Consider the following 124,998-nt stretch of genomic DNA (forward strand, 5'->3'; position numbering starts at 1 on the left):
ACACTTCCTAGAGCTGGCCGCCCGGCCAAACTGAGCAATCGGGGGAGAAGGGCCTTGGTCAGGGAGGTGACCAAGAACCCGATGGTCACTCTGACAGAGCTCCAGAGTTCCTCTGTGGAGATGGGAGAACCTTCCAGAAGGACAACCATCTCTGTAGCACTCCACCAATCAGGCCTTTATGGTAGAGTGGTCAGACAGAAGCCACTCCTCAGTAAAAGACACATGACAGCATGCTTGGAGTTTGCCAAAAGGCACCGAAAGGACTCAGACGATGAGAAACAAGATTCTCTGGTCTGATGAAACCAAGATTTAACTCTTTGGCCTGAATGCCAAGCGTCACGTTTGGGGGAAACCTGGCACTATCCCTACAGTGAAGCATGGGGGTGGCAGCATCATGCTGTGGGAATGTTTTTCAGCAGCAAGGACTGGGAGACCAGTCAAGATCGAGGGAAACATGAATGGAGCAAAGTACAGAGAGATCCTTGATGAAAACCTGCTCCAGAGCGCTCAGGACCTCAGACTGGGGCGAAGGTTCACCTTCCAACAGGACAACGACCCTAAGCACATAACCAAGACAACGCAGGAACGGCTTTGGGACAAGTCTCTGAATGTCCTTGAGTGGCCCAGCCAGAGCCCGGACTTGAAYCCGTTCTAACATCTCTGGAGACCTAAAAATAGCTGTACAGCAACACTCCCCATCCAACCTGAGAACCTCCCCAAATACAGGTTTTCCAAGCTTGTAGCGTCATACCCAAGAAGACTCAAGGTCGTAATCGCTGCCAAAGGTTCTTCAACCAAGTACTGAGTAAAGGGTCTGAATACTTAAGTAAATGTGATATTTCAATTGTTAATTTTTTCTACATTTGCAAAAGTTTCAAAAAACCTTGTTTCTGCTTTGTGATTAAGGGGTTTGTTTGTAAATTGATGAGGGGGAAAAAACAATGTAATCCATTTTAGAATAAGGCTGTAACGTAACAAAATGTGGAATAAGTCAAGAGGTCTGAATACTTTCCGAATGCACTGTAATGGTGGCTGTTGTGCTGTTGCTCTCTCAGCAGGAGCCATATAGAGCAGCCAGGGCCTGATGGTTGGTTCTCTATGAGTGAGAGACTGTGTGCATTATTGTTAATGTGTAAGTGTAGGGGGGATCTTATGTGTGTGAGTGTGTTTAACTGCACACAAGTGGTGTGTGTGTTTGCACATCAATGGGTTCATGAATGTATGTGTGTGGTGTGAGTTTAAATTAGTCTATGTGTGTGTATCACTGCGTCTGAGTGTTAGTCCCGGAGTGTGTGTGCGAGTGTGTGTATTAGTGTGTCGCTGTGTGTGTGTGTGTGTGTGTGCAGTGACAGGAGCAGGGCTCTCTCTGTGACACTCATCATGCAGCCCGCGATTGATGCTCTGCCTCTCGCCCTCAATGTCACGCGCCACACATCCGTCTCCCGGGGAACCGGGTGGTGTGAGAGCATGTGACACTTTTAAATCCCCTCAGGTGGAGAGAAGGACATCTGCCCCCCCTCCATTCCCCTCCTCTTCTCTCTCCTTCCCCATTTCCCTCTCCCCTACCAACCGGTGTCTCCAGCACAGGTTACCGCGATCAATCACGCCGCCGTGACGGTCAGGCTCTGGGTCGTCACGGCGACCGCAGATGGCTCTTTATCTGCAAGGAGCAGAGCCCCCGCCGCCATGGAGACCAAAGCAGGAAGTGACACGTCTAGTGGGCTAAATGAGGGTTCATCCGGCAGGTCTGCACTGTCAACAAACAGCCGTCTGGACTGACTGGGACTGCAGCCTGCAGCAGTGTCTGGTGAGAGGTGGGCCTCTGGGCAGCTCTTGGCCTCGAATAGCTATTTAGCCTGTCAAAAGACTGGACTGAACAGATCAGTGTTGGGTAGTAGTGAACTACATGTATTTTAACTAGTACTTTAACTACATTTTGAAGTAGCTTGGTGGTAGTTGAACTCACTTCAAATCTTGGTAGTGTTTTCAGTAGTTAATTACTTGTTTGCCAAGTAGCGATGTAGCTAACTACTGGAATTAATGGAACAACACACTACTTTTTTGCTAAAATTAAGTATGGGTGAAGTTGGCAATAATTTATTAAATTTTTCACCATCCGACCTGCCTAATTCTCACTGCCTTTTTCTCACCCATTCTGACTCCAGAGTGATCTGTACTTGCAATTTTCCACAAAGTAGTTTTGATGTAGTGAACTACTTTTTCAAAGTAACTTTAGTTTAGTAAACTATATTTTTCTTAAGAGTAGCTTTAGAGTAGCTTAACTTCTTCCAGTGTGAAGTAATTGGTAGCTTGGTAAACTATATATTCAGAGTAGCTACCCAACAGTGGCAGATCTAGTCCTGGGGTATCTATTTTATTTTGTCTAGATGGGCTGGCTGGATCTAGTCCTGGAATGTCTACAGGTCTATCAGGCAGAAAGGTATATACAGTGTCTTCATGAAGTACACTTTGTTGTGTTACAGGTTGAATTTAAAATGGATAAAAATGACATTGTGTGCCACTGATCTACACACAATTCCCCATAATGTAAAAGTTGAATAATTGTTTTATAAATGTTTACAAATGAATACAAACCAAAAAGCTGACATTTCTTGAGTCGATAAGTATTCATCCCTTTTGTTATGGCAAGCCTAAATACGTTGAAGAGTACAAATGTGCTTAGCATGTCACATAATACGTTGTATGGACTCACTCTGTGTGCAATAATAGTGTTTAAAATTATTTTTAAATGACTACCTCATCTCTCTACCCCACACATACAATTAACTGTAAGGTTCCTCAGTCGAGCAAGGAATTTCAAGCACAGATTCAACCACAAAGACCAGGGAGGTTTTCCAATGGTTCGCAAAGGGAGGAACCTGGGTAACAAAAAGCAGACATTGAATATCCCTTTGAGCATGGTGCAGTTATTAATAACATTTTGGATGGTGTATCAATTCACCTAGTCACTAGAAAAATACAGGTGCCCTTCCTAACTCAGTTGTGGGAGAGGAAGGTAACCACTCATGGATTTCACCATGAGGTCAATGGTGATTTTAAAGCAGTTAGAGAGTTTCATGGCTGTGATAGGAGAAACACTGTGTACAAAACATTAAGCACACCTTCCTAATATTGAGTTGCACCCTCCCTTTTGCCCTCAGAACAGCCTCAATTCATCGGGGCATGACTCTACAAGGTGTCAAAAGTGTTCCACAGGGATACTGGCCCATGTTAACTCCAATGTTTCCCACAGTTGTGTCAAGCTGGCTGGAGGTCCTTTGGGTGGTGGACCATTCTTGATACACACAGGAAATTGTTGAGCATGAAGAAGTTCTTGACACAAACCGGTGTGCCTGGCACCTACTACCATACCCTACCATACCCTCTTGCCCATTCACCCTCTGACTGGCGCACACACACAATCCATGTCTCAATTGTTTCAATGCTTGAAAATCCTACTTTATTTTAACCTCATTTTCTCCACAATTTTGTGATATCCAATTGGTAGTTACAGTCTTGTCCCATCACTGCAATGATGGGACAACTCCAAAACACAACCCTGCCAAGCCGCACTTCTTCTTGACACACTGCTCGCTTAACCTGGAACCCAGCCGCACAATTGTGTCGGAGGAAACACCATACAGCTTGCAACCAAAGTCAGCTTGCAGGCGCCCGCCACAAGGAGTCGCATGATGGGACAAGGAAATCCCGGCCGACCAAACCCTCTCCTAACATGGATGACGCTGGGCCAATTGTGTGCCGCCTCATGGGTCTCCCGGTCCGGCTGTGACACAGCCTGGGATAGAACCCGGGGCTGTAGTGACGCCTCAAGCACTGCGATGCAGTGCCTTAGACCACTCGGGAGGCTAAAAAGCCTACTTTAACCTGTCTCCTCCCCTTCATCTACACTGATTGAAGTGAATTTAACAAGATACATCAATAAGGGATCATAGCTTTCACCTGGAGTCACCTGGGCAGTCTGTCATGGAAAGAGCAAGTATTCTTTGTACACTCAGTATAGTTACTCCACAATACTAACATAAAGGACAGAGTGAAAAGAAGGAAGTCTGCACAGAATACAAATATTCCAAAACATGCATCCTGTTTGCAATAAGGCACTAAAGTAATACTGCATAAAATGTGTCAAAGAAATGTACTTTTTGTCCTGCATAAAAAGCGTTATGTTTGGGGCAAATCCAACACAACACATCACTGAGTACCACTCTTCATATTTTCAAGCATAGTGGTGGCTGCATCATGTTATGGGTATGCTTGTCATCAGCAACAACTAGGGAGTTTATTTCTAAATAGAAATACTTTGAGATAAGCACAGGCAAAATCCTAGAGGAAAAACTTGGTTCAGTGTGCTTTCCAACAGACACTGGAAGACAAATTCACCTCTTAGCAGGGCAATTACCTAAAACACAAGGCCAAATATACGCTGGAGTTGCTTACCAAGATGACATTGAATGTTCCTGAGTTGCTTAGTTACAGTTTTACTTAAATCGGCTTGAAAATCTATGGTAAGTCTTAAAAATGGCTGTCTAGCAATGATCAACCAACTTGACAGAGCTAGACATTTTTTGTTGTTGAATAATGGGCACATATTGTATAATCCAGGTGTGCAAAGCTCTTAGAGACTTACCCAGAAATACACTACCAAATGTGATTCTAACATGTTGATTCAGGGGTTTGAATACTTATCTAATCAATATATATTAGTGTTTTGTTTTCCATTAGTATTTTAGCAAATTGTTCTTCCACTTTGACAGTACAGAGTATTTTGTGTAGATTGTTTACAAAAAAATTACTATTAAAATCAATTTGAATCCCACCTTGCAGCACAACAAAATGTGAAAAAAGTCAAGGGGTGTAAATACTTTGTGAAGGCACTGTTATACTGGTATCTTACCTAGGCTAGGGACAAGGCTAATGCACTAGTACATTCTCCAGTCATGTGAAATAGTCTGAAAAACACTAAATTCTAACCAGGTTTGCATGCAGACCAATGGAAAGGTGCAGATGTAGGCCCTCATGGTATCCAGACGTGTAGCAGTCAGACCTGTTGAGGCGACTGACGATATCTCCTCTTTAAGGATGAAAGCATACCCAAATTAACTCACTAGGGCCTCACAATTAGGATTAGTCTCAGTCCAGCAGGCCAGCCTTCAAATCAAAGTTGATTTGTCGCATACAGAGATTAGCAATGTTAAACTGACCCTGTATTTAGCTTACTTACTTCTTGTGTTCTTATTTTTATTTCTCATGTTTTTGTTCTACCTTGTTATTTTTAGTACTACATTGATATTGATGCCATGATATTTTTAGTATTAGATATTGATGCCTTGTTGTGTTTAGAGTTTGCAGGAAAGGCACTGCACTTGCACACGTGACATTAAAACTTAAAATACCTGAAATAAAGCACGTGCAGCGAATTGCTTGAATCTAGCTCCAGCAGTGCAGTAAACGTCTAACAGTATAGACATTTCAGAACGAGCAATATTGGAAAGTTTGGGGTCACTTAGAAACGTCCTTGTTTTTGAAAGAAAAGCACCTTTTATGTCCATTAAAATAACATCAAATTGATCCGAAATACAGTGTAGACATTGTTAATGTTGTAAATGACTATTGTAGCTGGAAACGGCTGATTTTGAATGAAATATCTATATAGGCGTAAAGAGGCCCATTATCAGCAACCATCACTCCTGTGTTCCAATGGCACGTTGTGTTAGCTAATCCAAGTTTAACATAAAAAATTAAAAGGCTACTTGATCATTAGAAAGCCCTTTTGCAACTGTTGTGCTGATTAAAGAAGCAATAAATCTGGCCTTCTTCAGACTAGTTGAGTATCTGGAGCATCAGCATTTGTGGGTTTGATTACAGGCTCAAAATGGCCAGAAACAAATAACTTTCTTCTGAAACTCATCAGTCTATTCTTGTTCTGAGAAATGAATGCTATTCCATGCGAGAAATTGCCAAGAAACTGAAGATCTCGTACAACGCTGTGTACTACACAGAACAGCACAAATTGGCCCTAACCAGAATAGAAAGAGTGGGAAGCCCCGGTGCACAACTGAGCAAGAGGACAAGTACATTAGTATCTAGTTTGAGAAACAGACACCTCACAAGTCCTCAACTGGCAGCTTCATTAAATAGTACATGCAAAACACCAGTCTCAACATCAACAGTGAAGAGGTGACTCCGGGATGCTGGCCTTCTAGGCAGAGTTCCTCTGTCCAGTGTCTGTGTTCTTTTGCCCATCTTAATCTTTTATTTTTATTGGCCAGTCTGAGATTTGGATTTTTCTTTGCAACTCTGCCTAGAAGGCCAGCATCCCAGAGTCACCTCTTCACTGTTGACGTTGAGACTGAGGTTTGTACCCTGAGCAGTCACGGGCTGCATCTCAGTGTTAATTGGTTTCCTCTTCTAGTCTCCTTTCCCCTTATCTGCACTGATGTTAAAGAGCTGGACAGGACAAGAGATAATCTCTATAGTGGCGCACCTAGTGCTTTAACCTATGCTTTGTTTTCAGTGCAGATGAAAATGGAGATAATTAGGAAAGGAAGCAATTTAGAGTTTTGGGATGTACCTATATTACTGACAAAACCACAGAATAAAAGAATCAGGAAGGTTAGCTTGCTTCTGTCAACCTTGCCTTGCTTTTAGAAGGTTTCACCTTGTTGTACTGAAGTGCTTCGTTACATTGGGGATGAGACAGCCCTGTATGTCAATTAAATTGAATCTACTTATCCTGCTCTTTGAATCTAGCGTACAGTACACCCAGTGTCCACTACACTCAACCTTAAATAAATGCAATACATTTGTGCTGTTCATAAACACATGCATGAATGGGCTCCCGAGTGGCGTAGCGGTCTAAGGCACTGTATCTCAGTGCTAGAGGCGTCACTACAGACCCTGGTTCGATTCCAGTCTGTGTCACAACCGGCTGTGATTGGGAGTCCCATAGGGCGGCGCACAATTGGCCCAGCATCGTCCGGGTTAGGCCGTCACTGTAAATAAGAATTTGTTATTAACTGACTTACGTAGTTAAAAAAAAAAAAAATGGAGGGTAATAATGTGAGAAGTACTGTATATACAGCTGTTATGATTGTTTTTCTTAATATCAAATCCTTTCCAGGTAACAATTAGGTACCTTACTGTAATAGTTTTCTATAAAACTAATTGCTTTTTAGCAAAGAACTATTTCTCTCTGGGAGTGGTCTGAGTGGGTAGGGTAAGGGCACCAAAGCGATGGAGGGGCTAACGGGAAGGATATGTATTCTTAAAACTAGCTGTTATTATTATTGGAACTCTTAGTTATTGGTCTATTAACATATTGCTTGGTGATGTCACCAGGCAAGCCAAAACTCCATACATCCAAAACCTGTTGAGGTCCTGTGTAGTTTGTATTTTCAACCAGCAACTATCAGGAAATAACCCTGATCAGATTTGTTCACCCTTCTACAGTGTTAGTTTCATCAGCTGTAGTACAATATATTAAACAGAGAAAACTTAAATTTTGACTGCACTGGGCCTTAAAATGAAATAACATTAGATTGGATTTTACAACGCTACCTGCACTAATTACTCTATCATTATTGCTCAATATCTTTATATAAAAACATCCAAGTACTGAATAATTACAATTTTTTTCCTGGTCAAGTGTCCCTGTCTAACACTGAACGCTTCCCCGACACAATACATGCTGGGAAATCACGGGAGACCTATGGATTTCACGACCCACTTCATCGAGAGCGCACGATTATGAGAGACGTCTGTCAGGGGAAAACCAGTCACCCATCCGCTTGAGTAAACACACAGGGTCTCCAACTCCCCACCATACAGGCTGCTCTCCGCCACACACACACACAGCTAGTCTTCCACAGCCACACACACACACGGGCTGCCTCATCTGCCCCTCCTGTCAGTTTGGGTCACATCAGCAGGTCCATTGGGAGAGCTGCCATTTATGACTGCCCGAGTTAGCAGACCGACAGCCCCCAGTCTCTGGAAGCACTGTAGTATCTCCCACTAGCCCTACCCCTCCTCTCTCCTGTGCCTCCACCCCACTGACCCTAGACCCCACCAGGCAACATATGCTTCCAATGGCCCAGTTGGTTGGGGCAGTGTTTTGTGCACAAATCGTAGGTTTGATTCCTGCATGAGCCACACATACGGAATAAATAGGTTGAAAGCATCTTCGGAACGACCATTTTATATAAGGCATGAGTTAGAACACTCAAGTAAGAATCCAAGTTGGTTACCCTTAGGACTCTCAATGACTGGTCAAATTCTCAAAATGGCCTAACCACATTCGTTGGCTTCTTCACAACCAAAGATAAGCCTAATTAGGGTTGTATCAGATTGCTTTCACCTATAAATACCTTTCTGATCAGTCAGAGGTGAGCTGGCATGCAGCCAAAGTAGACATCTCAGCAGGGGCCCCTCTTCTTCCCTCCTGTAGGGTAGGTGGATGGTGTGATTGCTCTAGTGTTCAGCCAAATTATTATGCTTATTGCGCAATGAAATATTTCTAAAATGTGATTAATTGTAGTGGATTTTATTGAATTGTTAGTAGATATCACATTTGGCAAAAATATGTCCATCTGCACTTAAAAAGCCTTTATTTTCCTATTCTGGGGGTAATAACTTCACCACCATGAATCAACCAAGGTCATTTAACACTCAAAATAGACATGTACATTTAACATCCAATTAAAAATAAAAAAAAACTGGTCAACAAGCACTCCGGGTTTGGTTTCCTAGGCGAATATCATGATTCACTTTTATTAAAAGCATCATAACTACAGTTCATCATACATGATGTAAAAGAAAAAAAAGAAAAAGAAAAAAAAAAGACAAAGAAACATTTACAACTTATGTCTGTAAACTTCAAGGCTAGTTAGAATTGAGGTAATGCATTTCAGCTTGGTGGCTAAAAGTAACAAAAAGCCCATTCAATAGTTCTAATAAAGGTACCTGATTATTTTACTCTTACACCAGTGCATCAACAGGGATAGTGTGAGACAAATTGATTGCAGTACTTTTTCATGTCATCGTTTATATGCGATTTAGTTTCTCTTTTTCACCGACACTTGTGGTTGTGTTTTAATGGGAGAGCGATGTTTGAGACATTCAAAAGCTGCCTTAGGTTATTGCTGTCTCCTTCCGCGTTGTGGAAGAGAGGTCTCTCCCCTGCTTGGCTTTGTCAGTGTGTCAGACTAAAAACAGTCAGGAGAGTCAGGGCCATCAGTGTGTGAGACTGGAAAACAGTTTCTATAACGAGTGTGACTTGGAAGAGTCAGACAATATGGGTGTTAGTAGTAGTAGTAGTAGTAGTAGTAGGTGGCAGAAAACTGGAACTGGGAAGAGTGACTGAGAAAGGTAACGGGGTCGATTCATAGACTGGGAGAGGAACGGTGGATGAGGGTAAGACCGTCCGATTGAGACGGGGAAGAGTCAGAGATTGGATTGTTAGTGTGTAAGACTACAGGAAGAAACAGTCGGGTGTGTGTAGACTTGTGTGGGAGATCAGTGTGAGAGACTGGGAACAGTCAGATTATTAGGCCATCTGATATGTGAGGACTTCATCCTGCTCTTCAAGGCAGAACAGTACAACAGCAAAAAAAAAAAAAAAAAAAATCAACAAGATCCTTTTCATCAGCAGCATATAGACGCTTAATGCCGTTAAATTGTACGCCAATGGAGAGTTACGAGATGCTACTTAATTTCACAATATCAAGAGAGTAATAAAAAATAAAAAATACAGAAACAGAAAAGCAGCATAGCACTATTGGAACGATTAATTCCTATAATAATATTTCGGAGGAAATGTTCCATCTCATCTAGTATGCACTGTTCAGAGAGCACAAAGACCAAAAATAACATCCTTTTGACATCTGCAAAACTCTAGTTCAGTTTGCTTTTTCCCTGACTACGCTATTAACGCTACAGTGAGAGCCTTTTAGTTACGTATACTCTCCCTGATTTTCATTTTTACCTGTAAAAGAAACAAAGACAAATAAAACAAAAAAACTAATTTGGATATCAAGTTGTTGTGTAAACGTGTCATGAGAGCACTGGGGGGGGAGGGGAGGGGGTCAAAGGCCAGTTTAGTTTCAGTCACTCTTCTCAGGGGCATCCTCTCCTTCCTCCTCATCCTCGGCTGCTAGGTCTTGCGGCGAGTCGGCTTCCTCAGCCAATGCGGAGGCCTCGTCTTCTAGGGCAGACGACTCGGCCGTCTTCTCCAGGCTCTCTGCTGAGTCACTGTCGTCGGCTGTCTCTGGGTCTGCGGTAGCGGCGGCAGGGCGGTCCGGGGCAGGGCCAGCCTGGCTGGGCTCCTTCTCCTGGCCCTGAGCTCCAGAAGCAGCCCCCATGGCTCCAGCCATGGCGCTCTGCAGGTCAGCCAGGGTGGTGGGGGGGAAGCCAGGCATAGTGAGACCTCCCAGGCCAGGGGGCAGGAACATGTAGGGGGAAAAGAGCCCAGGGGCCATGGTGGACAGCAGGAAAGGGTTGAAGGCCAGGGAGCTGGCCGACATGCCGGAGGCGGCCATTGCGGCAGCAGCTGCGTTCAGAGCCGCGGCGTCCCTGTTAGCCTCGCTCGACTCCACCCCAGTGTCCTTCTCCTCATCCCCCTCTTCTCCGCCCTCCCCGTCGTCTCTCTTTGACGTCTCGTCCGAATCGCCCTCGTCATTGGTGCCGTTGGAGGCTGCAGCGGGCGTGGCTGCAGCCGAGGCAGCGGCGAGGTTATTTCCGAACAGGCCTCCCAGGCCAAACATGTTTGGCAGGCCGCCCATACCAGCCATACCAGGCAGCATGAGAGGCAGCATGGCTGAGGCGTGTTTAGAGTCAGCCCCCCCCATGCCGGGGAAGCCCATGAGCTGCAGCTGAAGACTCTGGAAGCTCTGTAGGCCCTGCAGGCTGGTGAGGTCCATGCCTCCAAACAGACCATTCATCAGCAGAGGGTTCAGGCCCCCGGACGATGCAGCCTGGGCCTGAGCTGCCGCGGCAGCCGCCGTCGCCTTGGCGATCTCCGATTTGGGGCGTCTCCCCCGACGACGGACGCCCTCCTCGCGCACCACGGGCCCCGTCAGGAGACGGTCAAACATGGCCTCAGGGAGGAAGCCCTGTGGAATGGGGTAAGAAACCATGGTTAGTTAGTCAAACGACAATTTTGCGATTCGGCATTAATTTCTCCTCAAACATCAACAGATAAGGTTAAAATCTAAAACAAGTGCTGATTGGAATCAATTGAGGGCTAACCGGGAGAATGACAAGAAACTCACCGATTGCTTGACAATGTCGGTCCAGTCAGGAGCGATGGCAAACTCTGGGTTCTCCAGGAGCCATCGGGGCAGTTCCTTCATGGGCGGCGCCATGGCTCCACCCATCTGGGAAAAAAAGAGGAACAAAATGTTTGACAAGATAGCAATACCTTCAGTTTTGCTATGAAAGGCCAAATTGAAACTGTTGCCAAATGGCGACCAATGCATGTGACAAAGCTAATTTATACTGTACTGAAAAGAAGCAATACCTTTCTGCCGTTTCTCCGGTTGACCACGGGAACCCTCTCTTCTCCGGTGAGAGTGTTGATGTCGATCTTGTTGGGGTTTCGGCAGCGGTGCCGCTTCTGCTTGGGTTTGGGGAACTGGGAGGAGAGGAGCAACTCCTCACTCTTCTACAGAGAGACATACGGGAGTGTGGACAGGGATTAGGAACCACGACAGGACCAGACATGAAATTCTTGAATACTTCATTATATACACTAACCGTTATGAATTAGAATAGCTAAATGTTATATTTGCAACCATATTTTAATCACTGAAAGGGATGGTGTAAGATCTGATTTAGGAAAGGGAACAGGGGGTTGAAGGTAGGGGATATGTTCATATTCCACACTGATGTGTTAGTTCTACTGTATAGGGACATCTGGTAAACAACTAGACTTTATTCCATTTTGTTGAAGTACATACTGGTGTGTATGCAGTAGGCATGTCCATTGTGTACGTGGGGTGCTGTCTGAGCCAGTCCCTCAGGTCCTTGTCAGATGGGGTACCAGCGTCCCCGTCCTCTATAGCGCTGACAGAGGGGACGCGGGCGGATGCGCTGGGACTGGGAATGTTGTGGCGGTAGGAACGCGGGGGCATCTGCACCCCCTCCACCGACGCTTTGGTCCCCTCGGAATCCTCCTATAGAGGGGTGCGGGGGATGAAGACCGGGAAAAGTTAACTTCATTCATTACCATGTAAAGTAGAGCTACTCAAATTGTATCTAAAATTTTTGATTTTGTATGACATTTGATCAATGTCTTGTCAAACTTGTATTTAAATGTACGTTAGTCTAATTGAGATATCCCAGGCATACCCGTGTTCATTTGACATTTTCTAAAACTTAATTCAGACTTTGTCCCATTGAACCTGTTTTCTATCAGGTATTTAACTATTTATTAAAAGGTCCAGTGCTGTCCGAAACATGATTTCCTGTGTTTATATACATTTTCACACTAAGGTTGGAATAACACTGAAATTGTTAAATTATGGTAATGCCCTTTAAGTGTAAGACAGCGTTTCCCAAACGTGGTCCTGGGGACCACAAAGGGTGCACATTTTGGTTATTGCTCTAGAACTACACAGCAGATTCAAAGAATCAAAACTTGATGATTAGTTGAGTCAGCTGGTTAGTGCTAGGAAAAAAAGGGGGATCCCGAGAACAGAGTTTGGGAAGCTCGGTAAGAGCTGCTTGAGTGGAGCTGAAGTGAGGGACTAAAAATAAAATCACTAATGTAAAATATACTGTGTCCGTAAAATGTATATAGGTTCAGAACGTCTGTGAAACACAACAGTTGAAAAATATATGTCAAATAGAAATCAAAACTGGATGGTCTTCAGATAGATGGGAGGGGTTGAGGGTAACTGACGGTGGAACTAAAAACAAACTGCAATTAACACATATGGAATCATGCATTAACCAAAAACGTGTTAGAAGAATCTCAAATATAACATTTGATTTGTTTAAGTAGCCACCCTTTGACTTGATGACAGCTTTGCACACTCTTGGCATTCTCTCAACCAGCTTCATGAGGTAGTCACCTGGAATGCATTTCAATTAACAGGTGTGCCTTGTTAAAAGTTAATTTGTGGAATTTCTTTCCTTCTTAATGCGTTTGAGTCAATCAGTTGTGTTGTGACAAGGTAAGGGTGGTATATAGAAGACAGCCCTATTTGGTAAAAGACCAAGTCCAAATTATGGCAAGAACAGCTCAAACAAGGAAAGAGAAACAGTTCATCATTACTTTAAAACATGGTCAGCCAATAAGGAATATTTCAAGAACTATGAAAGTTTCTTCAAGTGCAGTCTCAAAAACCATCAAGTGCTATGATGAAACTGGCTCGCATGAGTACCGCCAAAGGAAAGGAAGACCCAGAGTAAACTCTGAGGATAAGTTCATTAGAGTTACCAGCCTCAAAAATCAGCAATTAACTGCACCTCAGATAAATGCTTCAGAGTTCAAGTAACAGACATTTCAACATCAACTGTTCAGAGGAGACTGTGTGAATCAGACCTTCATGGTCAAATTGCTGCAAAGAAACCACTAAAGGACACCAATAAGAAGAGACTTGCTTGGGCCAAGAAACATGAGCAATGGACATTAGACAGGTGGAAATCTGTCATTTGGTCTGATGAGTCCAAATTTGAGATTATTGGTTCCAAACTCCGTGTCTTTGAGACACAGTAGTTGAACGGATGATCTCCGCATGTGTGGTTCCGATCGTTAAGCATGGAGGTGGTGGTGTGATGGTGCTTTGCTGGTGACACTTATTTAGAATTCAAGGCACACTTAACCAGCATGGCTACTACAGCATTCTGCAGCAATATGCCATCTTATCTGGTTTGCACTTAGTGTGACTATCATTTGTTTTTCAACAGGACAATGAACCAACACAACTCCAGGCTGTGTAAGGGCTATTTGACCAAGAAGGAGCGTGATGGAGTGCTGCATCAGATGACCTGGCATCCACAATCACCCGACCTCAACCCAATTGAKATGGTTTGGGATGATTGTGCAGAAAGTTAAGGAAAAGCAGCCAACAAGTGCTCAGCATATGTGGGAACTCCTTTAACTTCTTGACGCTAGGAGGTAGAATTTTTATGTTTGGAAAAATAACGATCCCAATGTAAACGGCCTATTTCTCAGGCCCAGATGCTAGAATATGCATATAATTGACAGATTCGGATAGAAAACAGTCTAAAGTTTCCAAAACTGTCAAAATATTGTCTGTATGACAGAACTGATTTTGCAGGAGAAAACCTGAGGAAATCCAACTAGGAAGTGCCTCTTATTTTGAAAAATCCCTGTTCCATTGCCTGCCTTTCCTTCATTTAAAGGGGTATCAACCAGATTCCCTTTCCTATGGCTTCCTCAGGGTGTGAACAGTCTTCAGACATAGTTTCAAGCTTTTATTCTGAAAAATGAGTGAGATTTATCAAATCGCGTCAGTGCTTGATTAGTTCTTGCGCGCGAAAGTGGTAGCTCGACATTTTATTTCTGTCTGTATTGAATAGTTTACCCTCCGGTTGAAATATTATCGATTATTTATGTTAAAAACCTGAGGATTGATTATAAAAAACGTTTGACATGTTTCTACGAACTTTACGGATACAATTTGGAATTTGTCTGCCCTTCATGACCGGCACGAGCCTGTGGATTACTGAATATAACGCTCAAACCAAATGGAGGTTTTTGGATATAAAAATCATCTTTATCGAACAAAAGGAACATTTGTGTAACTGGGAGTCTCGTGAGTGCAAACATCCGAAGATCAAAGGTAAGCGATTCATTTTATTGCTTTTCTGACCAATCTACATTGCTGCTAGCTATTTGTAATGTTTTGTCTAGTGATCGATAAACTCACACAAACGCTTGGATTGCTTTCGCTGTAAAGCATATTTTCAAAATCTGACACGACAGGTGGATTAACAACAAGCTACGCTGTGTTTTGCTATATTGCACTTGTGATTTCATGAATATAAATATTTTTTGCAATTCTTTTAATTTGGCACTCTGCAAATCAGCGGTTGTTGATGAAAATTATACCGCTAAAGGGATCCGTGCGCCAAGAGGTTAAGAAAATCATTCCTCATGAAGCTGGTTGAGAGCATGCCAAGAGTGTGAAAAGCTGTCAAGGCAAAGGGTGACTACTTTGAAGAAACTCAAATATAAACTATATTTTGATTTGTTTAACACTTTTTGGTTACTACATGATTCCATATGTGTTATTTCATAGTTTTGACATCTTCACTATTATTCTTAGTCAAAATAAAGTAAAACCCTTGAATGAGTAGGTGTGTCCAAACTTTTGACTGGTACTGCATATATACATACACACCAATTTTTTTTAAAGAGCTGTTTTGATAGGATGGAGTTTTGGCCGGAAAATTAGTTAGACCAATGCTCTTTGCTAAGAAGCTGTTTGTTTCTTTTTGACCATTTTAATTTAACACAAGCACAGTACAGTACTTAATTGTTACCCAGAACCCATTTGTTATTGCAATAAAAAAAATGCTGCATTGGACCTTTAATAAAATGTGACTGTTAGTGACCATGCTCTGTACCGTGGCTCCTCTCTTGTTGTTGATAAACAGCAGCTCTAGCCCCTCCACATTTTTCCTGCGGCCTCGTCTCCTCCGGGTGGGCAGGTCAGCATCGGCCAATGAGCCATTGGCCCTATGTCTGGAAGGCGTGGCCGCCTGTAGCAGCTCCATCTGAGCCTTGAGGGTAGCAGAAGGCACCATGCTGCTGCTGGAGTAGCCCGCCAGGGACGACGCTGCCTTGTGGTGATGCATGCCCTGGAGCAGAATAAGTCCCAATGATAAATATGGAAACTTAGAGTCAATGTATAGACTAAAATGCAATGCCTGTAACAAAGAGGTTAATTTACATGGCAACTAATATGAGTGCTTTACATACTTGACTCCTTTATATAAAAGATATGATAAATATTAAAATGCTTTATTTCAGTGGGGTCATCTTTACTCATACATCAGGGAGACCAGAGGGGTATCCTACAAAGCAAGCAGGATCTACTCAGGGTTTTCTAAAGCGAACCAGCATCAGTTCCCTTCGGATTCCAGCTCAGGCTTCACCCGTACTACGATGGTGGGTATTGCTTGTCCGCCTGCCGCTAATTCTAAAATCTCTGAAACTGGAAACACTTATCTCCCTCACTAGCTTTAAGCACCAGCTGTCAGAGCAGCTCACAGATTACTGCACCTGTACATAGTCCATCTATAATTTAGCCCAAACAACTACCTCTTCCCCTACTGTATTTATTTTGCTCCTTTGCAACCCATTATTTCTACTTTACACATTCTTCCACTGCAAATTTACCATTCCAGTGTTTTACTTGCTATATTGTATTTACTTCGCCACCATGGCCTTTTTTTTGCATTTCCCTCCCTTATCTCACATTGTATATAGACTTATTGTTCTACTGTATTATTGACTGTATGTTTGTTTTACTCCATGTGTAACTCTGTGTTGTTGTATGTGTCGAACTGCTTTGCTTCATCTTGGCCAGGTCGCAATTGTAAATGAGAACTTGTTCTCAACTTGCCTACCTGGTTAAATAAAGGTGAAATATAAAAATTAAAAAAATAATTCTAGCAGTCTTGTAACTGACACATTTAGATTTGGTCGAAATCAAAATAAAGGAAAAGTTCTCTTGCAAATTCAGTATGGTATGATGAGAAATATGCTTTTAGAAGTGACGTCTTTATTTTATTACGTATCATTAACAGTCTTTGGTGCGCTTATCAATGAATGAGCAACACCCCCACCCACTCCTATCAATAAAATAATTTTACCGAAATAACACTTGTCATATAAAAGTTACTGTCCCTGTAAAATACCAAATGCATTTTGTCATTACTAAATAATGTGATAAATTATTTTACATTTAATACTAACAAAACATTTGATCATTTTTAAAAATCAGTCTTCTTCCTCAAATGAAGAGGATGATGGCACAATCTTTGTGAGCGAGAGGGAAGGAATCCTTATTTAATTGGTCCTCAACTCGCTGCTCAGACACTTCATTCAGGATAAATTAGTTAGTCATGAGTTACCCAGCCCTGGAATAGGTTAGTTCTGTAGGATTCATTGCCATAGAAATTTACCTGACTGAAAGGTGAGCCACATTGGTACGACTGGTTATCCTGAGTTGAACTCAAGAGTTGACCAAGGTTACCTCGCTAACTCTTCAAACCTGATTCGTAGGACACCACTGACCCAAAAGTGTAATTCAAAAAAATACAATGCAGTTGTAAAAAGTGATACATAATTCTAAATTTAGAATTAATTCATAACATTTTAAAGACCCTACCTTGGTGAGGTCCATGGCCTGGCTCTGGGACTCAGGTTGGTGAGACTCTCTGAGCTGAGCCACCATATCCATCAGGTTCCTTCGCTTGGCGGCGCGCTCCGCCTCAATCTCCACCTTTCTCCGCCTGCGACGACGCTGCTTTGGCAACGACATGCTCAGAGCATCCTCCTTTACAGAGAGCGAGAGGGGAAATATAGGGTTGAGAATTCAAGGTTTTACTGCTTACCTACAAAGCATCACATGGGTTTGCGCCTACACCCATCTCTYCGATTTGGTCCTGCCATACATACCTACACGTACGGTCACAGAACACAGGCCTCCTTATTGTCCCTAGAATTTTTAAGCAAACAGGAGGCAGGGCTTTCTCCTATAGCGCTCCATTTTTATGGAATGGTCTGCCTATCAAAGTGAGAGACGCAGACTCGGTCTCAACCTTTAAGTCTTTATTGAAGACTCATCTCTTCAGTAGGTCCTATGATTGAGTGTAGTCTGGCCCAGGGGCGACAAGGTGAACGAAGAGGCACTGGAGCGACGAACTGCCCTTGATGTCTCTACCTGACCGGCTTCCCCTCCACTGGGATTCTCTGCTTCTGACCCTATTACAGGGGCCGAGTCACTGGCTTACTAGTGCTCTTCCATGCAGTCCCTAGGAGGGGTGCGACACTTGAGTCGGTTGAGTCACAGACGTGATCTTCCTGTCCGGTTTTGCACCCCCCTTGGGCTTGTGTGGTGGAGGAGATCTTTGTGGGTTATACTCAGCCTTGTCTCAGTGTAGTAAATTGGTAGTCTATTGATATCCCTCTAGTGGTGTGGGTGCTGTGCTTTGGCAGTGGTGGGGTTATATCTTGCCTGGTTGGCCCCGCCCCAGTCACCAGTATCTATGCTGCATTAGTCTATGTGCCCGGGGGGGGCTAGGGTCAGTGTTAAATCTGATGTAATTCTCCTGTCTTATCTGGTGTCCTGTGTTAATTTAAGTTGGGTCCCTCTAATTCTCTCTAACCCCTCCCGGAGAACCTGAGCCCTAGGATCATGCCTCCAGACTACCTTGTCTGATGACTCCTTGCTGTCCCCAGTCCACTTGGTCGTGCTGCTGCTCCAGTTTCAAATGTTCTGACCTGTTCACCGGCTATGAAAAGCCAACTGACATTTACTCCAGAGGTACTGACCTGTTGCACCCTCTACAACCACTGATTATTATTTGACCCTGCAGGTCATCTATGAACATCCTGAAGAACAACCTGGCCTTAATGGCCATGTACTCTTATAAATCTCCACCTGGCACAGCCAGAAGAGGACTGGCCACCCGTTGGAACCTGGTTCCTCTAGGTTCCTTCCTAGGGAGTTTTTCCTAGCCACTGTGCTTCTACATCCGCATTGCTTGCTGTTTGGGGTTTTAGGCTGGGTTTCTGTTTAGCACTTTGTGACATCTTCTGATGTAAAAAGGGCTTTATAAATACATTAGATTGAAAATCAATGTAGAAAAATGGGACACCGGTTTGAAAGTAAAATTAAGTGATTTAAGTTAATTATATAGTAATAAGGGAATATTCATTTTCAGACCTCACCCTATATATCAGTATGAATACACTTTATCTTCCAAGACCAATCATCTGAGATGCATGTTTTTTTAACCGATAGTTACAAACTAAATCTGTTGAGTGGGCATTTTTTGCAAAATATTTTTTTACTACTTACGTTAACCTGTGGCGAGAGGGTGAGGTCCTCGCTGCCGCTGAAGCTCGTCTGAGCAGCCGCCACCATCGACAGCTCGGCCAGGCCGCGCCTCTGCTGGGGGCTTTCTGACGCCATGGGGCCAGGGTATCCAGGCAACAGGCCCGGGATGTCGAAGAACTGACGGCGGTTGGCGGGCCACTTGCCCTTGATGACCGCCTCGCAGATGTTGTCCATGCGATTGATCATCACGCGATCCTGGAAAGTCAAAATGGCGCACAGAGGAATGGGTTAATACAACTAGAGAAGTACTTTGATGATGGAGTTGGGTCCGACTTGAAAACAGGGCTTTTCTCCATTTTATTTCTTTACGTAAACTGATATCCGTGTTATTTCTTTAATACCGAACTGCTCAAGTACCTTAGGTTTATAGTGTGTGCCTATAGTGTGTGCCTAGCAAAAGTGTTCATCCCCCTCTGCGTTGTTCCTATTTTGTTGCATTACAACCTGTAATTGAAATGTATTGTTATTTGGATTTTATGTAATGGACACACAAAATAGTCCAATATGGTGAAATGTAAAAAAATTACTTGTTTAAAAAATAATAATATGAAGCCCCTAAATACGATATGGTGCAACCAATCACCTTCAGAAGTCCCATAATTAGTTAAATAAAGTCCACCTGTGTGCAATCTAAGTTTCACATGATCTGAGTATATATGTATATATACACACACACGTTCTGAAAGGCCCCAGAGTCTGCAACACCACTAATTGAGGGGCACCACCAAGCAAGTGGCACCATGAAGACCAAGGAGCTCTCCAAACAGGTCAGGGACAAAGTTGTGGAGAAGTACAGATCAGGGTTGGGTCATAAAAAAATATCTGAAACTGAACATACCACAGAGCACTATTAAATTCATTATTAAAAAATGGAAAGAATATGGCACCACAACAAACCTCCCAAGGAGGGCATTAATCAGGGAGGCACCAAAGATAGCCAACCCTGAAAAAGTTGCAAAGCTCCACAGCGGAGATAGGAGTATCTGTCCATAGAACCACTAAGCCGTACACTCCACAGAGCTGGGCTTTACGGAAGAGTGGTCAGAAAAAAGCCATCTGGCGCAAACCCAACACCTCTCATCACCCCAAGAACACCATCCATACAGTGAAGCATGGTGGTGGCAGCATCATGCTGTGGGGATGATTTTCATCAGCAGGAACAGGGAAACTGGTCAGAATTGCAGGAATGATGGATAGTGCTAAATACAGGGAAATTCTTGAGGGGAAAACGGTTTTAGTCTTCGGGAGATTTGAGACTGGGACGGAGGTTCACCTTCCAGCAGGGCAATGACCCTAAGCATACTGTTAAAGCAACATTTGAGTGGTTTAAGGGGAAACATTTAAATGTCTTGGAATGGCCTAGTCAAAGCCCAGCCCTCAATCCAATTGAGAATCTGTGGTATGACTTAAAGATTGCTGTACACCAGCAGAACTCATCCAACTTGAAGGAGCTGGAGCAGTTTTGCCTTGAAGAATGGGCAACAATACCAGTGGCTAGATGTGCTAAGCTTATAGCGACATACCCCAAGAGACTTGCAGCTGTAATTGCTGCATTTCTTGTTTGTTTCACAATAAAAATATTTTGCATCTTCAAAGCATGTGTGCAATGTTGTGTTCCAGGGTGCAAGGCAATAAAATAGGAAAAATGCCAAGGGGGGGTGAATACTTTCACAAGCCACTGTATAGTGTGTGCCTATTATGGGGTATTGTGTGTAGATTGCTGAGAATTTATTTATTTTAATCAATTTTAGAATAAGGCTGTAACGTAACAAAATGTGGAAAAAGTAAATGGGTCAGAATTAATACTTTCCAAATGCACTGTACCTTTCATAATATTTCCCTACCTTTACATTTGCCTACCTTTACATCTATTGTTGCTTCATTCTTTCCTCACTTTCAACATTTGAATGAAATAAGTTTCGTTGTCCCCATCTTCATAATTCCAATGACATCCTTGAATAATATAGGACTAGATTCAGAAGGCTTTCACTTCTCTTCGCGAAGATTGTATGTTACAGGTCTGAATAAATGCAACAAAATAAAGTCGAGCAAGCTATTCTAGATGAGCTTTTCCTGGGACTCCAAGAGCTAAGGAGCGTTTTTTAAGTGGAGGCCAGTGGCGCACAGGTGCTTGCGTGTTGCGCAAGAGACAGAAGCTTATTATGCATAACCCAACATTAATTAGCTAAGGCTAATACTGGATTGAATTTATTACCTAAAAGAGGTTGGCTAGGACATCTAGATTGATATATAGCCCTACATATATAACACAATTTGAATGGAGTCAAAGCAACAATATTCGAGTGATAAGGTGATTTAAAACTCTTAAAATAAAAATTGTAATCTACAACTGAAAAACAAGCCAGATGGAGATGGGTAAATTTGACGCACATTCAGCCTTTATATTACTGTAGCATAGGTCACAAGAAAAAAAAGTTACCATGAGACGATAGGTCTACATGCATTGTGAGCTGCCGCTCCATACTGAGATGAGTCATCATGCAGAGGCTGTAGAGATGCCAGATTTGGACCACACAATTTAACAGTTCCAATTAATGCCATGCTGTTCATATAAATCATTTATTACAATTGACCAGTTTCACAGTTATTTATACCAGTGAAAGGGAGTGGTAACCGGGTTCTTGGTAACCGGGTTTTTGTCATTCAACCCTAATCAGGTGTGACCACCATTTGCCTGATGCAGAGCGACATCTCCTTCGCATAGAGTTGACCACTCCTCTTCAATGGCTGTGCGAAGTTGCTGAATATTGGCGGGAAATGGAACAAGCTGTCGTACATGTTGATCCAGAGCATCCCAAACATGCTCAATGGGAGACATGTCTGGTGCGTATATGCAGGCCGTGACAGAAGTGGGACATTTTCAGCCTCCAGGAATTGTGTACAGATCCTTGCGTCATGGGGTCATACTGAAACATGAGGTGATGTGGCGGATGAATGGCACGACAACGGGCCTCAAGATCTCATTAAGGTATATCTGTGCATTCAAATTGCCATCGATAATATATATTGTGTTTGTTGTCCGTAGCTTATGCCTGCCCATACCATTACCCCACCACCACCATTTGTAATTTATCCCTTTTTATTTTTATTTATTTAACTAGGCAAGTCAGTTAACACATTCTTATTTACAATGACAGCCTAATTGTGCGCCGCCCTATGGGACTCCCAATCACGGCTGGTTGTGAAACAGCCTGGAATTGAACCAGGGTCTGTAGTGATGTCTCTAGCACAGAGATGCAGTGCCTTAGACCGCTGCGCCACCCGGGAGCCCTGAGGTAAGTTGACTGAGAACGCATACTCATTTACAGGAACGACCTGGGGAATAGTTACAGGGGAGAGTACGGGGGATGAATGAGACAATTGGAAGCTGGGGATGATTAGGAGGCCATGATGGTATGAGGATCAGATTGGGAATTTATCCAGGAAATCGGGGTTAACACACCTACTCTTACGATAAGTGCCATGGGCACTTTAGTGACACCAGTTTAACATCCCATCTGAAAGATGGCCCCATACACAGGACAATGTCCCCAATCACTGCCCTGGGGCATGCCAGATCTTATTCTTTCAACCAGAAGAAAAAGTGCCTCCTACTGGCCCTCCAACACCACTTACAGCAGCATCTGGTCTCCCATCCAGGGACCAACCCTGCTTAACTTCAGCGGTAACCCAGCAGTGGGATGCTGGATGGTATGCTGCAGGCTTCATGAGAGACTGTTCACAAAGTTGACATCATCAAACCGCTTGCCCATACAACACCATACTCAATGTCTGGCATATGCCTGGCACAGTTACGAGGATTGATACGTGAAGAGCACACTTTTCCAGTGTACTAGCGTCCATCGAAGGTGAGAATTTGCCCACTGAATTAAGTTACGACGCCGAATGGAGTCAAGTCAAGACCCTGGTGAGGATGACGAGCACACAGATGAGATTCCCTGAGACGKTTTTTTACAGTTTGTGCAGAAATTCTTTGGTTGAGCAAACCCAGTTTCATCAGCTGTCCGGGAGACTTGTCTCAGAGGATCCCGCAGGTGAAGAAGCCGGATGTGGAAGTCCTGGGCTGGCATGGTTACACATGGTCTGGGGTTGAGAGGCCAGTTGTACGTACTGCCAAATTCTCTAAAACAACGTTGGAGGCAGTTTATGGTAGAGAAATTAACATTAAATTCACTGGCAACAGCTTTGGTGGAGATTCCTGCAGTCAGCAGGCCAATTACACACTCCCTTAAAACRTATTGTCAATAGGGGGGCGCTGTTTTCACTTTGTAAAAAATCGTGCCCAATTTAAACGGCCTCCTACTCCGTTCTAGATCATACAATATGCATATTATTATTACTATTGGATAGAAAACACTCTGAAGTTTCTAAAACTGTTTGAATTATATCTGTGAGTAAAACAGAACTCATTTGGCAGCAAACTTCCATATAGGAAGTGAAAAATCTGAAAACGAGGCTCTGTTTCAGGGCCTGCCTATTCAACTGGCTTTTATTTATCGATATGTATGCACTTCATACGCCTTCCACTAGATGTCAACGGGCAGTGGAAGGTGGAATGGGGTGTCTAGCTTGATCTGAGGCCGAACAAGAGCTTTTGGAGTGACAGGTCCGGTATTTTCTTTGTCTTCGACGGCGCGCGAGGGACCTCGGCATTGTCTTCTGAAAAGCGGTATACACGGCGAATATCTCCGGCTCTGATTTTATTTGATACATATGATAATAACATCATAAATTAGGTTTTTTCAACCGAGTTTTATCAGTTTATTCAACGTTTATTGGGACTTTGAGTTTTCCGTTCTTTGCGCCAAGAGAGGATGGGAATGTTAGCAACCTTGGCTAGCATTGTGGCGCGAATTCGACAGAAGAAATGGACATTCTAAAACCAAACAACGATTTATTCTGGAAATAGGACTCCTTGTACAACATTCTGATGGAAGCTCAGCAAAAGTAAGACAACATTTATGATGTTATTTCGTATTTCTGTGTAATATGTTGATGCCTATTCTCCGCCGTGTTGGTGAGCGCTGTCTCACAATAACCCAAGCTGTATGTTGTGGTAAAGTTATTTTTAAAAATCTAACAGCGGTTGCATTATGAACCAGTGTATCTTTCATTTGCCATACAACAAGTATTTTTATGTAAAGTTTATGATGAGTTCTTTGGTCAGATTAGGTGAGTGTACAAAATATCTCCGGACATTCTGGGGAAATGTTGCTACGTATTCACAATGTATAACCACGATTTGCAGCTCTAAATATGCACATTTTCCAACAAAACATAAATGTATTGTATAACATGATGTTATAAGACTGTCATCTGATGAAGTTGTCCAAAGGTTAGTGATTAATTTTATATCTATTGCTGGTTTTTGCGAAAGCTACCTTTGCGGTGAATAAATGCGTTTGTGTGTTTGGCTATTGTGGTAAGCTAATATAATTCTATATTGTGTTTTCGCTGTAAAACACTTTTAAAAAATCGGAAATATTTGCTGGATTCACAAGATGTTTATCTTTCATTTGCTGTACACCATGTATTTTTCATAAATGTTTTATGATGAGTATTTAGGTATTTCACGTTGCTCTCTAATTATTCTGGCTGCTTTGGTGCTATTTTTGATGGTGGCTGCAATGTAAAACTATGATTTATACCTCAAATATGCAAATTTTCAAACAAAACATAAATGTATTGTATAACATGTTATAAGACTGTCATCTGATGAAGTTGTTTCTTGGTTAGTGACTAATTTTATCTCTATTTTGTAGGTTTTGTGAAAGCTACCTATGCGGTGGAAACATGGTGAAAATATGCGGTTGTGTGTTTGGCTATTGTGGTTAGCTAATAGAAATACATAGTGTTTTCGCTGTAAAACATGTTTTTTTTTTAATCGGAAATGATGGCTGGATTCACAAGATGTTTATCTTTCATTTGCTGTATTGGACTTGTGATTTCATGAAAATTATATTATATGATATCCCTGTCCCGTTAGGCTAGGCTATGCTAGTCAGCTTTTTTGATGAGGAGGATCCCGGATCCGGGAGGGTGATGAAGTAGAGGTTAAAACTTGCGACAGTGTGTTTTGTCCCCAGCACAAGGTGCACCTGTGTATTAATCATGCTGTTTAATCAGATTTTTGATATGCTACACCTGTCAGGTGGATGGATTATCTTAGCAAAAGAGAAAATGCTCACTAACAGGAATGTAATCAAATTTGTACAAAATTTTTGAGAAATAAGCTTTTTGTGCGTATGGAAAATTTCTGGGATATTTTATTTCAGCTCATGAAACATGGGACCAACACTTTACATTATATAATTATTTGTTCAGTATATATTTCACCACTAAATGAATATGAGCATGTATCTGTGAATTAATGTACATCTTTGTTCTACAAACCTTTGGCCAGAAAGAGAAGGAGAAGGTTCTCTGGATGGCTGAGGGTTCTCCATCCTCGGGGCAGAACCCATCGCGGGTCTCGTCTCTGGCCGTGGTGCTCAGTGAGGCATTGCTCTCCTCGTCAAAGTTCTTCTGCTCAGAGGTGGCACCAACTGAAAAATGACGACAACAACGCTTGGTCAACAGCAGCCACAAGAGAATCTACAAATGGCTTCATCTAGTGCTTTCTCAAAATTAGCAACAGCAGTATACTAGAAGGGTCATACAGTGAGTCTTCATTTCAACACTAAGCAACAAGCTTAAATAGACGACATATAGTAGTTTCTAAATGCCAGCTAAAGCAGACCAACTACACACAGCCACTTACTGTGTTGGGGCTGGCTTCAACAGAGTAGTTATGATTCATGCACTTGCATGGCCCAACGGTCTATTGTATAGACTTCTACACAGACCCACGGTTGATAGTTTACATGAATTCACACCCTAAAATTGAAATTTTCCTTGAGAAAAGCTCTATTTTTAGCAATGGGGTTGGGAGTAAGACATACCTTCAGCTTGAGACGACTTCTCAGACTTGTCGTCTTCCTCCATCTTCTCCTCATCCTCCTCTTCGGGGCCTTTCTCAGCCACTGGATTGGGAGATTTGGGAGACTTGGCTGGACTCGCATCTTTTTCCTTCTTGGTTTCCTGGTCTTCCGATGCTTTGGAAGACTCCGGTTTCTCCTGGAATTCCGGATTCTTGTCCTGGTCCCCGACGTCCTCATTGGGAGGGTCTTCTTTCTCAGGTTCAGCCTCCTTGGAAGTCTCTCCGTCAGCATCCCCATTGACCTCCATTTTCTCCTCCTTCAGTTCTTGGTCTTCCTCGTCTTTAAGGTCCTCTCCCTCCTCCTTCGCTTTTTCTTCCTTCAACTCCTTCTTGGGAGACGTAGCCTTCTCTTCTTTCTCTCCCTCCATCTCTTCGTCCTTGCCTTCCTGCTCGTCTTGTTTCTCGGCTTTAGTACATGGAAGGTCGTTGTCACCTTCCTCTTTCACCACCTTGTCTTCCTCCTCCTCCTCCTCCTCTTTGACATGGGAGGGTTTCTCAGCAGCGGCCTGCTCAGAGGCAGTAGAGGGAGCACCATCGCGGGGCGGCTGAGGCGCCCCAGCCGATCCCCCCTTGGTGAACTTCCTGTGGGCCTCAAGGAAGCCCAAGGCTGGGTCGTTGAGGATGTGGTAGTCGGTGCGGCTCACGCCGTGCTTGGAGGCGCCCAGGAGGAGGTCGCGGTCGTGCCTGCCACAGTCCCACCACTCCGGCAGGTCAGAGCTGGGCTGGCAGAGGCGCAGGCGCTCGCCCAGCAGGGGGTGGGGCAACACCTGCTCGCGGATGCGGCGCAGCAGCTCGATGCGGTAAAGGGTGCGTGATGCGCGCTCCTCCGTGATGGGGTCAATGATCAGGGTGGGGTCTGGGAGCTCTGCCAGAGAGAGAGAGGAAGGGGGGTTGAGGAGAGGAAAATAGTTGTTAATCTAGTCAGTCTTTCCAGGGAATGATCCTTTGCTTTAGCTTAAGTAAATGTAGGTATGGCTGAAGTTGTGTTCAACAGATTTGTTATTAAATGTGTGAGGGCATTTACCTGTGTCGGTCTTGACCTGCATGCGACACACCCGTTTGCACATGGCCACGAAGGAGAAGTAGTACTTCTCCAGGCTCTCGTCAGTCTTCTTGTCCAGACGGGCGAAGGCCCTGAACTGGGTCCAGTCAAAGCGCTGACGGGCCGTGTCATAGATCACGCCAAACGTGGACACCACGCGGTAAAAGTCAGCTTCCTCACGCCTGGTCCACCTGACGACGAGACACGGAAGGGTTAATCCAACAACCAATGGGACAGAAAGCAATGTATGAGTAGTGTATTGATTAGGAGACTGGAGCATTATGGGTACTGTAGTACACACATTATGTTACAAGTAGGGCTTCTCAAACAAGCCCCAAACAATAATACAGGAAGTTGATAGAACTTCAAGAAACTCTTGACTGTACTGCCTTCTATACAGCCGGGTAACAAATTGAAATGTTTATAATATACATATTGTTTATGGTGTATAACATATCCTAAGTAATCTGGATGGAAGTGTGCCTCAAAAACATCTAATTAACTCAACCAATCAAACTATTCATGTTTCTATACCTTTGACGCCTCTCTTTGAAGAAGGCCCCTCCTTCCGCCAGGAGAGCCGTCGCCTCAGGAATGAACGCTCCGCCCTTGGCCATATAAGGACTGCCCTCTGCCATGAAGGCTCCGCCCTCATGCACGTAGGCCCCTCCACCATCTGTGACCATGGAGAGTAGCTGTTCTCGGGGCCGCCGGCGACGGCGGCCGTCGGGCCGGGCCATGGCCTCCTGGCGGAGCTGCTCTCGTTTGTGCGTGCGCTGGTAGGCAGTGATGAGGCGGCGGAGTCTAGCGGTGAGGGCTGAGGCTGCCGGCCAGTACAGACGACCCGCCCCTCTGCTGCCTGCTCCATTCTCACCTGGTTTAGCTGTGATGGGGAGGAGAAAAGGGTGGAATATTAGGACAAATAAATGTGACTGCATACTGTTGAGATGGTTCTGAAAATGGTTGGTTTGATATAAAAATAAATATATACATATTTTGAACTAAGGATTGATGGATGGTGAATCATCTTCAGACAGATTGCTAGTAAATAATACATTGTCAAGCTTTTTATTGAATTTATCCCAAAATGGTGGTCAACATAGTGCTACATCATGTGAAAGCAGAGATGGCCACTCCACTTACATTCACCACTCTCAACGTCCATAGCTTCCTCTTTGTCATCAAGGGGAGAGTTAGTGAAGTCATCCATCTCATCTTTAAAGGGCATGCGGAGAGGCTTGTACTCTGGGTCCTCATCCTCTCTGTACACACAAAGAACCAGGGATGGAGGGATGAAGAGAGAGAAAAGAGAGAAATTAGTAAACTTAAACAGAATCAAACAAAGGAGCAAGGGGAAAAAGTGGTAGACAGCCAGGAAGAGAAGATTGAGGGAAATTGGAGATGGGAGGTCAGGGAGGGAAAGGAATATCGAGTGGAGAGAAGGAGACCGAGACAGGTCGAAAAAACAAACAAATAGGAGGGAGAGACAGGAAGGGAAGATGAGAGTTGGAGGGTGACGGGGACAGGAGGTTGATAAGAAAAAGAGGAGGAAGAGGGAAAAAGAGGTGGTGGTGAATTTTGGCTGAGTGTCTTACCCCTCCGGACCATCTGCCATCATGTCCGCCCCCCTCTGCTCTGCAGCGATGGCCTTGGCATCAGGCATGCCCACCCGCTCCAAGAAACACAGCGCAGGGTCGGCGCGCACCGAGTTATACTTCTCATAGCCTGGGATGGAGAGAGCGCGATTGAGAAAGAAGGAGAGAGTGGGTGAGAATGGTTGAATTACAGAGTTCTACTTTCCACATCCGGTGAAGAGAGAGGGAGTGGGTGAGAGATGAGTGCATTGTGACTGGGAAACGACACGCACCAGGCCTAGAACAAAGCAGACGTTGACTGACAATTTACAGTGGAAATGCATAGGCTACATATACACCTAGGCATTAATCATGATACACAGTAGCATCAATCCTGAAAGATGCAACAGAAAGCAAGAGAAGCCAAATTGAGTTTAAAACAAAACCCATCATGAAGTTCAGAATCACATCCTAAAAACCAACTGCCATCCGTATAAAGAGATGAGAAAAACAGAAGCATAGGGTCCAGATGCAGACAGAGGGCAGTGCCTGTTGGAGCGTGTGTGAGCGCGCGTCTGACTGGGTGTGTGTGTGTGTCAATGTGTGTAAGAAAATCTGTGTGTCTAAGTGTGTGTGCCTATGGTCTGTATGTGTGTGTATTTGCCCAAGTGTGTAGCAGAGAGAGAAAAGTGCCCGTTGGAGCTTTCCAAGCAGAACAGATTAGAGCCTGCAGATCCCACTGAGCACGGCGGGTGGGAGGAGGGGGAGACAGAGGCACAGGCTGGAGCCCCCTCAACCGTGCCAGTTTGCAGACCAGACTATCTCCCCCTTCTCCTCCACCCCTCACGGCCTGTCCCCCCCTCCATTCCCCAAAGCCCCCACCAGAACATCACATTTCAATTAGGATTTATGCGGTGACACATTGTTCCTAACCGCTGCTGCGCCCCGAGCCAAGCGCTAATCATGAGGGGGTTTATAGGCCATCACTCTTCCCTCTCGCAGCCCTGGAAAGTGTGTGTGCCTGTACAGTGTGTGTACAGTGTGAGTACCAGACATGTGTGAGGGTTCGGTGTATGTGCGTGTGTGACAGAGGCAGAGAGTAGCTTCCTCCCCCGGCCTCCCAAGTGAATGAGGATTATGATTAACTATAGGCTAGCTCTATTGTTTCCATGTGTGTTTGAGAGAGCACCCGTGTGTGTGTGTGTGTGTGTGTGTGTGTGTGTGTGTGTGTGTGTGTTAGGGCTGAGGCACAGCTCGGATCCATAATTGAATCAGAGAGGGTCGCAATTACGGAGAATAATGACAATTATCCCAAATTAATATGAATATTTATCACCATCAATACAATTGACACTTAAAATCGTTACAATTCTAGCTTATCTTGTTTTGCACTGTAACACAATACAAAAAAGTGGTTAAATCTAAACCAGCTAGCCCATAGCTAAAAGAGAACAAACCTCATGATAAAGTGCATCAACCAACTGTGGTTGATAGAACACTGGATAACCAGGGACTAGATGGAAGCTGCAACAAGTCTGTCTGTGCGCGCACACACACACACACACACACACACACCTACCTACACGGACTGCTGGACATAGCCATCAATCAATCTCCTGACGTCTCACTGAGCCAGCTGTGCTCCGCGGTCGCTATGGGAACACCAATCAAGCCGAAGCAGCCAGAACTCGGGCAGCGTGCGTATGTGTGTGCGAGTACCGGACGGGTGGGGCTTACCGTGTTTGAAGACGCCGATGAGGAGCGATTTGTCCGACTCGCTGTCCCACCAATCGGCAGGGACCTCGGCGTGGAAAGGCTGAGGGATCCAGATATCCATTTCACTGTCGGCCCAGACCAAGGGGAGAGGAAGAGAGAAAGAGGGGAAAACGAATTAACAGGGTCTAAAAATCGGCGCGTGTCCGTATTAGGCCCCATCTCCAGGCATCTGGGAGGAAATATGGTCATTAGCCACGCTGCTGGAACATCTCCACTGTGTCCCAAATGGAACCCTATTTCCTACACCGTGCCTTGACCAGAGCCAAAAGTAGTGTACTATATAGGAAATAGGGTGCCTTTTAGAAAGCAGCTCTCATCACTAAGGAGACCTAGGCAGAGCAGGCCTAACCTTATCACCACTAGCAGCCTTCCCTGATGCCTGCAACGCTATCACCACTAGCAGCCTGCCTGGCCTAATCCAATACAGACACACACACACAAGCTGGCACTTATACACAGGCACACACACATACGAGTGAACACACACACACACTAACGAGTGAACACACACACACTAACTGGCACATATATGCGCGCACACACACACACACACACACACACACACAATAACAGCATTGTAGCTATTCAGCGAAGAGCCTCAGACGCCATCGACATGGCGTGCACGTTTTCTGCATTATATATGCATGCACATCTGGGTGATGGGGTGAAACGAGGGGAGAGAGAGGGAAGAGAGGGAGTGTGAAGATAAAGCAGGCAGGGGCTTGGGAGTGTTGGAGTGAGAGATAAAGGGATGGAGGGAGGAGACGGAAGGGAGTGGATGCCAACCTTGAGTCTGTTCCCTCTAGGATCCGGTCGGCTTGGTCACCGATGACTTCCTGTCGCAGATAGTAGAGCATACGGACCCTCAGGAGAACTCTGTGTGTGGGGGGGGGGTAAGAGCGAGAGACAGAAATAGGAAAGAAAGAAAAGGGAAAAGGGTAAAAAAAAAAAAGTGAAACTCTGGTCCCGTGCGCCAGCAGCAGTAGCTGGCTAGAGCGGCTAGCTGCGGCGGCGGATCTTTGGCACTGGCCGTTGCCCATCCATCACGCTGCCAGGCCTGATTAGCCACGCCACGCGCCAGCCCCTGCGCCTGACAGATGGCACCACATAATCGCCCCTGTGTGTGCCGCCTTTCACCCGCTTCCAACAGGTCTGCCTGGCACCTGGCCTGGCGCAGCGCCAGCCTCAGCCCCAAAAAACCTGGCCGCCACAAAATCTCCCCGACAACAACAGAGTAGAAAGAAGAGTTGTGGCCAAGGAAGGAGGGGGGAAAGTAAATAGGACACTGGCTAGAAGTAAACAAAAGGATTGTGAAGTATGTTGTGTGTGGGGCTAGCTGGAGTGGAGCTATGGAACTCATGTGAAATAGGATTACCGGGGACTTAATGCGTGTTCGATTTTTGGGAATTATAAAGAAACCACCAACTATCAACGGTGTGTTGGCCTGCTTATCTATGACAATATGGTGGTGTATGAGTAGGGGCTGTGTTTCCTAGGGGTTAAAGGTCAGAGGTTAGGGTTGACCCGTGTGTTCGAGACCATCTAAAGCGAGACCGATTCAAGACTGGAGCGAATCGAGTCCAAGTCAAGACCAAGACCGGAGGGTGGCAAGAGAGTCAAAACCAGCAAAATATGAGTCCAATTTAAGACCAAATATCAAAATTTCAAGTATTTCTGTGCTCATATTTCAGAAGAACTAGGCAAGTCAGTTAACAAATTCTTATTTACAATGACTGCCTACCCCAGCCAAACCGGACGACGCTGGGCCAATTGTGCGCCGCCCTATGGAACTCCCAATCACAGCCAGATGTGATACAGCCTGGAATCGAACCAGGGACTGTAGCAACGCCTCTTGCACTGAGATGTGTCTTAGACCGCTGCCCCACTCAGGAGCCTTCAGAAATTGAGAATGGTGAAAAATGCATGCCGAGAGAAAATAGACCCACTCTACAAGTTATTACTAACCCAAACGCAGTAGGGAACAATGACGGCCTTCAGAGAATTTGTAAAATAATAATGTTCTGATTTAATCTCTTCAGTTTTTGTTGGAAAGGGAAGCATTAACACTGAAGATGAAAAAAAAGATCCAATAAGGATTTTTCTTTGGTGGTTTTTGGGGAGATAAATCTAGCTGGCTAAACTCTATTAGGGAAGCATTTGAGTGACAGTGGACATTCAACCAATCACATGTGGATTTTTAATGGGTTGGACCGTTAACCAAAACTTACAGAAACTACTTCCTTCGAAGGCCAACAGGTCACTGCGCAATAGCGAGCAGTATTTCTCCCACGATCTAGCTAGCTTTTGTTGTAGGCTAGTTTGCAGCAGGTGCTATGGAAGAGGATGTTAATGCTAATTTGTTGGTGAGTGGAACTGTGCTTTCATTGCAGCTCGCAGCCATTTCTTTGAAAAGAACTTCAGTGTGAAACGTTGTTGCATTTAAACTTTAGTTCACTGGCTACTTTGTGTGCTGAACATGACATGTTTTTTGCAACGGAAAGTAATAGTTAACGCTTAATTGTTTTGTTTTTGTATTCTTATGATTGGGACCTACTGGCTTATTATGTCTGAGTGAATGTGCTGCTTGTCCTTCAACATCATGCTGTGTGTGACTGCTGTCTTTCCATCGGACCTATGCAGGGGTGGTGGTTCTTCAACATCATGCTGTGTGTGACTGCTGTCTTTCCATCGGACCTATGCAGGGGTGTAGTGGTTCTTCAACATCATGCTGTGTGTGACTGCTGTCTTTCCATCGGACCTATGCAGGGGTGTAGTGGTTCTTCAACATCATGCTGTGTGTGACTGCTGTCTAACGGCCCTACGTGTTTAACATAAACTGCACTCTGCTACATAGTGCGCCCTGGTATTACGGTCACTGTCCTTCCAGCATCACGAGCTTGTCTCGCACATCCTTTGACGTGTCACTGTTCGTGCTTTTGGTGATAAGTGTGATCGTGGCGTAAGGCTACCCTAGGTTGTTTAAGCAGTGTAGTTGTGGGTAGCATTATCTGTGTGGGTGCTATCTGTGTGAGTGGCAGCCAGAAGCTCGGCTCTGTTCTGTTTTATTCAATTGAGCACATTAAGTGATGATTTTTGAGTTTGGTACATGTTGGAAGTTGCCACATTTCACCACTGAGCAAACATGTCTATAATAGGTATTAAGACTGTTACAACCCCCCCCCCCCCTCTCCCATCACTAATAGTGAGCGCGCAACTTGCAAATAATTCCCCTAACTCTTCCCTACTAGTGAATCAAGGAAATTCTGACGAGCACGACAAAGATTGAGTATATATTTCAATGAAAGTAAAGTACAGTAATGTTACGAGTCAAGTAGGAGGCCCAGGTTTCAATATGTGATAAATATTGTTTAATGAAAGGTGGGTATATATATATATTTCACCTGGCGAAGCAGTTTTACACACTGACTGAATTGAATCTGATAATTACTGTTTGAGTTTCTTACGCCACTAGTCTCGGGAAAAAATGACGAGTCCTCACTGTCCGACACAGTTAAAATGTATCAGACAAACATGGGGTCTCGAGACCGGACCCGAGCACAACGACACTGAGCTTGATATATGGCTAATTTGTTCCTTTGGTGTTTGAAAAACGACAGTGTTGAGGTTAGGATTTGGGGGTGACTTACTTATTACAGTGGTGTTTGAGGTGTCTCTTGTAGCTGTCCTCCTGCAGTAGCAGGTCAGGGTTACAGCTGGCCAGCCACTCTGCCCTGGGGAGCTGGGGAGGGGCAGGCGGGGCTGGTTTCCCCTTCTTCCCCTTACGACCCCGTGGTACTGGAGTAGACAGACCTGCAGGAGAGACATTACAATTTAGAGTAATAGATCCATTATTTCTCATTGAGATCCCTTTATAAGAGAGACCTGGGTTGGACAAGTCTAGTACCAGCAAGGATTTGATCAATTACTACAATTATTTATTTGAAATGGCCATCTGCAAACTAATTGATAACATTGAAAACATTGAAATAGCAAGGCATTGGGCTAACTCCATGGTTCTTGTAACCAAATCAGATTCCAGTTTGCTTAGGCGGGAAACCAATGAGGATCAAGGTCAAATAAGTAATGTAAAGTCAGACTGAACCAGTTTGAGCCGGTTCTAGTCCAGCACTAAACCAGACAGAGCATAAGGTTAAAGCAAGGTCATGTCAGGAGTTGTTGTGGCGGGAATAAGTGGGGGAGGGGTTGAGTGAGCGAGTGAGGGACGTTCGTGGTGGTACTGTGAAAAATCCTATGGAATTCAACGTATGTTTATTCACTACTCCTACCGGGGGCTATTGGGCAGGTCTTAAAGAGCAGTTGGTAAGGTTGCTACTGTGAGACAGTGGAAAGGTGGTGGTGTGTTCGTTACGTTTTTGGTTAAGCTACGGTAATGCTGCAGTAAGGGTGCGTAGGAATACGTACCGGAATGGTTGGTGAGCGTTCGGCTCTGGCCGTCCTCGGTGGGCGTGATGAGGTCCCAGATGAAGCTCTTGATGTTCTCGTCGCCACGGTAGTGCAGCAGGCAGTAGGCCAGCAGGGCGCGGCAGATGGTCTCCACGTCTTGCTCCCGCAGGGGCCGCTTGAAACGCCCGTGGGACAGGATGTCTCCCCAGCGACCCCACCTAGCAGGGAGGGAACGGGGGGATCGTCAGAGAGAGGGGAAGAAAAAGGGAGGGGAGATGATAAGAAAAGAAGAATAGACGAACGAAGGAACGAAGCGAGGAGAGAGAGGGGGAGGAGAAAGAGAGATGAGAATTATTTAGTCAGTGTCTCAAGTATTATCATTTATCCCGATGACTCACATTTACAGGCTGGAGCTGGAAGGTTTTATTTTTCCATACTCATCCCCCCACCCACCCAAACTACTACAGTAAGGTTGAGGGGCGGGTATGAATGGGGCGGTGTTATGTCTGGCTCTCTGCCTTTCAACCAGGGTCCAATGTCACACCACGATCTGATTCCGTGACCCCGTTCGCTCATGACCGCACACGCAACCGACAGCACATCTCACTACCGTGGGTGACCCAGAGTAGATTTCTACTTGTGACAACCAAGCGAAGACTCTCGTCCTAAAACGTTTCTACACGGCGGTGAGATAACCCCACTGACACCCAGACGATAGGAGTGCGTTTGTGGGTCGAGGGAGGCTGGGGCTGGTCTATGGAGGGAGATACAGCGAGGGAGTCAATGGCAGCAGCGTCAGTTGAAATGTGTCCTCTCAGACGTGATGGCTCTAATTTGCCCTACAGCCCCGGGGTCTAGACAGTACAGTTGACTCGGTCGCATGTGAAAAACAAACCCCACTGCTGGTCAGACGTTGTGAGTGCATGCAGCCAGCCGTGATCTCTCCCTGCGGAGGGCAGCCGGGCACAGCGACTAATGAGTGTGTGTGATGTAGGTGCTGGTTGGTTGGTTCACTGTGTGGTTGTGTGTTGGGTCATTATAGGAGTGCACGCAAGATCGATCTGGGCTCGTGTGTGTGTAAGTATACAGGCATGTTTAATGGCCCCTTGCGTGTGGGAGCCTCAGATGGCTAAGTGTTAAATTACTCTACATGGGAGTGTGCAAGCATTAGCGCTCCGTGGGCGTCATTTCCCCCCAGACCACCGCAGCATGACCAGACCAGTCGCTTGTGACTGGTGTTTAGGCAAGCACACATCCTCAACCTCCTGAGCCTACAAAGGAGGGAAAGGAAAGATGAGATAGGTGCCCCGGAAGCCAGACAAGATATGACATCTCAGGAATCAGGTGGACTTCCTGACCGAGAAGACGTAGAGGTGAAAGGATTGGATGAGTGATAATCAAGGGCTGTGGTAATATCCCTCTGGTGTGTTTGATTCATTTCTGACATCCATCTAACAGTCTGTAGTATCTAGCTGTAGATATTGACCCCTATGGTGAAAATCTTTCACCGAATCCCCCCCCAAAACAACAAACTATTACATTTTTCCCGATCTATCAGGGTTAGCCTTCCAAAGGGACTTGGAGAACAGTCATCCCTTCCCTAACAAATGTCTAAGTCTTTCAGATGTCCACTCACCCATAAACCAGAAGGTTCTTCTCCACCCTAAAGCACTCGCTGCGGGGGTACCCTTGGGCTCGGTCCTGTGGCCGCCTGGGTTTGATCAAGGGCTTCTCGTTCTCGCCGTCGCTCTCCAGCTCGGAGAACTCCGCCAACTCGTCCTCCTTCATTGAGCTGTAGTGGCGTGTCTGCTTCCGTACCCTCGGAGTGTCAATTACCAGGGTGTTCTAAGAAAATTGTTAGTTAAATCCCACAAAATCAAATTGTGTCAAAACCACCCAACCACATTTCCCTCCCTGTTAAAATGATCAAAACAGGTTGCATGTTGTTATTATTGTCCTTATTACCAGTTTCCCTGCTGATAGAGATCGATATATTAGGTACAGTACAAGTCAAAAGTTTGGACACCTATTCAAGGGTTTTTCTTTATTCTTACTATAATAATAGAAGACATCAAAACTATGAAACACACATGGAATAATGTATTAACCTCCAAAAAATGTTAAATCAAAATATATTTGAGATTCTTCAAAGTAGCCACTCTGTCTTGACAGCATTGCACACTTGGCATTCTCTCAACCAGCTTCACCTGGAATACTTTCCAACAGTCTTGAAGGAGTTTCCACATATGCTGAGCACTTGTTAGCTAAACTCCAAGCGGGCTGTCGTGCCATTTACTGAGGAGTGGCTTCCGTCTGGCCACACTACCATAAAGGCCTGATTGGTGGAGTGCTGCAGAGATGGTTGTCCTTCTGGAAGGTTCTCCCATCTCCACAGAGGAACTCTGTCAGAGTGACCATCGGGTTCTTGGTTACCTTCTTGACCAAGGCCCTTCTTCCCCGATTACCCAGTTTGGCCGAGGGGCCAGCTCTCGACAGCCTTGGTGGTTCCAAACTTCTTTATTTCAGAATAATGGAGGCCACTGTCTTGTGGACCTTTTTTAGTTTCCCTTCTGCAGATCTGTGTCTCGACAGAGTCCTGTCTCTGAGCTCTACAGACGATTACTTCAACCCCATGGCTTGGATTTTGCTCTGACATGCCCTGTCAACTGTGGGACATTATAGACAGGTGTGCCTTCACAAATCATGTCCAATTAATTTAATTTACCACAGGTGGACTCCAATCAATCATTTCACAGATGATACATGGAAATGGGATGCACCTCAGCTCAATTTTGAGTCTCATAAGCAACACATCTGAATACTTAAGTAAATAAGGTATGTTCAATTTTTTTTATAAATTTGCAACAATTTCTAAAAACCGGTTTTCGCTTTGTCATTATGGGGTATTGTGTGTAGATTGATGAGGATTTTTATATATTTAATCCATTCAAGAACAAGGCTGTAATGTAACAACATTTGGAAAAAGTCAAGGGGTCTGAATAGTTTCCGAAAGCATTGTATATACACACACACACACACACACACACACACACATATATATATATATATATATATAAAACTCATCCAGGGTGACTTGCAGAGATGACACGTCTGTTTATGCGGCTGGATTAAGTGCTATACTCTAGGGCCCTTGAGGAGAGGGAGGAGGAGAGAGCAAGAACGGTGTGGGGTAGAGGCAGAGAGGAGAGAAAAGGACTTGCTCTCTAGACTGACTAAGTGATGTCTCTGTTCCCCTCCGGCAGCAGCATAAGCTGCTTACTGCCTCTGGGTCCACCGAAGAGGGGAATGCGGGGTAATTAAGGAATAGAAAGAGATTCCCACAGCCACCGTTTTAAATGAGCTTGACTTAGCCCAGTTATGACTGGGGTGCCACGCATGGCTAGCCTGGGGGTAATAAGCCATATTAATTAATGCTTTAGATTAGTGTATGTATGAGGGAGATAATACTATTGAGCTCCGATACTTTTGCATGTGGTGTCTAAAGGGAAGGGAAACGCTGGTGTGACCACCCCGGGCTGTGTTTCTCCCATTCCCATAGTAAATACTGCAACTGAGAATTCAGCCCCAAAAGCCAAACTGTCAACGAAATCGGTAGGCTCACTGTCCTCAAGTAGCCAGTTACTGTACAGTCCTTGAGACTGAATTACTGACCAAGCCAAGTCCCTGCCCCCTAGGTCACACCAGTCACACTACATTTCCCACAATTCAATTTCCTGAGGCTCACCCGTCCATTGATGGCATCCATGTCGAGCTCCGCCTTCTTGGCCCACTTCTGCCAGAAGTCCGGGTCCTCCAGGGAAATGTCCGTCCTGTTCCCAGCGGCCACGAAGCTCGCCTGGGGAGAAAGGGAGAAGGAGAAACAGTCCCAACGGCGAATCTCCTGAATGCGTTTTCTCCACATTCTTTTAATCAAATGACACTTTTGATCTCAGAGAAGTGCTGCTGGGTTAGCTCCCACTGACACTGCACAGCTTGGTTCTGAACGAGCTTGGCTCTCTAGTGTTAATGACCATAGAAATAGAATTACTAGAATGGGGCGTCGGTCCACGCAGGCCCATAGACTTGAAAGGGTAAATCTGTTCTAGTAATTCAATTCCTATGGTAATGACTACTGAATTGAACGAGGGAGCTAAGAATACATAGGAAACAGCGTATTGAAGCTACCTTGGCGAAGGTGGACCCCTTGCCCTCGGACTCAATGGTGATGGTCTGGGTTCGTCTCTGGAGGATCTGGTCAATGTCTTCCTCGCAAAACTTCGAGCCCTCGTCCTCCTCGTCCATCAGAGCTCCGTAAGCTCCTTTGCGGAGGAGGTCCTCCACTTCCTTCTTCGACAGCTGCTGCACCTGAGGTGGTCGAGTACATTTGAGGGCTTAGATCACGGAGCTCGGCACATCAACAGAAGTTTACCTTTATTAAGACAATGAAGTACAGTTGAGAAGACCCTCTTTCCAAAAAGACAGGTGAGCAACCTTCACTGTTCTATTGCTGCACATAGAACTTAGACTATAACAAGATGTCCTCAAGCCTGGTCTTGCTATTTGACTGTGTGAGAACTGTGTGTGTGTCATACCCCATTGGCTGCGTTCTCTCGGCCACTCATGGATTGCAGCACAGCCTTGTCAAGGCCCAGCTTGAGGCTGGCCTTGTCAAACATCTCTCTCTCATAGGAGTTCCTGGTGATCAGTCTATAGATCTTCACTGCCTTACTCTGGCCAATCCTGTGGCATCTGGCTTGGGCCTGAGAGAGGGGAAAAGAGAAAGAGGTATGGAGAGAGAAAAAACATGCTTAGATTCCAAAAAGCATAGATCAACTGATAATAAACAAAGTCATGGAGCGGTGTACCAGTGTGATAACATCTTGTCTGCCCTGTTTTGGAATGTTCACTCGTCTGTGCCCTGTTTTTTGTTTAATTTACAAACCAGTGTACTGCATTTTGACTAGTGTCTGTCTACTGTATTTTAACAGGACTGTATTGACTGTGCAGTTATTTGAGTTGTGACCACAGCATTTTCAAAGATTCAAAAAAATTGCATCTTCAACTATCAAACTAAGTAGTGAGACTATTTCTAAGTCCAACCCAGTCTTCATACCTGTAAGTCATTCTGGGGGTTCCAGTCCGAGTCAAAGATGATGCAGGTGTCTGCAGCAGTCAGGTTGATGCCCAGGCCTCCGGCCCGGGTACACAGCAGGAAGACAAAGCGGTCAGAGTCCGGTCGAGAGAAGCGGTCGATCGCAGCCTGCCGGAGGTTACCCCTCACGCGGCCGTCGATACGCTCGTACGGGTACCTAGTCGGATGGAGACGGTCATGGTCAGCTTCAACAACAGTCATACTAAAACAACCCACGTTTCTGACTGTCATCGATGTGCTCCTACAGACTACTAGTAATGTGTGTGTGTGATATATATACCATGAAATATGTTCAAAAGCATCAACTACTCAAAGACAAACAAGGCCAACATTTAAATAAAAGCTGGCTGCGTCTGGCACACGGGCCACCAGTTTCAGAGCCCTGGGTTAGGCGATTGAAGAGAACATCTAAAACGGTCAAATTCGCACCGTTTCTGGATGAGGTAGTCCTCCAGGATGTCCAGGCAGCGCACCATCTGGGAGAAGACGAGGACCCTGTGTCCCCCGGCCTTCAGCTTGGGCAGCAGCTTGTCGATCAGCACCAGCTTGCCCGCCGCCTGGATCATGGCCTGCAGGTGGAACTGGGCCATCTCGGCGTGGTGGTTCTCGCGGAAGTCCTCCAGGATCTTCTCCTCTGCACCTAGAACATAAGAGGCCACCATCAGAATCATTCAAAGCAGCATGACTAAACCCAGTCAGTTCACAAACAAACCCAAGCAGGTGGGGCACAGAGACACCAAATCAACATCCAGAGGGTCCAAAATAAACACATTCTAAGCCGAACGATTTTAGAATGAGTGTGATCTGCGTTAGTGTGTGTTCAGTACCGTTGATGAGGTAGGGGTGGTTGCAGCACTTCCTCAGCTCCATCATGGTGTTGAGCAGGTTGGGGACCTGAGCCCCTCCGCCTCCCCATGCACCACCACCTCCTCCCGGTCCTCCTTTAGACAGAAAGGAGAAGTTCTTCTCCAGGATGGCCCGGTAGTACTTCTTCTGGATGTTGGTCAGCTCCACCTGAGAACGGGATAGGAACGAAATCAGTCAGCAAAACTCCTCATAATACGGCAGTAGTAATCTAACAGAGAAGGTAAGATGGCTTGCACGTTGAAAGAATTGACGTTAACATAACACACTCAAACACACACACACACACACCTCGATGATGGTCTCCTCCTTGGGGGCCAGGTTCTTCTCCACATCCTCCTTGAGACGACGCAGCATCATGGGCTTCAGGATGGCCTGCAGCTTCTGGACCTGCTCCTCAGTCTTGAGGTCTCCAAACTCCAGCATGAAGGTGTTCTCTGAGGGGAAGCGTTCAGGCTCCAGGAAGTTGAGCAGACTGAAGAGCTCCTCCACAGTGTTCTGCAAGGGCGTTCCGGTCAGCAGCACCTTGTGCTCCTTCCCAGGGGGAGAGGGGGGGGGGAGTATTTAGTCAGTAGTGTACTTAGTTCCTTCCAGTAGGTCTTTAAATATATGTTTTTTTTATTACTCCTGTGATAGTAGAGGAGGAAGGCGGAAACATAGTCCCATTAATGTCCATGAAATATAAGCATTTCATCAATAAGTTGCTTATTTTCCAACAGGTCCAATGGCAAGTAGTCTTCGTATTCACATGTGGTTGTATTGTGCATTTATTTATTTTTGTCAAATAAATCATACATCTCAATTAGACATTTCTCTCCGTTTCAACTCACCATGTCCATCATCTTGAGTCCCTCGAGCAGTTTGCAGTTCCTGTTTTTGAGGCGGTGAGCCTCGTCGATGACCACACAGCGCCACGGGACGCTGCGCAGCTCTGGGCAGTCCGTCAGGATCATCTCAAACGTGGTGATGACCGCATGGAATTTGTACGCTCCCTTTATCACACGACTCTGAGGATGGAGGGAGAAGAGAGCGAGGGAAAGAAAGGAGTGTTATGGTGAACAGTCGATTTTCCTGCCCACACGACTCAATCAGGGAAAACTCAGGACCCTGGTTATAGGATTACATGGTCTGCCGAGGTACTGCAGATGGTCCGCAAATTTTATTATGAATTGGTCTTTTTTGTTGCCAAAAATAACAGTTGGGAGTATTAATGGTATTATAATTAATTTTACATTACTTTTCACAATGCTATTCGTAACAATAAATAATAATAGGCCTTTAATCTGTTACATTTACCGATAAAATTGACTCAATTTGGCTTGCAAGATATTTTGGTACAAATCGACAGTGATTTGGTGTTCACCGGATCAGAAAAGATTGGGAACCGCTGGGTTAACACATTTAAAATAGTGATTGGAGTAGGTTACAGTCACATTTCGGTCACTAGTCTTTATTTGGTCTGGTAAGGTCAGTGTGGCGCTCTGGTTAATGAGGTTAAGTACCTGACCGTCTATCTAAAAGTGCTTCCTGTGGGATTATTCTTAGATTAGGGTGAAGAACCTACTGTACCGTACTATAGTCTCACTTAGGCCTAAGCGTCTTGTGAGGTCATGTTTGTTATGCAATGCTAAAGTTATGATAGAATAAGGTCATGGTGTGCTTGGGATTATAGTTACATTAAGGTCACGTTACCTGTGCGTCTGGCCTTGATGGTCAGGTTAAATTACGGTATGGAGTTCATCTCGTAGGCCTGGGTGGTCTTATAGTTGTGCTGTGGTTAGGTCATGGTTACAGTACGGCCAAGACGTACCTGCGCGTCACGGTAGTTCATTTCGTAGGCCTGGATGGTCTTGCGGCTGGCCTGGCTGCCATGGTAGACGATCACGTTGAGTTCGGTCCAGGTGCGGAACTCCCTCTCCCAGTTTGGAATGGTGGAGAGGGGGGCGATGACCAGGAAGGGCCCGTGGATCCCCTTCAGGTAGATCTCATAGAGGAATGTGATTGACTGGATGGTCTTGCCCAGGCCCATTTCATCTGCTAGGATGCAGTTCCGTCTGGGAGGGGGAGAAACATAATATGGACATGATGAAAGGGAGTCCTCGGTGACGGTGACTATTAGTGCTAGTGGGGCCCTCGGTGACTATTAGCGCTAGTGGGGCCCTCGGTGACTATTAGCGCTAGTGGGGCCCTCGGTGACTATTAGCGCTAGTGGGGCCCCCCGTGACTATTAGCGCTAGTGGGGCCCCCCGTGACTATTAGCGCTAGTGGGGCCCCCCGTGACTATTAGCGCTAGTGGGGCCCCCGTGACATTAGCGCTAGTGGGGCCCCCCGTGACTATTAGCGCTAGTGGGGCCCCCCGTGACTATTAGCGCTAGTGGGGCCCCCCGTGACTATTAGCGCTAGTGGGGCCCCCCGTGACTATTAGCGCTAGTGGGGCCCCCCGTGACTATTAGCAGTAGTGGGTTCTCAGTGACTATTAGAGGTAGTGAGTTATCTAAATGTGCAGTTAGGAGGAAAGAAAGGAGAGAAAACAATGCAATGAATGAGATGTAACCGGGATAGCGTCTCAAATGACACGCTATTGACTATATAGTGCCCTACCTTTGGCCAAGCAGTCCACTATATGGGCAATAGTGTGTCCTTAACTCTGTTCACTCCATTAGTGAGTGAGTAATCTAATGAACAGTTAAGCTAACCCGGTTAGGGCAGATCAATGACATTCAAATTAAGAAGTGTGTGTGTGGAAGCTTTTCTATAGAGTGTTATACTGATATATTGGGGTAGGCAGGCTACACTGGTGACGGGTTTGTGTGTGTGTGTGTGTGTGTTTGTGTGTGTGTGTGTGTGTGGTGAAGGGGTGTCGGTGTGTGCATGCAGTAGTGTGTCGTGTGCAGCAGCGGTAGATCACACATTAATGATTAGTGTGAGAAAAGCACAGCTTGGGTACACACATGTCCCTATAACACATGGGTTGGAGGACACCCTATGGGGAATGGATGTGTTGATTGTATTCACGCATGTTCGGTGACATGTTTAAGTATTATCCATGCGAATGTGTTGGATAAACATAGCATCTACACTACATGACCAAAAGTATGTGGACACCTGTTCGTCAAAAATCTCATTCCAAAAATGTTTGCCATTAATATGGAGTTGGTCCCCCCCCTTTGCTGCTATAACAGCCTCCACTCCTCTGGGAAGGCTTTCCACTAGAYGTTGGAACATTGCTGCGGGGACTTGCTTCCATTCAGCCACAAGAGCATTAGTGAGGTCGGGCACTGATTTTGGGCGATAAGGCCCGGCACGCAGTCAGCATTTTAATTCATCCCAAAGGTGTTTGATGGGGTTGAGGTCAGGGGTCTGTGCAGGCCAGTCAAGTTCTTCCACACCGATCTTGACAAACTATTTCTATATGGACCATGCTTTGTGCACGGGGGCATTGTCATGCTGAAACAGGAAAGGGCCTTCCCCAAACTGTTGCCACAAAGTTGGAAGCACAGAATTGTCTATAAAGTCATTAAATGCTGTAGTGTAAAAAATGTCCCTTCACTGGAACTAAGGGGCCTAGCCTGAACCATGAAAAACAGCCCCAGACCATTTTCCTCCTCCACCAAACTTTACAGCTGGCACTATGCATTGCGGCAGGTAGTGTTCACCTGGCATCCGCCAAACCCAGATTCATCCGTCGGACTGCCAGATGGGGAAGCGTGATTCATCATTCCAGAGAACGCGTGTCTGGTGCTTCAGAATCCAATGGCGGCGAGCTTTACACCACTCCAGCTGACGTTTGGCATTGCGCATGGTGATCTTAGGCTTGTGTGCGGCTGCACAGCTATGGAAACTCTGTAGCGAGTGTTGCAACCAAGGACAGACAATTTTTACGTTCTACGCGCTTGCTCCTAGATGTTCCCACTTCACAATAACAGCACTTACAGTTGACTGGGGCAGTTCTAGCAGGGCAGAAATTTGACGAACTGCCTTGTTGTAAGTGGCATCCTATGACGATGCCACATTGAAAGTCACTGAGCTCTTCAGTAAGGATATTATTTTGCCAATGTGTGTCTATGGAGATTGCATGGCTGTGTCCTCGATTTTATACACCTGTGAGCAACGGGTGTGGGTGAAATAGCAAAATCAACTAATTTGAAGGGATGTCCACATACTCAATTACATGCACTATATATACAAAGTATTTGTTATTGAGTACCTGTGGGGTTTTTTGTCACATTTTAGACTCTATATCATGCATATTATACTACTGTTAAATAATAAACGTTGTATAATAGTGGGTCACACAGATACATCATACAGCTTAGCACACACAGAGCGTTATAGTACTTCTCCTTACGTATTGTACCAGTTGAAGAGCAGCCAGTTCACTCCCTCCAGCTGGTATTCCCTGAGTGCGTTGTCGTTTTTATAATCCCTGGAACTCTCGGATTTCTGCCAGCCGTCGGTGGGAGGTCGCTCCTGTTTCAAATAAAAGCCTGCCGTTAGTGGTTTCCGTGCGACTGCAGGAGCGTGGCCTTGCTGGCTCCGAGTTAAAGGGCCGGGGTCATAAAAACATGTAAGAAAAGGGTAGCAGGAGAGTCTGTAGAGTGGAAGTGTGTGTGTGTGAGTGGTTTTTAATACTCACCACGCGCTTGGTCTCGGGCTGGCGGGCCGCCACGGCCTCGTACTCCTCGATCTTGGCCAGGTCGATGTCGGCCTTCAGCTCCCACGTGCTGTCCTCATAGGGCAGGGAGCACCACTTCACCAGGTACAGGTTGACAGGCTGGGGAAAGAGGGGAGGTAGAGAGAGGGTTCGTGTGTCTTTGTGACTCCAACATGAAAGGAAAGGCCAACCAACGTTTGGTCTGAACTTAAAAGGAGCGTTCAGCCAATGAACTTCAAAACAAGGATAAGTCAAGGACATAACCAAACCTATCCAACTTTGGAGGCCATTKAAAGGCCATAGAGAACAGGTAGAAAAGAAAGATAAGGAACAAACCTCGCCGTTCTCATCTGTGCTCTCCGACTCGTCCAGGACCCGGTCCACCTCAACATAGTCCGGGTTGAAAGGCTCGTCATCCATCTGCAGGAGGGAGGGAAGGAGAGAAGATTAGCTTCTGACCATTGCAATGGCAGATGAAGATACCAGGAAAAGTGAAGAGCAGAGAAAGTCTAACATTCACCCAACCAAATAACCTTATGTTATTGAATCCTCTGAAGATGAGTGGGAGGAAAGAAACCGATTGTACCACACGTGTCAAAACTGACACAAAATGGCAGCCAAACAGTGGGGAAGATAAAGGTGCGGGACTGACCTCTGTCACGAAGGTGGCGAGGGCCTGCTTGGCCCTGAACCGCTTGACCTTCTGGTGGATCCTTTTGTCCTTCTCCAGCTCCTCCAGATCTGCCCAGCGACAGTGCAGGTAGGAGCTACACAGAGAGAGAAATACAGTTACACACACACGCGCCATAAAACATGACAAACAGCATAACAGACATGCCATGATACACACACCACCAAAAATGCACTAATCTAGAGAATTATAGCATTATATTATAATCTTAATCCAAACAGTAGTCCTGTGGTTTACAGAGCGTGTATTAGATTACACGTTTTATTACGATGCCATTTATCCACCATTTCCCCCCAAACGCTTGAGGTAATCAAATGACACGGTGAACTAAGGCCCCTGTATCGTAGTGTGTCGGTACTTTGGTCACTCACAAACTCTTGAACTTCACATAGAATTCTTCCACTTCCATTTCCTCTCCCGATTCCATCTGTGAAAAAACAACCAAGACGTAAATATCTGTGTCAGCTGTTGTCGATTACAGTTGGGCGATAGGAGTGTGAGTTTTGGGTTAAGATGCAAAGTTTGTCCTTGAGTGTGATTCACCGATTAAAAAGAAAACTAAATCCAGGCCACCTTTTTCTCTAACAAAGTAGTAAAGTCTAACAATTGTATCTCGGTACAGAGTTCTCGCTGTACTGTAGTGGAGAAGAGAACTGACAATCCCCCTCCCATTAAAGACCAACCAGCTCTACTGTGCGGTGCTGAGGATGACTCATGAATCACTTCTATGCACACACAGCCACACTACACGCACACGGTTCCATTCAGAGAGCTGACCCGAGGCCTGGCTTCCTGCCAAAACCACAGCGCTACGACAGACGCCAAACTAGCATTTCCTCAGGCAGAGTGTGTGCGTGCAAGGTGGGGGGGGGGGTAACCCATTCGCAGCTGCCTTACTTCGAGTCCCAGCCGCCAGCCAGCCTGCACGAGTGTTCGTATTGTTTTTGGCAGAGGTGAACTAAGCTTTGTTTTGGAGAAGCTTTTGAAATGGAATGAAGAAACACACACCCTGAAGACAGACAGAACACACACAACTCCCTCACACACACACACACCCTGTCTGGAGTGTAATGTACCATATAAAACCAGCCGGTCTTGGGGGAACACAAAGCGCTTCTCGTTTTCTCATCCCTTATACTTCAACTCCCTACACCGCCGCTACTGGAGGAGTACAGCGGCGCCCCTTCACTGCCAAGAAGGGATACAGTCACAATGAAGTATCTAGACTTTAATGTAAAAGAGACTCAAGGCTCATGTCAACTCCACGGCTGCGAATGTCTGGCCTAATCAAATTACTAGTCCAACCCAAAAGTCAAGAGACCCAAGTCCACACAACTCTAACCGGCTTCATTCCAGACCACTGCTAGACTGGTCTACGAAGCGGCTTTCTAGGAGGGAGGATGAGCGTGTGTATAATCTGGCGCGCGAGCCTCACCTCTTTCTTCCCCATGCGCATGGCCATGATCTTCTCCACCACAGGCCCCTCCGTCTCCACCACCTCCTACAGTCACACAGATGGAACAACGTTAGCAGGCCTATGTAATGGAGGGCAGGGAGCACAAATCTATCCACAGACAATACAGAAAGATGATCTGACACACTTTGGCTCTGTCTGACAAGCTCTTTCTGACATGCACACGCCAGAGCACCTCGCTCTGCCTCTCTGTTAGTGCTGACCTGCTGTTCAGAGTTGTTGGAGGGAGACTTGGGAGCCGGGGAGTCTCCATCATGGTCCTCATCCGAGATCCTGAATTCCAGTTCCTCGGTGTAGCGCTTTCTCTTCACCTGACGACTGGAGCGACGCTTCTATAGAGAGAGACGGGTGAGGACAGAGAGAAGGACGAGGGAGAGGTGATAAGTGAACAGTTGTACTTTACAGTACGCGCTAGACCGACAATCCCGAAAACAGAATAACAGAAACGTTAATCCCTGCAGGATTTAGAATAGAAATGAGATTAGAAACGGGATTGACAAATAAAACCAGGGTGGAAACAGAGGTGAATTCTATGATAGGATACAAATGTTTTAAAAAACACTATGTAAGATCAATCAGGTAAAAAAAAAAAAATTTTTTTTTAAATATCTAACTTCCACAGCCACGCTCTAGCGCAGGGCAGGCCCTCTCTGCTGCTCTCCTAACGGGCTAAATAGTGCCAGCTGCAATCATGGTATTACATCTGTCAGGTCGTGCCTACTGTTTAAGAGTGGTGGAAATTGGACAATGCCTCAGTGTCAGACGGCTGGGTCACCTGGATGTTTGGGTTGGTGAAGTCATTTGCAGCTAACAGCTCCCATATGCCTGGCTCAGAGCAGGCTAGTGTGCTTGTATGTTTGAGTGAGCATCTCGCATTAAGATATTTTTTTATTGAATTCACTCCTGAAAAACACCGGGACCAGATGAAGTTAATAATTGAACACCAGGGCCTGTGGCTGAATGCCCGGTAGACCCGGGCCCATCTAGGAAATAGGGTCCCATTTGGGATGCATACTTAAGACTTCATCTGGCCCCTTTAGTTCGGCCATCATCCATACGGCTGTATTATTAAATCCATATTAAAAACAGAATGAAGTCAATAAATTAGCATGGGGGTTATTTGGTGGCTTCTAACAGGATTGACATTGTTGGAAAGTGTGTGTGTCTGTACTGTACCACTGATGTTACTCTGTATGAACAACTGACATTACTGTGTGTATGTGTGTGTACAACTGACGTTACTGTGTGTGCCACTAACGTTACTGTGTGTGTGTGTGTGTGTGTGTGTGTACCTGGACACCGTCGTCGTCCTCCTCATCAGAGGGAGGTGGGGGTGACTTCTCCACATCGGAGTTGACCGACACTGACGGTTCTCTCTTCCTCTTGGTCTCCTTCACACTGCTGCCACCGCCCTCCGCTGCCTCCACCTTCTTAGTGCTGCTGGAGGACGAGGAGGACGAAGGGACAAGGAGAAGAATGAAAGAGAGCGTCAGGAGAGGAAGGAGGGATAAGGAGAATAATGAAGAGATGAGTGTGAGAGGAGATGGATAATAAAGAGAAGGATGAGTGTGTCTGAACCCCATCTCCTATCACCACCACTGTATTGCACATAAAAAAATATATTGTCGTCAGTTTTCGGTCGTCTGTGTCTGATAGTCTAAAGTCAACAATGCCAAAAGTATAATTACCTTCACACCATGAGGGACAATMTCTTATCATAATCTGCTCCCAATATCAAGGCTTTTACCATAGCATAAGAAGCTTAGGAGACCATTTTTCATGACCGTTGGAACAATCAACAAATCACCCTGTACACAACAAGGAGAACTCAGCAGATTAACCTGTGGTTTCAAAGTTGATGTTCGATACACAAGAAGATGGATGTCATTTGGGATTTCTAGTAAGTAACCATCTTGGAGGCGCCATGTTTTGAATTAACAGTTTGAGGTCCTTTCCTTGAGGCTGGAGGACAGAGGGTTAAAACATGAAAGAGAAGAGGGGGAGAGAAGGGGTGTTGTCTCCTCTCTGTGTACTACACACACACACACACACACACACACACACACACACAGCTCCACGGCTGCCACAGATTACACAAAGCCCAGGGGGTGGGCAGTCAACCCCCCTCTTGCCTTTCTCTCTCTCTCCCTCTAGGGCCCCCCTCTCCTTTCATTTGCACGCCAAGAGCAATCACATCGCCCTGGTAACCGGCGGTCACATGACCCGCACCTGTTCCTTTGGCTGGACGCCACCGGCTGGAGCCATCTGCTCTCCTCAGTCAGTCTCCCTCTCTCTTCTCCTTTTCTTCTTTCCCTCGATCACGCCTCTCCTCTATGGCTCCTCTTTCTCCTCTAAAGCTTCTCCTTGCTTTCTCTCCCCCCCCGGCCTCTCCTCCATGGCCTCTCCCCCTTTTTCTCATCTTGGTTAGATAAGGGTAATTATACTGACTCCAATTTTTCTATGTAAAATGTGTGCCAAACAAAACCATTTGATTTCAAAGTTGAACAAACCATCCAACTCTATGCCGAAAGACAACTTAAGAATTTACACAGAAAACGCATCAAAAACACATTTACTTGACCGGCGCAGATGCAAAATTTGTTAACAGAATGCCGTCATTCTGTCACTGAACTTTATTCTGTTACCATATTTTGCATCTGCACTGTTCAAGTAAATGTGTTCCTGTGTAAATTGTTTAAGTAGTCCTTGTGCATAGAGTTGTATGGTTTGTTAAACTACATTTTAAAAGTGAAAATTCTGAGTGTCATACTTCCGTAACTGTTGAATTGCCCGTAAGCTTCCCCATCTCTTTCCCCCACCCAATCAACCACAGATTTACTAYATTTTCCCTCTGTCCATTCTCCTCTACTCATTCTTCTTGGCCAGCTCCTCCAATGATCCATCATTTACCCTCAGACTCCATCGCCATCTTCCTTTCTCATTCTACCGGGCCATCTTATTGACCAGTTTCATCATCCCTTCTTTTAATCTCTCTTTTCCCCTTCCCTCTCTTCCCTTTGGTCGGCCTTTCAATCTCTTCTCCTGCCTCAGTCTTTCTACCCCTCTATCAAGTCTCCATTCCTTCCCTCACCACTCATCGTTTCCTTCACTCAATTTTCTCTACCATCTCCTTCACTCCCATCCACCCCCCCATCAGTCTCCTACTCCATCTCATCCTCCAGTCACAAGGTATTGTGGGCAGGGTTCAAGGAAAGACTCTGGGGGCTGTGTGTGTATGCACCCAGGGGAGGAGGGAGGTAGTGAGGCAGCAACACTGAGGACTAACGCCGCWAACCAACGCTGTTATAGATACAGCACAAGGGCAACAAAACATGACGTTTCATAAGACGGCGTATGTAGTACCAAAATACCAGTCGGCCATGATGGTGTTGTAACTGCATTAACAAGCAGGATTTGTTCCAACTGCACCACTGAAATGAATCTGGTCTCTGGGGCGTACTGAATGGCATTTAGGCATGTGGTCCTCCAGCAGTGGTGTGTGTGTGACTTTGCTCAGTGTGTGTGCGTGATGGTCCATGCTGACAGCGAGGAGACGGGAGGAGGAGAGGGAATAGAGTGAGGAGAAGGTCGGAGGGAGGGAGGGAGGGAGAGTTATAGGACACCTGCCGTCCGCTGGTGAGATGAGTCATACACAGCTGGACCCCCTGACACTCTCTCCCCGGGCCCACACACACACACACACACACACAGCTTTAGCATACTTGCAAAGGCCAATGAATGCACACAGGAGTACCCACACACACACCGCTTCAGCAGAGTGCCGGCAATAACTCTATGGAGACATTAATAAGGGAAGGTTCTCAGTCATGTGACTGGCTTGGAAGGGGAGGTGCCTCGATGCAGAGCGAGTAAGTAGCAGATTAAGATAAATGGTCCGGTGTGTGGAGAGTGAGGAAGGCCCTTCTGTCCTTTCAGTATGAAGGAGACGTTGTGGTATCACACATTTCGAGGGTTAACAGTCTGTTTGTATTAAGGGAGAGCCACAAACACGCTCAATGTGAGGTGCTGCATGTGTGCTTCCCTCTTCCTGACGGCTGTGTGTACAGCAAACAAATCTGCCAGCACACACACACACCCCATGTTGCACACACACGGGTGTGGCAGCGAGAGGAGCAACGATGCAGGAGAGGGTGTAGCTATTAATAGTGCCGCTTTCTCCCAGGATGACCGAGCACAGAAACACAAGGTCAAAAGACAGCCTTCTGCCTGCCAGCCACTGGCTCGCTCTCTCCTGAAGCCCCTCACTCCATCCATGTCAGTGATGCTGGCTAGGGAAGCAGGGGACAGAAAATGAGCACATGGACTTGAGCCAAACTGAGTTTCTCTCTACACAGTGCAAAAGGAGAGGTCTGCTCCGTTTCAGCTGTACTCATGACTTATTCAGATATGGCTTCCACCATATTGCTTTCACCTATCCTATCATGAAAGGTACTTTACCTAACCAGTTATATCAAAACACATAGGATTTTTAGGGTGTTTATCTAAAATCAAAAAGTGTAACGAAAGGAGACCGGGCGGAGAAAGCCACTTTAGACCAGAGAAATTCAGACACGGAGGTTCCCTCTGTGTGCTCAGGGAGCAACCCTCTGTGGACAGATGAAATGGCCATTGGCCAAGACCAAGTTAGACAGGGTAGGTGTGGGCAGGCAGATCTAGGATCAGTTCCATTGCTCCCACCTCATGGTTGAGGCCAGGGTTGGGGTGGAGGACGTCTGCCTCCGATCTGGACAGAGTAGAAAACTTCTGCCTGAAGACTGGGAGAATGTTTAGTCCACCATTACAGGGTGGAGGTTGAGTGAATGAGCTGCCACCATTATCATGCTAAATTAACCCATTGGCCTAGCCATCACAAAATGGAGGAAGGTTATGAAGAATGGTGCTCTCACAATACCAGACTGACTGATACAAGGTTTAGTATCAAGAAAGTCTATAATAAAATGATACTCAACACCAAAACCATACCACAGCAAAAAAAACAAATGAGTATTAGCTAAAGTCACTGAATAACCACCGGGCTTTATTTTTTTAGACACATGTTGATAACTAGTATAACAAATAGAACATTTCTATTCTATTTTCAATTTATTAAAAAAATTAAACACCATATTAAATAAGAAGAATCTTACATTTTCCTGATGCAAAACCATACCATATGAGAATAATTGTACAATTACATCTAAAGTGTTTTAAAATGTAATTTGATACATCTCGGGGTTAATTTGCTCATCTATGACCATAATATCAGGTCAAATGACATTCATTACACTTAAGATAACATTATTCGTTACAACTAAATCATTTAATGTATTAAATGAACAGTTTAATTCCAAAACGACACACTTAAGTTCATTTCTGAAGCTTCTATATTGCAGTAGTCTAGACGTCATACAAATACAATGGACTTTACACGGCACACTACGATTCCCAGAGTGCATTTCAACTCCCAGGGTGCAATGCCCCACCCAGTGCAGTTGGCTGGCTAATGGTAGAAAGCCCAGACAAACAGGAAGTAGGCCTAACGTTAACTATGACAGCAATATATTTAAGTTAAGAGTGCATTTCACATGACTTTTGGGATGTAATCATATTTTTTTTTATTTTTTCGTTTTGCAACTGAACCTCCCTTGCACTGAACTGCTTTTAACACCTTTCACAGTTGTTTCAGTAGGCTTGCCCTCATCGGTTGTGTAAGCAAAGTATTCCCATAGTTCACTTTTGGAGCCAGTTTTGTCAACAAGCTGCGGGTGTGGAGGTATGTTCGTTAGAAGAAGCCAATGCTGTCAGCATTTGCCCTCTCCTCTCGCTTGCTTCTCAAAAGTGGCTTGCACTGTGTCGGCTGCATGCGCAAGTAGCCTGGCTAGCTTGCTACTAGCCCCGTGAGAAGATCGACAAATTACTAGACATACGGCTTGACAGGATTGAGTCTATGACGTGAAAGAAGTACCAAAAGTAACAAATTCTAGTACCAACCTGTTTTTCATGTTCTAGTATCGAAAACATCTGTACATTTAGGTATACCGTGCAACACTAGTGGAAAGGGAGTTGGCCCCAATTAAATTGGAGCTCATTTAGCGCCCAGAGACAAGAGCCTTTTTGCAGGGCTTCCACCCGGTGCTGGAGTCAGGCTTGGTGGCTAAATGAGGCAGCATGGCCTTGATTACCATTAGCGGCCATTTTACGCCACAAGATTACCTCCTCCCCCTCTAGGCACACACACACAGAAACACACTCACTTCCCTCTACCACACAGCCACACATGAATCTTTTTTTCCTTCCCCCCCCACCGCTCGCTTCCTCTCACACACACCTCCCCCTCAGCTGACCCCTGCTCCGGTGCTGGGCCGCAGATGCGGGGCTGACTGGCGGCTCTGGCCCCTCCCTCTTCCTCTGGATGAAAGGGGCCAAGCGGCAGGAGGAGTGACAGCACTGCGGAGTAGGGGAAGAGAGGGGGATGAGGGCAGCGGGATAGAGAAAGGCGGGGGTGGGGGGGCTCTGCTGACACATTCCTCAGGCAGCTCATGTTACTACCTCCACAATGAAAAGGCCAGATCGCTCACTGGCTCTGCCCACCTGCTTTGCATTTCCACCCAAGGAGGCAGAGAGCGAGGGGGAGAGAGAGAGAGAGACCGAGACGCAGGGTCTTTAGCATGCTAAGGGCTCCTGAAGCCCTGTGATAGACAGAGAGAAGAGAGAGGGAGAGAGAAGCCAACATCTGAGACATGGTGTTGAGATGGACAGACCAGGTAACATGAAGGCGCTTCTCCATCCATCTCCAGCCCTAGATGAATCACTCTGGTTCACGCAACTTCTACCTCACAGGTTAAGTTGACTGGCGATTTTCAGTGGTTTCATATTAGGTCATGACTGAATGCTGAAGGCCAACCAACATGTTCCCACTAAAGCATGAGGATGGAAGGTTCCCATCGCTGTGTAAGCCAACGCGCCAAAGCTCTCAGCTTTGTTTGGCAGCAACTTGGTGTGCTACTACTGCTGCTGTTAACGTCAATAGATGGCTGCTTCACAATTCACAATGTACACTCACAAACCCATGGACACTCCACCAAACCAGCGGCATAGCTAGCTCACCGAGTCGAATGATCACATAACCAACCAGTGTCCCTGCCTACATGTGCCAAGACCCCGGATGTCACTCCTCGTCCACCTGTGTGTTCGCGAACTCGGGGTCGTGACCGGTGTTTCCCACTGACTGGTCACGTGATTGAAGAGCAAGGTTTATCCAACTAAGTACTAAAAGCATAAATACTGACCTGAACACAGACTGAAATCAGCAAGGCGTTCAATAACAGTAGTTAGAGAGCAGCTTATGTGGAAGTATGTGCCTTGCCTAGATGTAGCCTATCATCTAAATGTAGTGCTGCTATTAATAGTTAAGCCTCTACTAGAGTGATGTAACCTACATTTAGTTTATATAATGCAGATGTAACCTACCTGTGCTTCTTGGGAATCTTGGCCTTAGGGGTGGTGCACCTGGCCTTCTTCTCCTTGGGATCTTTGGGGGTCTTGGGCATTTTCGGAGTCTTGGGTGGCTTGGGTTCTTTAGGCTCCTTCTCCTTTGGTTTCTTCTTGGTCTTCTTATCCGCCGCTGGCGATTCCTCCAGGGCGCCTGTCAGAGGGTCAACCTCAGACCCGCAGCTGTCCCCGACGCCCGGCTTCCTCTCCTCGTCACCTTCCTCCATAACTCCTTTCTTCTTCTTCTTCTTCTGCTTCTTCCCCTCTTCTCCCTTCTCCCCCTCTTCTCCCTTCTCCCCCTCAATCACGTTGGCTTTCTTCTTCTTCTTCTTCTTTTTTGGCTTCTGCTCTGTGTCCGTGGGCTGCTGGTCACGGTAGGCTGGCTGGAGGTTTGCCCCCGAGGCGGATGTCCTGTCGGAAGCTGTCGTCGCGGATGATGGATCTGAAGGGGAATGCTGCCAGGAGAAGAGAAGGAATAAGATATTAGTAAATGTTTTCAGCAGCAGGGGAAACAAAAATGCTGATCACATAACGACTCTTTAGGGTTAAACCGTTTTTGTAAAAGATGTCTTCCACAAGTTGCCCCAAACATCACACCTGCTGTTCCCCACCGTAGTCGTTACCTCTATCCCAGTACTGCTATTGCTAGCTTTATACTTTTCTCAAAGCTTCTACCCCCAAGCCATAAGACTGCTAAATAGTTAGCCCAACAGCTAGCTACCTCTGTGTATACTAACTCAAACATATGCTGCTGCTACTATTTATTATCTATCCTCTTGTTTAGTCACCTGATCCCCACTAGTGCTGAGCGATTAGAGCTTTTTGAGGTTGGTTCAGTTGGATTATTTGGGTTGAATGCATTAACAGAATAAAACAATTAATAAAAGTCCCATGATGCTAGTGACTGCTTACCAATTATTAATTCACATTAATAAAATATTCCAGTTGTGTATATTACATTTATTATTATTGTAGTTAATTACCACATTCAATGCACTAAACTAGGTAGAATATTGGCTTGTTGGAAACTACGTCGCACAGTTCAGGGTGGATGTGATGCATCTCTAAAGAAACTGTGCAATGTGGACATTGAGATCACAAAAGAAAAGAAATATACTGAAGAAAAATATATAAATGCAACAATTTCAAGGATTTGATTGAGTTAGTTCATTTAAACTCTACGGACCCCCCATCCCGGATCCGGGATCATCCTCGTCAAAAAAGCTGACTAGCATAGCCTAGCCTAGCGCCACAGGGATATCATATAATATAATTTCATGAAATCACAAGTCCAATACAGCAAATGAAAGATAAACATCTTGTGAATCTAGCCAACATTTCCAATTTTTAAAATGTTTTACAGCGAAAACACAATATATATTTATGTTAGCTCACCACAATAGCCAAACACACAACGCCATGTTTCCACCGCAAAGGTAGCTTTCACAAAACCCACACAGAGATAAAATTAATCACTAACCTTTGAACAACTTCATCAGATGACAGTCTTATAACATCATGTTATACAATACATTTATGTTTTGTTCGAAAATGTGCATATTTATAGCTACAAATGCTGGTTTTACATTGTGAATACGGCGCCATAATGCACCAAATTGTCCGGAGAAATTTTGGACAGTCACGTAATCTAACCAAAAAACTCATCATAAAGTTTACTAAAAAAAATACATGTTGTACAGCAAATGAAAGATACACTGGTTCTTAATGCAACCGCTGTGTTAGATTTAATAAAATAACTTTAGTACAAAGTACAACATGCAATATTCTGAGATAGCGCCCAGCAATTATCCGCCTTGTTGGAGCCAACATATACCACAAAAATACGAAATATCATAAATATTCTCTTACCTTTGATGATCTTCCATCAGAATGTAGTGCAAGGAGTCCTATTTCCACAATAAATTGTTGTTTTGTTTTAGAATGTCCATTTCTTCTGTCGAATTAGCAACTTTGGCTAGCATTGTGGCGCACACATGTCCATCAACTCTTGGCGCATGGAACAAAATTCCAAAAGTCACAAACTGGTCAAACTCGGTTGAAAATCCATCTTTATGTTTTTCTCATATGTATCCAATAAAGTCCGAGACGGAGCATTTCGTCGTGTATACCTAACGCATTTCAGAAGACAATGTCGTGTTCCCTGGTGCGCAGCTGAATACTGCCAATAGGGCGGACCTGTCACTCCAAAAGCTCTCATTCGGTCTCACATCAAGCTAGACACCCCATTCAACATTCTACTGCCTGTTGACATCTAGTGGAAGGCGTATGAAGTGCATACAGATCCATAAATATAAGGCAATTGAATAGGCAAGCCCTGACACAGAGCCCCATTTTCACTTCCTGTTTGGCAGTTTGCTGCCAAATTAGTTCTGTTTTACTCAGATATAATTCAGTTTTAGCAACTTCAGATTGTTTTCTATCCAATAGTGATAATAATATGCATATTGTATGATCTAGAACAGAGTACGAGGCCATTTAATTTGGGCACGATTTTTTCCTAAAGTGAAAACAGCGCCACCTATTTCCAAGAGGTTTTAAGGAATCAGTCATTTGAAATAAATTCATTAGGCCCTAATCGATGGATTTCATGACTGGGTATACAGATATACATCTGTTGGTCATAGATACTTAAAGGTAGCACGACATCTCCATATAGAGTTGATAAGGCTGTTGATTGTGGACTGTTGAATGTTGTCCCACTCCTCTTCAATGGCRGTGCGAAGTTGTTGGATATTGGCAAGAACTGGAACACGCTGTCGTACATTTTGATCCCGAGCATACCAAACATGCACAATGGGTGACATTTCTGGTGAGTATGCAGGCTATGAAAAAAAATTGGGATAATTTCAGCTTCCTGGAACTGTACAGATCCATGCGACATGGGGCTGTGCATTATGCTGCAACATGAGGTGATGGCGACGGATGATTGGCACGACAATGGGCCTCAGGATCTCGTCACGGTATCTCTGTGCATTCAAATTGCCATTGATAAAACGCAATTGCGTTTGTTGTCCATAGTTTATGCCGGCCCACGGTCAAATTCTCTAAAATGACATTGAAGGCGGTTTATGGTAGAGAAGTGAACTTTCAATTCTCTGGCAACAGCTCTGGTGGACATTCCTGTAGTCAGCATGTCAATTGCACACTCCCTCAAAACTTGAGACATCTGTGACATTGTGTTGTATGACAAAACTGCACATGTTAGAGTGGCCTTTTACTGTCCACAGCACAAGGTGCACAAGGTGTATGATGATCATGCTGTTTAATCAGCTTCTTGATATGACACCTGTCAGGTGGATGGATTATCTTGGCAAAGGATAAATGCTCATTAACAGGGATGTGAACAAATTTGTCCAGAACATTTGAAAGAAACAAGCTATTTGTGCTTATAGAACATTTCTGGGAATTTATATTTCAGCAACACTTTACATGTTGCGTTTATACCATTGTTCAGTGTAATTGAACCGACGTTGATCAATTAGTTTAATTTCAGCTTAATCGCTCAGCACTAACCCCTWACTATATGTACACGTCTACTTCAATTACCTCATACCTCAGCACTTCGACTCCGTACTGGTACCCTGTGTATATAGCCTAGTTATTGTTACTCATTGTGTAATTATTCCTTGTCTTATTTTTCAATTTCAATTTTTACCCCTCTGCATTTTGGGAAAGGCCCGTAATAAAGCGTCCCACTTAGTTTACACCCGTTGCTTACGAACCATGCGACAAATACAATTGTATTTTTTCTTTAGTTCAGCATGGAGACAAATGACTAAATCTAAACCTATAGGTCTATAGAGAAAGAGCACATTTCCAACTTAGCCTTAGAGACAATATATGCAATTTATCCAGACTGTTGGCTCTAATCTGAATTCTATTGCTAAAGAGTCTGGGGCTAGGTCTAATCTAGCCTCTATTCCTAAAGAGAGGGACTTGGTCATTCTAGTCTCTATTCCTGTAGAGACAGAAGTAGCTCTCCTCTCCCCTGCTCTCTATCCCCAGTAGAGCTGGGCTGACAGGAAACACGTTGGCAGCTGTTTGGGGCTTCCAGCTGCCCGGAGTCCCAGTAGCAGATGGGGCGAAGGCATTATGACACGAATAAATTATATCCATACTTGAAGAAAAAAAAGGGGGGGGGGGGAAGGGGGTGCATTTATGGACATAAGCAAATTTACTGCAATATGCCACAGCTCTTGCCGAAGGAGTCTTCGAAAACATCCCCCTTGTCTGAGCTGGTTGGAGTGTGCGCAAGTATTTTCACTAAAGAGAGTAGAGAAAGAAAGGAAGGAAATTCAGAAGAATGAAAGATGTCTCGTTTGTAGCGTGCTCGTTTTATCTGGGAGGCCTGCTTCTCGCTCAGAGACCAATTTTTTTTGTTGTTGTTGAAGAAACCACAACTGCTGCAGTCAAATGCAAATTTCCTGTAAACAAGCGAAGAGACAGATTGGGTGCATGGTGCATGCCAAACATCACCAAGGTCACATAGAATGTGTTTATGCACATCCCCAAACAGAGGTGTGCAGAAGACAGGCTGGCCATAGAAATAGAGAGAGAGGCGAGAGGGGGCTTGGACTGCTGCTTTAATGGATAAACGTCTCCTCTTGCCCAGCTTCCCCGATAATCAATCACATGAATGACAATGGGCCCGGTGCACGCACACACTCACTGCATCGCTAATGTGACAGCAGCAGTGCAGAATACGATACGGACGGTATTGGGTTTCATCTCTCGGAGGGGAAGAGTGATGTGCCGGTTATTCTGGCAGCCAAAGTGCTCGCTCTCTGAGCTAAATACTCCCTGAAGGAGCAGAGCAGAGGGCGGCCACTGCTGCTGAGTGGCTGTGGTCCTTCACCACAACACCTCCAGGGTGAACAACGCCATCGCGATGCTACAAATATGGTCCTCCATTTTTCATATTCAGTATTCCTTGAAGGAAGCATAAAATATGGACAACGATGGCATTAAAAACAGTCAACTGTATAGTCTCCGGTGATGGAGAACCATTGGCTTGACCGTCTGGGGTTTGTCAATTCCTTGCAACTAGCAGACCCCTGCTCACAGGCTACGGTTAGAAACCCCTGGGACCACCTGTCTTTCATCCCTGTGCAAATCAGGGTTAGGGTCAGTTTCATTTCAAACCAGAATATTTCTTTACAATGTCGGTTGTTCAATTCATTTTGATGAATTGAAATTGTTCCCAACTGATGCCAATTCAACACTGTAAAAACAAAATGGCAGGCCTGTGGCCTAAGGGTGTAAAAGACTGTAGATGCCAATCAACCAATGTCTTGTTGTGGTTTTGAGAGAGGGTGGGGGGGGGGGTACCACGAGTCTTTTGGAGTTCGAGCACTTGAGGGACAGGGCTGAAAATCCTAAAATGGGCCTTACCATCACTGGAGGATAAGTTGGTGATCCAACAGCCCCAAAGAATAAGGCCATTGACAAACATTAACTTCATTTTTACTGTTTGTTGATGCCACTGTGTTAGCCAGAGGTAATCAGGTGCAGAATTCCTACAACAGCTGAATTTGAAAAGGCAGAAAGACTCCAAGGACACCTTTTCKTATTCAAAAGTACTCTTGAATTCATCTTTCAGTCTATCCCCTTGAAAACAAAACAGACTAGAGGGAGCTGAAGTGATAAACGTGCCAGCACGAGCAGTCATGGGAGAAGCCCACATTTGGAAACATTAACTCCGTCAAACGGGTCCAGTTAGCTAGCATCTGCTGATTAAATCTATGGGCTTTTAAAACTCGTCCATTCTCCGAATGGGATCATAATGGACAAAATGCTACTGAAGAATGGAATCAATACTTGTAGCCTTCAACATGTGCAGGTGCAGTTTATGGCCTTCCTAAAGCTCTTTTATAACAAAATAAATATATCCGGCACCGCCAAAATGCAAAGCAATATTTTCGAACTCTGTAGGCATAAGGCAGGCAGATACATTCATAATATTCCAGGTAGCTTGGTAATCCAATGTTTCCCACATCATTGCTTTGGCAGATGGGGATATGATGAATCAGAGTAGTCTCCACAGACATACTCTGCTGCCTCCTTGACTGATGAAAAAAAAAAAAGGCATTGTGTCGTTCGGTTGRAAAAGTTGATGCTAGCAGTGAGGCAAATGCTGTTGCATTCACCTGATGCGTGGTAACATTCTGATCTAGGGGAATTACTCCAAAATTAGCTGAACAGGTTGGGGTTAATAGTTATTACACATACAGTAGCAGTCAAATGTTTGGACACACCTACACAAGGGTTTCTTTATTTTTACTATATTGTAGAATAGTTAAGACATCAAAACCATCTAATAACCCATGGAATCATGTAGTAACCGAAAAAGTGTTAAACAAATCAAAATATGTTTTATTTTTGAGATTCTCGAWGTAGCCACCCTTTGCCTTGATGGAAGCTTTGCACATTCTTGGCATTTTCTCAACCAGCTTCATGAGGAATACTTTCCCAACAGTCTTGAAGAAGTTCCCACATATGCTGAGCACTCGTTGGCTGCTTTTTTCTTCACTCTGCAGTCCAAATCATCCCAAACCATCTCAATTGGTGTGGAGACCAGGTCATCTGATGCAGCACTCACTCTCCTTGGTCAAATAGCCCTTACACAGCATGAAGGTGTATTTTGGGACATTGTCCTGTTGAAAAARAAAWTATTGTCCCACTAAGCCCAAACCAGATGGGATGGCGTATCACTGCAGAATGCTATGGTAGCTATGCTGGTTAAGTGTGGCTTGAATTCTAAATCAATCACAGACAGCGTCACCAGCAAAGCACCCCCACACAACCAAAAATCTCAAATTTGGACTCAGACCAAAAGGACAGATTTCTACCGGTCTAATGTCCATTGCTCGTGTTTCTTGGACCAAGCATGTCTCTTCTTATTGGTGTCCTTTAGTAGTGGTTTCTTTGCAGCAATTCGCCCATGAAGGCCTGATTCATGCCATCTCCTCTGACAGTTGATGTTGAGATGTGTCTGTTACTTGAACTCTGAAGCATTTATTTGGGCTGCAATTTCCGAGGCAGGTAACGCTAATGAACTTAACCTCTGCAGCAGAGGTAACTCTGGGTCTTCAATTCCTGTGGCAGTCCTCATGAGCCAATTTCATCATAGCGCTTGATGGTTTTTGCGACTGCACTTGAAGTTCTTGACATTTTCCGTATTGACTGACCTTCATGTCTTAAAGTAATGATGGACTGTCGTTTCTCTTTGCTTATTTGAGCTGTTCTTGCCATAATATGGACTTGGTCATTTACCAAATAGGGCTACCTTCGGTATACCACCCCTACAGTGTCACAACTGATTGCCTCAAACACTTTAAGGAAAGAAATTCCACAAATGAACAAGGCACACCTGTTAATCGAAATGCATTCCAGGTGACTACCTCATGAAGCTGGTTGAGAGAATGCCAAGAGTGTGCAAACCTGTCATCATGGCAAAGGGCGGCAATTTGAAGAATCTAATATAAAATGTATTTTTTTAATTGTTTAACACTTTTTTGGTTACTACATGATTCCATGTGTTATTTCATAGTTTTGATGTCTTCACTACTATTCTACAATGTAGAAAAAAGTAAAAATAAAGATAAACCCTGGAATGAGTAGGTCCAAACTTTTGACTGGTACTGTAAGTGAGATTTTAAAAAAGCATTAAAAAAAAGGGGGGTCCCAGAAACAAATCAAAGATTGGCATGACCGAAACGTGTCCCACAGTCATTCGACTCTGGTGGCATCTCAAACACTTGGATGTATTTTTGCCAATCTGTCATTTGAGTAATTGAGACGGTGCAAAGGCTTGAACTTACATGACTTATGCAAAATGATGAGTGGATGTGCCACATACTATGTTGCCATGTGTCATCGTGTAGCTTGCCACCCATGGTCTTGCTCCCATGGTGATTTTGTATTTGCCCAGGAAGGCAGATTAATGTTCTGTATTATGTCCTATAATCTGAAAATTGTGCCCTTCAGATAGATGTTAAGATCTGAGCACCTCTCAACTGGACAATTAGGAGGGCTCGAGTGGAAATGCATTTTAGCAAAGCAGAGTTTGGAGGTACATTAATAAAAAAAGTTGTGGGAACGTTATGGTCAACCCTCAGAATATCAAATGAGACAAATGTGTTATCAACAAATAGGTCACTAATAAACACCAGACCGTTCCTATGCCAGAATTGAAATGCTGTGTCAATCTGCGATGATGAAAAGACAATTAGAACATTAAATGGGGAGAAGCAGATTGCATGTTTTAGGCTAAAGTGATTTCGGAAATTGGGACGAGATTTTAAAGTAGTTCTTGACGAAAGGATTTAAAACATGGGGTGCCGAGGTTCATTGGCAGTGGGGAGCACAGCAACAAGGCAGAAGAAGTTGGAAGCCTTGACTATCTCCTTGGAAGCCCGAGTTGGACCATCCTTGTTTTCAAATGTAGAAACGCAATAAACACATTTAGACAGTGTATTCAGAAAATATTCAGACCCCTTGACTTATTCCATATTTTGTAAAGTTACAGCCTCATTCTAAAATTGATTAAATTGCTTTTCCACACATCAATCTACATTCAACTCCACATAATGACAAATCAAAAAGATGTTTAGAAATATTTGCTAATGTATTAATAATATAAAACTGAAATATCACATTTACATAAGTATTTCAGACCCTTTACTCAATACTTTGTTGAAGCAACTTTGGCAGCGATAACATCCTAGAGTCTTCTTGGGTATGATGCTACAAGCTTGGCATACCTGTATTTGAAGAGTTTCTCCCATTCTTCTCTGCAGATCCTCTCAAGCTCTGTCAGGTTGGATGGGGAGCGTCGCTGCACAGCTATTTTCAGGTCTCACCAGAGATGTTCGATAGGGTTCAAGTCCGGGCTCTGGCTTGGCCACTCAAGGACATTGAGACTTGTCCCGAAGCCACTCCTACGTTGTCTTGGCTTTGTGCTTAGGGTCGTTGTCCTGCTGGAAGGTGAACCTTCACCCCATCCTGAGGTCCTGAGCGCTCTGGAGCAGGTTTTTTTAAAATCAAGGACCTCTGTACTTTGCACCAGTCATCTATCCCTTGATCCTGACTAGTCTCCCAGTCCCTGCCGCTGAAAAACATTCCCACAGCATTATGCTGCCACCACACTTCGCCGTAGGGATGGTGCCAGGTTCCCTCCAGACATGATGCTTGGCATTCAGGCCAAAGAGTTCAATCTTGGTTTCATCAGACCAGAGAATCTTGATTATCGCCGCTACCAGAAAGGCCTGATTGGTGGAGTGCTGCAGAGATGTTTGTCCTTCTAGAAGGTTCTCCAATCTCCACAGAGGAACGCTGGAGCTCTGTCAGAGAGCCCATCAGGTTCTTGGTCACCTCCCCGACCAAGGCCCTTCYCCCCCGATTGCTCAGTTTGGCCAGGCAGCCAGGTCTAGGAAGAGTCTTGGTGGTTCCAAACTTCTCCCATTTAAGAATGATGGAGACCACTGTTCTTGGGGACCTTCAATGCCGCAGAATTTTTTGTACCCCTTCCACAGATCTGTGCCTCGACAATCATGTCTCGGAGCTCTACGGACAATTCCAGCGACCTCATGGCTTGGTTTTTGCTCTGACATGCACTGTCAATTGTGGGACCTTAGACAGGCGTGTGCCTTTCCAAATCACATCAATTGAATTTACCACAGGTGGACTCCAATCAAGTCGTAGAAACATCGCAAGGATGATTCAATGGAAACAGGATGCACCTGAGCTCAATTTCAAGTCTCACAGCAAAGGGTCTGAATACTTAAGGTATGTTTATATGAATAAATTAGCCAAAATGACCAAAAAAACAGTTATCGTTTTGTCATAATGGGGTAGTGTGTAGATTGAAGATTTTATAATTTTATTTATCCATTTTATAATAAGAATAACGTAAGGAAAGGGTCTGAATACTTTCCGAATGAACTGTATACGAGTAGGCTAATCAGGCTATATCATTTTGACAATTTAATTACATTTACTTTAGGGGAACCGTAGCTTATGACGCCACCTTTGTCTGTAGCGCACTTGTGATTGAGTTTTCAAAACGGTCACTGGATTGCTTCTTTAAAAAAAGTTTCGTTTTAAATCGCATTGCAGCTCAAATTGCATTTCCATCTACACAAAGACTGTCAGCAAAGCTAACGAAAGCCTAACGGCTACACAAAGTGGTAGACCTACAGGACCATATGCGCACTTCAGAAAGCTGGTTTATGTTTGGTCAATTGCACATTACTGTTAGAATAAATCATAATAAAAAAACGCCATCAAGGTACAAACATATGAAAAAAAACACCCTTTACGACCAATTAAAAATGTGTCGCACTGCCAAGTCAAACGTCCGCAAACGCGACTGTTTTGGTCGCGATATCGAACCCTGCATAACCATATTACAGCAGCCAGGGCAGACACGGCTGGGAGCTAAAGGAGCTGCTGACTGTCAGGAACCCTATTACCATATTAGAGAGTAGTGATGCAGAGTTGAGAGCTGAAGAGCCAGACACTGCTACCGCGACCGGGGGGGAAATCAGATCCACCACAGGAACAATAACGCCATCATGGTCTTGACGTCCTCGGGCGCATTTCCCTCAGCCAGCCTAACATATAACGGGGTTACGTTCTTGTAGCCAGGAACCGAAGCACACCGAAGCGATGCTATGAGGCTTAACTGTGTGCCTAACATCTAGGTCATTCGCGTTGGGCAAATTAACTCTGACATCTTAAATGTCAACCACAAAACTCCCTAATAGGAGTCCCCGGTACCAGGAGGATGGGGCGAGGGGGCCACTACTGGTAAAGGGGAAGAAGAGGAGTGGAGAGTGGTGATGGTGTGAATGAGGAAGAGGACTAATAGAGATGCTAAGTGTTGGATGCGTGTGCTGCCACAGGGCAGCCATTGTATGTGAATGGGTTTGCAGGGAAAGAGGCTTTGAGCACAAAACAAGCTAATGGAAGCCAGGACACACACACAGCAAACTATTGAGAGCTGGTAACCTCCACTCCCCACTGGCTCCCCCCTATCCTCCCCTGCCCCCCTTTCCCCTCTTTCCCCTCTTCTCTCTCCCTCCCGACAGGGCACATCCTGCTGTACACCATTAACTCACGCATGAGTCCTTCGAGACAGACAAGGCAAACACACAGAGAGCAGAACGAGAGAGAGAGAGCAGAGAGAGAAAAGAGCGAGACATGGAAAACAACAGGATAGGGTGCATGGATAGAGGGGGGAAGAGTAAAAGATAGAGGGGCAGACAACGAGAGAGAGAGAGAATTAAACAAACAAGAGAGGGAAGTGAGGATGGAATAGAGAGAGCAGAGCGGGCGGAAAGAGAGCAGACGGGGGAGGAGAGAGATGCTTAGAGAGCAGGAAGGGAGTATTCCCCCTCAGAGAGAGGGGGTGGGGATGGGAGGGGGTTAGGAGATTAGCACAGTGGCGCCTGGATCTTGGGGAGGGCCAGGATATGCAGTGGAGAGGAAACAAACCGCTGTAAAAATCCATTTCCCACACACACCTCAAAACTCCCATTCAACCTCCACCCAGAGCACCACTGAGTTTTTAAATGTCACAGACACCCCCCCCCCACACACACACAAATACCCCACGCACATGAAAACAAACCCACAAAAACCCCGACACACAAACCTCAACATCAAAGGAAACTCACCTGAATGTGAGGCACTTTCTGGGGGGTTGGAGGCGACTGGTGCGGCGGTGGCGCCCAGGGTGGCTGGTTGGGTGGAGAGTTCTGGTGGTGGGGGCCGGCCAGGTGCGTCTGGGCCTGCGACGGGGGCAAAGCAGCCTGGGCGGGGTGCACCTGCTGCAGCTGCTGGAAGGCCATGGGAGGAGGCTGCAGCTGCTGCCCAGGTCTGGGAGCCTGWTGCTGGAGAGGGAGCAGCCGCTGGTCCTGGGGTCCTGGAGGCTCACCGTGGGCCATGGGACCTGGAGGTCTCACCTGGCCGAGTGGGACTCGCTGGTTAGGGGGCATGCCGGGGTAGAGCTGCTGGCCCGGGGGCATGTGGGGGTGCTGCTGCGGGTGGGAAGGGTGCTGAGTGTGGTGTTGCAGGTGGGGGTGTGGCTGCTGAGCACCCATGGGAGTGGGGTTTCTCTGGGGGGGGGCCATGGGGTTAGGGGGCTGGAGTGGGACTCCTGGGTAGCCCCCTACCTCTGGAGCCAGGCCGGCACTAGGGGGGCGGCCCTGTTGAGGCGGAGGTGTGCCCCCAGGGGTTCCCATGCCCCTCATTGGGGACATGGAGGGGGGAGAGCCGTAAGATCCCTGAGGCGGTGTGGGGAGGTGGGGCTGCTGTTGGGGGGTGGCCTGTGCCTGGGAGGGGTGCATGGGCTGGGAAGGGTGCATAGGCTGTCCGGTGATTTGGTTGGGGTGGACAGGCTGCTGGTGTACCTGGGGGCCCGTGTAGCGCTGTGGGGGTCCACCTACATTGGGGTAGCGCTGGACCTGGGCTGGCCCCATGGCGTTACTGTTGTTGCTGGTGCTGCTGAGGCTCATGACGGGACTCATCCCTGCACTGCCGGCTAATCCCTGATTAAGGTTGCCGTACTGGGGGTAGGGGGGGTATTGCCCTGAGCTGGTTACAGCACCAGGGGGGGCTGCCTGGCCGTGCATGTTGAACCCCATGTTCTGGTGGGGCCTCCCGGCCAGGACCTGCTGCTGGCGAGAGGGGCTGTGGGGGAAGCGAGGGGTGTGGGAGGCCATGGGTTCCTGGCTGGGCCGGTGGAGGAACTGCTGGGCAGGCGGTTGCTGCTGTGGAGGCTGCTGTTGCTGGGCTGGGTGGCGCATGGGGGGACCTGTCATGCTGGGGTTCTGCTGGAGCCCCACGTGGCCCATGTAGTGGCTGGGCTCCTGGCCCATACCTTGGGGGAAGTGGTTGATCCTAGGAGGCGTCTGAGTCTGGCCAGAGTGGCCCTGCATGGTCGCATAGTCGGCCCGGCCCATGTAGGGGCCCATCTGGTGGCCGTGGCCCTGGGGCCCTGAGGGTCCGTGTTGTTGGTGGGAGGGGGCCTGGGTTGCAGCCTGTTGCTGCTGGAAWGGAGGCCTTCCCTGCCCGGGGCCAGCCTGGGGGCCCCACACGGCTCCTCCGTCAGGGAATGGCTGGCCGCGCCCGTCACCCTGCGCTCCAGAATAGACGTGGTGCCCCCCTCCAGGTTGTTGGGGATTGTTGTGGTAGCGCGAATGTGGGGACGCCATGCCGTTGACGACGGGCCCGTTGCCCAACATCCGGCCCTGCTGCTGCTCGTAGCCCGCGAAGGGGTCGTAGGGGTGGCCCATCTTGGGCTGTCCGGGAACGGCCTGCGAGGGGTGGTGGAGGGAGTTGGAGGAGAGCGAACCGTAGCCCTGGTGCTCGTGGGGCATCTGCTGCCCCATGGGGTTGGGCTGGCCCTGGGGGAAGCCACAGTCCCCCAGGCCCTCCAGCCCGTCCGAGAACAGGTTGGCGTCGTCCCCGAACAGGCTCAACATCCCTGGGTCGGCCATGGCTGCTGGGGACCTGGCGGCTGGGGGGAGCGGAGCTCCAGGGAATCTGCGCTCACACAGAGGTGGATGTCCTCAAAGCCACTAATCCGCTAACTAATCTGCAGCATGTCACTCCATATTTCCCTAATTCTCTCAGAGAATGAGAACGCAGTGTCAGGCAAAGCCAGGTTATGGGACCTGGAGGGAGGGAGAGAGGAGAGCGGTAGGAAGAGGACAGAGAAAGGGAAGAGAGAGATAGGAACATTAGAATCGGCTATATCAGGTCAATTGTGCAACGCTACTCCTGTTCTTTAACCTCCTAACTGAAATAGATTTCTTAAAAAGTGGCACATGTTTAGCAGTTTAATCAGTTGTAAACGCCCCCCCCCCCCCCCATAGCCCTTTCATCCCCAYCCCCCACCMCCCCMTCCCACCTCYGTTTCCATTTACTTTCAAACAAAAGATTTTCTTCCAACACACACACACCAAGCCTAAACTCATTCATTCTTTAGAATGGGTTGTTGGTTGGAAAAGAACAAAGGCCTGGGCAGAAGCAGGGGTGTTTAAACAGCAGCAGCTGCCAGATCAGCCCAGCAGATGTGAGAATACAAGGAGGGGAGCCACCTGCTCAAGCGTGTGTGTGTTTTGTTGGGCAGAGGAGAGAGAGGCAGAGCTCAAGTGTGAGTGTGTAAGAGTGAGTGCATACATGTATGTTGTGTGTGTGTGTGTTTCTGGGTGCATCACGAGTGAGTGAGGCTACACAAATAAAATGTTTAATAGAATTCGCAATATTGTGCAACATCCATACCGCCAGACATTTTGAAACGCCACAGCCGTCTAATGCCTTATTTAAAACTTTAGATTTATTGCTCAAGTTGACGGAGCTCTCGCTCAGTCTCTTTTGAGCGCTGCCCAATCCCATACATACAAGACCCGCCCCCTGTCACTCAAGCAGGCAGTTCCTGGTGCTCGAGCTGCACTCTGCATGCACTGACTAAACAGTGAGCAGTCAACTGATTTTGAAACAATAACGCAGTTTTCCACATTGCTTCTTTATAGAAATCCACGTTTCTATTTTATACTATTTGTTTGTGTAACTTTCTCTGCAAAACTCTAGTTAGTTGGTCTTAGCAAGCTGCAAATGTGCCTAGAAAACATGTTGGCCCCTTATGCTAATCACTAGCTAGCTGGCTAGCTAAATCCACTTATCTTGCTGACAAACCTTTGCTCTTATACAGGCTGGTACCAGTGGTGAAATATATCAGCACTGCTTGTGCAGCTTGTTCATAAATGAGCGGGAGAAAGGCAAAAAAAAAATATTTTTTTTTTTGAATCTGTCTATGTATCCATCTATTTAAACCCAATTAGGGTCCCCTGGGAAACACTGACCAGCAATTTGGTTCCTACTCCAACACAACCATCTCCCTTACTTCCATTGTCATGCCAAACAAAACTGCATTCCCACTGAATTCTAACCATAAAACTAGAATGATCATTCTAATTTTATGGTTCCCAAAGTTTAGCCAAGTGTAAAATATAATCTTTTTTTTACAAAATATTGCTAAAACGCTATTAGATTCTACGCCTATATCGTGCATCCCCTAATCATGCGTGTCCTCAACCTGCACGTCCCCTGAGCTCTGTAATCAGATGAGCTGGCRGTATTATGGCGGTGTGAGATAAACCAGGCTGAAAGGAGAGCTAGCACAGGGATTGGGTGTACAACTCAACACGTGACGTGTGTTTATGTGTGGGCATGTGCGGGTTAGGGCCCTACTCCGCCTCAAGCCTATGAAAGCAGCGTTACGGAGTCCAGACATTAAAACGGAATTCAACAATATTACATGTATTGCTCTTAGTAGGAAATAAACTTAATCTATTGGACTTATTAGAAAAAGCATTAATTTACCCAAGTGAATCACAAGACAAAATGCGTCAGTGATTCGTATTTTCATGCAACTTTCTGAAAAGTTAGCAATGATGCTAATGATAACCTTCTGGTAGAGATGGAAAAGGCTTTCCCAAAAACCTCACTTAAATGTTAACGCCAAAGTAGCCTATGCCTACCTGGCAGAATACTAACATGATTATTTGCGTCAATCCAGTGGCCATTTGTCTTGCAAACTCTGCAATCACATGAGCGTTACAGCAACACMGCTTAACCAAACAATGGCTCTTCCTGGTGTGCACTTGCATTACATTTCCCAGACCTCTAAAATAGTCTCCTGATGTGGTTTAAACATTGTTGTGGACTTAAAAACATTAACCTTGAATGTTCTATTTTTTTTAATTTTTTTTAATAAAGAATGTGTTTGGGGGTTTCCAAAAAAGTGGAAAACGGACACCTGGAAAAAATAAACCAGAACTATATCAGGCTAAAATTGGGTCCTAGTGTAAGCTTGTATGTGAAGAGGWTAGTGTAGGCGTGTGTGTGTCACAGTACTTATTATGTAGCTTGGGTGCACGAGTGGGGAGGAGGAATGTGTCCCCGAAACTTCAACASTTCACTTCCCCCACTAGAGAATCCCCTCCTCCTCTCTTCATTCCCCTCACTCTGCCCCACCCCCAACTTTCCTCTTTCTTTCAAGCCTCTCCACATGGTTGCTAGCATCAGCCCCACGCACTACTACCACTGACCTTTCTAGTCAATGAGCAGAGGGGAAGCAATTTCCTGCTAAACAGCAACTCTTCAAAAAGGCTACATTAGCATACTGGTAAGCCTTCGCAAAACACAATTCAGACACTGAATTTCACCTTCACAAACTCAAAAAGGAAAGACATCACAAAGGAAAGGAAGAGAATGATGCTCGCAAGTTGCAACACAACAAACTTGCTTTAGCAACAACCTCAGACAAAGGGAATTCAAATAAAAACTTGCTGGGCGACTCACTAGATGAAGAAAGAACAAACTGTAACAGATCTCTAAAGACAAACCACAACACAGCGGGGAGTGTTGACACACAGAAAGAGAGAGAGAAAGAGCGAGAGAGTGACGAAACATGATTGAGTAGGAAGCGTGCGTAATGTCACATCCGTAGTTAGCCACCAATGTGGCGGAGAGTGGAGTGGCGTGACATGCCTGGAGCTGTCAGACTTCCTGTTTATTGTGGTGAATAGACTCACACTCCACGGCCGCCATGTAGGCCTATGCWGTAACAAAGATATAGTAACAGATATTAGGGCTGTGACAGTCATGGAATTTTGGATAACGATAATTGAGCAGACAAAATTACAGCGGTCACCATAACAGTCAGAATAGCAAAACAAATGTATATTATTATTATGCATCGTTTCTCGTCTCCTGGGTGCAAGTGCTGCCATAGAAGTAGAATGAATCAAACGGGAGTCCCATTTCAAGTCAATGATGGCATATTGCGAGTATACCATAGGAGCAAAGCAGGAAGTAACATTTTCTAAAACGTGCTGTGATATACTAATTCAACTCAACTGACGTTACAAAAAACACATTAGTGAATGAGCTATATCAGTTAACATAACCTGAATGACAAGTCTATATTACCATAGTCATTGCTTCACAATACCAGGCAGCCATTGCGAGCGTCCTAAGGATGTGACAAAAGAACAATTTCTTTAAACCGCCATTTTGTTATTGGTTCTCTGTTAAAACGATAAAAATGCACAAAATTACCACAATTCAGCTGCCAGCAACTGTTAGGTTGTCACAGTGCGTTCCTTTCAGATGGTCAAGCATTGCACCAGTACTACCATTGCTGTACCTCAATTCCACCTCGCAAAGTTTGCATTTCCTTCTCATAGTAATGCCATAAAGGACTTCGCTGCTGTTGCTTGTCTTTCTCTGCCATTTTTCCAACTGGTGGAGAGACGACTCCAAAATAACTGATTACTCGACTCACAAAAAAAAGGACAAGCCATCCAGGAATTTTTGTTGTTGAKGTGACCATGTTTTCAATTGGTTTCTATGGAAATCTAGATTTGAGGCATCTGGTTGCAGTTCCTAGGGCTTCCACTAGATGACAAGTCATTAGAAATTGGTTGATGTTTTTCTTTTGACCAATTAAGAAGTATGGCTATTCAGAACGAGGGTCGAGTCTAGTGTACTGTTGTGTTTGTGGCGCGCGACCTAGCGCTCGCTCCACTTTCATTTTTATCCGCTATTGAAGACGGTTTATTCCGTCTTCAATAGCAGAATAAAGCCTTTTTGAAATCTGACACGGTGGCTGGATTAACAAGTGAAGCTTTAATTTGGTGTATTGCACTTGTGATTGTATGAAAATTAAATATTTGTAATTTAAAAAATGAATTTCGCATTCTGCAATTTCACTGGATGTTGTCGAAACGTTCCGCTAGCGGAACACCCAGCCGTAACAGGCTAACAACGATCAAGAGATGTATAGCACAATGGAATGCTGTATCTTGCAATGGTTCACAACATCAGTAAAGCAGGGCCTATCATCAATGACTTGGCTACGATATTCTACACACAACAGACTGAACACACACCCGCATCATTAGCCACTAGCCAAAAGAAAGAGCAGGCGAGCCAGTGTGAAGGACAGAAAGGAGGGGGCAAGTAGGAAGAAACGTGCACATAGGTCTGGGTAATCCATATCTCGCAAGGTCTTGTACGCCTCGCAGATTCACCAAAGTAGCCTAAAGTTAGGATTTTTTCAATGTAAATCATACCAGAGAGGAATAGGGTATCTAGTTAGGCTACAACACAGAAAATAATCTGTTTTGTGATAACTGCACTGTGATCTAAGCTGATATATATTTACGGTCTTCATCCATAACCGTCGGTGATAAAGTACTTTTCTATCAGCTAAACTACAACATAGACTAGTAGTCTTACATCATTTGAATTATAGGCTACCCATAGTTTTTTCTTAAATCTACGCAAGTGATTGAACATTGCTTCTAAACCGTCATTTAGGCCTACAGTAGACTACGACATATTACACTACCATTACACCACTTACTCTTCATCTACAGAGTCAACCACAATTATACACCCACCATCATGCTCTTTAACTTGCCCTGTGTTGTTTATTTCAGCCACACAGTAGAAGTACAGCGAAAATGAAGCAGTAGGTAAATGGCCATAGCAATCAACAACTACACACAAAGTCACTTGGGCCCGCGAAGGAAACACTCAAGAAGAACGAGAGAGAAAGAGGACGATCTTCAAAATAAAATGATTGGGAAACTATTCCGTGCTTTGGCCTACATTTCACCAGATTGAGCCTTGTTATGATTTAAACGTGCCAGAATGAGAGCTGAGGGCTCCAGTGTGGCGGGCCTGTGGGCCCTGTGTTGCCGTGACAGCACTAGCCGCTTTTATCACCTCACAGCTACTGCTAAGAGCAGGAACAGGAGTTGCCCTGCTTCCTCTCTTCCTGGCCCATAAATCACCTCTCCTCCCATTAAGCAGCTCAGCTCCTCCAGCACAGTGAGAGCTCCCACAGCCTCCCTATGACATTGCACCGTGGGGGAGGAGATGAGACGGTGTATGTGCGTGGGGAGGAGTGTGTGTATCCATGTGCGTGTGTGCAGGGTGGTGAGAAGGGGTGGTGTGTGTGTGTAGGGAAGTAGGATAGTGGGGGGGGTGAGCGAGGTGCGCAGCAGGGCCATGCCAAAAGCTGCAAATTTGAATCCCTGTGATCAGATTTGGCGTCTAAGCCAGAGGGCTGACCGTTCACCTAATTCCCTCTAGAGTGACAGATGTGGCTCAGTGCCAGGGCCTTCTCTACGTCTCTCCCTTCCTCTCGCTCTCTCTGGTAGGAGGGCTACGCCCGGGTGTGTGTGTGTGTGTCTGAGAGGGAGGGGCTTAGGTGTGTTAGTGAGAGGGAGTGGAGTGGGAGAGAGAACAAGCTATAGGAAGAGTAGAAGACAGAGCAAGCGAGAGGTGGAGTGGGAGAGAGTTCAATCCGCAGGCTGGGTGCCGACCAATGTGTGTTTGGTGACGTGCGAGTGTGCGGTTAGGCATGCCCTGATGCAGGAGAGACAACGAGTTACCTGCCCGTACAAACAGAGCCAGACCACCACAGCCATCCTTCAATATCAGACCTGCACATTCCCACCACCACTTGCTCTTTCTTGGGGTTAGACTACGTGTTGTCGACTCATCACTAGAGATGTGATTTTTTTTTAAATAAAATCTTAACGTTTAAACACCTTTTTTTGCGGTTTTCTGTTAAAACGATAAGAAAAATGCATAGAATTCCACGTGAATTCACAATGCAGCTGCACTAATGCCAATGGGCCTCACGGTGTGTCCCTTTCAGATGGTTAACATGCAGACTAGACCGGGCACGCGCCTGCATGTTGATTTTGTCCATCCATACCAGACGCGATGAGCACACATTGGTTGAAATATCAAAACAAACTATTCAATTTGGGGACAGGTAAAGAAAAAAAGAAAAATTTCATAGACATTAAACTAGCTAGCTTTTGCTAGCTTATTTGTCCTGGGATATAAACTTTTTGTTGTTTTACCTGAAATGCAAAAGGTTCTTTTTTCTGAATCTTTGTAGAATGTTTACCCATTTTGAGTCACAAAATCAGGTGTACTCTAATCCAACAATTAATACACAGATAGAAGGGGAAACCTAGTTAGTTTCTAGTAATCTTTCCTCAATAGAAAAATAGTAAAAATAAGAGCCCTGGAATGAGTAGGCGTCCAAACTTTTGATTGGTACTCTGTCATTTTTGGTTTGGACATTTACAAGCAAATCTGAAAGAGACATTGTGCAAATGAACAAAGTTAAGACGCATGCTTGTCTGAAGGCAGAACAGTACAGGCTTTGGAGCAGCATGTGCACATGCTGTGTCTGTGTGGAGTCGAGTCAGTAGGGCAACGGTCCGCATGCACTGCGCAGAGAAGATGGGGAAGGAGCAGACGGGTCAAGAACTGAGAGGAGAAAAAACGCAATGAAATCAAAAGATCGCAGTGGCAGCTGTACAGAAAACTCATCCAAAAGGGCTATGACTTTTCAAACAAATGTAACATAATGGTGCCCCGTCACCTCATTAATTCAGCCACTTCGATAACAAGCAAGTTAAACGTAGGGGTTGCTATAACGCAGAATGCCATGCAAGAAAAATAAAAAACGCAACAGACCTAAAATGCTTCTTATTGTAATTTCTGCTCAGTTTGACGATTTCTGTGCTTCAGTTGCACTTCACTTGGAGGACAATTGACAAACGGGCATTCTATCAGCAGTCAACACTCGGACTGGTGTGTACCTACTTTTTTCAGGTACTTTTCCTCGGTGTAGCCAGTCCGCTTTTCTCCAGTATAATGCAAGATTAACTTCAAGCAAAACATAAGGAAATGTAGCTGGTTACATTCTTTCTATGATAAACATTACAAATGATATCCATGCATCGTTTTGCAAAAATACCTTACTTTTTCACTTGTGGCTGCCAGACAAATAGCGTTGCACTTCTGTTGTCATCTGATGAAAATGAATCCATTTTCTGCACTAATGTATTTTCTGTGACGGGAAACTATAGTTGCATGTCCCTGATCACTACTGATTTTTTTTTTTTTTAATAAACACTTGACTTTCAATACAAACTGCACACCCCTTCTCAATACACAACTGGAATCACCTGCTCCCGCTTTGTCCTATTGTTCTAATTACAAACACGACTGGCTCAACTTTTCTGGGGAACTACAGTAAGCTTCCTAATGTAAAATAATGTGACAGGTGAAATGAAGAATGCAATTTGCTTTATCTTCTAACGTATTTCACAAGTTGACTGCTGGTTTTTACTTAAGTAGCTACAAATACTTTTTTAAAACTAGTTAACCTGTTTGGGATAGGGGGCAGCATTTTCACTTTTGCATGAAATGCGTGCCCAGAGTAAACTGCCTGCTACTCTGTCCCAGATGCTAATATATGCATATTATTAGTAGTATTGGATAAAAAACACAGAAGTTTCTAAAAATGTTTTAATGATGTCTGTGAGTATAACAGAACTCATATGGCAGGCGAAAACCTGAGAAAAATCCAACCAGGAAGTGGGAAATCTGAGGTTTGTAGTTTTTCAAAGCTTGGCCTACCGAATACAGTGTCTATGGGTTAAGTTGCACTTCCTAAGGCTTCCACTAGATGTCAACCGTCTTTAGAAACTTGTTTCAGGCTTCTGCTATAAAGGAGGGGGGAATGGGAGCTAAATGGGTCTGGTTCTGGCAGAGTCTCTCAGGCTCTGACGCGCGCTCCCGACAGAGTTAGCTCTCGTTCCAGTGCTTTGCTACAGACAATGGAATTCTCCGGTTGGAACATTATTGATGATTTATGTTAAAAACATCCTGAAGATTGATGCCATACATCGTTTGATATGTTTCTACGACCTGTAACGGAACTGAGTTTTTGTTTGGACGTAGTGCTCATGAAGATGGATTACTGGGCTGAATACGCTAACAACTAGTGGCTATTTGGACATAAATTGACTTTTTGAAACAAATCAGTCATTTATTGTCGAACTGGGATTCCTGGGAGTGTATTCTGATGAAGATTTTTAGGTTTGATCAAAGGTAAGTGAATATTTATCATGTTATTTCTAACTTCTGTTGACTCCAACATGGCAGATACTTCTTTGGCTGGATTGGGCTCTGGGCACCGTACTCAGATTCTGCTTTTTCCGCAAAAAAAAATTGAAATCTGACACAGCGGTTGCATTAAGGAGAAGTCCATCTTTAATTCTGTGAATAACACTTGTATCTTTCATCAATGTTTATTATGAGTATTTCTGGGGCTTTCTGCAAAATCACCGGATGTTTTGGAATCAAAACATTACTGCACGTAACGCGCCAATGTAACCTGAGATTTTTGGGTATAAATATGCACATTATCGAACAAAACATATATGTATTGTGTAACATGATGTCCTATGAGAGTCATCTGATGAAGATCAAAGGTTAGTGATTCATTTTATCTATATTTCTGCTTTTTGTGACTCCTATCTTTGGCTGGGAAAATGGCTGTGTGTTTTTTTGACTTGGCTCTGAACTAACATAATCATATGTTGTGCTTTCGCTGTAAAGCCTTTTTGAAATCGAACATGATGGGTAGATTAACAAGATGTTTATCTTTCATTTGCTGTATTGGACTTGTTAATGTGTTTCAGCGCAATGCTGTCGAGGGGTTCCGCTAGCGGAACGCCTGCGCTAGAAAGGTTAACGGTATTGAAAAACCAACCTGTGGCTATTTCCAAATACCCCCGTATACGGTATACCACCCAAGCCTTCAACAAAACACTTGCATCTTTCACAGCGAGCTAGTGAGGAACGAAAGGGATGGGCACAGTATAGGCGGTTGGCCACAAAGACAGAGCCGTGCACTAGGCTTATCTATTGGCAATCAAAAGCATTCTCTCGCAAAGGAATGATGTATCTTGCAATTTTTTGGGCTTGCAAGGTCTCGCAAATTCAGTAATCATCAATGAATAGGCTAAGACAGAGATGAGCAAGATTCAACACTTTGCTCTGACAGTACATGCGCAAGTGCAGAAGTTCACAGCGTGGTAGCCAGGGCACCAAAACAGTGGAGAATTTGCCTCGAGCTTCACTCTTAGGATCTTTACAGTTAAACTTTTTGCAAAAATAGCCTCGGCTACACATATACGTTAATGCAAACTTGTCACATTTCGACCACGCACACATGCCCGACAGTTGCTAGCCTCAAAGCAGGGCAGTGTAAACAGAATGGTCTCGTTTAACCACACACAGAAAAGTGTATGAAAAAGATAGAATTGAGTACCTTGAAATAGTAACATCCTGTTACATACTTTTAAATCTCAAGTCAAGGTGTTTGCTTGACTGCACTGAGCCACCAATTTTCTTTTACCTCATAATGACTGTTGATATAGATCAAACTAAGCCTGTTTTTTTCTAAGGTAACTCTAATGCGGTAGCTAGTGTAAGCCTTAGAGCGCTTATCTAGCTATGATTCAACTAAAGATTAGAATTCGGCTATAGCCAGCACATACTTGATGCAGAAATTACATTTCGTTGAGCTAGCATGCTAACGTTAAATAGCTGTGTAGCCTATATAATAAGGACACTGATAATGTTACTGTACTTTTACATTTGTATATCATTATTGATATGCTAACATTACTTGATCATGAAGCATGTTAGCTAGCTGGAGTTAGCTSTGTATTGTCAGCTAATTTAATGTGTACAGACGAGAAAATAAACTAATTGACTGCACATGGTTGTGGATTGTTGCATTACTGATGCGTAATATGGTTTGGTTGCATTACTCCACATTGTAATATGTTTAGGAAGAAAGGTTGCTCGAATTGTTAAATAATTTGTGCTTACTTGCTAGTGTCAACTGTGAAATGTATGGTTAATTTGAGCTGCGGACAAAGAATTTAGTGTTACCCGCCACAACGAAAGTTAAGGCAATGATGTAATGTGAATTGAAAAGTAGAAATCTCTTTGGCCACTCTGCTCCTCAGACGCCATCTCTCGTAGTGGGAATAGGGAGGAAATTGACCCACTATGCCGTTTACTTTGCACCTACTTCCTATGGCTGAGTCAATATTTAAATTACACTATTTTCCCAGGCCTTTATATCCTATCGTCTAGTTAGGCTATAACAGAAAATGGTTTGTGATAACTGCACATTGATTAATTTTGTGGGGAAATAATCAAATGTATTTTTGATTAAGGATTTTCCCTTGTGGTTAAGATCCCAATTTCGTTTAAATGCTCACACCCATACTCAGGACTAATTTTATTTTTTTACACTAGAACATCCAAACCATAACTGCTAGTCGACAGCTCTGTGTCAGTAACTACCATTGCACGTGAAACTCGAGTTACAAAATGGACTGTAGCAAGCTGAATAGCAACAGAATAGAGGGACTAGTTATTTCCCCCCTACTCTCTTGATGGTTGAAAATGACACTTTTTTCCAGGAAATCCCCAAAACGTAAACAGGAGGCATTTCCTGTGGGCCACATACTAGGCCTGGTTGGGAGGCCATGTCACATACAACAACAATACAATTTTTACTTTATCACCAACAGTCAATGGATCATAATAATTGCCTTTCATTAGAAATACTATCAGAACATAGCCTGGCACATGGATGGTAGGCAGACCGTGTGGGGGAGGGAAGTTGTAAAGTTGATTGTGTCAGATTGCGTGACCATAGGTCTTTCATAAGAGGTACTCTGCTGTTCTGGTTTGAAGGCTGGCTCTCCCAACTGCTCTGCTGCTATTGACAAGAGCACCAGAGTGAAACACACAGACAAGCTTATAGGGGGAGGACTTAAATTCAAATGAGAAAAAACAGACACAAGTATCAATCTGCACCGTATCATGGTTGGAAACTTCCGGAATTATTGTGTTTGTTTCATATGCAAAAGGTTTGATACAAGTCAGAACAGATTAGTGAAGACAGAAGTTTCCAAAATGATCTTGTCCACACCTTTCAACCAAGCCAAAATAAACTATCGGAGCACTCCCAAGAAATTCTCTTTCGACACGGGAGCAAATGGGAGCAAATTTCTGCCACTTAATTTCGCAAGACTACAGAAGCAGCAAGCCTACATCACAAACATCCTAAGTTAATAACGGCTTATGGTCTTTATCTTTAATGATAACACAAATTAGGTCAAATGTGAGAGTAGTAAGCAAGCTTAACTAAGAGAATAGTTTCACTTCAGGGTGTCTGAACTAGTTGTTAGAAGGGCTGTGTCCTCAAGGAATCATCATGCTACAAGAAGAACGCCTGGTCCAAGTTCATTGGCTACTGCCTGAACCTCTGCTTGGCTAGACTTATGCTTATCGAATATGACACTAAGTCATTTYCACTTGACACGTTGAAAAGATAACCTGCAAAAACAATTTGAAGACAAGTGTAACCTCACGGATCAGTTAGAAGACAAATTACTTCTGAAGTGTCCTAACCAAACTGTATACATTTCAAGACGAATTGTCGTAATCAACCGTCTGCGCTTTTCTTTGTAGATTCAAAGCAGAGTGAAGTTCAATTGAATAAACACTGCCAGTCTAACTTCCAAAAGCTAACACTTACTCCAAAACCAAAAGTTATGGCCACAGGTCTTATTTTGGACATATGAAATTACTCATAATATGAATAAAAGGACCTACAGAGCTCTTAATTTCTGGGTCCCACTAATCCAGGGCTATGTGATTCAGCAGTGGCCTTAAGAGCCTTGTGGACTGCCATCATATGGTAGAACCACCTGTGGTGTCTCCCTCCCTGAGCCCTAGCCCCAGAGTACAGGCAGTGCATCAGGTCCCAGCAAGGGGCTAGCTCTCCAGAGGCACACCACCAGCATTCCTTTTATCTGCCCTACCCCCTCCATACCTAACCCACTGAAAACTCCCTCCCTCCACCTACCCCACAAGAGGCATGCGCCTGAGCATAATTTATACCTCTGCTCCACTGGGGGGGGGGGGGTGAGCATGCTGATGTGCATGGGCAGACGGGGAAGAGGGTATGGATGTGTGTTGTGAGTAGCTAACTGCACAAAGACAGTGTTTGAATGTGACTGCGGGGGGACGGGGGCGGAAGGGGGGGGGGGGGGGGGGGGGGGGGGGGGGGGGGGGGGGGGGGGGGGGTGGGGGGGGGGGGGGGGGGGGGGGGGGGGGGGGGGCTGAGGGGCGAGCAATATGCTTGGGCTGGGATTTGAGTGAGGGGGCAGGGGGGGGCTATAGGAATCTGGTTGTTTTACGCACGGCTGCCTTGTTAATGGACTTTTTTCTTTACAGCAGGGAGGGGGAAAACAGGAAGGAGTTCTGTTTATGCAATCTGCTCTCTGCGTTAAACACGTGGGCTTAATATCTCCCCCCTCCAAAAAAAACGCTGTACAAATCAGAGGCCTTTTGTGGTCAAACGTGGGGCAAAGGAGGAGTAAGAGCGGTTGTATGTGTGTACATGTGAAAGGTAGAAACAGTCGCATGGGGAATAGAAGAGGTTGTCAGTGATATATTCAGCAGAACTTTGACCTTGACTCCAAGGAAACAGCACCACAACGCCTTCCTCTGTGGCACTCATCTGACTGGCTGCCCAACAGCCGAGGTACCTGCTGCAGGGTCAGCCGGGGTAAAAGCCCCTTTTGTGTCAGCCCGTTGCAGGCCTGGGGCAAGAGGGGGAGAAAGAGGAGTTTTAACTTCCTGTCAAGGATGTCTGGCCCAGGAGAAGAAAAACATAAAGTTGGGGAAGAAGAAAGAAAAGTAGGGTTGGGCGGAATGCAGGTTCAAATACAGTCATACCATTTCTGTCCCTTACAAAAATGAATTTGTTGCAGCAATCTCCCTGCAAATTTGTGAATTTGCTTCCAACTAAATAGTGTGCCACAAAATGTTGCCAGAAGTTTGCAAATGTTTGCCACTAGTGGTGAATCTGTGGCAACAATATTTATTGCCACTAGAGGCAAACCGTTTACCAGAAGTCGTTTCTGGTGAACACATGACTTCCAAGACCAATCAGGGGAATTAGAAAAATCTGTTGGGAAATGGAAACCAAGCCATCTAGTTAGCTACCTACCAAAGTTGTCCAGTGAGTGTCTAACTTATTAAATATTCCTAATAAAAACTGTATAATTGTGTTTGCTAACTAGGCATCAATTAACTAACTCATGTTATAGAGTGAACAATTTGGTTGATATCAGTTTCAATCTGTCAGCGCCACTGACTGACTAGCGCCTAGCTAGCTAGTGCTTAGCTATCTGGCGTTAGCCATCATATATTTGCACAACTGTGATGGCAGTTGGAAGAGGCTGTACTAGGAAGAGGATGGATCAACACACTGGAAAGATGGTGGTGCACTCCCTCATAACACTTTGAGTGATAAATAGCTGTACTACAGCGGAGTTTTGTTTGCAAACCTAGGATCATGTGCAATTACAGGTTATTCGTATCTAACAAAATAGGCTAGATCATACTAAGTTTGTTCCAATAAAATGTTATAGTTGTGTTGAGATGAGATTTGAGCAACTAACTGGTGCCACAAATAACATGTGCAATGCTAGTCTTAATATGGTACATTTGACAGTTTACAAGACAAACAGTTCAAACACCCAAAACCTCCATTTATCCCTCAGTTTTCCAAGAATCAATTGCAGGAAACTCGGGGCCTCCCAGAGGAACTAAATAATTTCCCAGAGAGACGACTGACCCGACCATGCTGAAAGGTATTCAGACAGTCAGCGGCTGGGTGGGAGGTGTTTGGCTAGACTTACCCATGCGCAGGAGAAGGCTGGAAGGCCGGAGCCTCCAGCCAGGGTTACTGGTTTTAAGACACTCCCTCAGGGCAGATGATTTCTGCCAGTGTCTGTCCTGATGCACTTCTGACAGAATGAAGGCCTACACATTGTTCCCAACACCCTGATCAACAGTCAGGTATTTTCATCATGTAAAATGGTTAAGGTTGGGATCAGGGTTCGGGGTAAACTGACCCCAGATCTGTGGTTAAGGGTGTGAGGGACAGGAAGAGGATTACCCTGGGCCAGGAAGGGGGGGGGGGGGGTGCGCCTCMCTTCCTCTTCCACTGCTAGTCTGTGTACACTGTAGAAGGCTGCATTCACTTCCCACTCCAGTGGTGGGACTCAATTGTCATGAACTGTGCATCCTTTTCTGCTGCTGCACTGATAGCACTGGACAGGTGAAAGCGATCCCTTGTTGGTCTTCTGCCATATTGCTTTCACCCATCATATCAAATTGATGAAGGAAGGACCTACTTAGACTAAGTCTATAAAAGGTCTGTAAATCTCCTCTAGGCTATATTGAGATTCATTATCTCTCAGATCTTAACACTTAACCACTATACTGAATCTCGGCTGTGACTGTGCCGTTGTTTGAATGAGGGGATAGTATTGTTGACTGGCTACCCAAACGCCTTGCTCCGGCCAAACGCTATGCTACGTCACGCACTTTAGTTTTTTCTCCACAATGGGTCTGGATCCGAGTCCCTCCGACAATTTCAAGAACGCAAGCGCATTCTAACCATTCTGATTGGTCCCAGAGCCAGAACACAGGTGGGTAAAGCTGCGTTTGGAAAATGGGTCATTGGCTTTGATACTCTGGTTAGAGATGATCCAATCACTTATGACTTTGTTTTGTACAACACCCCTAATTTTAACATCGCCACACAGATGACAAGTATGGCAGTCTCTGAAGTATGCTGTGGACAGAGCAGCCGAATAATTCCGGTTGATTAGTCAGGCAAATGGCAATTCAATGAATGAATGGATAGACAGAGCGGGAAAAGCCTCTTCTTCAGCCATAATAACTAGTTGGAGCGACTGCTGTATGAAAATGAGCCATCTAGAAATACATAGTCGACAAAGCTTCCTCGCATGAGCCATACAATGATGATTAGAGTGAATAACAATGCATCTTATCAGCTGTGGCCAATCTATAATATGTTCTGTTTAGAAGAAAGGAACTGACACACAAACAAGGCTTAGGGGCTGGCTAGTCTACACTTCAGATAGAAGCAGCATCTCAAATATTCCCGTCAAGAAGAGTGGTTCATAAGGCCAGGACTACGGGAGGTAGAAAGGTGGTGTAAGAGAGGGATGGAGGGAGGGACAGCGGGGGCTGCTTTTACAGGCACAACAGGCCTCCACAACACTTCTGCAAACCCCGGACCTGGAGAGGAGTGGCAGAGAGGAGCAGAGCGGCGGGGCGCGAGGGACATGACAGAACTATGCTCAACTTCTTCCACTGAGAGGAGCAACAACTGCCACATAACTTAACAAAATGGCAGCCATAACAATAAGTGGTCAGATCAGATCCACACAGACAGTGCCCATTGTATTCATACAAGGGCTCAGTTGGGATTGAGAGTACCTCTGACACTGGGGATCAGATGAGAATGCCGAGACAGGATTAGGACTGCAGTTACAGGTCAAGGTGTTAGCCAATAGGAGCAAGGCAGGAAAGAAAGATGGGCCTACACAGCAGGTGTGTTTCTGACACACATTAAACTCAATAAATCTTGGTTTGAATCTGAATGAAACTACATTAGGTCTACATTTTGAGATTTGTGTGCCACTCAAACTGCTGTGGCAACAATCAGACTGATTTAGTGGATATGGAGGAGAATGAAGAACCTTTCCTTTTACACGTTGGCTTATATATGAAATGATACCCATTTATTTCCCCACAAATCTGCCAAAATACCGTTATTGACTCCTTTCAAGTGAGAACTTTTCTAAGGATAGCGTGCCAGCTAACTGCCTCTTCAAACAGTGCCTCTGAGCAACTTAAATTGTCATAACAGTACTTTACCAATTAAGTCCCAGTAGTAGTTTGAATAATATATAATAACATATGGCAGGGATCATCAACTAGATTTAGCAGTGGGCCCTTTTTTTCTTGAGCGGATGGTCGGAACATAATTACAAATAATTTGCTGACAGCAAATTTACCGCAAGAAGCACAAACAGATATATTTGACGAAAACATTTTCTAACCTTGCTTACATGTGTAGAAGATCACATGTAAATATATTATGCACTGGAAATCTTGGGAACAGATTCCCTAAATTAAATTCACTTGGAGCTGATGTTATGGTGTTGTTACAGTCCAACAATGAAATTTAAAAACAGAAAACTTTGGCCCACAGGCCACCAGTTGGGGAACCCCGATATATGCATTTAACATTCTCTCATACAAACTGAATTACAGTGCATACGTTTTACATATGGTGGTCCTGGGAATCGAACCTACTAAACTGGCGTTACCAGCACCATGCTCTACCAACTGAGCAACAAAGGACCACTGTGCAACTGAAACCAGAAGTTAATGTAACAGTATTGCTTCCGTCCCTCTCCTTGTCCCCACCTGGGCTCGAACCAGTCCCATTAAGCATTGTTACCCATCCCTCCACAACTGCCACAGCCCTAGATTGAAAACGCAACTAGTGCGCACCGCTAATTAGCTAGCCTTTTCACACCGGTTACATAAAGACGCATTGGACGGGCCACAGCTTCCCAGCATGCATTGCTCTACTCATCAAATTGGGGTGATGGAAACAATGCTAATTTTTACAACAGAAAAAAATATGTCACTGTACACAAGGCCCCGGAGTGTTCATTGTCAATGGGGCAACTGTCTTAAATGGTCAAAATGGCTACATCGAATTTGTCTTTCTCTCAACTATCTCCCACCTTGCATTTTAAGTTTAGTTTCTCGGGGCTGGCCTTTAGGGATCCACGGTGTATGCTGGTTAGGGTCCTGTAGTTACATATGCGGCTAAGATCTGTGACTGGGCTTTGCATCTTAAAATAACAAAAACATGATTGGGATTTAAGAGCATTGTTTATACACATGCATGACACTTCTAGGCTTCAAATCTGATCTTGAATACTTCTTGTCAAACCACAGGTTCCAGACAAAAGATAGATGAACCTGCATAATATCACTCAAATGTTCTCATTTGAAATGTTTTCGGTATACATTTAAAATAAAGCTAATAAACTGCTTTATGACAAAGTTTTTGCAAAAACAGTTGACTAGTAGTGGGGTATAAAGAAAACTTTACTCCATAGCCAAAAACTTTTGTTCAACAGAACCCCACCCCTTCATAAAGCCAACGCAGCTATATAAGTCAGTCGGAAAGCAGTACCTCAACAACCACAAGAAAATGCAGACTATGGTAGAAGCCACAATACTGGATAACATCTGTCCCGCCCGCCATACCCGGGGCCTCTTATCTGTTGGCGGACATACATTAGAAGCTGCCATCTTAGGTTAGAGACTCCGCAAAAGGTGGGGGTAGTACTTCGGTGATCTTTCAAGGGATTCTCGATTATCAATTAACGTAGCTTGTTCGTTCAACAAAACAACGTTATTTGCTATGCGAATAGTTTTCGTTAAATATGTATTCGTTCTTGTTCTATTATAAAGGGTTGAAAGTAGTCACTGGCAACACGCATTATGCGAACTATAGTTGACTGATTACAACATAATGGAGCAACACGGTCTGGAAATTTTTGGAAAAGAATGTCAGCTTGTATTTAGAAATTCAGCCACCCACAATACAGCAGCAGGTGTTTTAAAATCGAAAAACGCTGGATGAACAGAGGGTAACAATTTAAGAAAGTTCCCCATAATACTGTAGCTACACATCTCTTGATAAACAAGCCTTCTTATCAAACTTTAAAACGCGGAAACGCATGCAACAAACTGCAACCGGTTTGCTTGCTGTTGAACAAAGTGGCATTCGCCATCAAAGTAGCCCATTAGCACATTATTAGCCTTTGGGCTAGCAGCAAGACAATGAGGGCTTTGATAGTGGTCAAATGTCGGCTACAAGCGCAACTTCACTATAAGCAATGGGCCACCAACTAGCTAGCAGCAGGCTAATTAGGCTACATTATTAAGCACGTTTTGGACGGAAACGCAACGCTAACCTCGGGTTATTCCCTTCAAAATACGAAATTCTCTCGAACCATCGAAGCTCTAACTCAGTGTTTTGATTAAAGCCCATGTACTTTAACAATTATATGGATATATCAGGGCGAAAAGATAGAAGGCTAACTAAACAGGGATGACCGTCTGGCCTCAAGCAACCCCCTGTCCATCGTCCTATAAAACACTACGGACAGGCTACTTTTCACCCCGTCGTTATCAAGTTAAATCACATGTGAATAGACTTAATTTATGAAATACAAGTTGAACTTTAGTCACAAAATCCGATTGTGTGTTTGCAATAAGAAATTGCATATTTGTCACAGTGCATCTAGGGGATCCCTCGCGCTAGCAATCTATACTAAGGTTACTCACTCATTCATCTCGGCCACTGACTCACCTCTACGTTCGAGCCACCTCGTGTCTCACTAGCTAGCTCAACACACAATTAGCTAACCCAAGCTAACGAACACTCACTCTTGCCTATTGTATTACAAAGAAAAAAGTCACAATTCAACATTTCTAAAGTCAAGTTGTTCACATTTGTCTGTGCTTACTGAGAGAGCTCACCGTGTTGGCTAATATTCTTCACTTGATGAAAAAACTCAGGACTCACTCCGCTCAGTGCAGCGGGTTACGAGCTAAACTTGCTAACTGTAGTTAGCATTTTAACATGGTAATTTACGGACGTTCAATGACTTGTAAATGAGAGAGGGGGAACACAATTCCCTTTTCAGAATAAGTTTTCCACGAAGTTGTTTGCTAAATAGACGTCCCAGCTACCATACCAACTTCCATGGTAGATTAAAAGTCGATTGTAAGTGAGATCTAGTTTTCAAACATTACTATAAATTGGTTATTTACAGGTAAGAGTAACACACAACTAGGTCATTTACCATGTGAACAAACTGAACTGAGGGAGTACGGAATCCAACCATTTAAAAAGAGCATTGCTCGCTTACCCAACAAGCTTGGTCAGTTCAGGGTTTCGCAAATTAACTCCCGTAGTAGCTATCTCCAGTAAATTCCTTTCTGGTCCGTTTATAAATAAATTCAAGTTATTTTATAATGTTCGGCGTGTMGTTATCCCTTCCTCACCGACTCTGCCTCTCTCCTTTGTGTTAATTTCACTCAAATCGAGTTTAATCCGATCGATCCCGGCGGTCGCGTTCTCGAGTCCTCTCCTCCAGACATTCGCTCACCTTCTACGGGTAGGGGGCGCGTTCATGGCTCCAATGGATAAACATGCGTGCGCGTGATGACCCTACTGGGCTGTGACGAATGTGCGCTTTATTATTCATTTATTGTAGACGCTATTAAATATATATCTTTTCATTTCTTATTTCGGCGTATGGTTGTAGGAGTTATTCATACATTTAGTGGTAATTTTGTAAATCAGTTTCCCTGTGTACAGATGCTAATAAAAGCGTGGCATAGCAGAGTTGTGTAACAGAGTAAGAAAACCTGTGTCGTGGATTCAAGTTGCTTCTCAAATGATAAACCCTATCACTTTTCAGGGGATAATAAAATCTATATATAGAGAAATATTTTTTTTTCTTCATATGTTTCAACCTGAAATGATGGACCTGTAAAAGCTCAACACGAGTTTAAGACAAGCGTTCTCAAATTAAATGGATCTGTACCACCTGCAATGAGTGGATGTTTTTTTATTTGTGTATGGTGCATCAATTCGACCCCGAGAATTGAGTTTCCTAATTCCATGTCAACTGCAGATTAATAATTATGATAATTAGAGATGGACACCATACACATTTACGATTCATATTTACATATTYGCTCTTCTACGGAGGGAGCATATTATTCTACTTGGTCCCTTGGGCACGTGCAAGGCCAACCCGAGGCCCTGTGGTTTTCAGAGTAGTTTCAGACCTTTTTTTACCACAGTAAAAAGCTAAACATGTGCAACCAATTGCGATAGAAATATATCAAGATTAAGAAATACGCCTTTCACACAATCACACTTTTGTGAAGGTCTCTTCCTTGATGCATTGCACACTACCTTACATACGAATCATCAGGCAAGTAACCCGGATGTCCCTTGCGCGGCCATTCATTTGCTTATCATAACAATCTGCCCCACAAGACTTGTGTATTTGAAGGCGCACGCACTCCCTTTCTGTATGCCCAATGTCCTCTCAAATCCACTGTTTATTTTACTTATGCTTGTAAATATTCCAATGGATCAGTTATACATTTCGAAGTTTTTTGCACAGCATTTAATAGAGTTTGTCTTTAAAAATACATGTAGTTTGTGCTTGTGGGTATAATTTGCCTGTGAGAAGGCCATCTTGATTTCACATCTACTGTGAAGGTCACTACTCTAATTGCATTCACTAAAATCAAACTTTCATTTTCGAAATGGTTCATAAAATTAATGCAGGCATACTACCTCTACCTTTTCAGACGGTTCACTAATCTGTTCAACACAAGCTTTTCACATTTCGTTCCTTTACTGCTTTGAAAAGTAGGTCATGAGATGTGTTCACCTTTAGCATCAAACTGTCGCTGTGCATGACCACCAACAAAAGCCCATTTCAAATTACACCCAAATGTTGGCCGATATAATGGGGACGAATAAAACAAATATCTCATGAACTGTCTCTATTGCTGACTGCAATCCATTCCCACCTGAAACTAATTTGCTGTACTGTAAGCCTATTTGAGAAACACCCGGTGCAATGTTACTTTCAGATTGGTGGTGAAATAACATGTATTTTCAGTAAGTAATGTTTAAATATTCATTAATAACCACATAGGAGGCCAAGAAATGAAATCACACATTTGATGTGAAAATTTTAGAATTGTACCCGATTGGTTGCCTATACCTGAGAAATATGCAATGTAGAGCAGAGAAGTGTGTTGTAAAACCAGTTGAATTGGTACTGGCTGCATGTGGCCCCCCTTTAGTTCATGTTGATATTAGGGAGAGGGTGTGGTGATCATTTGGGAACGAAGCCTGCAATTCCAAAACTACACACAGCTCTGAGGACATGCATTCTTTGTGTTTCACTTTATATATTGAGAAATCAAAGCTGCAATACAGTATGGATCCATATATAATTGTTTCATTCATATACCAACACAGACACTCAGAAAAGAACTATAGGGGACCAGAGGCAAAATATCAAATCTATAAAGTAAATTACAAAATGTACATTTTAAACATAGCAATTTTTTCCCCCACATGACAATCAAATGATATTTCAGTTTAGAATKTTTTATTATAGTTTATTGTGATAGCATTTTTTCGTTTTTAAGAAGAACCAACAYAGCAAATAAATGTCGAGGGGGTCACATAGATACTCCAGGTTTGGCTTTTCCCGCGCCCCTCTGACGACAGACGAGATGTTCACCATAATATCTACTAACAGCATGCACAGCCAAAGAAAGCAAGGCTGTACACAGCCACTCACACACACCTACAGGAAAACGCTGCTCTGCACCGACGCTCCACAGCGGACTGCATGAAAAACAAATTCCTGAAGAGAAAAATATATATGCAGGCTTGTATGTATAAATAGACATACGCAGGTTGTTTGTGTGTAAGGACACATGTATGCATTTAAGCATGCATGTACTGTTTAAATCTGTGTATGTATACATTTAGAGTATGCAATGTGTGTTTAATGTAAGAATGTGTCTATGGGCATGTATAAGAATACGCAAAATGAAGTTACTGGAATGATTCCGCCGCAACCTGGTTATGTTTTTCTCATATTTTCTTCTGCTTTCCCAATCTTTCCGTTAAGGCAAACAGCTGAGATCTCTTATCCGAGCAGAGGTGATCAAATTCTGGTATTTGTGGTTATTGAACACAGGTAAACACAAAATGTTGGCATTAAAATAGATGCAGAATATTGAGCCAAAGTTTCTATACACAGTCATAGCAGATCTAGGGCACAGAGAGAGAGGGGAGGGGGAAGGAAGGCAGGTGGCAGGACAAAAAGTAAATTAAGTAAAATATTATCTTAAAATGGTGTCAAAGCAGGGTTTTTTTTGTTTTTTTTTGCAATACTGTTGCAGTTTCAAGCTCTATTCGTACAGTATAGATGTTCCCAGCAAATTCATCAAAGAATTCTAGCTTGGTCAACATACACTAAAGCAAGAAAGGATAACTGTAACTATATATACACAGAATGTGACTGATAAATACAGATTTAAAAGAGTCCTGCTTTTTTTTCCTTTTCTTCTTTTAACTTCACTTTAGACATGGCTGCTACTTCCGACACAGCTGTTTCTTTTATTTCAAACTTCGAGTTCACCCCACTTCCCCAAAGCTTTCTTTCTCCCACATGAAACCGATTAAAATACTATTGATGACCAACATTGTAGTGTTAAATACAATTAAGCTTTTAAGTCAAAAGGGCACAAAACAAAAAACGAAATCCTTACTTGGGAGTGAAAAAAAAGAGACATGATCCACAACTGTCTGACAGATAGATGTACAGATAGATATGATGAGTCCCAATCCTAAAGCACCCTGCCTGTTTTAACACAACAGTAACAACCTATCAATCTACAACCAAGACAGGCTCCAATGCTCTTATACAGGGGCATGTTTTGCACCAGGACCAGGGTACTTTAATGTGTTTTGCTTGGTATTTTTGACTGACAGACACCTAGTACACGATTAGACTCTCCGTTGGCAAGGCTGTGGGGAGGGGTTAAGAAAATGTTAGTGAGCCCAACCAGTCCAGTAGAAACACAAGGGGCGAGGCAAGGTGGGGTGGTATGGGACAGAGGGGCGAGGGGTGTTCAGCAGCATCCCCCTCCGGCCTGTTGACCCCCCTGGCTACCGGAGAGAGTGGAGTTGGTGGTAGCGTGCTGGGGCCCGATCTTAATGCCGTTAGCCTGCCGAGACAAAACCACAACACAATGCAACCGGTTAGTGGATTCAGGCAGTCAGGAAAATGGATCGTGATGGTCAGGTGTGATTTGATGATTCAAGTTTGAGTGTTGTTTGTGTTTTTATGGGGTGGATGAATTGGACATCATAACAAGCAATATCAATGGTGACAAATTCTCTTTGGCTCACAGTCACAGTCCTTTGTGTGGGAGAGATGATATGCACACACACACACACGCGCACACTCAGCAGCAGCCAGCGGCACTTTCATCCATCGCACTGCTTTCATCTCCCCAGCCCTTCAGTGGCTGAAGAGAGCGCAGAGCGGCGGAAAGGCAGCACTCCACTGTGAGCCTGGGCTGCTGTGGTTTTCAGCAGTAGTAGTAGCTCTTAAGGAAACTCTGCATCGCTCTAAATCAGATTTATAGTGTTAAGGGAGGAGGAGGTGGAGGGGGTTTCTCACTACGTTTGCCAGTGAGCGTCAGGGATTCTAGCCAGGGCTTCCCCCTTCGTCAGTCAGCTGATGCGGTTTGGACCGTGTGCCTGGCCTCGTTTTTTCTCTCTCCCCCTCTTTCTTTTTTTACTCTTTCCTACTACTCTAATAAAAAGCATACCCAATGGCTGCTTAGGGGCTCGCCTCCTTCAGGCTGGCTGTAACCTTGTGGGATGTGAGGAATTTATGCGCTGGCCAGTAGCCAGGGCTAGCGGAGTGAGGGAAGGAGGGAGAGGGAGGGGAGAAGGGAGAAACGGAAGAACACACGGTGGAAGTTTTGCTTGGCAGACTGGAACTTGCTCTGCTTCTTCTCTCCCTCCTTTAGAGAAAGATGGAGTGTGGGCTGCTGCAAATAAGCCTCTGCCTCGAAAATATGAAGTGCAGAGAAGGACGCATCGTCTCGCAGAACTATATGGCTACGTAATAGGTTTAACTAGCTAACACAATGGCTTTCTGGCCTTCAAAATTACCTTTGTTAGATAGGACTATATCCAACGGCTGTTCTGTAAAGGTGTTATCCTTATTTACGGCCTCTTCACTCAGTTTATGACGTGGGCTTAGGGCACTAYAAAATGAGCAAGGGCGTTTGACCACTTGCCCATACCTCAGTTGATGACTTATAACGAAAAAGTTAAGCTATGTCAAGAAGATGGTATTTGTCAAAGTTGCAGTGTACAAAATGAACACCAAACGCGTTTTTCTCTATCATGTCAAATTACCTCATTGTTGATGTCGAAGACACCCTCCTGAATCTTCTCGTATATCTCCTTCGCTGTGTTGATGAATGCCTGAAAAGGAGACATAGCCAAATTAGTACAGGACCAGAGCTTACATCCACACAACAAACTAGAAGTGACACTTAGATTAAAGAAACCAAGCCTCAGACCAATCAAACCATAAGCAAAAAAAGAAACGTCCCTTTTTCAGAACACAGTCTTTGAAAGATTAGTAAGGGTTTAAACACCGTTTCCCATGCTTATTCAATGAACCATAAACAATTAATGAACATGCACCTTTGGAATGGTCGTTAAGACACTAACAGCTTACAGACGGTAGGCAATTAAGGTCAGAGTTATGAAAACTTAGGATACTAAAGAGGCCTTTCTACTGACTCTGAAAAACACCAAAAGAAAGATGCCCAGGGTCCCTGCTCATCTGCGTGAACGTGCCTTTGGCATGCTGCAAGGAGGCATGAGGACTACATATGTGGCCAGGGCAATAAATTGCAATGTCCATACTGTGAGACGCCTAAGACAGCGCTACAGGGAAACAGGACGGACAGCTGAGCGTCCTCACAGTGGCAGACCACGTGTAACACCTGCACAGGATCAGTACATCCGAACATCACACCTGCGGGACAGGTACAGGATGGCAACAACTGCCCGAGTTACACCAGGAATGCATAATCCCTCCATCAGTGCTCAGAATGTCCGCAATAGGCTGAGAGGCTGGACTGAGGGCTTGTAGGCCTGTTGTAAGGCAGGTCCTCACCAGACATCACCGGCAACAACGTCGCCTACGGGCACAAACCCACCGTTGCTGGACCAGATAGGACTGCCAAAAAGTGCGCTTCACTGACGAGTTGCGGTTTTGTCTCACCAGGAGTGATGGTCGAAATCGCGTTTATCGTCGAAGGAATGAGCGTTACGCCGAGGCCTGTACTCTGGAGCGGGATCGATTTGTAGGTAGAGGGTCCATCATGGTCTGGGGCGGTGTGTCACAGCATCATCGGACTGAGCTTGTTGTAATTGCAGGCAATCTCAACGCTGTGCATTACAGGGACGACATTCTCCTCCCTCATGTGGTACCCTTCCTGCAGGCTCATCCTGACATGACCCTCCAGCATGACAATGCCACCAGCCATACTGCTCGTTCTGTGCGTGATTTCCTGCAAGACAGGAATGTCAGTGTTCTGCCATGGCCAGCGAAGAGCCCGGATCTCAATCCCATTGAGCACGTCTGGGACCTGTTGGATCGGAGGGTGAGGGCTAGGGCCATTCTCCMCAGAAATGTCCAGAAACTTGCAGGTGCCTTGGTGGAAGAGTGGGGTAACATCTCTGGCAAATCTGGTGCAGTCCATGAGGAGGAGATGCACTGCAGTACTTAATACAGCTGGTGGCCACACCAGATTCTGACTGTTACTTTTGACCCCCCCCCCTTTGTTCAGGGACACATTATTCAATTTCTGTTGGTCACATGTCTGTGGAACTTGTTCAATTTATGTCTCAGTTGTTGAATTTTATGTTCATATAAAACGCAGTTGACAGTGAGAGGACCTTTCTTTTTTTGCTGATATATATATATATATGTCTCGTTGACTGAATAAGCTCTAAAGAGTGGGATATACAGGAGTTTAGGATGAGAGGCATTAGCACATGCATCTCTGGCTTGTTGCCACAGAAAATCAATCTACAGCACTCCGCTGTAAGAACAACGCGAGCAGACGTATAAACAGAGAAAAATCATCAACTGTAATGATGAATTGGGCCTGTACGATCGGTTTCTTTCGGTTGTACAGTACAAACATTCAAAGACCATTGAATTGGGAGTTCTAGCCTGAATTTACACCCTAGTTKAGGCCGTATAATCATAACCTTATGTACACCTCAAAAACGAGCCTAGGGCAGGGCCCCCCTCTACAGTAAATACTGACTGAAATTCATATTTTTAGCACGGAGTGAGTGAGGCCTGCTGCGGAATCTGAAAACAAAAGTCCACCTCAGCTCAGGAGGCAAGGCCTGGTCCTGTCTCTACCCTCCCTGCCTCTTCATGCATTAACATATTAAACAGCAACAGATGTTTCCCTCCGCCTGAGGCAGAGCGCCCCCACCTGGCCACAGACCCAGGGCATAACCCAGGGACCCAGCATTAGCCTCAGCACAGGCAGAGAGCACATCTCTCTTCATATAGTGCTTATCGTAGGGTCAATGGAATATAAAGAACGTCCACCCACCCACCATGCCTTCTAAAAGATGAGGCATGATTGGCTTTCAGCTGTCGCGGCGGACAGGGGAGCGGAGGAGGGGGGAGGGGAGGTTATGAATATGGATGAGCTGTAAGTGGGCGATGTACACGTCACGTCGCGGAGAGGGAGATGGAGGAGGAGAGATACCGGGAGGATTCAGGGGACACTAATGAGACAAATTAATCATACCAGGGGTTTCTGCAGCGGGGAAGGGGGAAAGGCAGAGGGGGGTTCTATAAACCAGCCTCTCCATGCCTTAAATCCTCAGAGAGTCTGGCTACCCAGCACACTGGAGAACAGACGTGCATGTGTGCGTTGGTGTGTGTGTATTTTTCTGAGCAAGAAAGGGGGGGTATATTAATGGGCAGACGTGTGAGTGAGAGAAAATGATGTTGACAACACACACACAATAAATAGCACAGTGTGAGCAGGAGGTACCTCTTCTACGTTGGATGCAGTCTTGGCGGAGGTCTCCATGAAGATGAGGCCGTGCTCTCTGGCAAAGGCCTCCCCCTCCTCCTTCTTCACCTCTCTCCTGGACTCCAGGTCACTATGGGGACAAAAAAAACACTTGATATATACAGTACCATAGACCTGCGTTACGCTAGTACGGTCTTGTGTTTTGCACCAAATGATCTGCTAATTCATTCTGTCACTTTTGCCAGTTAGGAGATATGTCATCTAACTAGAGGAGACAAGAGCACACACAGGGAGCAGGGGCTGTGAAACTGGGTGGGCGCATTTCAATTGCCAAAAATGACTACTTCTCCCTTTTTCCTTTATCAGCAATTGTATCATAAAATTGACCCGGTGAAAGCAAATTACACAGTCAAACATCCACCATTTTGATTTGACATAGTCAATAGATCTGAAAGTGTAGGTTAAGAAGAGGAAATTAGGAAAGGGTGCCATTTCAGACTTTTGAGGCACACCCAGTTTAGCCATGACAACCATGACAGGGTTGTTCGGTAACCATGAGTGACAGAGAGATGAATCTGACCTCTTGTTCCCAATGAGCATGATGACCATGTTGGAGTTGGAATGTTGGCGAGCATCCTCTAACCAGGTTGTCAAGTGGTTGAAGGTGTCCCTTCTGTAATAAAATGAACATTGGAGCAACACTGAGCATAAGAACACAATACACTGTCCTTTCCAAGTAAACTAATGCATACAAATGTAATTCATTAGGTGAACGTAGGTCCCTTTTGGAACAACAAAAGTGGATCTACATGAGCAAAATAAGGACATTGGGCGGGAGACATTGCATTCAATTAATTCCCCAATGTATTATACAAACATCAATCTCAGTCGCTCTAACTACGGTTAAACTGAATTAGCTGGATAAGAGATTACTTTTCCTTTCCTCCTAAACAAATGCATTAAAAATACATAATTCTTATTATTATTTTTTATCTGTCATGAGCAAAAGTCATGACCTGAATCCTAAGGGAGGACCTTGGGTGAGGAAAGTTGACTTAGTTAACCATAGTGGTCCTAGTGTTTATTTAGAATGATAAGGCCTGGGGAGAAAATGGCCGCAAGACTGACCTTGTGATGTCGTACACTAGCAGGGCGCCGGCTGCCCCTCTGTAGTAGGACCGGGTGATTGAGCGGAACGATTCTTGGCCAGCCTGAGAAAAAAAWTAAAAATTAAAAAACAAACAGATATAGTACACACACAGAGACGCTCAGTTAAAGTAAAGACAGAGCTCAGCACTGAAGCATAGTAACCTATAGTTAAAGGGTACAAAGAAGAGCCAGCAGTAGCACAAACCAGTAGAAGCAGTAGTAGCAGGGTTAGGCTATTTTACGTTTGCATCGTCTAGCGACGATTGTTTGACAGCCATTGTCGATGGCGATAACATCGTGATGTCACAAACGATGGTTTAGCATATTTGAATTTGACTGCATCTCCGGAGTCCGCCAGCGCACAACAGCACAGCGAACACACAGCAGGGCAAAACAGCAGTAGTAAGTATCAATATGAATATAGTATCAACTCTTAAAAGGAGTCTTACTCCAAGTGCTCAAGGGTGTGTCAGGACAGACAAAATGCTACGGTGTCTGGTACACTGTATTACTAGGGTCAGGGGTTCTTTTGAGCCAAGGTTCTGAAAAACTCCTAGCTCTAGCAATGTTTTACTCGTCCGAGTCCAGGCTTCCTAGTCCCTACCCGACTCGTCCGAGTCCAGGCTTCCTAGTCCCTACCCGACTCGTCCGAGTCCAGGCTTCCCTAAAGTCCCCTACCGTCGATCCAGGCTTCCTAGTCCCTACCCGTCGAGTCCAGGCTTCCTAGTCCCTACCCGTCGAGTCCAGGCTTCCTAGTCCCTACCCGTCGAGTCCAGGCTTCCTAGTCCCTACACTCGTCGAGATCCAGGCTTCCTAGTCCGACTCGTCGAGTCCAGGCTTCCTAGTCCCGACTCGTCGAGTCCAGGCTTCCTAGTCCCGACTCGTCGAGTCCAGGCTTCCTAGTCCCCCGACTCGTCGAGTCCAGGCTTCCTAGTCCCTACCCGACTCGTCGAGTCCAGGCTTCCTAGTCCCTACCCGACTCGTCGAGTCCAGCTTCTAGTCCCTACCCGACTCGTCGAGTCCAGGCTTCCTAGTCCCTACCCGACTCGTCGAGTCCAGGCTTCCTAGTCCCTACCCGACTCGTCGAGTCCAGGCTTCCTAGTCCCTACCCGACTCGTCGAGTCCAGGCTTCCTAGTCCTACCCGACTCGTCGAGTCCAGGCTTCCTAGTCCCTACCCGACTCGTCGAGTCCAGGCTTCCTAGTCCCTACCCGACTCGTCGGAGTCCAGGCTTCCTAGTCCCTACCCGACTCGTCGAGTCCAGGCTTCCTAGTCCCTACCCGACTCGTCGAGTCCAGGCTTCCTAGTCCCTACCCGACTCGTCGAGTCCAGGCTTCCTAGTCCCTACCCGACTCGTCGAGTCCAGGCTTCCTAGTCCCTACCCGACTCGTCGAGTCCAGGCTTCCTAGTCCCTACCCGACTCGTCGAGTCCAGGCTTCCTAGTCCCTACCCGACTCGTCGAGTCCAGGCTTCCTAGTCCCTACCCGACTCGTCGGTCCGGCTTCCTAGTCCCTACCCGATCGTCGAGTCCAGGCTTCCTAGTCCCTACCCGACTCGTCGAGTCCAGGCTTCCTAGTCCCTACCCGACTCGTCGAGTCCAGGCTTCCTAGTCCCTACCCGACTCGTCGAGTCCAGGCTTCCTAGTCCCTACCCGACTCGTCGAGTCCAGGCTTCCTAGTCCCTACCCGACTCGTCGAGTCCAGGCTTCCTAGTCCCTACCCGACTCTTCGAGTCCAGGCTTCCTAGTCCCTACCCGACTCGTCGAGTCCGGCTTCCTAGTCCCTACCCGACTCGTCGAGGTCCAGGCTTCCTAGTCCCTACCCGACTCGTCGAGTCCAGGCTTCCTAGTCCCTACCCGACTCGTCGAGTCCAGGCTTCCTAGTCCCTACCCGTCGAGTCCAGGCTTCCTAGTCCCTACCCGACTCGTCGAGTCCAGGCTTCCTAGTCCCTACCCGACTCGTCGAGTCCAGGCTTCCTAGTCCCTACCCCTCGAGTCCAGGCTTCCCAGTGTCTTTCCCTAATCCATACACATTCCTAACACAACAGAAATTCTCAACTAGAGCGCCATTATTCCAAAACCAAGCTTCCTGGTTTTCCCTCTGCAGCTAGGCAGAGCACAGGCAAGTCCCTGTCACAGTGTACAAAAGGCTCCTGTCTTTCTCTACGTCCCATCCCTGACTGACTGACTCCTCACAAACAAGGGGCCCACTGTGTTCCACACAGCCCATAACATGCTACCACTTTGGCCAATCACAACTCCCCGTTCTCTCGCTCGCCAGTCAGTAGTTGGTTTGTACAGCAGGCAGGCAGGCAGACAAGACCTGTCTGTAGATACCATTGTCAGTGTTTGATAAGATGGCTTCCCTCTTCCCTGGATAGCTGCTGAAGACTATTGAGCCTGCATCTTCTCTACCTCTTCTGTTCTGTTCTCTTCTGGCCTGGCAGCAGGTGAGTGCGAGCCAGGCAGCCAATGCCCCAGCACATTTGAATTCAATAAGGCCCAGTCAGTCCCTCCGTAAGTCCGTGGCAACAGTCCCCCGAGGCAGCTGCTAACATTGGAGCTAATGGAGGCCATTGTGAATAAATGATGAATGACACTTTTATGCCTGCCATCTGCCAGAGCTCAAAGGTTACAGGAAGGCCAGAAATGCAGATTTTGTCTATTACATCACCCCCAGGGCAGGCAGTGCCTCCCGGCTCCTCCTCCTGTGCGCACACACACAGGGACACCCACACACTGATAAGGCTACACGGTCAGTACACACACCCTGTGTTTGATTGTGACTCTGTCTTGGCAGGGTGGACAAGTGGTGGTCTGGGATGTAGGCTAAACCACAGAGAATTCTAATGGAAGGGATAGTCATAGTGGTGTGTTGAAAATACCCATAAGCTTTTGTTAGGTTAATAACCAAAGTTCGAACCCGGGTCTCCAGATATTACATTTACGTCATTTAGTAGACGCTCTTATCCTGTGCGACTTACAAGAGCAATTAGGGTTACGTGCCTTGCTCAAGGGCACATCGGCATATTTGTCCCCTGGTCAGCTTGGGGATTCGAACCAGCAACCTTTTGGTTAGTGACCGGTCCAACGCTCTTGAATTTCTGCTGAATTACAGCCTTACCCTTTTCATCAACCAAAATGCACCCAAGTTACCATGTGGCCTAGAAAGTACACAGCAGCAGCAGGCACTACATCGGTGGCACAGAAGGCCTCTCTAGGGCCTAGGACTCTACCACCACCACCATCCATCAGCATTACTGCTGTGGGATTCTATTCTTAATAGTAGAGCTGTGTCTCCCCCTACAGGCCATACATACATACATACTACACCAGAGCATCTCCTGCAGCGTTCATATTTTCTCAGCACTGCACAGGGAATCACCAGAAGGGCACAATGAGAAACCTTAATCATCACGTCACACATCAACCTTCACGGCTAAAACACCATTCAAAAACTCAAAATAGAAAACGTCACAAGGACATAGCTGAGCGAGACTATTTGAAAAGAGGGTGAGGAGGGGGGGGGGGGGGGGGGGGGGGGGGGGAGAGCTAGTCCTCCTGTACAAGAGTCCATTAGGGAGATAGTCTTAAATATTAGCTCCAATATGGACTATTTTAATGCTGTATGTGTTGAAGAGTTCAGAGAAAAAACAACATATTAGACTTGTCTTGTTAGACTTGGTGGGTTATATTGGGTGAATTACACACTGAGTGGGTGCCACTCATCATACGACATGGATGTGATCGTCACTAGGTGGAAAATCTTTATCACTTTGATGATAAGATACATTAGTACAAAAACAGTATTCATACATTAATGATTACAGTTTACTCCTCATAAGTGCAATTCAGATAAGTTCAAATTCCATTTAACTGAATCGGGACAGTATAATACCAGCTACATTTAGGGTGTCCAATAAATAAATAAAAAACACTGACCAATTTGTAAAATAATAACAATCCTTTAAACATTTTTATCCTTGTAGGAWGACCAAGGGTGACAACAAAACAAAAGTGGTAAAAAATAGGAAAATAGCATTGCGTCATCTAGGCAGGACGCTTTGCGAGAATTTAGGCTAACTGACAGGCTCACCGTTGAACTCGTCATCGTTCTTTTCGAACACGGAGGACATAAAACAATAGGAGGTAAGACTGATATCGATTGAGACATTACATATTTTCCTATACGCTTTTCATTAATGCAAAATTCCTGTTATTTTTCGAAAATGTCTCACAAAAACAAGCGTATGTCTGAAATGTCAACAGCACACTGAGCGTACCGCAAGTTTTTCTATTTTCAAAGCATTTTACAATTAAATCCACTCACGTCATGTTATTTTGCGACACGCGGAAACAACTTTGCAGACGACCACCACATGTAAAAATCCTCAAAAGTTGCTGCGAGAAAGCGGCACCGCTCTGTCAACAGATCTTGTACTTATTATCGGACGTATTAGGTTACAAAATCCGACTTTTTGGATATAATGTTAATGAATCATATTTGTCTTGGTAAATGTGTTTATAACATAAGTGAAATGACCAAAGCGTTTGTTAAGCCACTCTGGGCAGAGTGGGTGGACATTAATACATTTATCTTAATCGTTCCTGACAACTGGATGCTATCACAAACAGTCCCAAGGCATTACATAACATACATTTCAGTTGCAGAACGTTTTGAAATATAGTGCTACACTGTGCCCTAATGAATACCACCAAGGAGTCAACTGTATTCAGGTAAAATCACATCTGTTAATGTGGTACGGGGCAGGTATCTTACCGTGTCCCAGATCTGCAGCTTGATCTGTTTACCATCTATAGTGATCATCCGCGCCCCAAACTCCACACCTGGGAAAGACAACCACCAGGTTACACAGTCTACAACTCTGTTGGTCCAAGAGTTTTTCCATGACCACGTGATCGGAGCAGAAAAAATAAATGAACAGGACCCTATTTCTAGGCTAGTATTTCATGGTCAGGAAAAAGTCCTGGTCTTAACCATAAACTAGATACCAGCTTCCACCACAAATATGCCCTGGCTAAAAGCCTATGGTGTATTGAGGTTACAGCAGAGATTGTCTGATCTACTACACTATCAGACACTGGCCAAACCAGTACACATTAAATCATATTAAAATGCTAATACATCTAGCTCTCTCCCAATGTCAACACATCTCCCTCATCTTTACAGGTTAGACCAGAGGCGAGGGATGAAAATCCTTAAGAAATGAATTAATACAGTGAGGGGATCTGAGCGAAATGCTGAGATGATTTAATTGAGGTCCCTCCAGTGCATCTAGGCAGTGCAGAAGCAGGATACATTTTAAATCACAGTCGGTCATTAAATGTTATAATGAATAATGACATGTGTGATATAAAGGAGTCTTACCGATAGTGAGGTCATGCACCGGCTGAAACCGCTTGTCTGTGAACTGTAATAATAGGCATGATTTCCCAACACCTGCAAAACAAACATGCACGGTTAAACAGAGGCACACACACATGAACAAATAGGGGCTCTGTCTGCATAGGGGAAATTCTACAGTAAGGAAATTAGAGACTCACATTTTTCACTTAAACTTTGACATTTTTAACAAACCATACAACTATGCACAATTTTTCGTTTTTTGTACTTAACCCCTTTTTCTCCTTAATATCCAACTGGTAGTTACAGTCTTGTCCCATCGCTGCAACTCCCCTACCGACTCGGCAGAGGCGAAGGTCGAGAGCCTTGCGTCCTCAGAAACACGACCCAGCCATGCCCCACTGCTTCCTGACACACTGCTTGCTCAATCCGGAAGCCAGCCGCACCAATGTGTCGGAGGAAACACCGTACAACTGGAGACCGGAATCAGCATGCATGCTCCCGGCCCGCCACAAGGAGTCGCTAGCGCGCGATGGGACAAGGACATCCTGGCCGGCCAAACCYCCTCACCCCCAACGACGCTTGGCCAATTGTGTCTTATGGGTCTCCCGGTTGCGGCCGGCTGCGACAGCCCGGGCTCGAACCTGGGTCTGTAGTGATGCAATGCCTTAGACCGCTGCGCCACTCGGGAGGCTGCACAAGGACGACTTTTAACAATTAAGACAGAAAATTTGACAAAAACACATTCCCTGGAAGAACAGTGAATATGCTAAGTTTGGTAACAAAATKAGTTTATTCTGTTAACAAAACTTTGTATCTGCACTGTTCTTCCAAGTAAATGTGTCCTTGTCAAATGTGTAAATTGTTAAAAGTAGTCCTCGTGCATAAAGTTTTATGGTTTGTTAACCTTAGAAAAATCWATGGATTTTGTTTGGCATACATTTTAAAGTGAAAAATCTGAGTCTCACATGCAGACCAGACCGGACACGTCGCGTGCGCGAGCGTCGCAAAATAAATGTAGAAATAGATGTTATTAAATTATTGCACCCACACTGCTCGCGGGCGCCAATGAGCGTCTGCGTTACCAAGGGCTAAAATTGGTCATTCCTATTTCTGACGCAGATCGCGCTGAAAGTCCTGCCTCTCCCATCTCCTCATTGGTTTATAGAAGCAGGTACCCACGTGCCATCTCCTCATTGGTTATTTTCACGTGGGTGATTGAAAGACTAACTGTTTTGCCGGTTGTCGTGGTAATACTATGAAAGTTTAGATGTGATCACCATATAAGTTCAACGATGAAAAAGCCTGGAAGGAGGAGAGATGACTAGAAACGATTCGGTTGGCCATTTTATGTGTGGATTAATTTGTCGGAGTAGAGGACCTTGTGCAGTTCAGGTAAAATAACAACTCAATGTTTATATCCCAGGACAAATTAGCTAGCAACAGCAAGCTAGCTAAATAGGACAAATTAGCTAGCAAGTGCAAGCTAACTAGCTAAATTGCCATACATGTTTAATGCTTTTCGACCTGTCTCCAAATTAATGTCATTGGTTCAGAGTTTGTTTTGATATTTTAACCTGCGTGTCATGATCGCGTTTGGTGTAGGGGGACAAAATTAATTTATGCACGATGGCGCACGCGCGCAGCAGGTTTGGGTTCCGTGTCAGGGTAATTCCTTTACTGTGGAATTGCCCACGACTAACATTAGCTAGTCACACACACACTATAAAACCAACCACTCTAGTCGGCTGTACCTGTGCCAAAAAAGCGTATCCTTTTTAAATAGTTAACCAACATTCTTTCAGCACTTTTATTTCCACGAATGATCAAAACTCATTTTCTCATGCTCTCTCGTCCCTCTGCAGCAGACACAGTGAGCAATATCTTTGGAACATCAAATTGCAAAACATATAGCATTGTGAGAATTTTTATTTTACCTTTATTTAACCAGGTAGGCCAGTGAAAGAGGTGTTGGCCTTGGGGATGACCAGTGAAATATACTTGCTGGAGCACGTGCTACTGGTGGGTGTTGCTATGGTGACCAGAGAGCTGAGATTGGAGCTGAGATTGGCGCGGCAGGGTAGCCTAGAGCATTGGGCTAGTAACCGAAAGGTTGCAAGTTCGAATCCCCGAGCTGACAAGGTACAAATCTGTCCTTCTGCCCCTGAAAAAGGCAGTTAACCCACTGTTCCTAGGACGTCATTGAAAATAAGAATTTGTTCTTAACTGACTTGCCTAGTTAAATAAAGGTAAAATAAAATAAAAWAAATAAGGCAGAGCGTCACCTAGCAAAGACTTAAAGATGACCTGGAGCCAGTGGGTTTGTCGACAAATATTTAGCGAGGACCAGCCAATGAGAGCATATAGGTAGTATATGGGGCTTTGGTGACAAAACGGATGGCACTGTGGTAGACTGCATCCAATTTGCTGAGTAGCGTGTTGAAGGCTAATATGTAAATGACGTCGCCGTAGGATAGTCAGTTTTACGAGGGTATGTGTGGCAGTATGAGTGAAGGAGGCTTTGTTGCGAAATAGGAAGCCGATTCTAGATTTAACGTTGGATTGGAGATGCTTAATATGAGTCTGGAAGGAGAGTTTACAGTCTAGCCAGAGACCTAGGTATTTATAGTTGTCCACATATTCTAAGTCAGAACCGTCCGGAGTAGTGATACTCGGGCGGGCGGGTGCGGGCAGTGATCGGTTAGAGCATGCATTTCTTTTACTAGCACTTAAGAGCAGTTGGAGGCCACAGGAGTGTTGTATGGTGTTTAAGCTCTTTTGGAGGTTTGTTAGCAGTGTCCAAAGGGCCAGATGTATACAGAATGGTGTTGTCTGCGTAGAGGTGGATCAAAGAATCACCCGCAGCAAGAGCAACATCGTTGATATATACAGAGAAAAGAGTCGGCCTGAGAATTGAATCCTGTGGCACCCCCATGGAGACTGCCAGAGGTCCGGACTACAGGCCCTCCGATTTGACACATTGAACTCTGTCTGAGCAGTAGTTAGTGAACCAGGCGAGGCAGTCATTAGAAAAACCAAGGCTGTTGAGTCTGCCGATAAGGATACGGTGATTGACAGAGTCGAAAGCCGGTAGAGAAGCTCAGTCAGTCAGGCTGGAGGCTCGCTCTAGTTAGCACATCAAGAGGCTTCTGGCACATGGCTGCTCAAACAAGTAGAGTTCTGATTGTCATGCGTTTCTGGAGTTGATAGAGGATGCTTTAAACCACCGATTCAAGATCAAAAATAATATCATGCCCTCAATTGTTCAGGTTGGGAGTGGGATAGTGTTATCTGATCTTAGATCTGGGGTTAAGAAGAGCGATCTATTTCTTCAGAAGGATCTATATCAGMAGCCATGTCAACATGAGGACGCTCCTGATATAGATAAAATGGCCGGCCCTAATGTCATCCCACAAAATGTCAAATGCCACGACTCATGAGGTTGTTTGGTGTGACGAAACCAAGTTATTCATAGGTAGCACTGACCTTGATGAATGCAAGAATGTGGCTAAATCAACTTATCACAAAGTATACTCAAGACAAAAAAAAWAAMAWAAAAAAATTATCAAACGTCACCGTGAAACACACCGCCACACAGTGGAAGGGGGACCTGTGAAAACCTGTGTGCTGCACCACATGGTTACAACGCAAACAGGTAGGGCCGGGACGATACCAGTATCGTGATACTCATTAGTATTGTGGATTTAACTTCTTTAGGAAAACAGACCTAATGTTGGAAACAAACATCATTATGTTGTCATCCAGAGTCACATTAATTTATTTTCCAAACTATAGCACACAATATTTTACATACAGCAGGGTTTTGAGACCAAAGAGTTGTCTGGTACGTATTTTCTTTTTTTGCAATGGAAAACATATTGCGATGATACTGGTATCGTCAAAGCCCTACAAAACAGGTGAAACCTTCTGGACACCAGAGAAGGCTTTCATTAGTGTTTCTATGGGTTACCACTGCCGTTGCTAAGCAGGGGAGCCAGGGTGATGGAAGACACCATGAGAAGGATGTACAGAAACAACAAAGCAAAGTCACCATTACACAACATAACCATGCACCTGCTAGCCAATCAGCCTCTAGCTCTGAATAGATGTGTGCATGTGGTTCTTTAGTGATCAGGTCATTATTGTTAAAAACAAACAGTGGTACTGCTAGTTCAATTAGACCGTCCTGCCATATCAAAGATGTGCAAGCTGTAGGCTAATTGCTATGTTGAAAATAATGAGATGAGCGTATCATACCTTGAGGTGTGATTCTATCTAGTGTTCTGTGGTGCATATGGTTCTTTGAAAACAGCTGTTGCTTTTTCATGATAGACCTATATTTTATTTAACCTTTAACTAGTCATTGTAAACTAATTATTATTTACAATGACGGCCTACCCTGGCCAAACCCTAACGACGCTGGGCCAATTGTGCACCGCCCTATGGAACTCCCAATCACTGCTGGTTGTGATACAGCCTGGAATCGAACCAGGGTGTGTAGTGACACCTCTAGCACTGAGATGCAGTGCCTTATACCGCTGCGCCACTTTGGAGACCCCTATATGCTAAGAAGCATTTAATTGTACTGTGTACCATGTGTATTCTGTGCATATGACAAATAAAATGTCACTCATTGAAATACTGCATTTGATTTGGCACTGATGTGAAAATAAACAGTTGCCATTTCATCCAGGTGAAAATACTAGGTTATGCAGGCTGAGAAAAACATTCATCTTTTTGGACAGAAGTGGGTTCTCCACCATCACCTCATCTAGCCTAGTAAACAACAACAGGATATATCTAACAGCTCCAACAGCTGGGATAGCCATACCTAAACTGCAGTCATGTAGAATGGGAATGAGCAATATGATAGCTTGGGTTGCAGGTGCTCACATGATGGCCCACAGTGAAGCTAGGGGATGACAGGTCTGTGGTGTTGCAACTGGACTGTTTACTGCTAGGACTAGTATCAGAGGCAGAGAGGACAGCAGGAGCGATATCTGCTCCCAGCATGCTCTGTCTTTCAGAGAGGGAAAACTCCCATTTATAGATGCTTAATGATTGAGTGGTGTAATTTGGAGTTTCTGACTGGGATTTTTTTTTTGCTAGATGCTGAGGTCTAGGGGTAAAATTATTTTTGCACAGAAAGGGACATGGGCCTAGGCTACTTAAAAAGTGGACAGAACATAGAGCTGGGATGATAAACCTTTACACAACATGCCCAAAAGTATGTGGAGACCTGCTCGTCAAACATCTCATTCCAAAATCATGGGCATAAATATGGAGTTGGTCCCCCCTTTGCTGGTATAACAGCCTCCACTCTTCTGGGAAGGCTTTCCACTAGATGTTGGGACATTGCTGTGCGCGACTTGCTTCCATTCAGCCACAAGAGCATTAGTGAGGTCGGGCACTGATGTTGGCCGATTAGGCCTGGCTTGCAGTCGACGTTCCAATTAATCTCAAAGGTGTTTGATGGGGTTTATGGTCAGGGCTCAGTGCAGGCAAGTTCTTCCACACCGATCTCAACAAGCCCTTGCTTTGTTCACAGGAGCATTGTTGGAAGCACAGAATCATCTAGAATGTCATTGTAGGCTGTAGCGTTTAAGATTTCCCTTTACTGGAACTAAGCGGCCTAGCCCGTACCATGAAAAACAACCCCAGACCATTATTCCTCCTCCACCAAACTTTACAGCTGCACTATGCAGTCGGGCAGGTAGCGTTCTCCTGGCATCCACCAAGCCCAGATTCATCCGTTGTACTGCCAGATGGTGAAGCATGATTCATCAATCCAGATAACACGTTTCCACTGCTCCAGAGGACATACGATTTGTACGTGCTACGGGCTTCAGCACTCGGCGTGCCAATTCTGTGAGCTTGTGAGGCCTACCACTTTGCGGCTGAACTGTTGTTGCTCCAAGATATTTCCACTTCACAATAACAGCACTTACAGTTGACCGGGCAGCTCTAGCAGGGTAGACATTTGACAACGCGACTTGTTGGAAAGGTGGCATCCTATGACGTTACCACGTTGAAAGTCACTGCGCTCTTCAGTAAGGCCATTCTACTGCCAATGTTTGTCTACGGAGATTGCATGGCTGTGTGCTATATTTTATACACCTGTCAGCATAAGGTGTGGCTGAAATAGCCGAATCCATGAATTTGAAGGTGTGTCCACATACTTTTGTATATATAGCATATCGCCCAGCTCTTACAGAACATTCTTATATAGTCTTCCCCAATAGTAACACACGTGCCTGAATTATAACTATACCATCCCAACTAATCTCACGTTACATGACAGGCATTACTGATCAACTTCTTCATTACACAAATGGGGTATGTGAATTCTTAGTCCATGACAGCAATAGTATTTCGAAGTAGGGCTTGGAGTTTTTTTCTGTGAACTAAAAACTCATGGCCCTAGTTTCTGGTCAGGAAACTCTAGTAATGAGTAATTACACTAATAAACGTAAGGAGTAGGCCTAAATCTCCTGGATGTAGGCAAGTACGGCAAATAATGCACTGACAGATTTGTACTACACCTAAATGCTAACCGCTGAGTTTTGGGTTGGTAATGACATCTCATGTTTTGAAACAAGCATCATATGATATGCTGTCAGCAAATACTTCAAGTCAAATTCTGCCCTTTCATCTTAGAGAAATGCAGGGGCTCAAGCTGGTAAACCTGTTATTGGCTTTCCTGGGTGCAGGATACACTTCCCTTCCCTGATACTTTTAAACCGAGTAAAACAGTAGGTTGTTACTTTTAAAGACCTCATACACCCTTGAATGTGCAGGCCTTAGTGATCAATCAGTAAAGTCATAGCATCACTCCCTGTGGACTTGAGATACCAAAATGGTTACAGGTACACTTAACGTCAGGTGGACCAGCTACATGTGTTTATTTCTCAGCATCATCATAGACTGACATTCTCTCTAGCCAGAGACAGGTTACCGTTAACTATCTCAGTATATATATTTTGCCCTGGGCAAAATGCTGAGCTATTAGGCTATTTCAACAAGGATCAGGGTTGAGCTGTTAAGCAACATATTCAAAATAACACTGATCTAACCAAATAAGACGAAGAAGCACATAACTAACGTTAGTTGCACTGTTATTGATAAACAAGTACCTACGTTGCATTGCTAAGTCAACCTACGGGAAGATTATATATGCTTGCTTTGGCAGCATCCACGATATTTATTCGGTTACCGTTCTAGACCTCGTCTAACAACAACAAATGACAACAAACTGCGTAGCATTATTGACACAATACCCGTGTATGAGTACATTATGTCAGTTAAACACGACCATGAAAGCCTAGACCGCTACTGTAAAACCCGAGCCATGGAGGCGGCCGTAGGAAACCGTACCAAAACTCTGTAAAACGCCATTTCGAGGGAGAGAGGACTTGTGGCCTTGTTTTGTGGCTCAGAGATATACGTTACAAGCTCGCAAAAAAAAACAGAAAGCCCAAAACATTGATGTGGATGAGTCCAAAGGGGCTGACATGGTCTGTGCAAGCACCCATGTCGTTTAAGTGCTGTCAAATTAGATAACTGTTGTTGTTGATGTCGCTGTAAACAGCTAACGTTAGATACAGCTAGCTAACCAACGACATTAGCCTAGGCTAGTTAGCATTGCTAGCTTAGCACCCCACTCTCACAATGCACAACGGAAAGACAATAGGCCGTCAGCTTGTTGGTGTTTTCAACAGTTGCTAAATTAGCACACTAGCTGACCACAAATTGTGCGATATGATGAAAAATGATGTTTTCTATTTCACGTTAAAAACAAGTTAATGACATAATATTAACGCTGTTAGCAAGCGAGAAATAGATATGTCATCCCACCCCTTGCGTCTCCGCTTTTACCACGTCACTGTACTCTCCACCACTGCGGAAATAAAAGATAGCGGTTAACGTTAGCTTGTCGTTAGCTATCTTTGCTACCAGTGAATACTTACCCGTGTCTCCGATAATGATGTATTTGAAGAGGTACGCATATGCCATGGCCACTGGGTCCTGTGTCAACCTGCCTCGGCCGTTTACTGTGGCTTCGCTACTTGAAACTGTATGAAAATGGTCTATGTAATCGTTATTGCTTTGCCTTGCTAGCCTTCTTTCTCTCTTCAAAGGGAAGGAACAATAAACATTTCCAAGCTTCTGCTGACGACGTCATATGTTCCGCCCTCGCCACGCACGCAAGAAAAAAATAAGATTATTTTGCCCCCGGAAGTTCGTCAACTTGCCCTCACCACCCAGTTCTTCTTTTTCTTCTTTGGTATAATGGCGTTACCATAACCATTTGCCACTAACAGTTTTTTATTAAATATTATGTCACTTAGAAGACTCCTCTTTTTATCTCAATATCAAATCAAATGTTATTGGTCACATACACATGGTTATCCGATGTTATTGCGAGTGTAGAGAAATGCTTGTCAAAATTATTAAAGTAACTAGTGTTCCATTTATTAAAGTGGTCAATGATTTCAAGTCTGTATGTGGGCAGCAGCCTCTCTGTGTTAATGATGGCTGTTTAACAGTCTGATGGCTTTTGAGATAGAAGCTGTTTTTCAGTCTCTCGGTCCCAGCTTTGATGCACCTGTACTGACCTCGCCTTCTGGATGGTAGCGGGGTGGACAGGCAGTGGCTCGGGTGGTTGTTGTTGATGATCTTTTTGGCCTTCCTGTGACATCGGGTGCTGTACGTGTCCTGGAGGGCAGGTAGTTTGCCCCCCGTGATGCGTTGTGCAGACCAAACCACCCTCTGGAGAGCCCTGTGGTTGTGGGCGGTGCAGTTGCCGTACCAGGCGGTGATACAGCCCGACAGGATGCTCAATCTACTGAATTTAACAATTTGTAAGACATATCATTATTTGCATACGTTATAGGCTAGTTATTTAGACCTACACACAATGATGTAAGATTACCCAGCTAACAATTATAATCAAATTGAAATCAAAAGGGAGAGAGTACGTTTTTGTAATGTCCCCCTAATGTTTGGGTCCAGTTTTCTGTTAGTTATGGGAACAATCTATCTATGTTAGCAAAATCCTTCTGAGAACCATTTTAGCATATTTTGGAATATTCCATCAATGTCACATCATACATACCCTGCCAGAACATGGTTGCCATGTTCTCAGAATATAAGATATTAGTGTTCTAGACACATTTCATGAGAACGTTGAAAAAACATTCCTGTGTCCAGTTTTCTGAGGGTTAGGAGAATATTCCATTAACGTCTCACCAAACATACACAGAACATGGTTGCCATCTCAGAATGTAAGATATTAATATTATAGCCACGTTTCGTGGGAACATTCCAAAAACATTTCTGTGTATCAGTTGTCAGGATGTCTCCTGATGGTCTCAAAGTAACGGTCTCCCCAAAAAAATGCATTACACATCATGCCTTGTTACTATTGCCAAGCTCATCAAGACCCTGATTGGTGAAGCACTGATCAATTTACAGCTCTTTTGGACTGTTGGCAAGGTTAGGTATACACACAATGCTTTGAACATACAGCGTTTTCAACTTACATATTTGACACACTTTGTCATACATTATTATGGTGTGCTTGTTCGTTTATACAGTAATTCACACCTTAATTGGGGAGGACGGGCTTGTGGTAATGGCTGGAGTGGAATCAGTGGAATGGCATCAAATACATCAATACATGGTTTCCATGTGTTTGATCCCATTCCATTTAGGCAATTCCAGACATTATGAGCCATCCTCCCCTCAKCAGCCTCCACTGCAGTAATTATTATTCAACATGTCCTCACCTGGGATTTGAACTCACAACCTCTAGGTTCACAGCATTCAGAGCTTTCTATTACACCACCATGTCTGTGTCAGTTACCAGTTAATTAGAATTTTCTCTYGTCATTGATTTGATTTAATTATTTCAACAATTTAAGGGCTTTCTGTATAATTCTATAATGTTGGTGGGGCATATTAACCTGTTTTAATGATACTCCTGAATCACTATGATCAATAAAATATTTTCTTGAGTCTACTTTTAACAGAGCTGAGATTTACTTCAAAGTACATTCACCCTATTGCTTAATAGGGAGGAGGTCAAAGACCTGGCAGGTTGGTGCCAGGATAACAAACTTTCCCTCAACGTGATCAAGACAAAGGAGATGATCGTGGACTACAGGAAAAGGAGGGCGAAGCAGTGGTGTAAAGTACTTAAGTAATAATACTTTAAAGTACTACTTAAGTAGTTTTTTGGGGTGTCTGTACTTTACTATTTATATTTTTGACAACTTTTACTTTAACTTAACTACATTCCTAAAGAAAATAATGTACTTTTTACTCCATWCAGTTTCCTTGACACCCGAAAGTACTCGTTTCTGTATGCTGAGCAGGACAGGACAATGGTCCAATTYACACAAGAGAACATCCCTGGTCATCCCTATCTCTATGTCCTGTGAAATGTTCTTGTTACTTACAACCTCATGCTAATCGCATTAGTTTACGTTAGCTCAACCATCCCGCAGGGGACCCACCAATCTTAACAAGTGATATCAATAAGGGATCCTAGCTTTCATCTGGATTCACCTGGTCAAATTCTGCAAAGGCACCATTGATCTCTTCATCCAGAACCTGAAAAGGCCTCTGGAGGTCATGCACAAAGGCAAAAAGCTGGTAGCCAAAGTTCCAGAAATGTGTGAAACAGGAGAAATCTATATACATCATGATTATAAACAAAGATGTGTACGATGCGTATTTCCAAATGTTCTAACGAAATGTCAATATTAACAATACAAATGTCTGGTAAATGCAATTCAAAATGGGAATAATTACATTTACATTTACATACAGTTTTTTACTATTTTCTACAGTGTAGAATAATAGTGAAGACATCAAAACTATGAAATAACACATATGGAATCATGTAKTAACCAAAAAGATGTTAAACAAATCAAAATATATTTTATATTTCAATTCTTCAAAGTAGCCACCCTTTGCCTTGATAACAGCTTTGCACACTCTTGGCATTCTCCCAACCAGCTTCATGAGGAAGTCACCTGAAATGCCTTTCAGTTAACAGGTGTACCTTGTGGAAAGTTCAAGGAGTTCCCACATATGCTAAGCACTTGTTGCCTGCTTTTCCTTCACTCTGTGGTCCAATTCATCCCTAACCATCTCAATTGGGTTGAGGTCAGGTGATTGTGGAGGCCAGGTCATCTGATGCAGCACTCCATCACTCTCCTTCTTGGTCAAATAGCCCTTACACAGTCTGGAGGTGTGTTTTGGGTCATTGTCCTATTGACAAACAAATGATAGTCCCACTAAGCTCAAACCAGATGGAATGGCGTATAGATGCAGAATGCTGTTGTAGCAATGCTGGTTAAGTGTGCCTTGAATTCTAAATAAAGTCAGTGTCACCAGCAAAACACCCCCACACCATCACACCTCCTCCTCCATGCTTCATGGTGGGAACCACACATTTGGAGATCATCCGTTCACCTACTCTGCGTTTCACAAAGACACGKCGGTTGGAACCAAAAATCTCAAATTTGGACTCATCAGACCATCAGACCAAAGGACAGATTTTTTTCCAATGCTCATGTTTCTTGGCCCAAGCAAGTCTCTTCTTCTTATTGGTGTCCTTTAGTAGTGGTTTCTTTGCAGCAATTCTACCATGAAGGCCTGATTAACGCAGTCTCCTCTGAACAGTTGATGTTGAGATGTGTCTTTTACTTGAACTCTGTGAAGCATTTATTTGGCCTGCAATCTGAGGTGCAGTTAACTCTAATGAAATTATCCTCTGCAACAGAGGTAACTCTGGATCTTCCTTTCCTCCATCATAGCGCTTGATGGTTTTTGCGGCTGCACCTGAAGAAGCTTTCAAAGTTCTTGACATTTTCCGTACTGACTGACCATCATGTCTTAAAGTAATGATGGACTGTCGTTTCTCTTWGCTTATTTGMGCTGTTCTTGCCATAATATGGACTTGGTCTTGTACCAAATAGGGCTATCTTCTGTATACCACCCCTACCTTGTCACAACACAACTGATTGGCTCAGACGCATTAAGAATGAAAGAAATTCCACAAATTAACTTTAACAAGGCACACCTGTTAATTGAAATGCACACCTCATGGAGCTGGTTGAGAGAATGCCAAGAGTGTGCAAAGCTAAAATATAAAATATATTTAGATTTGTTTCGCACTTTTTTTGGTTAATACATGATTCCATATGTGTTATTTCATAGTTTTGATGTCTTCACTCTTATTCTACAATGTAGAAAATAGTAAAATAAAGAAAAACCAGTGTCCACACTTTTGACTGGTACTGTACAMATTTTTAAATACTAGTTAATTTCAATTSACTTACTGAAATTCAGTCGCTCTGTCCCTCAATTGTTCACGGCTGATGTGTCTCCTCCTGGGCAGCTTACAGTAAGGGTCTGGTCTGGGGAGATCCTCATCGTCTTTTGGTCAGACTGGAATTTCCCTCACACCCCATAAATGTGCCAGCGGTTTTCCTCTCATGCCCTCACTGGAATGCTCAGCAGGCAGAATCAATAATCCTGTTCGTGACTCCAAATTGTCATGGAAATTACCACCAGGGACCCTTAGTCAAACTTAAATTAATCATTCTTTATTATTAGCAAGCTGAACAGGTTTCAACAAACTTAATACACCAAATAGTATACGTCTGTCAGGAGCTCTCCTGGGGTAATCCCGTTAGTTCTCGTATATACGGCTTGCACAGACAAGTTATATTTGCATAATTTAGCTTGTTCATTACTCATAATGAATTCATCATTAATGTTTGGTTAATGCATGTGACCGAGCAATACCTCACGAGGGTTCCTCTCTCCAAGCTGAATCCTTGAAACTGAGACACTCCTTTCGGTTCTCAAAACAATGTTCTGGGCCTACTGCCAATTTGCTTATACTGATGGTGAGGATTCCTCCCAGGCACGATCAATCAGTCACTTGCATGAACCAAGTCAAATTAGTTATTAGAAAAGCACAAACATAACATTTTCCTTCACAGTAATCAAGGTGATGATGAAGTCCAGGTGTGCGTAATGATGGGCAGCAGGTGTGCGTAATGATGGGGAGCTGGTGTGCGTAATGAAGATTGCCAGAGCCGGTGGTTAGTAGACTGGTGGCGTCGAGCGCCGGAGCGGGAGTAGGCGTGACAATGGGAAGTTGATGGAATATTCTCCTAACCCACAGAAAACTGGACAAATGAATGTTCTTGCAAYGTTCTCATTTAATGTGACTAGAACATGGCAACCATGTTCTGTGTATTTTTGGTGGATGTTGATGGAATCTTCTTCTAACCCACAGAAAACTGGACATAGTCAGAACGTCACCTGATGGTCCCAAAGAAACGTTCTCCCCAAAAAACTATTGTTTCATCATTACACATCACCCCTTGTTACTGTGGCCGAGCCAATCAAGGCTCTAATTGGTGAACCACGGATCCATTCACAGTTCTTTGTTTGTTGGCAAGGTTGTGGACACCCCTACTCACACAAACAATGCTTTAACATACAATGTTTTCAACTTACATATTTGACACACATGATTACCTTGTGCATGTTCAATTGTACAGTAATTATTATTCAACATGTCCTCTTCTGGGATTTTAACTCACAACCTCTTGGTTCATGGCATTCCGATCTTCCTGCTATGCCACATAGTACATCAAGGACAGTTTAAATCACAGTGTAAAATATTTTTTGGGCTAAATTGACTCTACTGAGAGTTGCCTTATCCCTAAAGAGAGTGACACGCTCCCTGGAGTTAGCTTTGATAACTGGAGTTCATTGGGACTGTAAAAAATCAATTTCTGCTCCCCTGCTCTCTACACTTTCAAAATCCTAAAATTGCTGAGCCTTTCACATTAAACAACCATCATTCCTGTAGAGATGCAAGATTCTTCACTTGGTCGTGAGGATTGTCAATACCACACTGTCTCGCAAAAAAAAATGATGTGATGATGTGATTACATTTAATGTAGCTAGAACAAGCTGTGGCTCAAAGCAGCCTCGTAAACGTTTTCAGTCAGACATTCGCATTTGCCATACAGAGTTGAAATAACTAGCCAACATTTTTAATTGAATAACATTGCTTGTGAATGTCAGAGCTGTAATGATTTCACGCTTTGGTTTAGGCAGGTAGAAACACATAATAGTAGTCATCATCCCTCCTGTTCGAGTCTACACATTCTGGGTGATGCAAAATTACTTAATCATCTCACTGGCTTCTGCTCTGGTGAGCTCTCATTGGCTATTGCTGATCACAGTTCTCAAAACTTGTCGTTGCACATCTCACACCTCAAGAGCATTGCAGATTTTGTGCCGATAAAATCAAAAATGTGAAATTATCGGGATGTCTGGGACTGCTCAAAGAAGGGTAGGCAACGACATCGGGATTTTGTCTCCGATCTCAAAAACGTGTCGGGGACAACTAAATCGGGGMCAAAATCGTGTAGTGTACAACTGGCTTTGCTGAGAGAATTTTTCTCATACAGGAGAATTAAAGGCACAGTGCACAAATKTTGTGTAATAAAAAAATGTAATAATAATAAAGACCTGATATATCAGGGGGTGCTGCAACACCCTCAGCACCCMTACTTCCCGTGTCTATACTAAGTGCCATTATTGTATTGGTTGCACAAGTGCTTATGCAGAAGTTGTTATTTGCTCGTATGTATAAACAGTCTTTGTTGTATGAGCACGCTAGAGTGTCTTTTTGCGCTGCCATAGATGCAGTAAAGAAGTCAATCGAACTCGACCAAAACAATTTTTTTTGCCATGGAAACGCATGGGGAAAGGGCCGTGGGGGAAAGATCCATATAATTTAGTATAATGTATAGTATAGTATAATGCTTGTATGGATGTCAACCCCAATACGTTTACGGTGCATTCGGAAAGTATTCAGACCCTTTGACTTTTTCCAAATTTTATTACTTTACAGCCTTATTCTACAATGGATTAAAAAATAATTTCCCCTCATCAATCTACACACAATACCCCATAATGACAAAGGGAAAAATGTATTTTAGAAATGTGGGCAACTTTATAAAATATTTAAAACAGAAATACCATATTTACAAAAGTATTCAGAACCTTTGTTTTCAGACTCGAAATTGAGCTCAGGTGCATCCTGTTCCCATTGATCATCCTTGAGATGTTTCTACAACTTGAATAGAGTCCACCGGTGGTAAATTCAAATGATTGGACATGATTTGGAAAGGCACACACCTGTCTATATAAGGTCCCACAGTTGACAGTGTATGTCAGAGAAAAAACCAAGACATGAGGTCGAAGGAATTGTCTGAATAGCTCMGAGACAGGATTTTGTCGAGGCACAGATCTGGGGAAGGGTACMAAAACATTTCTGCAGCAATGAAGGTCCCCAAGAACACAGTGGCCTCCAACATTCTTAAATGGAAGAAGTTTGGAACCACCAAGATGCTTCCTAGAGCTGGCCGCCTGGCCAAACTGAGCAATAGGAGAAGAAGGGCCTTGGTCAGGGAGGTGACCAAGACCCCGATGGTCACTCTGACAGAGCTCCAGAGTTTCTCTGTGGAGATGGGAGAACCTTCCAGAAGGACAACTATCTCTGGAGCACTTCACCTGTCAGGCCTTTATCGTAAAGTGGCCAGACAGAAGCCACTCCTCAGTAAAAGGCACATGACAGGTTCAGCTTTCAAAAGGACAACGACCCTAAGCCAATACAACGCAGGAGTATTCTTCGCAGGATTGGCTTCGGGACAAGTGGCCCAGCCAGAGCCCGGACTTGAACCCGATCGAACATCTATTGATGCGCCGCTCTCCATCCAACTTGACAGAGCTTGAGAGGATCTGCAGAGAAGAATAGGAGAAACTCCCCAAATACAGGTATGCCAAGTTGTAGTGTCATACCCAAGAAGACTCGAGGCTGCCAAAGGTGCTTCAACAAAGTACTGACTAAAGGGTCTGAATACTTATGTAAATATGATATTTAAGTTAAGTTTTAATACATTTGCAAAATAATWAAAAAAAYGGTGTTTKCTTTGTCATTATGTGGTATTGTGTGTAGATTGATGAGAATTTWAAAAAAGAATACATTTTAGAATAAGGCTGTAATGTAACAAAATGTGGGAAAAGTCAAGGGGTCTGAATACTTTCCCGAATGCACTGTATGTCATCATTACCAATCAACTCAATTACAGTAAAAAATCACTTTGGCTACCGATTTCTGTGTGCTAGCTATGCTTGCCAGCTTATAATAAAATAGTTTTTCATGTGTACTTTTAACAGACCTTAGATTTATTTCAAAGTGCATTCACCCTATCACTTAGACCTATCCAGTTGTTTCAAATCTACAGAAGTGCCTAGGGAGAAGGGGTTGCTTCTCGACAGAGCCTATATAGTATGATAACATTTTGTGACGTTTTGGTGTTCAGCTGTTCGACATTGCACCTTGCATCATAAATAACTTCTCATGATTATTTGTAAGTCAGTCAGTCACCCATAAGTCACCCATAAGTCAATCAGTCACCCAGTTACCCATAATACATCATGGATTTGATGCTCTGGAACACAGCCTATTTCTTGGAGCAAGCCAAAGTTCGGTAGCCGAAGTCCACGTCACTTTGTAGGTGATTGGTCAAAAGTAGGGATTCTACAGCGAAGTGTTTGTCATTCAACGACAGACGACWAATTTTCACTGAAATACCGCTCCAAACATCTTAGCGAGATGCAAAATTGCGCAACTAAGACCTTGGCAAAAACATTCAAATTAATAACAGATTTCTCCTGTTATCTTAGATTAATTCTGACTATTCTGAGGAAGTGTACTGGCTATTGCATCTCAAGAGGGACAAACAGTAATATTGTCAATTCTTTCTTGTATTTCAATCAAATGTATTTGTATATTTTAAGGGAGTATGCAAGCACAGACGTTCACTTTGCCTAGTCGAGTTCTGGTAGGAGCAAACCAAACCTATGTATGTGTACAGCTTTAATGGGCAGGGTGGATTGGCCATCTGGCAATTCAGGCAAATGCCAGATTGGCTCTACCATTTTATTTGTTGGGTGGGGTGGTCGAAAATTAACATTTTTTTTTGTTTTTAAACATAAAAAAGAAAAAAAAGAAAAATATGATATGGTCGGCATCCCATGGGCCTGTTAATATAGTGGCCCGGTTTTCTGATTGGCTGAGCTAAGGTCATGCAAACTCAGATTCATCCTCTGCTATCAGTTAGACAGCCAAGATCATGGATTGTAAAAAAAAAAATGCCAATAAACTTAGAAAGAGCACATTCTACGTTGTCACCTCACTCAACTTCCTATGATTTGGTCAAACAGTAAAGTGCATTATCCTCATAATTCCTGTAATTAAAGTGTCTTCCCTGCCGTTGTGCATGTGCCCTCGCTGAGGCCTGTTACTGTGATGAGTGAGCCCCCACCCCCTCCCCATGCGTTCAAGAGAAAAATGTGTTCTGATCATATAACATTTCAAAATGCAACTGCGGGAAAAACACCGCTTTGGAAGCTTCTTCCCCTTGTCCTTGTCAAGAGAGGTGAGTCTCAGCTTTCTGTAGGCGAAATGTGCGAAAGAGCAAAGGCCTATTAGTTGTCATGGGAAGTAGCATACAACTGCAAAGTTTTTTTAGGACATTAAATTTACTGTTGGATGAATACATGGGTATATATTGGGTATTATATTATATACAGTGGGTATTATATTTATAGTTAGCGATCTAGATAATGCTTTTTGAGTTTTCACTTCCTCAGGTGTTGAACCCCAAATGAATTAGCCTACGATATTAGTTAGTGCACATAAAGATGTATGCAATTTATCGCTATTGAACCCTCCCCMAAAAATCTGGAGCCCTATTTTGACAGTAAAATATAGCAACTGTAGTCTAATTGTCAACCCAATATTCAAGACAATCCCTGGATTAGGTTGCGCGTTAACACGTGCTTGGACGTGTTAGATGAAACAACCTATTTATTGAATACCTCGGTAGTCTATTTATTACACTTTTTAATAAAGCGCTATGAAATACTTTCCAAGATGATTACTCATGATTTGGGTCTGACCAAATCACAGGCTGCTGCTACCACGGGAAACTGTTAGCCTGCAGCCTTGTAAAAGTAATTAACACTTAGGCTAAGTGTTGATTCAGGGGAACACATATGACAGGCATTCATTTGCAATATAGCCTAAGTAGTTATCTTGGTGTTTATAACGCAGACAGACAGAACAAGAAGCACAGAGTGACCGCAGAGAAGATGCTGAGACAGATAGACAGCACAACAGGTCGGCAAACAAAATGACTAGAGCAGAAGCACCATTATAGTGGTGAGTTGTATCTCCAGTCCTGTTTTAACGTATTGTATTTGTTTTAAACAGCTGGTTAAAAGGAGGACCATGTTTCGCCAGTCACTAGTATAGAACTGGTTGAGAAACGCTGTACTGAYAATGTTATGTGTCAGCATTATTGCATGTGTATAAGTAGGGTGTGTAGGGTCAGGGTGTGTGTTTGGGAATGGGGTGTGTGTGTGTATGGCTGGGGGTGAGTTGGTGGTGCGTGCAGTGATGTGGGATGGTGTGGATAAAATGCTAGGGYCGAATTATTGTCCCAGTCCACCCCTGTTAATGGGTTAGTGGTTAGGGCATTTGTAATCGGTGCTGGTGGCCTACGTTCGAGACCCACTATGGGAGTGTGATGATGCGGCTTTGCGCCAACATCACACTGTGACTAGTTCTCTGTTTTGGTAAAGTTTATAGCCAAAGTATTTCCGTATAAAGAACACCTGCGCTTACACTTCTGGGTAGCCTCCACTGCGAATAGTTTCTGCGCTCAAAACAACTGGGAACTCGGAAAAATATGAGCTCCGACTTGGAAAATCGATTTGAACTGTTATCCAACTCGGGAACTCTGACCTCTTTCTTGAGCTCCGACCTGAAGATCACTGACGTCATGATTTGACCTTGTATTTTTCAGAGTTCTCAGTTGTTTTGAACGCGGCAAGTAAACAGACGGCTGCCGGTCAAATGCAGTGGTTATAGGAAAGGTGAAGTCAGCACGTTCTGTGTAAACGTGATACTCTACCTGTTTTCATCATTAATGCCAACGAAAGGGTTTTTCATAATTATTACAGACGGGAAATGTTGGATATACTTACCTGAATGTTGGTTAGTCATGCGGTATATTATTTATGTGCAATTAATTGTGTTGAACTTACCTGTTTTCTAGATAAAGTGAAATACTCCCCTATTTGTGTGAGACTTGGTATAGTCCTGAGGAGGGAAAGGCAGTCTTACTCTGATATTTAAGAAGTCTGTTGCAGACCTTGAGAAGAAAGGGGCTGTCCCAACAATGGCTGTTTTGAGCTAGAGTTGTACATACTGAGTGACCTTTGAAATAATTATCTTTTTTTGGTGGACATTTTCACTGTAAATAGTTGTTATTGGAGATGGACTCCTTCACTTGGTGCAAAACATTTTTAATATAAAACTAATGTGATGGAAAATGTTATATTGTAGCTTTTCTTCTTACCAATTTCTGTGTTCTATGTTTGTGCTTTTCTGATAACCATTTTCTGTGTTCGTGCAAGTGACTGATTGAACGAACCCTCCCTATCAGTATCTGCAAGTTGCAGTACGCCCAGACCCTTGTTTTGAGAACGAAAGATATCTCAGTTTCAAGGTCTCAACTTAGAGAGAAGACGCCTCGGGAGGTGTTGGTCTGTCACATGCGTGACCCAGTATTGGGTGAAGCAAACGTTAATGATGAATTAATTATGAATGAATAAGCTAAATCATGCAAATATAAGTTGTCTGTATATAAGGGATCTAACGGGACTGGCCCGGGGGAGCTCCTGACAGACGTTCACTATGGTGCATCAGGTTTGTTGGAACCTCTCCAATTTACTGTTAATAAACTATGATTCATTTCAGATTGACTTTGAGTGTCCCATGTGTGGAATTTCCATGACACTAAGAACTCTGTTGTCCTGCTCTTCCCTGACATCTCCCCAGGCCCTCAACATTCTACTTTTCTACAATTGGTGGCAGCAGTGGTCGCAGGCCAGCAGGGGGCCACCTAAGAATGAGAAGAAGGTTCGCACCAGGAGCACGCTGACGGGGTCGGCGGAATCAGGAGAACAGCTAGAGCAGGAGTTCCGTGAGGATGAAGAAGAGTATGGGAATCCAGAGGAAGAAAAGGAGAATGATGGTGGCGCCAGGAACGGGGCAGGGCCAGGCACGGAGCCTAGGCCACCAGAAATCACTGATCTGGGTCAGTCCCTACGGGCCTTCATGTGGAACCAGCATGAGAGGAAGCACCAAGTGAAGCAGTCCATTTCCAAAAACAACTATTTACAGTTGTTTGTAACTTTTTTTGTACATATTGTTTCTGCCACCATGTCTTATGACCGAAAAGAGCTTTTGGACAGCAGAACAGCGATTGCTCACCTCCGACCGGACAAATATTTTTTTTCTTTAATGAATCGGAGGTGAAAGATTTACGCCTCCTCCCGGACCAGGCCCAAATCCCCATCATTCGCATGAAGAGGAGATGCCGATACAGAGGCCGCAGATCTGGGTGCTTAGTGAGAATTCGTTGGCAGGTGGATAATCCACCTTTACCATCCGTCCTACTAGTGAACGTGCGATCATTGGAGAATAAACTGGATGAGCTCCATTCGAGACTATTCTACCAATGGGACATTAAAACTGTAATATCCTATGTTTCACCGAGTTGTGGCTGAACGAGGACTTGGATAATATACAGTTGGCTGAGTTTTCCGTGCATCAGCAAGACAGAACAGCAACCACCGGTAAGACGAGGGGTGGTGTTCTGTGTGTATTTGTCAATAACAGCTGGTGCGCTAATCTCTAATATTAAGGAAGTCTTGAGGTTTTGCTCGCCTGAGGTAGAGTACCTCATGATAAGCTGTAGACCACACTATTTACCAAGAGAGTTTTCATCTATATTTTTCGTATCTGTCTATTTACCATCACAAACCGATGCAGGCACTAAGACCGCACTCAACGAGCTGTATAAGGCCATAAGAAAACAAGCAAATGCTCCCTCAGAAGCGGCGCTTCTAGTGGCCGGGGACTTTAATGCAGGAAAACTTAAATCCGTTTGACCTAATTTATACCAGCATGAAACAAGTGCAACCAGAGTAAAAAAACTCTTGACCACCTTTACTCCACACACAAAGATGCTTATAAAACTCTCCTTCGCCTTCCATTCAGCAAATCTGACCATAATTCTATCCTCCTGATTCCTGCTTACAAGCACAAACTCAAGCAGGAAATGTGAGTGAGTCACTCAATACGGAAATGTTCAGATGATGCAGATGCTAAGCTACAGGAAGGTTTTGCTAGCATAGACGGGAATGAGTTCCGGGATTCATCCAATGGCATTGAGGAGAATATGACATCAGTCATCGGCTTAATCAATAATCGCATTGACGACATCGTCCCCAGAGTGACACTACGCACGTACGTACACATCCCAACCAGAAGCCATGGATTACAGGCAACATCTGCACTGAGCTAAAGGCTAGAACTGCCGCTTTCCAGGAGAGGGACACTAATCCAGACGCTCTATAAGAAATCCCGATATGCCCTCTGACAAATCATCAGGCAAAGCGTCCAAACAGGACTAAGATTGAATCCTACTACACCGGCTCTGCTCGTCGGATGTAGCAGGGCTTTCAAACTATTACGGATTACAAAGGGAAACCCAGCCGTAAACTGCCCAGTGACACAAGCCTACCAGACAGAAGAAGGCTAAATGCCTTCTATGCTCGCTTCGAGCCAAATAACACTGAACCATGCATGAGAGCACCAGCTGTTCTGGACGACTGTGTGATCACGCTCTCCGTAGTTTATGTGGGTAAGACCTTTAAACAGGTCAATATTCACAAGGCCGCAGGGCCAAACAGATTACMWGGGCGCTTGCGCAGAGCATGCGCTGATCAACTGGCAAGTGTCTTCACTGGTATTTTCAACCTGTCCCTGACGGAGTCTCTAATACCTACATGTTTCAAGCATCAACACCATCATCCCAGAAACCCTAGACACACTACAATTCACATACCGCCCCAACAGATCCACAGATGACACAATCTCTATTGCACTCCACACTGCCCCTTCCCATCTGGACAAAAGGAACACCTACATGAGAATGTTGTTCGTTGACTACAGTTCAACACCATAGCACCCTCAAAGCTCATCACTAAGCTAAGGACCCTGGGACTAAACACCTCCCTCTGGAACTGGATCCTGGACTTCTGGATGGGCCGCCCCCAGATGGTAAAGGTYGGCAACAACACATCTGCCACGCTGATCGTCCTGATCGTTCCTTCCTGTACTCCCTGTTCACCCACGACAGCGTGGCCACGCACAACTCCAACACCATCAAGTTTGCCAATGACACAACGGTGGTTGGTCTGATCACCGACAACAATGAGACAGCCTACAGGGAGGAGGTCAGAGACCTTGCAATGTGGTGCCAGGACAACAACCTCTCCCTCAATGTGAGCAAGACAAAAGAGTAAGTAAGTGGCATATCCTTTTGATAAAAGATTTATGAAATCAATGAGACTTTCATATTTCACTTCTCAG

General features: G+C 44.7%; 2 protein-coding genes across 4 annotated transcripts; both read right to left on the reverse strand.

Annotated features, from left to right (window-relative positions):
- Positions 1-8,544: 8,544 nt before the first annotated feature.
- chd7 (chromodomain helicase DNA binding protein 7) lies at positions 8,545-88,345 on the reverse strand. 3 transcript variants are annotated; one of them, XM_023977808.2, is made up of 38 exons: positions 88,090-88,345; positions 66,937-68,937; positions 55,217-55,692; positions 49,039-49,183; positions 47,950-48,078; positions 47,708-47,773; positions 46,644-46,699; positions 46,234-46,348; positions 45,918-46,001; positions 45,564-45,701; positions 45,276-45,397; positions 42,738-42,981; positions 41,758-41,934; positions 41,219-41,461; positions 40,891-41,077; positions 40,493-40,703; positions 40,025-40,220; positions 39,504-39,671; positions 39,097-39,276; positions 38,657-38,767; positions 36,548-36,756; positions 34,930-35,129; positions 34,155-34,317; positions 31,294-31,383; positions 30,469-30,572; positions 28,753-28,882; positions 28,301-28,419; positions 27,692-28,040; positions 27,140-27,348; positions 26,078-26,980; positions 25,530-25,681; positions 19,077-19,310; positions 17,382-17,549; positions 15,613-15,846; positions 11,973-12,188; positions 11,534-11,677; positions 11,286-11,390; positions 8,545-11,126 (listed from the first exon to the last, which is right to left on the reverse strand). In XM_023977808.2, exons 2-38 carry the CDS (start codon positions 68,758-68,760, stop codon positions 10,119-10,121), a joined length of 9,609 nt encoding a protein of 3,202 aa, XP_023833576.1. In that variant the 5' UTR covers positions 68,761-68,937; positions 88,090-88,345; the 3' UTR covers positions 8,545-10,118. The 3 variants fall into 3 exon arrangements, with proteins under 3 accessions (XP_023833576.1, XP_070292781.1, XP_023833575.1); XM_070436680.1 differs by having other exon boundaries at positions 47,708-47,770; positions 49,039-49,186; XM_023977807.2 differs by having other exon boundaries at positions 49,039-49,186.
- A 3,023-nt stretch (positions 88,346-91,368) lies between these two features.
- Positions 91,369-110,599, reverse strand: LOC111956545 (ras-related protein Rab-2A). Its single transcript, XM_023977019.2, has 8 exons — positions 110,351-110,599; positions 102,408-102,479; positions 101,799-101,866; positions 97,001-97,083; positions 96,453-96,545; positions 95,891-96,002; positions 93,207-93,275; positions 91,369-91,999 (listed from the first exon to the last, which is right to left on the reverse strand). Exons 1-8 carry the CDS (start codon positions 110,394-110,396, stop codon positions 91,904-91,906), a joined length of 639 nt encoding a protein of 212 aa, XP_023832787.1. The 5' UTR covers positions 110,397-110,599; the 3' UTR covers positions 91,369-91,903.
- Positions 110,600-124,998: the final 14,399 nt, after the last annotated feature.

Source organism: Salvelinus sp. IW2-2015, linkage group LG32 (assembly GCF_002910315.2).
Source record: "Salvelinus sp. IW2-2015 linkage group LG32, ASM291031v2, whole genome shotgun sequence".
Taxonomy (NCBI): Eukaryota; Metazoa; Chordata; class Actinopteri; order Salmoniformes; family Salmonidae; genus Salvelinus; species Salvelinus sp. IW2-2015.

What these genes read in the sequence shown, in the direction of transcription:
- LOC111956545 (XM_023977019.2), bottom strand. Translation starts at nt 110,396, where the DNA reads ATGGCATATGCGTACCTCTTCAAATACATCATTATCGGAGACACGG. An exon ending in GGTGCATGACCTCACTATCG is followed by an intron (nt 101,867 to 102,407) that starts GTAAGACTCCTT and finishes TGTCTTTCCCAG; the next exon opens with GTGTGGAGTTTGGGGCGCGG. An exon ending in CTGCATCCAACGTAGAAGAG is followed by an intron (nt 93,276 to 95,890) that starts GTACCTCCTGCT and finishes TCTCCTTTTCAG; the next exon opens with GCATTCATCAACACAGCGAA.